Source organism: Rhinopithecus roxellana, chromosome 20 (assembly GCF_007565055.1).
Source record: "Rhinopithecus roxellana isolate Shanxi Qingling chromosome 20, ASM756505v1, whole genome shotgun sequence".
Lineage (NCBI taxonomy): Eukaryota > Metazoa > Chordata > Mammalia > Primates > Cercopithecidae > Rhinopithecus > Rhinopithecus roxellana.
The window spans coordinates 70,849,582-70,988,069 of NC_044568.1; the positions used below are offsets into that span (position 1 = coordinate 70,849,582).

Sequence of the window (138,488 nt, forward strand, 5' to 3'; positions counted from 1 at the left end):
ATCTCTAACTTTGCACAAAAGAAATTAAACAGGCCGGGTGCGGTGGCTCAAGCCTGTAATCCCAGCACTTTGGGAGGCCGAGACGGGCGGATCACGAGGTCAGGAGATCGAGACCATCCTGCCTAACACGGTGAAACCCCGTCTCTACTAAAAAATACAAAAAACCAGCCGGGCGAGGTGGCGGGAGCCTGTAGTCCCAGTTACTCGGGAGGCTGAGGCAGGAGAATGGCGTAAACCCGGGAGGCGGAGCTTACAGTGAGCTGAGATCGCGCCACTGCACTCCAGCCTGGGCGACAGAGCCAGACTCCGTCTCAAAAAAAAAAAAAAGAAATTAAACAAACAAGACTCATATAAATATGGAGAAAATATGACTATTGTTCCTGGAAAGTCTTCATTCTGGAATGTGTTGTGTCTCTTGCCTCTTATGTAATGCTACTTCCTAAATACAGAGACAGTGTTTCCTTCTCCTGAACACAAGATTTTTAGAAACAGCATCTTCACCAGTGAATGCAGGCCAGGCACAGTGGCTCACACCTATAATCCCAGCACTTTGGGACTCCGAAGAGGGCGAATCACCTGGGGTCAGGAATTCAAGACCAGCCTGGTCAACATGGCAAAACCCCATCTCTACTAAAAAAAATAAAAAATAAAAAATTAGCTGGGCATGGTGGCACATGCCTGTAATCCCAGCTACTCGGGATGCTGAGGCAGGAGAATCACTTGAACCTGGGAGTGGAAGGATGTAGTGAGCCAAGATTGCGCCATTGCACTCCAACCTCAGCAACAAGAGCGAAACTTCATCTAAAAAGCGTGGTGGCTTACACCTGTAATCCCAGCACTTTGGGAGACCAAGGCAGGCAGATCACGAGGTCAGGAGATCGAGACCATCCGGGCTATCACGGTGAAACCCCATCTCTACTAAAAATACAAAAACAATTAGCCAGGTGTGGTGGCAGGTGCCTGTAGTCCCAGCTACTCGGGAGGCTGAGGCAGGAGAACGGCGTGAACCCGGGAGGCGGAGCTTGCAGTGAACTGAGATCGTGCCACTGCACTCCAGCCTGGGTGACAGAGCGAGAGCGAGACTCTGTCTCAAAAAAAAAAAAAAAAAAAAAACAAAGAAAGAAAAAGAAAAAAAGAGTGAATGCAGAGTGAATCACAGGAGACAGTGGAATAGGAACTTCCAGGAATTGATCCCTCAACTGAAACACCTATTGAGCTGGCCTGAACTGTCTCAACTAGTTTGGAAGTCTGGAGTCTAGTCTAACAGAGATTCTGTCTTTCATAAATTGGAGTAGTGTGTTTTGATTGTTGCTTTTGATCACTGAGGGGCCAGTGCAGACAGTGGCCATTGTTTCAACACCCAAGGGCTACAGTGGCTTCTCAGGTGACACTAATCCTCGGAATTGAAAGAAACAGAAAACCCTTTATTGTTCTTTTCTTACCGAATCCAGGTATTAAAAAAAAAAAAAAAATCTGTCGACTGGGTACGGTGGCTCACACCTGTAATCCCAGCACTTTGGGAGGCCGAGGCGGGTGGATTACCTGAGGTCGGGAGTTTGAGACCAGCCTGATCAACCTGGAGAAAACCCATCTCTACTAAAAATACAAAAATTAGCTGGGCATGGTGGCTCATGCCTGTAATCTCAGCTACTCAGGAGGCTGAGGCAGGAGAATCACTTGAACCCAGGAGGCGGAGGTTGTGGTGAGCCAAGATCATGCTATTACACTCCAGCCTGGGCAATAAGGGTGAAACTCCGTCTCAAAAAAAAAAAAAAAAATTCTGTCAAGTCACTCACTGAACGCAGAGATAATGAAACAGAGACTTCAGTATTCGCACACAACAAGAAATATAGTCTTTTTAGCAAAGTCACTAAACAAATGGACAACTCCAGCTTTCATCAAGTATCAATAGGAATTTCTGGGGAGAGATGAGAATCTGATTTCCAGAGCTACCAACTACAGTATTCAAAATATATAGCTCTCAGTAAAAAAAATTACAAACCAAAGACATAGGAAAGTATGACCTATTCACAGGAAAAAAGGAAGCCACTCAAACTATCCCTGAGAAAGCCCAGACATAGGACTTACTAGGCAAAACTTTTATTTATTTATTTATTTATTTATTTATTTTTTATTTTTTTTTTTTTTTTGAGACAGAGTCTCACCCTGCCGCCCAGGCTGGAGTGCTGTGGCCGGATCTCAGCTCACTGCAAGCTCCGCCTTCCAGGTTCACGCCATTCTCCTGCCTCAGCCTCCTGAGTAGCTGGGACTACAGGCGCCCACCACCTCGCCTGGCTAATTTTTTTGTATTTTTTAGTAGAGACGGGGTTTCACCGTGTCAGCCCGGATGGTCTCGATCTCCTGACCTCGTGATCTGCCCGTCTCGGCCTCCCAAAGTGCTGGGATTACAGGCTTGAGCCACCGCGCCCGGCCTAGGCAAATCTTTTAAATGGACTGTCTTAAATATTCTCAGAGCTAAAGATCATGGACAAAGAGCTAAAGATCATGGACAAAGAACTAAAGAAAATCAGAAGAATGAAGTGTGTACAAGCAGAAAATGTCAATAAACAGAACAATTTTAAAGAAACCAAATAGAAATGCTGGAGCTGAAAAGCATAATAGCTGAAACAAAATAATTCACTAGAAGGATTCAAAGAAGATATGAGCAAGCAGAAGAAAAAATCCACAAACCTGAAGACAGGGCAGTTAAAATTACCAAGTCTAAGGAGCAGGAAAAAAAATGAAGAAAAATTAACAGAGCCTAAGGGACCTATGGGACACTATCAAGTGTATCAAATACACATTGTGGAAGTTCCAGGAGAAGAAAGAGATAAAAACATGTTTGAAGAAATAATGAAATAATAACTTCTCAAATTTGATAAATACATGAATCTACAGATCCAAGAAGCTCAACAAACTCCAAGTACGAGAAACTTAAAAAGACCCACAAAGAGAGTTATTATAATGAAACTGTTGAATGCTAAAGATAAGGACAGAATTTTTTTTTTTTTTTTTTTTTTTTTTTTGCGACAGGGTCTGGCTCTGTGGCATGATCATAGTTCACTGCAGCCTTGACCAGCCAGGCTCATCCTCCCAAGTAGCTGGGATTACAGGTATATGCCACTACGCCCAGCTAACTTTTTTATTTTTTGTAGAGACAGGGCCTGCTTTGTTGCCCAGGCTGGTCTTTAACTCCTGGCCTCAAGTGATCCTCTCACTTCAGTCGCCCAAAGTGCTGGGATTACAGGTGTGAGCCACCATTCCCAGCCCAAAGAGAGAATTTTGAAAGCAGTAAGACAGAATAAACTTGTACAAGGAATCTTCAATAAGATTAACAACTAATTTCTTATCAGAAACCAGGGAGGCAAAAAAGCAGTGGAATGATATATATAAAATGCTTAAAAAACAAACAAACAAAAACAACTGTCAAGAATTTACACCCAGCGAAACTATTTTTCAAAAATGAAGGAGAAATTAAGACATCTTTTAGGTAAATAAGAGCTAAAGAAATTTGTCACTAGTAGACCTGCCCAAAAAAGCATGCCAAAGGAAGTCCCTCAGGCTGAAACAAAAGAATGCTAGATGTAACTTGAAGCCATATGAATAAATAATTATCAGTATAGGTAACTTTTTAGATAACTACAAAAACTAGTATTGGCCAGGTGCGGTGACTCACGCCTGTAATCCCAGCACTTTGGGAGGCCGAGGCAGGCGGATCACTTGAAGTCAGGAGTTCGAGACCAACCTGGCCAACATGGTGAAACCCCATCTTTACTAAAAACACAAAATTTAGCCAGGCATGGTGGCACATGCCTGTAATCCTAGTTACTTGGGAGGCTGAGGCTGGAGAATCGCCTGAACCCAGGAGGCGGAGGTTGTAGTAAGCCGAGATTGCGCCACTGCACTCCAACCTGGGCAACCAAGAGCGAAACTCCATCTCAAAAACAAACAAACAAAAAATGAGTATTATTGTACTTTTGGTATGTAACACCTCTGTTTCCCATATGATTTAAAAAATAAAGCCAGGTACACTGGCTCATGCCTATAATCCCAATGACTCAGAGGTTAAGACAAGAGGATCATATGAGGCCAGGAGTTGAAGACCTGCCTGGGCAACATAGTAAGACATTCATCACTAAAAAAAATTTTTTTTAATTAGCCAAGCATGGAGGCACACACCTGCAGTCCCAACTACTCGAGAGGCTGAGGCAGAAGGACCACTTAAGCCCAGGAGTTCAAGGCTGCAGTGAGCTATGATCATGCCACTGTACTCCACTCTGGGTGACACAGCAAGACCTTGTTTCTAAAACTTTTTTTTAAAAAGAAGCTTATGCACACCATGCACTATTCATGAAAACAGAGTATGTATAGGCCATAAAGAAAATTTCAAATTCTAAGAGGCTGAATGATACTGACCACATTTCTAGATCACACTACACTAAAAGTATTATCAATAAAATAAAAACACCAAAAGCAAAAACAGCAAATTTTTGTAAATGAAAAACTCTCTCCTAAACTGCAAAATATTCTATCAATCAAGAAAATGAGAAGACAAGCCACAGACTGGAAGAAAATATTTGTAAGACATATCTGATAAAGTACTATTATCTGAAATATACAAAGAACTCTTAACAATAAGAAAACAAACAACCTGATTTAAAAATGGGCAAAAAACCTCAACAGTTACTTCACTAAAGAAATATACACATGGAAAATAAGCATATGAAAAGATACTCAACTTTATACATCATTGGGGAACTCCAAATTAAAACAATAAGATACCACTACACACCTTGATATGGTTTGAATTTGTGTCCCTGCCCAAATCTCATGTTACATTGTAATCCCCAATGTTGGTGGTGGCACCTGGTGGGAGGTGATTGGATCACGGGGATGGTCTCTCATGAATGGTATAGTGCCATCGCCTTAGTGCTGTTCTCGTGGTAGAAGTGTGTAGCATTTTCCCCACTCTCTTACTCCTGCTCTAGCCATGGGAAGTGGTGGCACCCCCTTTGTCTTAGGCCATGATTGTAAGTTTTCTGAGGCCTCCCCAGAAGCTGATGGCAACATGCTTCCTGTATAGCCTGCAGAACCATAAACCAATTAAACCTTTCTTATAAATTACAGAGTCTCAGGTATTCCTTTACAGCAGCAGAAACAGACTAATACGCACCTATTAAAACGTCCAAATTGATGGATATACCAAGGGTATGGAGCAACAGGAACTTTTGTTCATAGATGGTGGAAATGCAAAATGATACAGTCACTTAGAAAGACAAGAGGTTTCTCACAAGAGTAAATAACCCCTTACCACATGATCCTGCAATTATGCTCCTTGGTATTTATCAAACAAGTTGAAAACTTATGTTCACACAAAAACCGGCATGTGGATGTCTATAGTGCTTTATTCATAATTGCCAAAACTTGCAAGCAACCAAATGTCCTTCTATAAGCGGATGGATAAATAAATTGTGGTATATCCAGACAATGAAATATTATTCAACATTAAAAAGAAATAAGCTGGGCGGGGGGCGGTGGCTCACGCCTGTAATCCCAGCACTCTGGTAGGCCAAGGTGGGAGGATCACCTGAGGTCAGGAGTTCGAGACCAGCCTGGCCAATATGGCAAAACCCCATCTCTACTAAAAATACAAAAAATCAGCCAGGTGTGGTGGTGGGCACCTGTAATCCCAGCTACTCAGGAGGCTGAGGCAGGAGAACCACTTAAACCCAGGAGGTAGAGGTTGCAGTGACCCGAGATCGCGCCATTGTACGCAATGCCTGGGCATTAAGAGTGAAACTCCACCTCAAAAAAAATAAAAACAAACAAAAAGAAATGAGCTATTAAATCATGAAGCCAAAACTGATCTAATATATATAATATATATAATTATATATATAAAATTATATATATATATATATATATATATCAGGACCAGGGGCAGTGGTTCACGCCTGTAATCCCAGCACTTTGGGAGGCCAAGGTGGGTGGATCACTTGAGGCCAGGTGTTCAAGACCAGCCTGGCCAACATGGCAAAACACCATCTCTACTAAAAATACAAAAATTAGGCCAGCCACGGTGGCTCACACCTGTAATCCCAGCACTTTGGGAGTCCAAGGAGGGCAGATCACCTGAGATCAGGGGTTTGAGACCAGCCTGGCCAACATGTTGAAACCCCATCTCTATTAAAAATATAAAAATTGCTGGGCACAGTGGCTCAAGCCTGTAATCCCAGCACTTTGGGAGGCCGAGATGGGCGGATCACGAGGTCAGGAGATCAAGACCATCCTGGCTAACACAGTGAAACCCCGTCTCTATAAAAAAAAAAAAAATACAAAAAACTCGCTGGGCGTGGTGGCGGGCACCTATAGTCCCAGCTACTCGGGAGGCTGAGGCAGGAGAATGGCGTGAACCCGGGAGGCGGAGCTTGCAGTGAACTGACATCCAGCCACTGCACTCCAGCCTGGGCGACAGAGCGAGACTCCGTCTCAAAAAAAAAAAAAAAAAAAAAAAATACATATATATATAAATTAGCCGGGTGTGATGGCAGGCACCTGTAAACCCAGCTACTTTGGAGGCTGAAGTGGGAGAATAGCTTGAACCTGGGAGGCAGAGGTTGCAGTGTGCTGAGATTGTACCATTGCATTCTAGCCTGTGTAACGAGAGTGAGACTCTGTTTCAAATAAATAAATAAAATACAAAAATTAGCTGTGCATGGTGGTACACACCTGTAATCCCAGCTACTCAGGAGGCTGAGGCACAAGAACCACTTGAGCCTGGGAGGCAGAGGTTGAAGTGAGCTGAGATTATGCCACAGCACTCTAGCCTGGGCAATACAGTGGGACTCTGTCTCAGAAAAAAAAAAAAAAAAAAAATCAGTGGTTGCTGGGCAGGGTGGCTCAAGCCTGTAATCCCAGCACTTTAGGAGGCCAAGCCAGGAGGATATCTTGAGCTTGCGAGTTTAAGACCAGCCTGGGGAACATAGCAAGACTCCCATCTCTACCAAAAAAAATAAAAACCCAAAACCGCAAACCAAAATTAGACAGGCCTACTATAGGAGGCTGAGGCAGGAGGACTGCTTGAGCCCAGGACTTCAAGGCTGCAGTGAGCAATGATTGCACCACTGCACTCTAGCCTGGATGACAGAGAGAAAACCTGTCTAAAAAAAAAATAATAATAACAATAACAAAAGAAAGAAAAAAAGAAGGATTGACAGGGAAATTAAACCCCTAAAATAAATAATCCACTAACACATCCAGTCAATACAAAAAAAGGAACAAACACACTGTCAGACATATTAACAAAGAATGAAAAGGAAAAAATACCCAATGTTGCACAGAAAATTAAATGTTTTTTGTAACACTATGCTAATAAATTTGTCAATCTGTCTGGGATGGGTTGATCAGGAAAACAGAAGTTACTACCATAATCCAGTAAGAGACTTTTTAAAAACATAAATATTTCTTCACATAAACTGTTCAAGAAATTGAGAAATTTGTCAGAGTCCTCCAAGCAGTGTAAGTGCAAAAACTCAAATGGGTAAGTTATTTTTAACTACAAGCAATAGGTCATTCTAATGCTATTTAAATTAATCCATAAGCAGAGAGAGGGTAAACTTCCACTGAAAAAAAATCAGGTTAGCTAATGACGATATCAAAAACTGACAATGATACCATTTAAAAAAAACTAAGGCCCATTCTTAGTAAAGAGAAGATGTAAAAATCCTTGCTAGCATATAGAATCTAGAAGTGCATTAAAAGAATATACCATGAACAAATGGAAAATTTCCTCCAGAAATATAGGAATGATTCACTATTTTCACCATTATGATTTCTATTAGTTTAATTCATTATATCAATTGGTCAAAGGAATAAAAACATAATGTCAATAAATTCCCAAAGCATTTGATAAAATTTTCCATCTATTCTTAGATACTTTTTAAAAATGTCTTTAGAAACAAAACCATCTATAATGTGCTAAAAACACATTTCTCAAATCAAAAGCAAAGATATTTTCTGATGACCACAGAAGCATTCACAATTAAGACAAAACCAAGATTAGAATGCCAGTGGCAACATTATTTTCTAGCATTATTCTGGAAACGGTAACCCAGAGCCATTGTGTCCAGTTATGAGGGCTGTTCCCTACACCAGGGCACTTGGCTAAGAGCATGAGAAGCAGGGCTGAGATCCACTCTATGCTCCACTCGCCCTGGCCTAAGGCTGAATCTGCTGGCTGAAAGGTCCACTCAGGGCTACCTTTATCTAATTGGTTTATGCAGTTGGGTGCCTTTAACTAATTGGTTCATTCAAAAGAGCTGCCTTTATCTAATAGGTGGGGAGGCAGGGATCACCTCTTGGCAATTCCTCACCAGGCATGGTACCCTATATAAGCTCCTGTTGGCCCTATACTACTATAGTTAGATGATAAGATGAATCAAGGCCGGGCACGGTGGCTCAAGCCTGTAATCCCAGCACTTTGGGAGGTCGAGACGGGCGGATCACGAGGTCAGGAGATCGAGGCCATCCTGGCTAACACGGTGAAACCCCCGTCTCTACTAAAAAATACAAAAAACTAGCCGGGCGAGGTGGCGGGCGCCTGTAGTCCCAGCTACTCGGGAGGCTGAGGTAGGAGAATGGCGTGAACCCGGGAGGCGGAGCTTGCAGTGAGCTGAGATTCGGCCACTGCAGTCCAGCCTGGGAGACAGAGTGAGACTCCGTCTCAAAAAAAAAGATGAATCAAGAGGCATAAATATAGGCAAAGAGGGAAGTAGATGATGATTGTTTGCATGTTATTAAGTTGTATACATAGAAAACCCAATAGAACTGAAAAACCACAAGAAACAGTAAAATGTAATTCTATTAAAGTATAGATGGTGGCTTATTCACATGTTTATTTCAAGTTTCATCTGGCATATAGTAAGCACACAGTCAAAACTAAATCGAATTAAGCAACTCTGTTTTGTGAGATCCTGCAAAAGACATAAATTTCATTCGTTTGGACGGGCGTGGTAGCCCATGCCTGTAATCCCAGCACTTTGGGAGACCGAGGGGGGTGGATCACCTGAGGTCAGGAGTTTGAGACCAGCCTGATCAACATGGAGAAACCCTGTCTCTACCAAAAATACAAAATTAGCTGGGCATGGTGATGCATGCCTGTAATCTCAGCTACTCTGGAGGTTGAGGCAGAATTGCTCAACCTCGGGAGGCGGAGGCTGCAGTGAACCGAGATCACGTCATTGCACTCTAACCTGGGCAACAAGAGTGAAACTCCATCTCAAAAAAAAAAAAAAATTTCATTCGTTTGTTTCCAAAGCATACAGTGTAATGCTTAGATCACTTATTGAGCCCTTGCTGAATGCCAAGGACTTTTCTAAGTCCCGTACTCTACATGTTTGAATGCATCTAATTCTCACAACAATTCTATGAGGAATTGTTATGATCCTCATTTTACACTAGGAAACCAAGGCACAGAAAGCTTCAGTAATTTGCCTAAAGACATTAAGAGCTGGAATTTAATCTGAGGCAGCGTGGCCAGAGTCTGGTTTTAACCATTACAATATAATGCTTCCCAATCACTGAATGAAGGAATATGTGTACAGCCCTTAGTCTACAATGCATCTCTGAATTATATCATTCCCAGGGAAACAATCAAAGAAGCCCTATTCTAAGACACTGCATTGAATATCAGCAATTTGGGTACTATTGTATGATAGATAGATAGATAGATAGATAGATAGATAGGATAGGATAGGATATAGTATTTGTACCCCTTCAAAGAATTCGGAGCTTATTGGGTTAACTATATTTAGCCAACTAGTGTAATGGCTAGGTTTACTGCTTTTTGTGAAGCTGTAAGATTTGTTTATGAGTGTCACCATCCACTATAATGTTTACCATCAATCTTGAGAGAAAAGAAAGAAATGTTTGAACCATGGTAACTTCAAGGAGTGTATCCTTCAATTTCTCAGCATGTATTCATGGTATAGGGATGTGTTTCCATACAAGAGAGGGGTAGAGTCCAGGAGCCTGAACACGGAGGTTGTCATCTCAGCTCTACTGGGTAACTTTGAAGAAATTATGACCTTATCTGGGCCTCCATCTGGAGAGAAATGACTAGATAGAGCATCTAGATTTGTTTTATTTTTTCAGTAGTGGGCCTTGAGCACAAGGTGATGAATTATCCAGTGATTGTTGAAGGGCATCAAAAGGGTCCAGCTCACTATGAGCAACTGTTTTTAAATAGTCCAGACCCTGAAAATTTTGTGTATAAGACACTTTCCCCAGTATCCTTCACATCCTCCCACCTCATGATTGTGATTATAATAATTAACAACCTGACAGGGTTAAGAAAAAAGATATAAAATTAGTACCCTGCAATTGTCTGTCTTGATCCACTGTGAGGTCATCTTTCTTCCAATATTCCTACCCTATCTTCCATCTAAGGTAAATTCTGAGTCAGCCAGTTCTGGTGCTGGATTTGGTTACCGAGAATTGGGATCAGGTTTTGAAAAGGCCGGAAAAACGTTCAAGGTCTGACAAATTCAATATGGAAATGGCAAGGATTGGATTTGGAAAGAAAAATGATTGAGGATATGGCCGGGTGAAGGGAGGGCCAAGCAGCCAAGTTCACATCACTTTCTGGGAGGAAGTAGAGAATGGGGAAGACATTTTGGTTGGGGTGTTGCAGTCTGTGAAGACTGATGGGGAAAGGGGGGTTTTAGAATGTCTGCAGCACATTAGTAATCTACTCCCCCACCCATCCTGTAACTGCATTCAATTGTTTGGGGGTTTTCTTTTTTTCCTGTATGCTCATTATGGAGACTAGGCTATGTAAATCCCTAGCCATACTCACATTATACTACCATTTATTTGGCATTTATGTGTCAGGTATTGTAGTAAGCACTTAAACTTGCATTTCCTCATTTGACCCAAAACAGAAAAGAATACATCAACAAAAAACCTTTGAGTTTGCTATTATTATTAAGTACTATTAATATAATTTCAATTTTAGGGATAGGAGATTGAGATTCAGAAAGATAAAATGACATGTCTACATTAATTGGTGGGCCAAGATCGGAAACCAGGCCTGTGATTCCATTCAACAAATTATTTAGCACGAGCCTCCTCCACCCCAGGCACTCTAGGACCCTGGATCTAGCCATGAACCTGACGATGTCCCTTTGCTCGTGTAATGGGCTACCCAGAACATCATTAGAGTAAAAGGTGCTATGTACACAGTAAAATGGGGAAGGAGCCGCTCAAACCCTACTCCATTAGAATTCTCAGGGGTGGGAGATTTCCGCCCCCGGCCCCTTGCGTTACATTAGGTCCCCAGCCGTCGGGTTGTGGTGCCAGCTGCTGGCTGGGCGCGGGGCTGGCGGTGCGGGTCGCAGGCTGCTCCCAGCGGCAGGACGGGCACCAATCCTCCCTCACCTGGGGCGCCGGGACCACGGACTCAGCTCACTGTGGTCCGGCCACTGGCAGCGCTCAGAGACCCATTGCCCCTGGCCCGCGGCAACTGTGGGCCCCGCGCGGCGCCCGCCCTCACGCTCGAGCCCGGGAGTCCCTCACCCCACCTCTCCCTGCCACGCCAAGGGGCCCGCCCCTCCCAGGCTCCTCTGCCTGGGGCGACCCAGTCCCACAACCCGATCTGCGTTAGACCGCGACCCGTCCCTGGGACGGCCTAAGGTGAGCCTCCCTACAGGGGACTCGCCCCCGCCCTGCACCCCCCCTGCAGGTGACCCCGTTCCGCCGGCTCCCGTGAGGTGACCCCGACTCTCCCCGGACCCTCCCCCAGGTGATCACGACCCTCCTCAGACCCTCCCCTCAGGTGACCCCGACCCTCCCCGGACCATCCCCTCAGGTGACCACGACCCTCCCCGGACCCTCCCCTCAGGTAACCCCGACCCCTCCCGACTCTGCCCTCAGGTGACTCCAACCCTCCCCCGACCCCCCCTCAGGTGGCCCCGACCCCCCCCACTCTCCCCTCAGGTGACCCCGACCCTCCCCCGACCCCCCCCTTCCCTCAGGTGACCCCGACCCCCCCACTCTCCCCTCAGGTGACCCCGACCCTCCCCCGACCCTCCCCTCAGGTGGCCCCGACCCCCCCCCCCACTCTCCCCTCAGGTAACCCCGACCGTCCCCCGACCCACCTCACAGGCGGCCCCGCCCCACCCCTGGACCCTCCCGCCAGGTGACCCCGACAAGGCCCGGTCCCTCCTGCCTGAGGTGACTCCTACCCGGCTGGCGACCCCCGAAGCCTCCCTCGCTCCTCAACTGAGGGCGACTCCGCTCATCCCGGGACACCGAGCCTTTTCCTGTAAACTCGACGCCTGCCCCGATGGCCGAATTCCAGAAGGTTCCTCGCCGCCGCCTCGCTTTCGGTCGCGCCTCAGCGCCCGGCCAGAGGCGGGGAAGCGCTTCCCTCGGTGCCAGGAGTGACGAGGGCCCAAGGAAAGACAGTGCATAAGGAGAAGTGGAGAAAGGGCCAGTTTCCAGGTGTGAAGACTTCCACCGCTGTGAACCGCATGTGCGCACAGCCATTCCTGTCAGAGCCGCCGCACCCTCGCTCAGCTACCGCCGCTGCGCGCCCCCTGCTGGACATAGGCGCGGGCACAGGGCAGTGCGCAGGCACCGGCTGCCGCGCGGCCGGGTGCGAACCGCGTCCTCGCAGGGTGGCCGACTGCGCACGCGCAAGCCAGCGCGCCCTCTGCCGGGCAAGGGCGGGATGCACGGGGCACTGCGCAGGCGCGGGGTTGGGCTGGCCGGAGCGGACGAGACCGCCGGGGGTGGACCGGGCACCTGCAGGGGCGGCCGACTGCGCACGCGCGAGCCGCCGCGCCCCCTGCTGGAGCCGGAACGGCCGGTGCGTCCGCCAGTCGCGGGTCGCAGGCGTCCCCTCCCCTGCAGGGCGGCCACGCAGCTGTCAGTGCTTCCGCCACTGCGAGGCTGGAGCGGAGCCCGGGTGGCCGAGGGAGGGAACGCCGCGAGAGGGCCGCGCGCCGGCCGCCGCCGCCCCGGCGCCCAGGCTCGGTGAGTGCCGCCGGGACCCGCCGCTCGCGTGCTTGTTCTCGGGGCTTGCGGTCCCCACCCGGGTCCGCCCTTCCCACCCTCGCTGGCCAGCTTGGGCCTCGGGCCGCCCCCAGCTCTGGCCTGGGCTGCGGGCCCCTCTCGCGACTCCACATCCCCGCTGGCCGCGCCCGCCCCTCCCGCCGCGGCCTCGGCTCCCGGCGCTCCCTGCAGGTGCCGCTCCCTCAGCGTCGGCTCCCATCCGAGCCTTGGGCGTGTCCCGCACTGCGGGCAGTGCCGAGCCCGCGCCGCGCGAGGAAGCTCAACCCTGCCGAGACTTGGCACGGCCCAGGCCCTCTGTGTGCGCCCAGGAGGTGGATGTGTAGCGCCCGACAGCCCCGGGCCCGAGGGATGCAGGCGTCCACCGCGCACCTGCGGAGATGGCGCCGCTTCCCTGCCGCGGGGAGGCCGGGCAGGCGGTGGCAAAGCCGCCCCGGTTGGATTCCGCCTGCTCCCACCCCCTCGTTCCGAGGAGCTTCCGAATCCGAATCCGAATCCAAGGCGCCTCCGAATCCGAATCCAAGGCCCACAGTCCGCGTTGGGCGTTTGCTGCGCCCACCGCTGTGTAGGGGCGGGGAAGGGGAGCCGCTAGTCCAGGCGGAGGGGCCTGTGGCAGTCGCCGAGGCCGAGTTCTCGGTGCCCTCCGTCAGGACGCCTGTGTGCATCGCGTCCGTGTGTCTTGTCTCTGTTCGAAGCCGGCTCCACGCTTCAGGAGGGCCGGGACGGCCTTATGGTCAAGGGCGTGGGGAAGGCGCTTGGTGTCTGTTGCACGGATGAAGCCATGTCCTCAGGGGGTAATTGCCGCTTGTTCGCCGGGTTACATCCTGGACTGTGCACTCCGGGAAGGCATGGATTGGATCTTGTTGGGGTTTGTGTTCCTGGAACTCCCGAAATGCCTGCTGAGTGAGTAGCTAGACCCCGCGACAGCATGGAGCCAGGCAGGGTGCACGTGGGAGAGGTGCACTCTTCTCCCGGGCACCCTATCATATTATTCAGATAGTCTGGGTGCTGCCTTTTGTAAACTTGAAAAGACTAAGACTGTTTTAGAAAGTTTGCCTCTTGGGAAATGTAAGAGAAAGGGAAAAATAGATAAAAATGGATGTCATGGGAATCTCCCTACACTTTTATTTTTAACTTCTTAGAGAATTTTTCTTTTAAATTGAACCTTTGCTAACTCTGCACGCCTCTCCCTTCCTAAGGTGACGTACCACCATTCTGACCAGACAGCTCTTTTGAAACAGGAGAGAGTAGCGCGAGTTGTTTCTAAAAAGAGGTTAGCCTTCCATCTGCATGAGCCAGGCAGTCTCACGGGAACCCATTTTGACTTAGTCTCAACTGGGAAGGCCCAGGTAAGATCCCTGGTTTGCCATTTCTTCCCCAGCCCTGCTTCCGGAGACTGTGGAGTCTATTGAAGGGAAGCATTCTGGAACTCTGGGAACGGCCCTGACGGGGAAGGCCCTGTGCACAGTTGAAAGATGAATTGGACGCCGGGCTCAGTGGCTCACACCTGTAATCCCAGCACTTTGGGAGGCAGAGGTGGGCGGATCACTTGAGGTCAGGAGTTCGAGACTAGCCTGGCCAGTGTGGCGAAACTCCGTCTTTACCAAAAATATAAAAAATTAGCCGGGCGTGGTAGCACGTGCCTGTAATCCCAGCTACTCAGGAGGCTGAGGCAGAAGAATCGCTTGAACCTGGGAAGGAGAGGTTACAGTGAGCTGAGATGGCACCACTGCCCTCCGACCTGGGCGACAGAGCGAGACTCTGTCTCAAAAAAAAAAAAAAAAAAAAGAATTGTACACAGTCCCTGCTCTTGGGGGGTGTTAGGATAGAGCTAAAAAGATGCTTTATTCACAAGTAACTGTGATGGAAGACAGAAGAAGATGATGAGTACCACATGACACATCCAGAAAAGGTGCAACAGGTGACCAGAGGTGGAGGAGGGGTGGCTCCAACAAGAGCAGAAGGTCTCCACCCAGGCTTCCTGTTACAATCACCTGGGAAGCGAGCCTGGGCCCAGAACAGCCCAGCATCTCCAGGGGTGGGCGTCAGATGTCAGTTTCTGCCTTAAAGTGCCCTGGGAAATTCCACTGTTCAGGCAGCCAAGATAAAGAGCCCCTGAAACAAGCTTCACAGAGGCCATGGCATTAGAAGTGGGCTGGGAAGTGATGGGTAGGTGTCGACAAGTAGAGAAAGCTATGCTGGGTGATATTCTAGGCAGAGAAAACACTGAAGGCCCACATCTTGTGGGGAAGAGTGAGGCATGTCAGACCCTGTCCCAGAAGAGTTTTGCAGACCCCATTCTCCTGAGTGTGGCTCAGAGTGTTTGTGGTGTTGGAGAGGTTTGGAGCCAACAGGCAGACCGGTGCCTTTGAGGGAGCCATGTAACGAGGTCCTTGCTACCTTGCTTGTTGCAGAACATCCATGGTTACCTCTCTCTGGGGACTTTCCATTGCCTCGTTACCTCGTTTCCTGCAGCTAGGGAGGCAGAACAGCTAGCTGGACGGAGAACAGGACTGAGGCCACAGCAAGGGTGAGGGAAGCAGGCAGCAGCAGAGATTTTGTGGAGGTCTCTCCTGATAGCTCCCTTTGGAACCACATCTCTGGCTTAAAAATACACCCTATGAACCCCTGCCAGAACTTCAGTGTAAACGCAGAGCCTGTGATCCTAGGGAGGCAGCCGCCTCCAACTCCGGGCAGCGCCTGTGGTGCTGAGTATGAGCGCCAGCAAGCTAGGGCTCTGCCAGGGCCTGCGATGCCAGTGCCACAGCCTCAAACCAGCCTCCCCAGCTCTCAGCTGATAGCTGTGGCTTGTGCATTTGTTCCTACCTCGTCCCCACAAGGGCCACTGAGTATACAAATTGGCCTTGGCCAGTGCAAGTGATTCATGTCTGTAATCTTGGCACTTTGGGAGGCCAAAGCAGGAGGATCACTTGAGGTCACAAGTTGAAGACCAGCCTGGGCAACATGGCAAGACCCCATCTCTAAAAAAAAATTAATTAGCTGGGCATGGTGGTGCACACCCATGGTCCCAGCTATTTGGGAGACTGAGGTGGGAGGATCACTTGAGCCAGGAGGTCAAGGCTACAGTGAGCCATGATCACACCACTGTACTCCAGAGTAGGCAAAAGAGTGAGACCCTGCATTAAAAAAAAAAAAAGGCCGGCTGTGGTGGCTCATGCCTGTAATCCCAGCATTTTGGGAGGCTGAGGCAGGTGGATCACAAGGTCAGGAGATGGAGACCATCCTGGCTAACACGGTGAAACCCCCTCTCTCCTAAAAATACAATAAATTAGCTGGCTGTGGTAGCGGGCGCCTGTAGTCCCAGCTACTCAGGAGGCTGAGGCAGGAGAATGGCATGAACCCCGGAGGCAGAGTTTGCAGTGAGCTGAGATCCGGCCACTGCACTCCAGCCTGGGCAACAGAGCGAGACTCCGTCTCAAAAAAAAAAAAAAAAAAGGGCCTCAGACTTTTTTTTCATGTGTACCATTATGAGTGAGTGAATGTAAACATGCAGCCCGATATATATTATGTATTATAAATTACAATTACTGTCCTGATGTATTATGGACATAGAAATATATACAAATATAGATCTTTTAAAGGAATAAAGGCCAGGCATGGTGGCTCACACCTGTAAACTCAGCACTTTGTGAGGCTGAGATGGGAGGATCCCTTAAGGCCAAGAGTTTGAGACCAGTCTGGGCAACATAGTGAGACCCTGTCTCTACTGAAAGAGAAAAAAAAATAGCCAGGTATGATGGCATGCACCTGAAGTCCCAGCTACTCTGGAGGCTGAGGAGGGAGGGTTGCTTGAGCCTGGGAATTCAAGAATGCAGTGAGCTATAATTATGCCATTGCACTCCAGCCTGAGAAACAGAGCAAGACCCTGTCTCTAAAAGAGAAAAAAAAAAAGGTGAAATAAACATGGTTAAATTTATCCAACATATGAATGCTACAAAAACTATTGTATAAACATGCTTTTTAAAGATGAAAACCATGTGTCCACATCCCATTTATCAACTCTTATTGAATCCTAAGTCCCAGCATTTAAGATCAATTGTAAGTTCTGTTTATTGGCCAGTTGAGGTGGCTCACACCTGTAATCCTAGCATTTTGGGAGGCCGAGGTGGGCAGATTGCTTGAGGTCAGGAGTTCGAGACCAGCCTGGTCAACATGGTGAAACCCCATCTCTACAAAGAAAAAAAAAATTAGCTGGGCATGGTGGTGGACACCTGTAATTCCAGCTACTCAGGAGGCTGAGGCAGGAGAATCACTTGAACCTGGGAGGTGGAGGTTGCGGTGAGCCGAGATTGCACCATTGTATTCCAGTCTAGACAACAAGAGTGAAACTCTGTCTCAAAAAAAAAAAAATGTATATATATATATACACATATGTATTTCAGGCCCTAGTTATTAACAGCATTTGCATATAAACACAATACAGAGAAAGGCACAAACCCTGTGTTTACCAGGCAGGGTACTTTTCAATTTCATTTACCCATCATCTGAGGGCCCTTGATGAATTTGGGCTGGGGTATGTTCAGTGGCTGTCAGGGTAGGTGGAAATTCTGGTGTTGATGTTTTGATGTGCGGGTGTAAATGTTCATGTAGACAGTACGCTTGTAGCATCATTGGGAACGCAGTCACGTCATTGTGGAAACCTCTTCAAATGTCTGTTTTCACAAATGCTCTATTCTTGGTACGGATTCTTTTTGAAAAGCTGTAACTCATATATTGTCACCTTTTCTTTGAAGGAACAGATTGCGTTGTGTCTATTTAAAAGAAAAAAGGTAGATGACACGGTGCTGCAGTCATTTGTCATTAAAAACGAAAAAATATCTCCAGATTTGGAACTTTTCACAAAAGAAAATCTGTACCTTCTCCTTAAATTCTCTGACTCTTTGAAGTACTAAGTCATGAAATGACCAGTAAACCTCAGTAAACCTCCAAGTCACACAAAAGATATTCATGGTCATTTTCCACATCACTGCGAAATATTGTAAAGCTTTCATTATTTTAAGGATCTTGAGTTTTTTTGTTTTGTTTGTTTGTTTGTTTGTTTTAATTGACCACAACTGGAATACCCTGAAACTTGCAAACTCCAACATGCCTAAGATGCTTAAAGTAGACTTGTGGTGAGGGCCCACCATCACCCCCCACATCACAGGGCGCCTCCTCCTCAGTCAGGATGCCACGGCTGCTGACATACAAGCCAGCATGAACACCAGGGTCTGTCCAAGTACTAAGTATCAGTAAAGCTGGCAGGGTATGGTAGCTCATGCCAGTAGTCCCAGCACTTTGGGAGGCTGAGGCAGGAGGATCGATCATTTGAGCTCAGGAGTTTGAGACCAGCCTGGGCAACATAGTGAGACCAGTCTCTACAAAAAAAAAAAAAAAAAGGCCAGGTGTGGTGGTGTATACCTGTAGTCCCAGCACTTTGGGAGGCTGAGGCAGGAGGATCATTTGAGCTCAGGAGTTTGAGACCAGCCTGGGCAACATAGTGAGACCCGTCTCTACAAAAAAAAAAAAAAAAAAAAAGCCAGGTGTGGTGGTGCATACCTGTAGTCCCAGCTACTTAGGAGGCTGAGGCAGGAGGATCACACCACTGCATTCCAGCCTGGATAACAGTGTGTGACTGAGACCCTGTCCCTACAGGAAACAAACAGACAGAAATATCAGTGAAGCCATTTTTTTCGCATTTTTAAAGAAAAATACTTACAAGTAGATTTTCTCATCACTTTTTCACTGCTGCAGGTTGTCTAGCCCACCCCACTTGGAGACCACTGGGAAGGGGCGAGGACCATACCCTATAAATGTGCCTGCATATATATATATAGGACCGGGCACAGTGGCTTACACCTGTAATTCCAGCGCTTTGGGAGGCAGAGGCGGGCAGATCACTTGAGGTCAGGAGTTCGAGACCAGCCTGTCCAACATGGTGAAACCCCATCTCTACTAAAAATACAAAAATTAGCTGGGCGTGGTGGCGGGTGCCTGTAATCCCAGCTACTCAGAAGGCTGAGGAAGGAGAATCTCTTGAACTCAGGAGACAGAGGTTGCACTCCAGCCTGGGCAACAAGAGTGAAACTCTGTCTCAAAAAAAAAAAAAAAAAACCAGAAAATAATATTTAAGTCGGGCACGGTGGTGGTTCACACTTGTGATCCTAGCACTTTGGGAGGCTGAGGCAGGTGGATCATTTGAGGTCAGGAGTTCAAGACCAGCCAGGCCAACATGGCAAAACTCCCATCTCTACTAAAACTACAAAAAATTAGCTGGGTGTGGTGGCGGGTGCCTGTACTCTTCAGCTACTTGGGAGGCTGAGGCAGGAGAATCACTTGAACCTGGGGCCTGGAGGTTACAGTGAGCCAAGATCAGGCCGCACTCTAGCCTGAGTGATAGAGTGAGACTCCGTCTCAAAAAAAAAAAAAAAATTACTGGTGTTTAGGGATTTCATCCACAGGATCCATTGAATTAGACATTTTCAAATACTTACTGTGCACCCCTCCCTCAAAAAAGATCATGTCCTGGATAAAGGATTAAACAAAACCAGTCACCCTCACCCAGCGTCACTGCCCGTTGGGACACACCCCGAGCTCCCTTCTTGGTGCATTGTCTGGCGCCTTGATGACGTGGGCCCAGGGTCTGCTGCCTTTCCTGGCTCATTCTCTGCACTGCCACTTGGAATGACTTGCTGCTCCCCATACCCAGTCTGTCTCCAGGATCCTTAATGTCCTTCCTGTCCTAACTAATGAGTCATTCGAGACTGGCCTCCCAGGTCACCTCCCCCCGTCACCCTCCCGGGCCATCTCCCTGTCTTGCTTGCTCGCTGTCTCACACGTGATTAACTCTTATCTTCTTCTGAATCTTGCCATACTTTATTTAGCATCAGTCACAGCAATTACAGTGCATGCAAGTGTTCGGGGACTGCAAACTCCTTGCATTAAGAATGTTATCATCGGCCAGGCGTGGTGGCTCATGCCTGTAATCCCAGCACGCACTTTGGGAGGCCGAGGCGGGTGGATCACAAGGTCAAGAGTTCGAGACCAGCCTGACCAGCATGGTGAAACCCCGTCTCTACTAAAAATACAAAAAATTGACCCGTCATGGTGGCACACGCATGTAATCCCAGCTACTCGGGAGGCTGAGGCAGGAGAATCGCTTGAACCCAGGAGGTGGGGATTGCAGTGAGCCAAGATTGCACCACTTCACTCCAGCCTGGGCAATAGAGCGAGACTCTGTTTCACGAAAAAAAGAATGTTATTTTCACTTCCAAATCCTTAGTACCTTGTACAAGTGCACATCAGACAGCAAAAACGTGGCAATTGTTGAATGAACAAATGCTTTTTTGTCTTGTATACCCTAAAAGAACAGGGATTCTACCGGCCTACATTAACTGACTGTCCTCCGTGCCTCAGTGCCATACACGCAGACCTTTGATGCTGGCTGGCTGTGGCAGACTCCTGGTGGCAATATGGGGTTGTTGGGTCCTCCCTCTGAAGGAAAAGCACCAGATGTGACCAGCACCACCCACAAGGGTGTCGCTGTGCTGCACACCTGTGGCAAAGTGAGCAGAGCCTTGGTTGGCGGCTCTCTTTGTACATCTTGGGGTGGTCCATCTGTGGCTTTATCAAGACCCCCTTCTTCCCATGAGTGGATTTCTCTGTGCCTTTGTGGACAGGCTTCCATGGAAGGAGGTGTACCCAAGCTCAGAACACAACAGGAACACGTGGCGTAATGGGTCTTGTGCCCCTCACGTGGGCCTGTCCCTTCTGTTCACGGGTCTCAAGACCTGTCATCCCCAGTGACCTTTGCTCCATATATGCAGATATAAAAACTTTTGAAAGGGCACATAAGGGCCAGGCACCATGGCTCATATGTATAGTCCCAGAACTTTGGGAGGCCAAGACGGGAAGATTGCTTCAGGCCAGGAGTTCCAGACCAGCCTGGGCAACATAGCAAGACTCCATCTCTGCAAAAAATATAATAAGTAGCCAGTTGTGGTGGCAGGTGCCTGTGGTCCCAGCTGCTCAGGGGGCTGAGGCAATACGATCACTTGCGCCCAGGATCACCAGGCTGCAATGACCCCTGGTCGCGCCATGGCACTCCAACCTGGGTGACAAAGCAAGACCATGTCTCAAAAAAAAAGGGCACATAGGAATTAGGTGGCAAATTCAAGCCCATGGTGCACACAAAAATACCTACAAATCACAAATAAAGAAATGGAGGAGTTTGGGATTTCTCCAGTTTGCTGCTGAGTAGTGGCCGCCTGAAGAGCCACAGTGCTCGTTAACTGGCACAGCCCGTGGCTCTTGAGCTGACGACAGTTACTGGAAAGACCATTTGTAGAAGAATTTGTGCCATCAAGAGAGTTCTCAGAAATGAGCAGCCTGCAGTATGCGCTCACTCTGCACCAAGTCAGTTGCTTACCTAAAAGACAAACATTGAGATACTCAGTGACGTGTGTGATATTTAATATTTTAACAGTAAGCAAACCTTTTATAGAGGGAGGAAACGGTTTGCCTTCCCCTTCCCGGCTGTGTCCCCAGGAGTAGTGAAGAGAGCCTCTTCAAAGGGAAGTTCTTGAAACTCTGCTCTTGTGCCCTTGCTGGGCGGAGGTGGCAGCTGTAGGAGTGGCTGGAGTCCTGAGTTTTTAAGTTAGAGTAGCTGATTGGGGCCCAGCCGGGGCTGGTCCTGGGCCTCAGTCATCAGCACTTCTGCGGACTCTGCCGCCTCGGGGTCAAGTGCAGAAGGAATATTAACTTCCTTCTTTTGTGTACATTTGCTTTTGTAACAAAAAAACTTTCCAGATTTTGTAATTCTAGGATCTCTTCCTTTAAATTCCTTTAGCTCAAACAGAACAGATGCAAGCATAGTGTTCAGTGAGACTTTAGGTAAAGCCTTGCACATACCAAGCAACAAGCTGGGTGCTATGGGGGCACAGAGATAAAACCTCGGCCAGGCATGATGGCTCACGCCTTTAATCCCCACACTTTGGGAGACCGAGGCAGGCGGATCACTTGAGGTCAGGAGTTTGAGAACCAGCTTAGCCAACATGGCGAAACCTCGTCTCTTTTAAAAATACAAAAAATTAACCAGGCGTGGTGGCGTGTGCCTGTAGCTGTTTGGAAGGCTGAGACGGGAGGATCACTTGAACCTGGGAGGTGGAGGTTTTAGTGAGCTGAGATCATGCCCAGCCTGGGCGACAGAGCGAGACTCTGTCTCAGAAAAAAGAAACGAAAAGAAAAGAAAACTTTTATTGAGGTGGTGGGGCTTAGGGGTCTTTTTTACCTTTCAATTTCTGATGTTCTAGGATTGATATGCAAAACTTGTATGAAGTTGGAAGTTGTTCTGTGTTTTTAGGACCCACAGGATGTGGTAGTGTAGTAGTTAGAAGACAGACTTGGAAGTTAAAACTAGCGAACGTTCAGATCCTGATTTTGCAGCTTCTTGTTGTGTGATTTTGGGCCAGGCATTTCCTCCTTGTTTCTTCGTCTGCAAAAGGGTGATGCTGCCAGAAGCCAGGAGAGGATGAGGAGGCTGTAGAAGCAGAGTGCTTACAAGTAGAAAAGCAGAGCTTCTGGCCAGGCATGGTGGCTCACGCCTGTCATCCCAACACTGTGGGAGGCCAAGGTCGGCGGATCACTTGAGGTCAGGAGTTTGAGACTAGCCTAGCTAACATGGTGAAGGCCCATCTCTACTAAAGTTAGCTGGATGTGGTGGCAGGTGCTTGTAATCCCAGCTACTTGGGAGGCTGAGGTAGGAGAATCGCTTGAACCTGGGAGGTGGAGGTTGTAGTGAGTTGAGATGGCACCACTGCACTCCAGCCTGGGCAACAAGAGTGAAACTCCGTCTCAAAAAAAAAAAAAAAGTAGAGCTTATATTCTTTTTTTTTTTTTTTTTTTTTTTTTTGAGGCGGAGTCTCACTCTGTCGCCCGGACTGGAGTGCAGTGGCCAGATCTCAGCTCACTGCAAGCTCCGCCTCCCGGGTTTACGCCATTCTCCTGCCTCAGCCTCCCGAGTAGCTGGGACTACAGGCGCCTGCCATCTCGCCCGGCTAGTTTTTGTATTTTTAGTAGAGACGGGGTTTCACCGTGTTAGCCAGGATGGTCTCGATCTCCTGACCTCGTGATCCGCCCGTCTCGGCCTCCCAAAGTGCTGGGATTAACAGGCTTGAGCCACCGCGCCCGGCCATAGTTTATATTCTTTTTAAAAAAATTTTTTTTGGATATTCTGGGGCGGAGCAAGATGGCCGAATAGGAACAACTCCAGTCTCCAACTCCCAGCGCGAGCGACACAGAAGACCGGTGATTTCTGCATTTTCAACTGAGGTACTGGGGTCATCTCACTAGGGAGTGCCGGACAATCGGTGCTGGTCAGCTGCTGCAGCCTGACCAGCGAGAGCTGAAGCAGGGCGAGGCATCGCCTCACCTGGAAGCGCAAGGGGGAAGGGGATCCGTTTTCCTAGCCAGGGGAACTGAGACACACAACACCTGGAAAATCGGGTAACTCCCACCCCAATACTGCGCTGTAAGCATACAGGCATTCCAGGAGAATATATCCCACACCTGGCCGGGAGGGTCCCACGCCCACGAAGCCTCCCTCACTGCTAACACAGCAGTCTGCCGCGATCTATCCGCAAGGCAGCAGCGAGGCTGGGGGAGGGGCGCCCGCCATTGCTGAGTCTTAAGTAGGTAAACAAAGCCGCTGGGAAGCTCGAACTGGGTGGAGCTCACAGCAGCTCAAGGAAGCCTGCCTGTCTCTGTAGTCTCCACCTCTGGGGACAGCGCACAGCTGAAGACCAACAGGGGAAGTAGCGGGAGCCGGTGCAGACGCGAACGACTCTGTCTGACAGCTTTGGGGAGAGCCGTGGATCTCCCAACGCGGAGGTTGAGATCTGAGAACGGACAGACTGCCTGCTCAGGTGTGTCCCTGACCCTGAGTAGCCTAGCTGGGAGAAATCCCCCACTAGGGGCAGTCTGACACCCCACACCTCACAGGGTGGAGTACACCCCTGAGAGGACACTTCCAAAGGAAGAATCAGACAGGTACACTTGCTGTTCAGCAATATTCTATCTTCGGCAACCTCTGCTGCTGATACCCAGGCAAACAGGGTCTGGAGTGGACCTCAAGCAATCTCCAACAGACCAACAGAGAGTCCTTCTGACTGTCAGAAGGAAAACTATCAAACAGGAAGGACACCTATACCAAAACCCCATCAGTTCGTCACCACCATCAAAGACCAGAGACAGATAAAACCACAAAGATGGGGAAGAAGCAGGGCAGAAAAGCTGGAAATTCAAAAAATAAGAGCGCATCTCCCCCTGCAAAGGAGCGCAGCCCATCACCAGCAACGGATCAAAGCTGGTCAGAGAATGACTTGGACGAGAGGAGAGAAGAAGGCTTCAGTCCATCAAACTTATCAGAGCTAAAGGAGGAATTACGTACCCAGCGCAAAGAAACTAAAAATCTTGAAAAAAGAGTGGAAGAATTGACAGCTAGACTCATTAATGCAGAGAAGATCATAAACGAAATGACAGAGATGAAAACCATGACACGAGAAATACGTGACAAATGCACAAGCTTCAGTAACCGACTCGATCAACTGGAAGAAAGAGTATCAGCGATTGAAGATCAAATGAATGAAATGAAGCGAGAAGAGAAACCAAAAGAAAAAAGAAGAAAAAGAAATGAGCAAAGCCTGCAAGAAGTATGGGATTACGTAAAAAGACCAAATCTACGTCTGATTGGGGTGCCTGAAAGTGAGGGGGAAAATGGAACCAAGTTGGAAAACACTCTTCAGGATATCATCCAGGAGAACTTCCCCAACCTAGTAGGGCAGGCCAACATTCAAATTCAGGAAATACAGAGAACGCCACAAAGATACTCCTCCAGAAGAGCAACTCCAAGACACATAATTGCCAGATTCACCAAAGTTGAAATGAAGGAAAAAATCTTAAGGGCAGCCAGAGAGAAAGGTCGGGTCACCCACAAAGGGAAGCCCATCAGACTAACAGCAGATCTCTCGGCAGAAACTCTACAAGCCAGAAGAGAGTGGGGGCCAATATTCAACGTTCTTAAAGAAAAGAATTTTCAACCCAGAATTTCATATCCAGCCAAACTAAGTTTCATCAGTGAAGGAGAAATAAAATCCTTTACAGATAAGCAAATGCTTAGAGATTTTGTCACCACCAGGCCTGCCTTACAAGAGACCCTGAAGGAAGCCCTAAACATGGAAAGGAACAACCGGTACCAGCCATCGCAAAAACTTGGCAAAATGTAAAGACCATCGAGGCTAGGAAGAAACTGCATCAACTAACGAGCAAAATAACCAGATAATATCATAATGGCAGGATCAAGTTCACACATAACAATATTAACCTTAAATGTTAATGGACTAAATGCGCCAATTAAAAGACACAGACTGGCAAACTGGATAAAGAGTCAAGACCCATCAGTCTGCTGTATTCAGGAGACCCATCTCACATGCAGAGACATACATAGGCTCAAAATAAAGGGATGGAGGAAGATCTACCAAGCAAATGGAGAACAAAAAAAAGCAGGGGTTGCAATCCTAGTCTCTGATAAAACAGACTTTAAACCATCAAAGATCAAAAGAGACAAAGAAGGCCATTACATAATGGTAAAGGGATCAATTCAACAGGAAGAGCTAACTCTCCTAAATATATATGCACCCAATACAGGAGCACCCAGATTCATAAAGCAAGTCCTTAGAGACTTACAAAGAGACTTAGACTCCCATACAATAATAATGGGGGACTTCAACACTCCGCTGTCAACATTAGACAGATCAACGAGACAGAAAGTTAACAAGGATATCCAGGAATTGAACTCATCTCTGCACCAAGCGGACCTAATAGACATCTATAGAACTCTCCACCCCAAATCAACAGAATATACATTCTTCTCAGCACCACATCACACTTATTCCAAAATTGACCACATAATTGGAAGTAAAGCACTCCTCAGCAAATGTAAAAGAACAGAAATTATAACAAACTGTCTCTCAGACCACAGTGCAATCAAACTAGAACTCAGGACTAAGAAACTCAATCAAAACCGCTCAACTACATGGAAACTGAACAACCTGCTCCTGAATGACTACTGGGTACATAACGAAATGAAAGCGGAAATAAAGATGTTCTTTGAAACCAATGAGAACAAAGATACAACATACCAGAATCTCTGGGACACATTTAAAGCAGTGTGTAGAGGGAAATTTATAGCACTAAATGCCCACAAGAGAAAGCAGGAAAGATCTAAAATTGACACTCTAACATCACAATTAAAAGAACTAGAGAGGCAAGAGCAATCACATTCAAAAGCTAGCAGAAGGCAAGAAATAACTAAGATCAGAGCAGAACTGAAGGAGATAGAGACACAAAAAACCCTCCAAAAAATCAATGAATCCAGGAGTTGGTTTTTTGAAAAGATCAACAAAATTGACAGACCGCTAGCAAGGCTAATAAAGAAAAAAAGAGAGAGGAATCAAATAGATGCAATAAAAAATGATAAAGGGGATATCACCACTGACCCCACAGAAATACAAACTACCATCAGAGAATACTATAAATGCCTCTACGCAAATCAACTAGAAAATCTAGAAGAAATGGATAATTTCCTGGACACTTACACTCTCCCAAGGCTAAACCAGGAAGAAGTTGAATCCCTGAATAGACCAATAGCAGGCTCTGAAATTGAGGCAACAATTAATAGCCTACCCACCAAAAAAAGTCCAGGACCAGATGGATTCACAGCTGAATTCTACCAGAGGTACAAGGAGGAGCTGGTACCATTCCTTCTGAAACTATTCCAATCAATAGAAAAAGAGGGAATCCTCCCTAACTCATTTTATGAGGCCAACATCATCCTGATACCAAAGCCTGGCAGAGACACAACAAAAAAAGAGAATTTTAGACCAATATCCCTGATGAACATTGATGCAAAAATCCTCAATAAAATACTGGCAAACCGGATTCAGCAGCACATCAAAAAGCTTATCCACCATGATCAAGTGGGCTTCATCCCTGGGATGCAAGGCTGGTTCAACATTCGCAAATCAATAAACGTAATCCAGCATATAAACAGAACCAAAGACAAGAACCACATGATTGTCTCAATAGATGCAGAAAAGGCTTTTGACAAAATTCAACAGCCCTTCATGCTAAAAACGCTCAATAAATTCGGTATTGATGGAACGTACCTCAAAATAATAAGAGCTATTTATGACAAACCCACAGCTAATATCATACTGAATGGGCAAAAACTGGAAAAATTCCCTTTGAAAACTGGAACAAGACAGGGATGCCCTCTCTCACCACTCCTATTCAACATAGTGTTGGAAGTTCTGGCTAGGGCAATCAGGCAAGAGAAAGAAATCAAGGGTATCCAGTTAGGAAAAGAAGAAGTCAAATTGTCCCTGTTTGCAGATGACATGATTGTATATTTAGAAAACCCCATCGTCTCAGCCCAAAATCTCCTTAAGCTGATAAGCAACTTCAGCAAAGTCTCAGGATACAAAATTAATGTGCAAAAATCACAAGCATTCTTATACACCAGCAACAGACAAGCAGAGAGCCAAATCAGGAATGAACTTCCATTCACAATTGCTTCAAAGAGAATAAAATACCTAGGAATCCAGCTTACAAGGGATGTAAAGGACCTCTTCAAGGAGAACTACAAACCACTGCTCAGTGAAATCAAAGAGGACACAAACAAATGGAAGAACATACCATGCTCATGGATAGGAAGAATCAATATCGTGAAAATGGCCATACTCCCCAAGGTTATTTATAGATTCAATGCCATCCCCATCAAGCTACCAATGACTTTCTTCACAGAATTGGAAAAAACTGCTTTAAAGTTCATATGGAACCAAAAAAGAGCCCGCATTGCCAAGACAATCCTAAGTCAAAAGGACAAAGCTGGAGGCGTCACGCTACCTGACTTCAAACTATACTACAAGGCTACAGTAACCAAAACAGCATGGTACTGGTACCAAAACAGAGATATAGACCAATGGAACAGAACAGAGTCCTCAGAAATAATACCGCACATCTACAGCCATCTGATCTTTGACAAACCTGAGAGAAACAAGAAATGGGGAAAGGATTCCCTATTTAATAAATGGTGCTGGGAAAATTGGCTAGCCATAAGTAGAAAGCTGAAACTGGATCCTTTCCTTACCCCTTATACGAAGATTAATTCAAGATGGATTAGAGACTTAAATGTTAGACCTAATACCATAAAAACCCTAGAAGAAAATCTAGGTAGTACCATTCAGGACATAGGCATTGGCAAGGACTTCATGTCTAAAACACCAAAAGCAACGGCAGCAAAAGCCATAATTGACAAATGGGATCTAATTAAACTAAAGAGCTTTTGCACAGCAAAAGAAACTACCATCAGAGTGAACAGGCAACCTACAGAATGGGAGAAAATTTTTGCAACCTACTCATCTGACAAAGGGCTAATATCCAGAATATACAAAGAACTCAAACAAATATACGAGAAAAAAACAAACAACCCCATCAAAAAGTGGGGAAAGGATATGAACAGACATTTCTCAAAAGAAGATATTCATACAGCCAACAGACACATGAAAAAATGCTCATCATCACTGGCCATCAGAGAAATGCAAATCAAAACCACAATGAGATACCATCTCACACCAGTTAGAATGGCAATCATTAAGAAGTCAGGAAACAACAGGTGTTGGAGAGGATGTGGAGAAATAGGAACACTTTTACACTGTTGGTGGGATTGTAAACTAGTTCAACCATTATGGAAAACAGTATGGCAATTCCTCAAGGATCTAGAACTAGATGTACCATATGACCCAGCCATCCCACTACTGGGTATATACCCAAAGGATTATAAATTAGTCTACTACAAAGACACATGTACACGTATGTTTATTGCGGCACTATTCACAATAGCAAAGACTTGGAATCAACCCAAATGTCCATCTGTGACAGACTGGATTAAGAAAATGTGGCACATATACACCATGGAATACTATGCAGCCATAAAAAAGGATGAGTTTGCGTCCTTTGTAGGGACATGGATGCAGCTGGAAACCATCATTCTTAGCAAACTATCACAAGAAGAGAAAACCAAACACCGCATGTTCTCACTCATAGGTGGGAACTGAACAATGAGATCACTTGGACTCGGGAAGGGGAACATCACACACTGGGGTCTATCATGGGGAGGGGGGAGGGGGGAGGAGGGAGGGATTGCATTGGGGAGTTATACATGATATAAATGATGAATTGATGGGTGCTGACGAGTTGATGGGTGCAGCACACCAACATGGCATAAGTATACATATGTAACAAACCTGCACGTTATGCACATGTACCCTAGAACTTAAAGTATAATAAAAAAAAAAAAAAAAAAAAAAAAAAAAAAAAAAAAAAAAAAAAAAAAAAAAAATTACATATTCTTCGCTAAAAAAAAAAAAAAAAAAAAAAAAAAAAAAAAAAAAAAAAAAAAAAAAAAAAAAAATTTTTTTTGAGACAGAGTCATCTCGGAGTTGATGACTCTGAGTGAGCACCATCTCGGTTCATGGCTCACTGCAACCTCTGCCTCCCGGGTTCAAACGATCCTCCCACCTCAGCCTCCTGAGTAGCTGGGACAGGTGCCCATCACCACGTCTGGCTAATTTTTGTATTTTTAGTAGAGATGGGGTTTTGCCATGTTGGCTAGGCTGGTCTCAAACTCCTGACCTCAGGTGGTCCATCCATCTCAGTCTCCCAAAGTGCTGGAATTGTTCAGGCGTGAGCCACTGTGCCCGGCCAGGCGTTTATTTTCTAAATCCAAAATTTTTTGTTATCGTATCTGCTCAGTTTTAAGTAACATACTCAAAATCTATTTTGCTCTTCTATTTTCTACTTTGGTAAGAGGTGTTTTATAATTATTTTCCAAGTTACACTCAAAATACCCTCTGTCTGTCCAAAGGTGCCGGAGAGTCATGCCCGTGAGCCCTGGGCCCCTCCTGATGTCCTGCGAGGCCGCGGTGTTCCCAAACCTCAGGGCTGCCCTGCCCCACTCCAGAGGCTCTCAGGCCCCACCCCGGAGCCCTCTGTGTGGAGCCGCCGCCTCCTGGCCAGTTCCCCTGTAGTGCTGAAGGGAGACCTGCTATGCGGAGCCTCTCCTGGGACCCAGGTCAGTTCCCCTGTACTGCCCTGCAGCCTGTGTGGGAAGGTGGGTGGTCTGTCTGTCTGACCTTCTCTCCCAGCTCTGGGACTGGAAAGGACAAGATTAAGCATAGGGATCTTTCCTTTCTTGACCAGACTTCCAGTAAGGGAAGTTTTTCCTCTAACCAGAAGACTTCTTTGAACCGTGACTGTTTTATATTCCTCTCTTGGTAGAGGCAGAACGTTCATCTCAGCCAAGCCCATTCCCATCTGGAATGTACTTCCCTGGGATGACAGCCCCAAATGGAGGCACTGGCCTCCTCTTTTTGCCTAAACTACTTCTAGAAACCTTTTATAAACCACGGGACTTAATGTGTATCTTTAAGTCACTGCTGTTTTATTCATCATCAGCAACTGATAATGATGAATGGGTCTTTGAGATGGGTCTTCTACCTTATTAATTTTCAAAAAATTGGGATCATTTATTAAATTGCCACTTATTAGCACTTCATACTATTTTAGCTTTAATTTCTTCACTTTTTAACAATACGATTCATTAAAAGTCATATTTTAAATTAATTCTTAACTGTTTGCAGTTGTGTTTCATGTAAATATTTATTGACTGCCCTTTAAAGCATAAATTTTGAATATGATTAGATATCAACAGCCACATCCTTAAAAAAAAAAAAAAAAAGCAAGAGTTTTAATTTAAAAAGAGCCTTAATAGAAATGATTTTCAATGGACTGAAACCAAACCAAAAGTAAAATGGGTCATTTACAAAAACCAAACAACCCCCTTCCCCACGCGCTGGAGTTTCCCGAGTCAATGTCGGGGAGCGCTAGCTCATGGTGATGTAGGAACGACTGACTAATTGTTTGCCTTTCTATCCCGTGCCATCTTAACCTGGCTGATGGATGATGTTGGGTTTGGATCAGCCATGAGCGTGGAGCTGAGCAACTGAACTTGAAACTCCTCCACTGTGAGTCAAGGAGGCTTTTCCGCACATGAAGGACGCTGAGCAGGAAGGACTCCTCTCTGCCTGCAGTTGTAGCGTGTGGACCAGCACCAGGGGCTCTCTAGACCACTTCTCCTCCATCGCCTTCCCTGCCTCTCCAGGACAGAGCAGCCACGTCTGCACACCTCACCCTCTGTGCGCTCAGCTTCCAGAGCACGTTTCTCTTATTTCCTGGGTGTTGCAACGCCTACCTGAACTTATTCACACCACCTACTTCTCTAGCAGGTTAGCATCTCATGAACTCAACTCTGGGTCCAGTGTCTCTGTTCCTTTATTTTATTTTATTTTATTTGTGTAGAGATAGGGTCTTGCTATGTTGCCCAGGCTGGTCTCGAACTCCTGGGCTTAAGGGATCCTCCTGCCTCGGCCTCTCAAAGTTCTGGGATTACAAGCATGAGCCACTACATCTAGCTTCTGTTTCTGATATTTGAAATTTAGTAAGACAGAGTTTACTTAAATTGAGGGAATACCTTTACAGATCTAAGCTCTCGTTTCTGCTATCACTTGAATTTCATCATCTTTTGGCAGATTTTTTCCCCATTATATGTACCAGACTTAAATATCATGTTCCTATATAATATAGGATAGATTTTTTTTGGATGAATTTTCGTTGGATAAGTGGTAAAGATGAAAATGGCAGCTGGGCACAGTGGCTCACGCCTACAATCCCAGCACTTTGGGAGGCTGAGATGGGCAGATCTTTTGAGGTCAGGAGTTCAAAATCAGCCTGACCAACATGGTGAAACCGAATCTCTACCAAAAATATATAAATGAGTCAGGCATGGTGGCAGACACCTGCAATCCCAATTACTCAGGAGGCTGAGGCAGGAGAATCGCTTGAATTCAGGAGGCAGAGGTTCCAGTGAGCCAAGATCACGCCTCTGCACTCCAGCCTGGGTGACAGAGCAAGACTCTGTCTCAGAAAAAAAAAGAAAAAAAAGAAAAAGAAAATGGCTAGTCTTTTGCTGCGAGGCTCTGATGCCAGTACCTGTAATAACAACAGGAAAAAACAGTCTTTAGGGCCAAGGAGAGGGTGTGACTGATGGCCCCACCAGCATGTCTGTCTACCCAGGCCTGCTCCAGGGCAGCAAGGCCAGTGGCGGCCCCAATTCCAAGCCCCTCTTTTCGGCTTCCCTCCACAGCTCTCTTGAAGCCTTAGAAATGACCCAGGAGACTATGTTGAGTTTTTTTTTTTTTTTTTTTTGAGACGAAGTCTTGCTCTGTCGCCCAGATTGGAGTGCAGTGGCGCGATCTCGGCTCACTGCAAGCTCCGCCTGCCAGGTTCATGCCATTCTCTTGCCTCAGCCTCCTTAGTAGTTGGGACTACAGGCGCCCGCCACCACACCTGGCTAATTTTTTGTATTTTTAGTAGAGACGGGGTTTCACCATGTTAGCCAGAATGAACTTGATCTCCTGACTTCGTGATCCGCCCGCCTCGGCCTCCCAAAGTGCTGGGATTACAGGCGTGAGCCACCGCGCCCGGCTGAGTTTTCTTTTATGAGTTCAGTGTCGGTTAAGAATAAAGGGCGTGGAATTCTAAAAGCCTGAATATTTTGCTAATAAATAGCAAATCCATATTAACCACCGAGAACACCCCAGTAGCATTTATCAAATGATAAATAGCACTACAAGGATGAAGCTGGAGGATTGCTTGAGGCCAGGAGTTCGAGACCAGCCTGGGAAATAGAGCAAGACCTGGTCTCTACTAAAAATTAAAAACGTTAGCCAGGTGTGGTGGCATGCACCTGTAGTTCCAGCTACTCCGGAGGCTGAGGTGGGAGGATCATAAGCCCGGGAGTTTGAGGCTGCAGTGAGCTGTGATCATACCACAGCACTCCAACCTGGGCAACAAAGTAGGACCCTGTCTCAAAAAAAACAAAACAATTTTAAAAACCACTACAGAAGTCACAATGCACATAAAAAGCATGTCATTGATCTTCCATTCAGCAAGGAACACGTCAGGCTCCAAAAAGACTATGCTGTTTGCTTTTTTGGTGTCTGTTTGTTTGTGACAGAGTCTTACTCTTTGCCCCCAGGATGGAGTGAGTGGTACGACCTTGGCTCACTGCAACCTCCACCTCCCAAGTTCAAGCAATTCTCCTGCCTCAGCCTCCCAAGTAGCTGGGATTACAGGTGCCTGCCACCACACCCAGGTAATTTTTGTATTTTCAGTAGAGGAGGTTTCACCATGTTGGCCGGGCTGGTCTCGAACTCCTGATTTCAAGTGATCCACCTGCCTCGGCCTCCCAAAGTGTTGGGATTACAGGCGTGAGCCACTGTGCCCAGCCAGAAAGACACTGATCTTTGGATATGCAGGGTAGAGCATTGAGGGTGGGCATGCCACAGGCCTTGTACCCTTCCCTTCAGGGGTGTTTGGAGTTAAAGTGGCACAAAAGAAGGTGAGAGACGTGGAGGAAAAAGGGTCCGTGGCTTTTCCCCCACATCCCCACTCTCATTGCACACCCATGCTCTCTGTCTTTGGTCTGTAACTAGCACTGGGCGTCCTTTCCAGCAAGACGATGGCTGTGCTCAGGCAGCTGGCGCTCCTCCTCTGGAAGAACTACACCCTGCAGGTGCGTCCAGACCCTGGAGGGAGGTCAGCTGCGTGCCCAGCCCAGAGGCTTCTGGGGACGCCCTTGAGGGAGGGGTTGTTTGCATGCCCCTGATTCTGCCTTGCAGCCCATCAGTGTGCCCTGTAATATCTCTTCCAGAAGCGGAAAGTCCTGGTGACGGTCCTGGAACTCTTCCTGCCATTGCTGTTTTCTGGAATCCTGATCTGGCTTCGCTTGAAGATTCAGTCGGAAAATGTGCCCAATGCCACCATCTACCCAGGCCAGTCCATCCAGGAACTGCCTCTGTTCTTCACCTTCCCTCCACCGGGAGACACCTGGGAGCTCGCCTACATCCCTTCTCACAGTGATGCTGCCAAGACCGTCACCGAGACAGTGCGCAGGGCACTTGTGATCAACATGCGAGGTGAGACATGCCAAGGCTCTCGGTGCTGGACCTGGTGGTGTCTCCGCGGGGCTGGGCAGGCAGGGGTCAAGCCCAGGATCTGCGAAGCAGCTGGGTGAGGAGCTAACCCTGTCCAGACTTGGCCTCTGTTTCCTCCCACATCACTACTTCAACCTGTAAAGGACCCTGCTTTCCCTTAAACCTCTACCTGCCTGCGAGTAAATAGCACTTTGGGTCCGATAGCACTGTCTCAATCCCCACCAAAGGGACTCTGGTGACATTTTAACCCGTGGAGCAGAACAGGTAAGAAAATGCACCTGCCTGCGTTTGCCTCAGGCTCCTTTCTGTTCCCTCATTTTACAAAAGACATTATTAGTCTCCAGGACTCTCTGAACGGAGTCCAATAAGATAGACAAGAAAAGTAGCAGATATTGGGACTTAAATACAACCTGGCAGAAAAAGTGAAAAAAGAAAGTGAGGTTTTTGCTTGCCTGATGGCATTAGGACTAGGAAGCCATCAAGCCCGTCTAGCATCAAGTCTCCTCTCGGTGGCTGAGCCACCCAGGGAATCCCCCACCTTCTCTGTGGCCATGCCTCATTGTACAATGGGACCAGGGCTGGTCGCCCACCTGTCCAGAGCTGTGAGGACCCCGGGGAGCAGCAGGTACAGCAGCCTTAGCAGTACCAGGCCCTGGAACTGCATCTGACAGTCAGCAGGGTGGACAGGACTTTACAGGGATGCCTGGGTGGACTTGAGCCAAGGAAAGCCCTTTTGTGACAAGGGCAGGGCACGGTTTGAGCGTGTGGCACCAAGAATCTTTTCTAGGACGTGGTTTCAGGGACGTGGTTTCGGGTGGGCAGCTCTGAAAACAGTGCTGAGAAAGCCTGAGAAGGGAACTCCCGCTGCGTATGCTGCTCACCGTTCCTAACCCCTTGCTATGGGGATGGAAGGTGTTGTCCATTTCCCCCTCCTCATTTGGGCATTTACCTCCCAGGCTTGAATTCCACGTAGCAAACACTCAGAGGAAGTGCCTTGGTCCCTCATAAAATGACGATAGTAAAACCCTTTCTGAATTGTAAAAGAGTATCCAGATGATAGGAAAAACCTTTGAGACACTGAGTTAGTGTCCACTCCATTTCTAAAAGCACACCATTCTGGTTTTGAGACAGAGAAGCCACCCTGGGCTGCACAGCGCAGTGCAGGGTGAATGGTGGGTTTGCGCTACTGGGCCTTGCTGCAGGCGCTGCCCGGAGCCTCCAGCTCTGCTCCGAAAAACCGCGCCGGGAGAACCCCCTGCCTAGGGCCCTGACCCTGCCATTCTGCCCTCCTTGATGGCAGCCTGTCCCTCTGCCAAAGATGAAAGCCACCTTGAGTCTCAGGAAGGGTTTACAAAGCTATAAAGGGTTTGCCGTCTTTCATCTGCCGGTGACCTGAACCACCCAGGTTTTTCAAGGAGGAGGGTAGATTGGGCAACTGCAGCTCCTGTGCTTTCTCTCCACAGTGCGCAGCTTTCCCTCTGAGAAGGACTTTGAGGACTACATTAGGTATGACAACCGCTCATCCAGCGTGCTGGCCGCCGTAGTCTTCGAGCACCCCTTCAACCACAGCAAGGACCCCCTGCCACTGGCGGTGAGACATGTGGCCGGGCCAAGCAGTTGCAGCCCATCAGCAAGGCCTCCGCTTCCTCCCACGTCACTAGTTCAACCTGTAAAAGGCACTGCTTTCCCTTAAACCTCTGCCTGCCTGCGAGTAAATAGCAGTCTCTCCTTTGGGTCTGATAGCACCATCACAGTCCCCACCAAGGGGACCCTGGTGACATTTTAACCCATGGGGCAGAACAGGTTAGAAAATGCACCTGCCTGTGGCCGCCCCAAGCTCCTTACTGTTCCCTCATTTTATGAAAGACATTACTGGTCTCCAGGCCTCTGTGGACAGAGTCTGATAAGATAGATAAGGAAAGTAGCAGATATTTAGGACTTAAATACGATCTGGCAGAAAAAAGGAAAGAAAGAAAGTGAGGTTTTTGCTTGCCTGATGACATTAAAATTAGGAAGCCATCAAGTCCATCTAGCATTGTGGTTGGTGGCCCTCCAGGGATCCTGAATGCTTGGTGGCACTTCACATTGGAATTAAGAGAGGAATGGCCAAGAACCACCCCCCAAAAGGGGCCCCTGTGTGGCTCCCTGCTCCTGCTGGGACAGGGACCACTCAGTGTGACATTCTGGGGCCCACTGGAGATTCTCAGAGGTGGGGGAGTGGTGAGTTCTCGGCCGTGACAGCCTTGGTGGTGACAGCCCCCCAAGCACTCTCCCACTCCACCTTGTTGTTTGCTCCTCTGTCTGGATCTCTCAGAACAGCTGGTTTTCTCTTTGTTTCCACAGGTGAAATATCACCTACGGTTCAGTTACACACGGAGAAATTATATGTGGACCCAAACAGGCTCCTTTTTCCTGAAAGAGACAGAAGGCTGGCACACTACTTCCCTTTTCCCGCTTTTCCCAAACCCAGGGCCAAGGGAACCTACATCCCCTGATGGCGGAGAACCTGGTGAGAAGCTCGGTTCGGGTTCGTGTTACCAGCCTGGGCTGTTGACTAGTGACAGTTACATGGCGGCAGCCTCACCTTTCTAAAGTATTTCTTGAAGAAATATTTTCAGGAACATTTACTCTTGTTTATAGGAAAAGTAAAACATCCAGCATAACTGGTTTCTAAAAGACTAAAATAATCCTTGAAGATAGCAAAGGCCCTCTCCCTATATCCTGGAAGACGTGCTCTTGGAAGACATGCTCTTGAATGAAACATTTGTATTTTGGCTTTTTTTTTTTTTTGAGATGGAGTCTCTCTGTGTCGCCCAGGCTGGAGTGCGGTGGCACAATCTCGGCTCACTGCAAGCTCCACCTCCTGAGTTCACGCCATTCTCCTGCCTCAGCCTCCCGAGTAACTTGAACTACAGGCGCACGCCACCACGCCCAGCTAATTTTTTGTATTTTTAGTAGAGATGGGGTTTCACTGTGCTAGCCAGGGTGGTCTCAATCTCCTGACCTTGTGATCCACCCACCTTGGCCTCCCAGAGTGCTGGGATTACAGGCGTGAGCCACTGCACCTGGACTATTTTTTTTTTTTTTTTTTTTTAAGACAAAATCTTGCTCTGTCGCTAGGCTGGAGTGCAGTGTCGCAACCTCGGCTCACTGCAGCCTCTGCGTCCCGGGTTCAAGCAATTCTCCTGCCTCAGCCTCCCGAGTAGCTGGGATTACAGGCACACACCACCACGCCCAGCTAATTTTTGTATTTTTAGTAGAGATGGGGTTTCACCATGTTGACCAGGATGGTCTCGATCTCTTGATCTCATGATCCACCCGCCTCGGCCTCCCAAAGTTCTGAGATTACAGGCGTGAGCCACTGCGCCCAGCTGTATTTGAGCTTTTAAAAGCTTCAGTTTGAGTCCTTGGGGCTTGGTTTACATTTTCCTTTTCTTCCTGGCCTTCTCTGTGTGCAGCCTTACTGGCATTTTTAGCTCCGTGGTCCTTGTGCACCTGATCCATGGCTTCACGGAATCAGTGTGGTGTTCATGGAAGCCAGATCTTGGTTACTCTGATGCCCTATCAGTGTGTGTCTTCATGTGGATGTGGCAAGCGGTTGGAATATGTGCCTCCTCTGAAGCACGGTCTTGTCTTGGAACTGAACTAGGGACAGCCAAGAAGTGACTTGGACGCAGGACTAGGCTTAGCTGTCAGGCCAGGCAAGACCCCACTACAGGTTCTGGGTGGAAGTCCAGGGTGTTCTGGTGAATGCCGTATTTCACAGGTCTGGCAGGAGACAGAACTCATGGAAGTTTGCCATGGAAGTCACAGCAATGTCCCGGCCCTCCATGAGGCTTGACTCTGAGACACAAGCACCAGGCAGGCAGGAGGCAGCATGCTTGCAGCCAGCGCTTAGCGATGTTCCTTACTGGTGCCAGGGCTGCCACCAGGCTAATGCTTTAGGGCAAGATTTTACATCTAGAAAAGGAACTAAGATGAACAAGACCTGGTATGGGGTGTGCGAGGCCCCAGAGCAAGGCCTTTGACAGGTCACCCAGTCTGGGGCTCAGGAGAAGCTATGTCCTATGTCCGGCTGTCACACATGATGTTTGCTGCCTGCAGCAGGGGACTGCAGTGGGGGACACTGGCTGCTGAGACCAGGGACTGGGCAGGAGTTCATCAGCTCCCTCCTGTTTTTGGGGAACAATTCCCTAAGCTTGGAAGCAAGAGAAAAGCAATCTCAAAGGAAAAGACTGACAGATTTCAGCATGTACAAACTGAAAATTTGCCCAACATGAAAAGGCCTAATGTGATTAAAAAAAAAAAAAAAACAGCACATAGCAGACTGGGGAAAACCTTTGTGGCAAATGACACAGAGCAAATATCTTTTGTTAGAAAAAAACGTTTTGTTACTAAGAATAGTCAGTCCTCAGCAAGACAGAGTACCTGAGGGGGAAGAAAAGTTGGCTGGAAAAACCAGCTCCTAGGAAAGCCCCAGGAGATAGAACGTGTGTGAGACTGGCATGGCGCAGGGGCTGGTCAATTGTAGCCCCAGTTTTGCCTCCAGGTGTCCATGCCTTACACCTACTAATACGCCTGATGAGAATTCAGCCCTCACGGCTGGGCACAGTGGCTTACACCTGTCATCCCAGCATTGGGAAGCTGAGGTAGGTGGATCACCTGAGATGAGAAGTTTGAGACCAGCCTGGCTGGCCAACATAGTGAAACCCTGTCTCTACTAAAAATACAAAAAAAAAAAAAAAAGAAAGAAAAGCCAGGCATGGTGGCATGCACCTATAATCCCAGCTACTTGGGAGGCTGAGGCAGAAGAATTGCTTGAACCCAGGAGGCAGAGGTTGCAGTGAGCCGAGATCGTGCCACTACACTCCAGCCTGAGTGAGAAAGCGAGACTCTGTCTCAAAAAAAAAACAAAAGGCCAGGCGTGGTGGCTCACGCCTGTAATCCTAGCACGTTGGGAGGCTGAGGTGGGTGGTTCATGAGGTCAGGAGATTGAGCCATCCTAGCTAACATGGTGAAACCCTGTCTCTAATAAAAATACAAAAAATTAGCTGAGTGTGGTGGCGGGTGCCTGTAGTTCCAGCTACTTGGGAGACTAAGGCAGGAGAATCGCTTTAACCTGGGAGGTCGAGGTTGTAGTGAGCCAAGATCGTGCCACTGCACTCCATCCTGGGCCACAGAGCAAGACTCCATCTCGGAAAAAAAAAAAAAAAGTGATCATGTATGTGATTTTTTTGTGTATTGCGTTAGTTACAAAGTGGAAGTGACAATCACATCACTCTTCTCATTTGCTGTCAGTATGTGGTGCGTTTCCTTCCTTCTCCCGTGGTACCACTGAGCCGCCACGGGGGTCCTAAGCCGAAGTCACTCTGTTGCCCCAAGCATCCCTTCCCCCATGGACCCCATGCACATGGCCCTCCGCCCTCAAGAGCAGCTCCTTGAGGTGGCTGGGCCATCTTCTGCTCCCGTACCCAGGGTACATCCGGGAAGGCTTCCTGGCTGTGCAGCATGCTGTGGACCGGGCCATCATGCAGTACCATGCCGATGCTGCCACACACCAGCTGTTCCAGAGACTGACGGTGACCATCAAGAGGTTCCCGTACCCGCCGTTCATTGCAGACCCCTTCCTCGTGGCCATCCAGTACCAGCTGCCCCTGCTGCTGCTGCTCAGCTTCACCTACACCGCGCTTACCATTGCCCGTGCTGTCGTGCAGGAGAAAGAAAGGAGGCTGAAGGTGACTGCCCGCATTGACTTCCCAACACTCTAGAAACTGCGCTGTCCTGGGGAGGCCATGTCCAAGGGCTTGGTGTTTTGGTATTATTTTTTCTTTTTTTGTTTTTGTTTTGTTTTTTTTGAGACAGAGTCTCGCTCTGTCTCCCAGGCTGGAGTGCAGTGGCGCGATCTTGGCTCACTGCAAGCTCTGCCTCCTGGGTTCACGCCATTCTCCTGCCTCAGCCTCCTGAGTAGCTGGGACTACAGGCGCCCACCACCATGCCCAGATAATTTTTTGTATTTTTAGTAGAGATGGGGTTTCACCGTGTTAGCCAGGGTGGTCTCGATCTCCTGACCTCGTGATCCGCCCACCTCGGCCTCCCAAAGTGCTGGGATTACAGACATGAGCCACCGTGCCTGGCCTACTATTATTTTTTCTTAGAGACAGGGTCTCGCTCTGCTACCCAGGCTCGAGAGCAGGGGTGCAAACACTGCTCACTGCAGCCTCAACCTCCCCTTGCTCAAGTGATCTTCCCACCTCCACCCGCCAAGTAGCTGGGACTACAGGTGTGCACCACCACAGCCAGCTCATTTTTTTTGTTGCAGAGGTGAAAGTCTTTCTATATTGCCAAGGCTGGTCTCAAACTCTTCGCCTCAAGAAATTCTCCCATTTCAGCCTCCCATCTCAGCCTGCCATAGTGCTGGGATTACAGGCATGAGCCGTTGCACCTGGCCAGGGGCTCGTTTTGAGACTGTCTGGTTGTTGATCTGGTGCCATAAATAAATTTAATAAAACTGTGCAGCATTGAGGGAGTCAGCAGTGGGCTATAAAATGATTCTGAAAAAAGTTGTGTGCACATAGACTTGTACAGATACACAGATCAAACAAATAGGGCAAAACGTGAAACTGAACCGAAGCAGTGGGAATGTGAGAGACCATCGTGCTCCTCTTCTGGCTGTTCCGGAGGTCAGAAATGATGCATAAGAAAGGGCTAACCCTGGCATTGGCACACACCTGTAATCCCAGCACTTTGGGAGGTTGAGACAGGCGGATCACTTGAGGTCAGGAGTTCAAGACCAGCACGAACAACATGGTGAAACCCCGTCTCTACTAAAAATACAAAAATTAGCCATGCATGGTAGCGTACACCTGTAATCCCAGCTGCTCGGGAGGCTGAGGCATGAGAATCACTTGAACCCAGGAGGTGGAGGTTACAGTGAGCCGAGATCGTGCCACTGCACTCCAGCCTGGGCAGCAGAGCAAGACTCCAAGAAAGAAAGAGAGAAAGAGAGAGAGAGAGAAAGAAAACAGAAAAAAGGAAGGAAGGAAGGAGAGAGAAAGCAAAGAAAAAGAAAAGAAAGGAAAAGAAAGAAAAATTAAATGAAAGAAAGAAGGAGGGAGGGAAGGAAGGAAGGAGCTAAATTTTTAACTTTATTTTTAATTCAGTTGAAATGGGGAAGGAGCTGAATTTTTAACTTTATTTTTAATTAACTTCAGTTGAAATGGCCACACCCGGCTGCTGGCTGCCATATTGGTCAGTGTGGCTGCCCCAGGACTCCCCAGGCACTTTTGGTCAGTGGAGGAACTGGGTTTCCTCATCACCACTCCTGACTCCTTGGTGGGGCAGGTGAGGAAGGAAGGTGTGGTCAGAGCTATCCCATCACTGCGCCTCATCCTTCACTGCAGAGGTTCTGGGCCTCTCCTTTCAGAGTAGGGGAGGACAAGGGAATGAATGGCTATGGTATCCACAGCTATGGTCTGATCTGCTGTCACGTCTCATGGCCAAGGAGGCTGGTGTTGGTGTGGTTGGGAACTGGCAGGGTCTTTCGGCCCACCCCCAGAGGGGCTGGGCCCTGCCACCTGACGTAGGACCCGAGCTGCGTCGCACAGCTTCGGGGGACAATCTCAAGTACCAAGAAAGACTGGGGAGCATGCGCTGGGAGCGTGGAATCGCTCCACAGAATAGAAGGCTGGCCGGGTGCAGTGGCTCATACCTGTAATCCCAGCACTTTGGGAGACTGAGGCAGGCAGATCACTTGAGCCCAGGAGTTTGAGCAAGATGAGCCTGGCCGACATAGTAAGACCCTGTCTCTACCAACAAATTTTTAAAAGGAACCGGGCATGGTGGCAGCCATCAGTAGTCCCAGCTACTCAGGAAGGTGAGATGGGAGGCTCGCTCAAGTCCAGGAGTTCAAGGCTGCAGTGATCTATGACTGTGCCACTGCACTCCAGCCTGGGTGACACAGCGAGACCCTGTCTCCAAAAAAAAAAAGAGGAAAGATAGGAGAGGGCAGTTTTATTTTCCACTTGAGGTTAAACGTTGTCGAATGCGGGGCTGCTGGGACAGTCAGATTCAGGCCTGCTGCCGTCCAGCCTGGCACATGCCGTCCTGGCGGGCAGTGGCGGGCCCCCAGCAGCGTGGCAGCTTCTCTCCCCAGGAGTACATGCGCATGATGGGGCTCAGCAGCTGGCTGCACTGGAGCGCCTGGTTCCTCTTGTTCTTCCTCTTCCTCCTCATCGCTGCTTCCTTCATGACCCTGCTCTTCTGTGTCAAGGTGAGCGTGGCGTCGGTGGGACTCTGGCAAGGACAGGGAGAGCCAGGATACCCCAGGAGGGCCCTCTTGGGAAGAACTCTGTGGTCAGTGACTTCAGAGAGAGTCTGTCCCTCATCGGGGAGAGGAGCGGTGGATGTCCCACTCCTCTTGGTGGAGCCAGGTTCCTGTGAGCAGGGATGGTCAGGAGTCCTCCTGGTCCACCTCCGCCGGCCTGCCCCGCCTGACTCCTGCCTGCGTCCTGCAGGTGAAGCCGGATGTAGCCGTGCTGTCCCGCAGCGACCCCTCCCTGGTGCTGGCCTTCCTGCTGTGCTTTGCCATCTCTACCATCTCCTTCAGCTTCATGGTCAGCACCTTCTTCAGCAAAGGTGAGTCCCAGTCATGGAGCAGAGTGGGGTTGCCAAGGGGCCAAAGGCCATCTGCATGGAAATAACCCAGAGGCTGTGATCGGAAGGGAGAGGGCCCTGGTGGACCTGCCCAGAGAGGAGTTGACCAGGGGAAGGTCGGACTGGGAGGAAGAGAGTCAACGTAATTTAGAGAGAAGAAGAATTCAGAGAAGGCAGGTGTGTGGCTGGCCATGCCGAGTGCTGTCCAGCTGCCCAAAGGGACTGTGAGCCGAAAGTGAGGACAGTGAGCCCGGCTGTGCGCAGAGCCTTGCAGTGACAGTTACGCTGAAGGTAGTTTCTCGTGTCTGGATTGTGTGTGTTCACTTTGTTATCATTCTCCTTTGCTGTTTTCTTTTCCTTTCCTGCCTTCTGTTGGGCTGATAAAGTCTCCTCTCGTGCCTTTTACCTCGGATGGTTCAGAGGCTATAAGTTGTGTTTCTCTTTCTTTAGTGATCACCTTTAATGTTTCACTTAATTACTTAACTCTAAAATTCCAAAAAGTGAAGTTATTCAGTACGCCCAGCCTCCTCCCAGATAAAACTCCAACCTCACCACCACTCTAAGAGGTTCCCCTTTTTTTTTTTTTTTTGAGTCTGCCTCTTATTCTGTTGCCCAGGCTAGAGTGCAGTGGCACAGACACAGCTCACTGCAGCCTTGAACTGCTGGGCTCAAGCTGTCTTCCGGCCTCAGCCTTCTGAGTAGCTCGGACCACCGGTATGTGCCACCACAGCTCGCTTTTTTTTTATTTTAGAGATGAGTTCTCACGCCTGTAATCCCAGCACTTTGGGAGGCCAAGGAGGGCGGATCATGAGGTCAGGAAATGGAGACCATCCTGGCTAACACAGTGAAACCCCATCTCTACTAAAAATACAAAAAATTAGCCAGGCATGGTGGCAGCACCTATAGTCCCAGCTACTCGGAAGTCTGAGGCAGGAGAATGGTGTGAGCCCAGGAGGTGGAGCTTGCAGTGAGCCAAGATTGTGCCACTGCACTCCAGCCTGGGAGACAGCGAGAGTCCGTCTCAAATAAATAAACAAACAAACAAATAAAATAAAAATGAGCCAGGTGTGTGTGGTGGCACAGCCTTGTGGTCCTAGCTACTTGGGAGGCTGAGATGGGAAGATTGCTTAAGCCCAGGAGGCAGATGTGGCAGTGAGCTGAGTTTGTACCACTGCATTCCAGCCTGGGTAATGAGAGAGACCCTGTCTCAAAAAAAAAAAAAAAAAAAAAATCATAAATGGTTGTTTCCTATGTGCCATCCCTGTGCTTTGCCAGCATATTTGATGTGCATGTGATTTCTGTGTACCCAGCCTCTTTAGAGTCACATCTTTGAGTGGTTCTTCTAGTAGGCATTGGTGAGTGGCCGATGCTTTTCGCTTTGTGCGTCCAAAGGGGTCTTTATTTTGCCCTCACTCCTGTGTGGTATTTTAGCTGCCTGTGAAATTCTCCACAGATAGGTACTCTCCCTTGGCAATTTTATAATGTTATCTTATTGCCATCTGATACTCATTGTTAATGGGAAGTTTGTTGAAAGTCTAGGTGTGATTTTTCTTTATGAACATTTCGATCTGAGGGCTCATGTGTCTTTGGTTACAATTTCAATGAGATTTCTGGTAGTATCTCATCAGACTTTGCTGTGTGTGTGTGTGTGTGTGTGTGTGTGTGTGTGTGTGTGTGTGTGTAAAATCCATACAATTTACGGCCAGATGCTGTGGCTCACGCCTGTAATCCCAGCACTTTGGGAGACCGAGGCGGGTGAATCATGAGGTCAGAAGATCGAGACCATCCTGGCCATCATGGTAAAACCTCATCTCTCCAAAAAAAAAAAAAAAAAAAAAAGCAAAAATTAGCCGGGCGTGATCGTGATGGCGGGCACCTGTAGTCCCAGCTACTCGGGAGGCTGAGGCAGGAGAATTGCTTGAACCCAGGAGGCGGAGGTTGCTGTGAGCCGAGATTGTGCCTCTGCACCCCAGCCTGGCAACAGAGCAAGACTCTGTCTCAAAAAAAAAAAGAAAAGAAAAGAAAAAAAAAAAGGCTGGGCGTGGTACTTCACGCCTTTAATCCCAGCACTTTGGGAGGCCAAGGTGGGCAGATCATCTGAGGTCGGGGGTTCGAGACCAGCCCGACCAACATGGAGAAACCCCGTCTCTACTAAAAATACAATATTAGCCCGGCATGGTGGCCCATGCCTGTAATCCCAGCTACTCGGGAGGCTGAGGCAGGAGAATTGCTTGAACCCGGGAGGCAGAGGTTGCTGTGAGCCAAGATCACACCACTGCACTCCAGCCTGGGCGACAAGAGCAGAACTTGGTCTCAAAAAAAAAAAAAAAAAAATTACCACTGTGGCCGATTTAAGTATTCACATCATTGTGTAGCCACCCCCATGTCCACCTCCAGAATAGTTTTCATGTTTCCCGACTGAAACTCAGTCCCTGTAAAACACTGACTCTCCCGCCCCCATTCCCTGGAAACCAGCCTCCTACTTCTTGTCCCTATGAGTTTGATGACTCTAGGGACTTCATGTAAGAGGAATCGTACAGTGTTTATTATATGCTGTGCCTGGCTTATTTCACTGAGCATAGCATCCCCAAGATTCCTCTGTGTTGTAGCCTGAATTCCCCTCCTTTTCAAGGCTAGATGATATTCCATAATGTAGATGGGCCACATTTTGTTTACTTGTTCATCTGTCGACAGACTCTTGGGTGCGCCTACTTTGTGGCTGTTATGAGTGTGCTGTGCTGGACACGGGTCCCTGCTTTTCATTCTTTGGGTGTACACCCAGAAGTGAAGTTGCTGAATCCTATGGCAATTCTGTGTTTAACTTTTGAGAAACTGCCAGACTGTCTTTCCCGCAGTGTCTGTACCTCTGCGTGTTCCCACCAGCAGCGCCCAGGTTGCCAGTCTCCTGCATCCTCCTGAACACCTGTTGTTTTCTGATTAATTGTTTTTTATAGTCACCATCCTAATGGGTGTGAGGAGGTACCTCTCAGTCTTTCACGTCTCTTAAGTACTTTTTTTTCTTTTTGTTTTGAGACGGAGTGTCGCTCTGTTGCCCAGGCTGAGTGTAGTGGCACAATTGGCTCACTGCAACCTCTGCCTCCCGGGTTCAAGCGATTCTCCTGCCTCAGCCTCCCAAGTAGCTGGGATTACAGGCTCCTGCCACCATGCCTGGCTAATTTTTGTGTTTTTAGTAGAAACTGGGTTTTGCTATGTTGTCCAGGCTGGTCTCAAACTCCTGACCTCAAGTGATCCTCCCACCTCCGTCTCCCAGAGTGCTGGGATTATAGGCATGAGCCACCATGCCTGGCTTCTTAATTTCTTTTTCTTTTTGACTATACTTTAACAACCCCCTTTCTTCTTCTTCTTCTTCTTCTTTTTCTTCCTTCTTCCTTCTTCCTTCTTCTTCTTCTTTTCTTCCTCCTCCTCCTTCCTCCTCCTCCTTCCTCCTCCTCCTCCTTCCTCCTCCTCCTTCCTCCTCCTCCTTCCTCCTCCTCTTTCCTCCTCCTCCTCCTTCCTCCTCCTCCTTCCTCCTCCTTCCTCCTCCTCCTCCTTCCTCCTCCTTCCTCCTCCTTCCTCCTCCTCCTCCTTCTCCTCCTCCTTCCTCCTCCTCCTCTTCCTCCTCCTTCCTCCTCCTCCTCCTTCTCCTCCTCCTTCCTCCTTCCTCCTTCCTCCTCCTCCTTCCTCCTTCTCCTTCCTCCTCCTCCTCCTTCCTCCTCCTCCTTCCTCTCCTCCTTCCTCCTCTTCCTCCTCCTCCTCCTTCCTCCTCCTCCTCCTTCCTCCTCCTCCTCCTTCCTCCTCCTCCTTCCTCCTCCTCCTCCTCCTCCTTCCTCCTCCTCCTCCTCCTCCTCCTCCTCCTCCTTCCTCCCCTCCTTCCTCTCCTCCTCCTCCTCCTTCCTCTCCTCCTCCTCCTCCTCCTCCTCCTCCTCCTCCTCCTCCTCCTCCTTCCCTCCTCTCCTTCCTCCTCCTCCTCCTTCCTCCCCTTCCTCCTCCTCCTTCCTTCCTCCTCCTCCTTCCCTCCTTCCTCCTCCCCTTCCTCTCCCCTCCTCCTTCCTCCTCCTCCTTCCTCCTTCCTCCTCCTCCTCCTCCTCCTCCTCCTCCTCCTCCCCTCCTCCTCCTCCCCTCCTTCCTCCTCCTCCTCCTTCCTCCTCCTCCTCCTTCCTCTCCTCCTCCTTCCTCCCCTCCTTCCTCGCTCCTCCTCCTCATCCTCCTTCCTCCTCCTCCTCCTTCCTCCTCCTCCTCCTTCCTCCTCCTCCTCCTCCTCCTTCTTCCTTCCTCCTCCTCCTTCCTCCTCCTCCTTCCTCCTCCTCCTCCTTCCGCCCTCCTTCCTCCTCCTCCTCCTTCCTCCTCCTCCTCTTCCTCCTCCTCCTCCTTCCTCCTCCTCCTTCCTTCCTCCTCCTCCTTCCTCCTCCTCCTCCTTCCTCCTCCTCCTCCTCCTCCTCCTCCTTCCTCCTCCTCCTCCTTCCTCCTCCTCCTTCCTCCTCCTTCTTCTTCCTCCTCCTCCTTCCTCCTCCTCCTTCCTCCTCCTCCTCCTTCCTCCTCCTCCTTCCTCCTCCTCCTCCCTCCTCCTCCTCCTTCCTCCTCCTCCTTCCTCCTCCTCCTTCCTCCTCCTCCTTCCTCCTCCTCCTCCTCCTCCTTCCTCCTTCCTCCTTCCTCCTTCCTCCTTCCTCCTTCTTCCTTCTTTTTTCTTCTTTCTTTCTTCTTCCTTCTTCTTCTTTCTTCTTTCTTCTTTTTCTCCTTCTCCTTCTCCTTCTTCTCCTTCTTTTTTTTTTTTTTTCTGATAGAGTCTCACTCTGTCGCCCAGGCTGGAATGTAGTGGCACAATCTTGGCTCACTGCAAACTCTGCTGCCTGGGTTCAAGCAATTCTCCTGCCTCAGTCTCCGAAGTAGCTGGGACTACAGGCACACACCACCATGCCCAACTAATTTTGTATTTTTAGTAAAAACAGGGTTTCACCATGTTGGCCAGGCTGGTCTTGAACTCCTGACCTCAGGTGATCCACCAGCCTCCGCCTCCCAAAGTGCTGGGATTATAGGCGGGAGCCACTGCACCTGGCCCCAGATGGTCTTATACTGATACCCAGATGCTGCTTGCCTTTTCTACCATGTTGACATTTGTAGTGATGGTGCAAAAACAATGATGAGCAAAACCACTAGACCCTGAGCATAAAAAAAGACAGCAAGCCATATTATCATCATTGCGTTCTGCACTGCCACATACAACAAGCAAACACATAAAAAATGCCAACTTCTTGTTTTAATTTTTTTTTTTTTTTTTGAGACATGGTCTCATTCTGTTGCCCAGGCTGGAGTGCAGGGGCATGATCCCGACTCACTGTAACCTCTGACTCCCAGGGCTCAAGTGACCCTCCCATTTCAGCCTCCCAAGTAGCTGGGGCCACAGTTGTGTGACACCATGCCCGGCTAATTTTTGTAGTTTCTGTAGAGCTGGGATTTCACCATGTTGCTCGGGCTGGGAAAAAAAAAAATGCCAATTTCGGTTGGGTGTGGCAGCTCATGCCTGTAATCTCAGCACTTTGGGAGGCCGAGGCGGGCGGATCACCTGAGGTCAGGAGTTCGAGACCAGCCTGGCCAACATGGTGAAGCCCCATCTCTACTGAAAATACAAAAAAAATTAGCTGGGCATGGTCATGGGCATCTGTAATCCCAGCCACTCAGGAGGCTGAGGCAGGAGAATTGCTTGAACCCGGGAGGCAGAGGTTGCAGTGGACGGAGATTGCACCATTGCACTCCAGCCTGGGCAACAACAGTGAAACTTCATCTCAAAAAAAAAAAAAAAAAAAAAAAAAAAAAAGGCCGGGCGCGGTGGCTCAAGCCTGTAATCCCAGCACTTTGGGAGGCGGAGACGGGCGGATCACGAAGTCAGGAGATTGAGACCATTCCGGCTAACGCGGTGAAACCCCGTCTCTACCAAAAAACACAAAAAAAACACTAGCAGGGCGAGGTGGCGGTCGCCTGTAGTCCCAGCTACGCGGGAGGCTGAGGCAGGAGAATGGCATAAACCCGGGAGGCGGAGCTTGCAGTGAGCTGAGATCCGGCCACTGCACTCCAGCCCGGGCGACAGAGCGAGACTCCGTCTCAAAAAAAAAAAAAAAAAAAGCCAATTTCACTCACAAATGTCCTTGACAAAGCAGTAAAAAAATTTTTTTATTAAATCTCGACTCTTAAGTATACTTCATTTAGTATTCTGTGTGACAAAATGGGATGTACACATAAAGTACTTGTACTGAACCGTGGATTATCTTGAGGAAAAGTACATGTACAATTGCTTGAGTTGTCAGCAAAACTAGCCACTGTTTTCATGGGGCACCATTTTTGCTTGAAGGAACAACCACTAGACTATAGTTATTCCTCCTCGGGTATTTGGTAGGCATTTTCTCCAGTATGAGCCTGTCTTTTTAAGGAAAACAACTAGTAGTTTCTGACATCAATACTGCAGTTCAAGCTTTCAAGCAAAAAATAGAATTTGGCAAACTGAAATCTGTGACTTCCCAGTACTTAAAGAACTTTTTATAGAGCCAGTGATAATATTAACAAATGTAATTTTTAAAAATATTATACGATAAAATATGCCAATGTTTGGAACATCCGTGTAACTCAAAAAGCAGTATTTTCCAAACGAACTGATGCATAATGTTATAAAATCATACAAGAGTAAAAATCCAAAGTGCGACTGAGCGTGGTGGCTCATGTCTGTAATCCCAGCACTTTGGGAAACTGAGGCAGGCTGATCGCCTGAGCTCAGGAGTTCAAGACCAGCCTGGAAAACATGGTGAAACCCTATCTCTACTAAAAATACAGAAAATTAGGCCAGGCATGGTAACTCACGCCTGTAATCGCAGCACTTTGGTCAGCCGAGGCAGGTGGATCACGAGGTCAGGAGTTCAAGAGCAGCCTGACCAAGTTGGTGAAACCCCGTCTCTACTAAAAATACAAAAATTAGCCAGGTGTGGTGGTGGGCACCTATAATCCCATCTACTCCGGAGGCTGAGGCAGGGAATTGCTTGAACCTGGGAGGCGGAGGTTGCATTGAGCTGAGATCGTGCCATTGCACTCCAGCCTGGGTGAAAAGCGAGACTCTGTCTCCAAAAAAAAAAAAAAAAAAAAAAAAAATCCAAACTGCAGGATAAACCAATGGGTGTTCACATAACAGAGCGCAAAAAGTTTGTTGGCTACTTCATGGCAACTAACCCTTTCCGAAATTACTGCTTCTTCAGTGGTGCTTGAATGTGTAGTATCAAAAAATATCCACAAAAACCATCACAATACCCTTTACTTTTCCAACTATTTATCTGTGTGAATCCAGATTTTCTTTATATACATCAACCAAACAACATAAAAGGGTAAATAGGGCCGGGCGCAGTGGCTCAAGCCTGTAATCCCAGCACTTTGGGAGGCCGAGGCAGGTGGATCATGAGGTCAAGAGATCGAGACCATCCTGGCCAACGTGGTGAAACCCCATCTCTATTAAAAATACAAAAATTAGCTGGGTGTGGTGGTGTGTGCCTGCAGTCCCAGCGACTCGGGAGGCTGAGGCAGAAGAATTGCTTGAACCCAGGAGGTAGAGGTTGCAGTGAGCCAAGGTCGTGCCACTGCACTCCAGCCTGGCGACAGAGCGAGACTCCATCTCAAAAAAAAAAAAAGAAAGAAAGAAAAGGGTAAATAGGCAGATATGAGGACCCAGCTGTAATCTGTTAAGTCAGACATTATGGAGGTTTACAAAAATGTAGAACATTGTTCCTGACTCAAGCACCAGAGGTGGGAAAAAGACCAATAAAGAAAAAAAAAAATCCGCCAGGCTTAGTGACTCGCGGTGACTTGCGGTGACTCACCGTGACTCACGCCTGTAATCCCAGCACTTTGGGAGGCCAAGGTGGGCAGATTGTTTGTGCCCAGGAGTTCAAGCCCAGCCTGGGCAACATGGCGAAAACCTGTCTCTACTTAAAAATATAGAAAAAAATTAACTGGGCCCAGTGGTGCATGCCTGTAATCCCAGCTACGCAGGAGGCTGAGGTGGGATTATTGCTTGAGCCCGGGAGGCGGAGGTTGCAATGAGCTGAGGTCACACCACTGCACTCCATCTTGGGTGACAGAATGAGACCCTGTCTCAGAACAAAAAAAGTAAGAAAGAAAGAAAGTTGGAAAAAACACTGCTGCTCTTCTCAATAAATTGTGGAAATTTTTTGTTGTTGTTGTTGTCGTTTTTGGTTTTTTTTTTGAGACGGAGTCTCGCTCTGTCGCCAGGATCGAGTGCAGTGGCGCCATCTCAGCTCACTGCAATCTCTGCCTCCTGGGTTCAAGCAATTCTCCTGCCTCAGCCTCCTGAGTTGCTGAGACTACAGGTGCGCACCACCACTCACGCCCAGCTAATTTTTGTATTTTTAGTAGAGATGGGGTTTCACCATGTTGGCCGGATGGTCTTGATCTCTTGACCTTGTGATCTTCCCACCTCAGCCTCCCAAAGTGTTGGGATTACAGGCATGAGCCGCCACACCCGGCTGGGGTTTTTTTCATAAAGTTATGTTAACTTGTGGTAGATTTATTACTGTTATTGTTAAATTTAACAGAGTTTTTAAATGTTCTTAGTATTAATTTCTTACAGAATCAATATGGATATATATAAACCCACATTTAAAAAGCCCTTTGGTGTTCTTAATAAATTTTTTTTTTTTTTTTTTGAGACGGAGTCTCACTCTGTCACCCAGGCTGGAGTGCAGTGGCTGGATCTCAGCTCACTGCAAGCTCCGCCTCCTGGGTTCACGCCATTCTCCTGCCTCAGCCTCCCGAGTAGCTGGGACCACAGGCGCCCGCCACCTCGCCCGGCTAGTTTTTTGTATTTTTTTAGTAGAGACGGGGTTTCACCGTGTTAGTCAGGATGGTCTCGATCTCCTGACCTCGTAATCTGCCCGTCTCGGCCTCCCAAAGTGCTGGGATTACAGGCTTGAGCCACTGCGCCCGGCCAATTTTTTTTTTTTTTTGAGACGGAGTCTCGCTTTGTTGCCCAGGCTGGAGTGCAGTGGCGCGATCTCCACTCATTGCAAGCTCCGCTGCCTCCCCAGTTAATGCCATTCTCCTGCCTCAGCCTCCCTAGAAGCTGGGACTACAGGCGCCCGCCACCATGCCTGGCTAATTTTTTTGTATTTTCAGTAAAGACGGGGTTTCACCGTGTTCGCCAGGATGGTCTCGATCTCCTGACCTCGTCGTGATCCACCCGCCTCGGCCTCCCAAAGTGCTGGGATTACAGGCATGAGCCATCGCGCCCGGCCTCCTTAATAATTTTTAAGGATAGAAAAGGGTCTTAAGACCAAAGATTTTGATGGCCAGGCATGGTGGCTCAGACCTGTAATCCCAACACTTTGGGAGGCCGAGGCGGGAGGATCCCTTGAGCCTAGGAGCATTAGACTAGCCCTGACAAAATAGGGAGACCCATCTCTATAAAAAAAATTTAAAAATTCGCTAGGCATGGTACTGCGTGCCTGTTGGTCCCAGCTACTATCCCTAGCTGGAGGTGGGAGGACCTCGGGCCCAGGAGGTAGAGGCTGCAGTGAGCCATGATGACCCCACTGTACTCCAGCCTAGGTGACAGAGGGAAATTCAATCTCAAAAGGAAAAAAACAAAAGAAAACCAAAGAGTTTGAGCACTGCTGGCATGGACAGAAAACATGCCCATCTCGCCGCTCTCAGTAATCCACTCACCTCTTCCGGGTCCTTCTCACATGTCACCTCCTTGAAGCCTTCCCGGCCGTCAGGAGCCTCTTCTCCCATCCTGTGCCTCCTTGCTGCATCCACCATGTGTCTCCATCCAGCACACCTTGCTCTCTGTCTCCCAGCTAGATTCCAGGTGGGGGTGGGAGGGGTTTTCTCTGTTTTCTGTGGGGCTGCCTCCCTTGTGCCTAGAAAAGAGTGGGTGCTCGGTGCGTATCTGACGAATGAATAAATGAATGAGAGAGATCCGGCAGCCCAGGCAGAAGTGGGGCTTAGGCGGGAATCAGGGGTTTGGGATCAGCCACGTCAGGTGTGCGGTGTCAGGGAGGCAGCTGGATGGGAGGCAGAGGAGGCGCTGGAGCTGTTGATGTGGGGGTCCCTGGGATGGGGGCACCACTTGGAGAAGCTGCTGGCCACACCTGGTGTCCCCCCACATGCCGGGACTTGTGTCTCGTGTGGACGACAGATGCCGGGAGCAGGTTGGGTGGCTCGGCCCCAGGAGGAGGGGGTTCCCTGTACCTCTGGGAGCCCAAGCCCCTTCCAAGGGCACTGACGCTCACGCCCCCCGGGTCTTCCAACACCTGCAGCCAACATGGCGGCAGCCTTCGGCGGCTTTCTCTACTTCTTCACCTACATCCCCTACTTTTTCGTGGCCCCTCGGTACAACTGGATGACGCTGAGCCAGAAGCTCTGCTCCTGCCTCCTGTCCAACGTCGCCATGGCAATGGGAGCCCAGCTCATTGGGAAATTTGAGGCGAAAGGTGAGTGTTTGCCTTGCCCAGCCTGTTCTTTCCGAATCAGTAACCTTTGAGACCACCCAGACACAAGTGCCGCCAACAGCAAGGCTCCACCTGGGACGGTTGGTAGGCTGTTGGGACCGCTGAAGCCAGCGGCATCTGCGGACAGCGCTGAGTGTGGGCTGGGTAGCTGGGCACGGCCCCGGGCGAGGGAAGCTCAGCTGCACGGCACAGCTGCAGGTGATGGGAGCCACAGGGCAGTGGGCCAAAGAAGCCCAAAGCTCGGAGGACAAGAGGGTTGGAATATCCAGCAGCGGCATCACACGCACGTCTGACTGATGGTGGGATCTAACTCAATGACCTGAGCCTCTTTCAGCTTTCTTTTTTTTTTTTTAAATTTTAAATATTTTATAGAGATGGGGTCTCACTATGTTGCTCAGCCTGGTCTCAAACTCCTGACCTCAAGCAATCCTCCTGCCTCAGCCTCCTGAATAGCCAGGATTACAGATGTGAGCCACCACATCTGGCCTCTTCCAGCTTCCTGAGACATTCAAAATGATTACATCAGAGAGGCTGGGCACAGTGGCTCATGCGTGTAATCCCAGCACTTTGGGAGGCCGAGGCGGGCAGATCACGAGGTTAGGAGATCGAGACCATCCTGGCTAACACGGTGAAACCCTGTCTATACTAAAAACACAAAAAATTAGACGGACGTGGTGGCAGGGGCCTATAGTCCCAGCTACTTGGAAGGCTGAGACAGGAGAATGGCGTGAACTCGGGAGGCAGAGCTTGCAGTGAGCTGAGATCCGGCCACTGCACTCCAGCCTGGGCGACAGACTCCATCCCCCCAAAAAAAAAAAATTACTACATCAGAGATCTCAGAGTCTAGGGTTTTAAGGACTTTTTTTTTTTTTTTTTTTTTTTTTTTGACTGAATCTCACTCTGTTTCCCAGGTTGGAGGGCAGTGATGTGATCTTGGCTCACGGCAACCTCTGCCTATGGGCTCAAGTGATCCTCCCACCTCAGCCTCCCAAGTACCTGGGATCACAAGCATGCATGACCATGCCCGTCTAACTTTTTTGTATTTTTAGCAGAGAGGGGTTTTCCCATGTTGGCCAGGCTCGTCTCGAACTCCTGACCTCGTGATCTGCCCTCGGCCTCCCAAAGTGCTAAGATTACAGGTGTGAGCCACTGAGGCTGGCTGGTTTTTAGGGCTTCTGATCAACCACTGCTGTTGGTAAAGGGTAGAATTAGCATCTTCCTAGTGCCTCCTGCCTTGACTGGTGATGGCAGGAGAGACGCCTGAGAGAGAGACAGTGATAAATGACAGCATTTTTTTTCTTTTCTTTTTTGTTTTTTGAGACAGGGTCTCACTATGTCACCCAGCCTGGAGTGCAATGGCACCATCACGACTCACTTTTTTTCTTAATTTTTATGAACATCACAACATTGCTGCATTGGGGGTCAAGTCTCCAACACATGAATTTGGGGGGCCCAGTCAAGCCATGGCGCCATGCAGTTCCTAGCTGCAGCTTGCAAAGGTCTGGGTCTGTGGAAGGAGGTGGGAGTGTCCAGTGTTGCTTTGTCTTTCATTAGAACGATTTTTTGCAGTCGGCAGTGTCTTCTGACACTTTAGCTTTTACATTATCTGTGTTTCCTAGTGTGTTGATAAAATGTAGACTTTGTTCTTTTGCTTTCTTTTTAACAATTTTTTTTTTAGAGACAGGGTCTTACTCCATTGCCCAGGCTGGAGTGCAGTAGTATGATAATAGCTCACTGTAGCCTCGACCTCCCAGACTCAAGTGATCCTCCCACCTCAGCCTCCTGAGTAGCTGGGACCACAAGCACGTACCACCACACCTGACTAATTTGTCTGTGTTGCCTAGGCTGGTCTCAAACTCCTGGCCTCAAGTAGTCCTCCTGTGTCAGCCTCCCAACGTGCTGGAATTACAGATGTGAGCCACCACGCCCAGCTAGAGTGAATTTTCTTAAAACAGGCAAATCTCTGGTTGTTTGAAAGTGCAAATTCACCAAGGCTGAAGAGCATTATTTTCTTCAGGGTCCTCGGCCAAACAGAGGGTGTTTGGACACACAGATCCCCAGTGCTGTCAGGACTGCAATGTTGGCAAACCAGAGAGAAGATGAGAAACATGAGCTCCATTAAGGAGAGCTTTACACATGTTTGAAATATTTCTGTGATTCGGTGAAACCCCGTCTCTACTAAAAAATACAAAAAACTAGCCGGGCGAGGTGGCGGGCGCCTGTAGTCCCAGCTGCTCGGGAGGCTGAGGCAGGAGAATGGCGGGAACCCGGGAGGCGGAGCTTGCAGTGAGCTGAGATCCGGCCACTGCACTCCAGCCTGGGCGACAGCGAAAACTCCGTCTCAAAAAAAAAAAAAAAAAAAAAAAAAAAAAAATTTCTGTGATTAAAAAAGACTTACAGCTGAGGCAGGAAGAAGGAATTTGAGGCAGGAGTTTGAGACCAGCCTGGACAACATAGCAAGACCCCGTCACTACAGAATTAAAATGTGAAAAAAGAGTAATACTAGGCTGGATGGGGTGGCTCACACCTGTAATCCCAGCACTTTGGGAGGCCAAGGCGGGTGGATTATTCAAGGTCAGGAGTTCAAGACCAGCCCGGCCAACATGGTGAAACCCTGTCTGTACTAAAAATACAAAAATTGGTGGGGCATGGTGTCTCACGCCTGTAATCCCAGCACTTTGGGAGGCCGAGGCAGGCGGATGATGGGGTCAAGAGATCGAGATCATCCTGGCCAACATGGCAAAACTCCATCTCTACTAAAAATACAGAAATTAGCTGGATGTGGTGGCACGCTCCTGTAGTCCCAGCTACTCAGGAGGCTGAGGCAGGAGAACCACTTGAACATGGGAGGAGGAGGTTGCAGCGAGCCGAGATCGTGCCACTGCACTCCAGCCTGGCAACAGAGTGAGACTCCATCTAAGAAAAAAAAAAAAATTAACCAGGTGTGGTGTCATGCTCCTATAATCCCAGCTACTCCGAAGGCTGAGGCAGGAGAATCATTTGAACCGCAGAGGCAGAGGTTGCAGTGGGCCAAGGTCACACCACTACACTCCAGCCTAGGCAACAGAGCAAGACTCCATCTCAAAAAAAAAAAAAAAAAAAAAAAGATTTATGCTAAATGCACATTGACCTACATTGGCCTTACCGAAATCATAGATGTGGGTGCATATGTATGTGTGTACGTATGTGCATATATGTCACAGATTAATTGCAGGCCTGTCTAGTCAGTGAATGAGCTGTTGCTAGTCTGTGACTTAATGATTTTGTAATCTGCATTTATCTTCCAGACTTGAAGAAAGCTGTCCAACTTGTTATAAAACCAGGAAGGGAAAAGGCATGCCGACCAAGCAGTGACCGTGCAAGGTCACACGTGCACACGCGTGCCACCAGGGGCTTCAGGGTCCCTGGGCCCCCAGCCTGCCGGCTTTCGGGCCACTTTCCCGGTGTGTCTTCCAGGCATGGGCATCCAGTGGCGAGACCTCCTGAGTCCCGTCAACGTGGACGACGACTTCTGCTTCGGGCAGGTGCTGGGGATGCTGCTGCTGGACTCTGTGCTTTATGGCCTGGTGACCTGGTACATGGAGGCCGTCTTCCCAGGGCAGTTCGGCATACCTCAGCCCTGGTACTTCTTCATCCTGGTGAGTTCTGATGCCCAGCTCCTGATCTGCCGCCTCTGTGAGTGCAGAGGTGTCACCAGTGCCTACTCAGGGACCCCTCCAAGTCCCTGACATGCAGCGCCTGCGTGGGGCTGGGACACAGAACCCTGCCCTGTGCACAGGGAGTGGCCTGTCCCCGAGGGCCCTTGGGACTAGTTCACAGAGAGATAAAGACCCACCATGCCCAAGAGAAATCCTTCTGCTCCAGAGCCTGAAACAGAGTGGTGCAAAAAACGGGTTGCTCTGGCCCCCTCTCTGCAAGACCCATGCACGCAGCCTCTGCTGCCCACCTGCCTCCTCAACTCCTGCCTCCTTTCTCGTAAAAAGTATCTGACTGGGCTTTCTGCCTACAAAATCTAGCTTCTTATAAAAATGATCGCATTCCTGGAATCTGTAGCTCAGTCCTACTGGTGAGATGAACACTGTTGACATTTGGTATGTACTTTGCCGAGTTTCCTTCTCTTCACTTACTGTCATAGAGTACATGTGGATGGACATATAGCATAGCTTCATTTGTTTTATAAAAATGTGATTGGAGGCCTGGTGTGGTGGCTCACGCCTGTAATCCCAGCACTTTGGGAGGCCGAGACAGGTGGATCACCTGAGGTCAGAAGTTTGAGACCAGCCTGGCCAACATGGCGAAACCCCGTTTCTACTAAAGAAATACAAAAGAAAAAAAAAATTAGTTGGGTGTGGTGGCAGGCATCTGTAACCCCAGCTACTCAGGAGGCTGAGGCAGGTAGAATTGCTTGAACCCGGGAGGCAGAGGTTGCAGTGAGCTGAGACCGCACCATTGCACTCCAACCTGGGCGACAGAGCAAGACTCCGTCTCAAAAAAAAAAAAAAAAGGATGGGCACGGTGACTCACGCCTGTGATCCCAGCACTTTGGGAGGCTGAGGCAGGCAGATCACGAGATCAGGAGATCGAGACCATCCTGGCTAACACAGTGAAACGCCGTCTCAAAATACAAAAAAATTAGCCGGGTGTGGTGTCAGGCACCTGTAGTCCCAGCTACTCAGGAGGCTGAGGCGGGAAAATGGTGTGAACCCGGGAGGCGGAGCTTGCAGTGAGCCGAGATCAAGCCATTGCACTCCAGCCTGGGCGATAGAGCGAGACTCCGTCTCAAAAAAAAAAAAAAAAAGGGATCGGGGTGGACACAGTTGCTCATCCCTGTAATCCCAGCACTTTGGGAGGCTGAGGTGGAAGGATGACTTGAGGCCAGGAGTTAGAGACCTGCCTGGGCAACATAGTGAAGCCCCCATCTCCACAAAATAAATAAAAAATAAAAAAAATTAGCCAGGCGGCACATGCCTGTGGTCCCCACTACTTGGGAGGCTGAGGCAGAAGAATCACTTGAGCCCAGGAGGTGGAGGCTGCAGTGAGCCGTGTTCACCACACTCCAACTTTGGTGACAAAATGAGAACCTGTCTCAAAAAAAAAAAAAGAATCATATCGTAAAAAATGCTTAAAAGTTGCTTTTCTTAACCTAACAGTACAACTCAGATATCTTAAATACATACACGTATTTGTCTATTTATTAATATAGTTTTAAATTATCTAAACATACTGATAAATGTTGTTATATTTATAAATATATGTCTCTATATACCTTTTTAAGAAGCACTTTCATTTAAAGTGACACACAGTATTCCATCCTGTGGGCTCATCACCACATACTTAACTAATTCCCTACCGATGGCTAGTTAAGGTCATTTTTTTTTTTTTTTTTTTTTTTTTTTTTTTTTTTTGAGACGGAGTCTCGCTCTGTCACCCAGGCTGGAGTGCTATGGCCGGATCTCAGCTCACTGCAAGCTCCGCCTCCCGGGTTCACGCCATTCTCCTGTCTCAGCCTCCCGGGTAGCTGGGACTACAGGCGCCGCCACGTCGCCCGGCTAGTTTTTTGTATTTTTTAGTAGAGACGGGGTTTCACCGTGTTAGCCAGGATGGTCTCGATCTCCTGACCTCGTGATCCGCCCGTCTCGGCCTCCCAAAGTGCTGGGATTACAGGCTTGAGCCACTGCGCCCGGCCAGGTCATTTTTTTATTTTTTTTTTTTTTGAGACGGAGTCTCGCTCTGTCCCCCAGGCTGGAGTGCAGTGGCACCATCTTGGCTTACTGCAAGCTCCGCCTCCCACAGTGCTGGGATTACAGGCGTGAGCCACTGCGCCCGGCCTAAGGTCATTTTTTTTTTCTTTGATTTGGAGTCTAGTTCTGTTGTCCAGGCTGGAGTGCAGTGGCATGATCTCAGCTCACTGCACCCTCCACCTCCCAGGTTCATGCGATTCTCCTGCCTCAGCCTCCTGAGTAGCTGGGATTACAGGCATGCACCACCACACCCAGCTAATTTTTTTTGTATTTTTATTAGAGACGGGGTTTCACCACGTTGGCCAGGCTGGTCTTGAACTCCTGACCTCAGGTAATCCACCCACCTCAGCCTCCCAAAGTGCTGGGATTATAGACGTGAGCCACCACCTCTGGCCAAGGTCATTTCTGGTTTCGTTCTTCGATTCCACACATATTTATCAAGTGTCCTGTATTTTAATTCAACTGTAAGATGACACTGATCATTAGAGGTAATGGTTACTTTGTCTATCACTAAGAAAGAAAACTGCCACAGTTACAGTGTGGCATTTTATGATTTAAGATGCATTCTGATTTTTTTTTTTTTTTTTTTGAGACAGAGTCTCGCTCTGTCGCCCAGGCTGGAGTGCAGTGGCGCGATCTCGGCTCACTGCAAGCTCTGCTTCCCGGGTTCACGCCATTCTCCTGCCTCAGCCTCCTGAGTAGCTGGGACTACAGGCGCCCGCCACCACGCCCAGCTAATTTTTTTGTATTTTTAGTAGAGACGGGGTTTCACCGTGTTAACCAGGATGGTCTCGATCTCCTGACCTGGTGATCCGCCTGCCTCAGCCTCCCAAAGTGCTGGGATTACAGATGTGAGCCACCGCAACTAGCCAAGATGCATTCTGATTTTAAAATAAGTTTACATATGAGAGCTATGTCCCTGAGAACCAGTGTAGTGCAGTGTGTGCCGTATGCCCTTCCGGATGCTGGAAGTGCACTGGGCATGAAGCTGAGGGTGAACGAGTCCCCACCCCGCAGCTGTGCTGGCGCTGATCCTGCCAAGGCACTGCTTCCACCTTCCCTGGTGCTCTGCCCGCACCACTGTCGATTGCATCCATGTAGGCACCAGGCTGTCCTCGAGGGTAGTGTGTGAAGTGTGTGACTGTGTTCTTACCCCATGCACTGAGCTGTTTCTGTGATGGCCACAGGGAAGATGGGAAGAGGCTTCCTTGTACTAGAGGGAGGCATGGTGCCTTCAGCTTCTCTTGCTTACAGTCATGAGCTCATGTGGGGCTTGAGCAAAGAAACAGCCGGGTGGCATGGGGACACAGCTTCCTTTCCATTTTGGCCCCAACATCCCTCTGGACTGGAGCATTAGATAACTTCTCTCTGTATGAAATTTCATAGCTGACAAACTCCCTTTCCCCTGTATCGGATCTGAGTTCATCTTCACAAGCCTGTGTGTAACCGTTACACCCACTCACCAGGTTAGGAAACTGAGGCTTAGAACCTTCACAGGGATGAAACAAGTCAGGACGCTCTGGGGCTGTCCCTGAGCGGCGCCTTCTCCACAGCAGTGTCGCGAAGGCCTGGGACAGAGGGTGCGTGGCTGTGTGCATCTAGTGTGTCTGCTGGTTGTTGCTTTGCTCTTCACAAACAGAACAAACTGACAGCTGTCTGCTTCCCTCCCAGCCCTCCTATTGGTGTGGGAAGCCAAGGGCGGTTGCAGGGAAGGAGGAAGAAGACAGTGACCCTGAGAAAGAGCTCAGAAACGAGTACTTTGAAGCTGAGCCAGAGGACCTGGTGGCTGGGATCAAGATCAAGCACCTGTCCAAGGTGCCGCCTGCTGTGGGGACAGGGAGGGCCGGGGCTGCCAGGACCATGGGGAAGACTTAACAACATGGCGGTGAGACCTCATGGCCCGCCATGTACTCCCTCTGAGCCTTGCTACCTCCTGCCCTGAAAGAGGGCAGGAACCCTCTGCTGCCCTCTAACCAGTTCCTCAGGACACAGACCACATCTCCAGCTTCTCAGGAAATGCCAGACTTAGCCATCCAGCAGTGCCTCGGCCTCATGGGCCTCGCAGGGTTGCAGAGACACTGAGGGTGTCTGGGACGTGTTGGGGCTGGGGGAGACCAGAGGGGAGCAGCCAGGAGCAGCATCTGCCCAAAACGTCCCTCCCCTCTGCACACTGATGGTGATGCTAGGCTTGGTTCCTACTGAGACGCTCGGGCAAGGGAGCAGGAGAGGCCTTGGCCATGGGCCTCGGGGCTGTGGGTAGCCCAGGGCAGCCTCTGCCTTTCCTGCAGGTGTTCAGGGTGGGGAACAAGGAAAGGGCGGCCATCAGAGACCTGAACCTGAACCTTTACGAGGGGCAGATCACTGTCCTGCTGGGCCACAATGGCGCCGGGAAGACCACGACCCTTTCCATGCTCACAGGTGAGGACTGGACAGGCCCCCCTTTAACATCATCTCAGCGCAAGCCCCGCCTCATTCCCTCAACGGGGCTTTCGGGCCTTCCCCAACCACAGTGGCAAGAGATGCGCCTCAGCCCCGCAGGCCCAGTGGGACATGCAGGGACTGCCCTCCTTACTGCCTCTGTCCAGGACATGCCAGGGGACCCCCAGGGATCCAGGGACCCCTGCCCTCCTCACCGCCTCTGTCGGTGGATGCCTGAGCTTGATGGGGTCAGTAAAAACAGGCCACACAGGAGCAGCTCAACCCCGTGCTAATTCTGTCACCAAACCCCCCTCTGAGAGCTCTCCCCTGTGCACCACAGCCCCTGTTGGCATTTCACTCTGTCTTCCCCAAGCACCAAGGTGTCTGGCAGTGGCACAGGCTGGGACCTGGGGCGGGGACTGATTGTGGTGACTCGTCTGTGTGTGTGTGACGTGGGTTTCTCCTCACTAACCGTGTGTCCCGGTGGCAGGGCTGTTTCCATGCTGCTGCTTTTTCCCACTGGCCCAGCTAAAGCCCACCCCGGTGAGAGCGGGGTTCCCAGCCGTCTCAAGGGCAGGGTCCTCAGAGGAAATTAGGGGAGACAGACGGGGTAGGGGCCATTACCCCAGGTGCTGACGAGCAGGATCTTCATGCTGAATGTGGGGTCTCCTGCTGGGCCCCAGGTCTCTTTCCCCCCACCAGTGGACGGGCATACGTCAGCGGGTATGAAATTTCCCAGGACATGGTTCAGATCCGGAAGAGCCTGGGCCTGTGCCCGCAGCACGACATCCTGTTTGACAACTTGACAGTCGCAGAGCACCTTTATTTCTATGCCCAGGTGAGCTGGGGGCCAGGGGTGTCCTGGGGGTGTTTCCACTGATGTGCTCGAGTTTCTGGGGCAGTCTTCCAAGGAGCTAAACTGGAGGAAGGGAGCCAGGAGGACAGGAGCCAGGGTTCTGAGTGCAGCCACATCAAAGAGAGGTTCCTCTCACCAGAAACTCGCTGGCCAGGGTCAGCCTTCTGCCAGAAGCCTGCATTCCCTGCGTCCCCTGTCGTTGCAGCTGAAAGGCCTGTCGCGCCAGAAGTGCCCTGAAGAAGTCAAGCAGATGCTGCACATCATCGGCCTGGAGGACAAGTGGAACTCACGGAGCCGCTTCCTGAGCGGGGGCATGAGGCGCAAGCTCTCCATCGGCATTGCCCTCATCGCAGGCTCCAAGGTGCGGCGGTGGGACTGGAGGCAGTGGGAGGCAGTGGGCTCCCCTCCTGCTCGACCTGGGCTGGCCCTTCCACCATGGTGCAGGTACCTTGGCCCTTGACTCCCCAGACAAGGCCATCACCATCTTTGGAGGACTCGAGCTGACTCCGCGAACCCCTTGATGGGCCAGCCTGGGGTGTGGCTCTACCAGCGTCATGAGGCTGTGTCTCTGCCTCCAGGTGCTGATACTGGACGAGCCCACCTCGGGCATGGACGCCATCTCCAGGAGGGCCATCTGGGACCTTCTGCAGCGGCAGAAAAGTGACCGCACCATCGTGCTGACCACCCACTTCATGGACGAGGCTGACCTGCTGGGAGACCGCATCGCCATCATGGCCAAGGGAGAGCTGCAGTGCTGCGGGTCCTCTCTGTTCCTCAAGCAGAAATACGGTGAGTGGTGGGGCCAGCCTGCAACGGGGTCGGTGTCCTGGCTGCTGTGCTGAGGGAATGGCTGCTACCCTCATGAAGGGCCCTGAGATCAGGCAGGGCCTCCTGTCTGTTGCCTCTGGGTGGAGAGCCCAACCGGGCAGGGGGGCTTGTGAGAGGGAAGAGGCAGGAAACAGAGCTGAAAGTCTCAGTTTGGTTAGGATGTAGTTCAGCCATGACCAGAAGAACAGAGGCCAAGCCCAGTGCCACGAAGCAGCACTGCCCTTGGAGAGGCCGACACACGCACCAACGTGGCAGCTCCCTTGTACGAGCAGCTCACAGCATGGCCAGGGCCAGCGGGCTGACGGGATCTGGGCCCAGGCCTCTGTGCAACTGCAGCTTCCCTCTCAAGGTCACCTCCTGGTCCAGCACGGTCCGGGTGCGCCAGCGTCCCCCACATTCCGATAGGGGGTGGAGCAAAGACATAGGAGCCCTCCTCCCCTTAGGATACCCCCCAAGTGCATGTCCCACTTCTGCCCCCTAGTGACTGAGTGGCAACCCAATGTGGTCAGCAGCAGGCTGGAGGAGATGGCCTTTGTCCTGGGCAGCCACGTGCTCAGCCAAGATACCAGGGTTTTGTTACCAAGAGGGAGGAGAACAGACCTTCGGAGATATGGAACCATCCACCACAGCCTCTGAGAGTTTCACTGGCTACTTCCTGCCCCACTGCCCAGTTGGCAGAGCCACTGCTCTTCCTGGGCCTGGCATCCTTGTCTCTAAAGAGGACATGGGGCCGGGCATGGTGGCTCACTGCCTGTAATCCCAGCACTTTGGGAGGCTAAGGCAGGCAGATCACTTGAGGTCAGGAGTTCAAGACCAGCCTGGCCAACAAGAGACAGCTACATGGCCCTGTGAAACAAAAGGAAGCCAGGAAGGTAACAAGTAAGGGTCGAGAGAACTTCAGTTTTGTTTCTGGGAATACTGTGCACATTTAAAGTGTGATATATGACTCCAGAACCATGATGATAAATTTTACACGACACTCAACACCTGTCACAACTGTCTCTACTAAAAATACAAAAAAACTAGCCAGGTATGGTGGTGCATGCCTGTAATCCCAGCTACTTGGGGAGGCTGAGGCAGGAGAATCACTTGAATCAAGGAGGTGGAAGTTACAGTGAGCCAAGATTGTGCGGCTGCACTCCAGCCTGGGTGACAGAGTGAGACTGTTGTCTCACAAAAAAAAAGGACATGGAATTCCATCTCCATCTTCTGCATGGTGATGTTGGGGAAGAGGTGAGATGCATCTATGATAGTGCTGTGCAGTGTGGTCCTGCAGCCAGTAGCTCTCGCTCCTGCTCCTGCTGACGGTCCCTTCCTAGAACCGCACCATAACCGTCAGTGTTAACCCCACAAGACAGAAGCCCTCACACATGGTCTGTCGCTGCTGCTGATATCCTTCCCTGGTGCTTGTACAGTTAGGGGGAGACCCCACCTTCCAGTAGGTGGCCCTGACAGTGCTCAGCACCCTAGATCCCCAGCAGCTCTTCCCAGCAGGAGCAGGAGGCAAGATCCTCGGGACAGCACGGGGAGCTCCAAGATACATTCATTCTGTTTCAGCTGCCCACCTCCAGTTCTCTGGTCTCCTTCCCACCAGCTTGCCTGGTGTGAGCCCTAGAGACCCCAGTGTGGGCATGAAGAGATCTGGGGGATCAGCCAAAGATCTCACACGTGGCCCTGTGTTCCAGGTGCCGGCTATCACATGACGCTGGTGAAGGAGCCACACTGCAACCCCGAAGGCATCTCCCAGTTGGTCCACGACCATGTCCCCAACGCCACGCTGGAGAGCAGCGCTGGGGCTGAGCTGTCTTTCATCCTTCCCAGAGAGAGCACACACAGGTACGCCTCCCAGGGAGGGCACGCACAGGTATATATCCAAGATGGAATCCCCTTGGGCCATGAGGGCTTGGTGCTCAGAGGCACCTGCTCTGCCCCTCTCTGGCCTGGCCAGTCGGCACTCTTAGACCCTCAGCCTGGGCACCATCAGCCCAGACGAATCTGCTTGGCTGGGTCCTAGGTGCCAAGCCTCCTAGCAAGGAGAAACATAATTAGGACCTGAAAAGGAGAAGCACCTATCTGACTCACCAAACGGGTGTTCAGTGCTTATGCAGGGCTCACACTCCGCCTTCTGTCACCAGGTTCAACACAGGCTGCAGCTGCACTCAGAACTAGTGAAACTGAGAGTCTATATTTGTACACAGGTGGTGAATCTGGTCTCAGTGTCAGAGCTGGAGATGTTAGCACCTGCTCATCACTGTCTCATACACACGGCAGAACCAGCAAGGGGAGGGAAGCCAGTTTTCTATGACAGTATCAGTCTGGATATTATCTGGATAATATCAGTTGATTGCACTTTTCTCCAGTTTGTTGTTTGTTTGATTTTGTCAGATTTTTTTTTCCATTTTACATTTATTTATTCTATTTTATTGTTATTTATTTATTATTTGTTTTGAGATGGAACCTCACTCTGCTGCCCAGTCCGGAGTGCAGTGGCATAATCTCGGCTCACTGCAACCTCCGCCTGCCAGGTTCAAGCGATTCTCCTGCCTCGGCCTCCCAAGTAGCTTGCACCACCACGCCTGGCTAATTTTTGTATTTTTAGTAGAGACAGGGTTTCACCATGTTGGCCAAGCTGGTCTCAAACTCCTAACCTCAGGTGATCCACCCACCTCGGCCTCCCAAAGTGCTGAGATCTCAGGCAAGAGTCACCGTGCCTGGCCACATTCATTTATTTTAAAGACAAGGTCTTGCTCTGTCACCCAGGCTGGAGTGCAGTGGCGCAATCATAACTCACTGAAGCCTTGAATTCCTGGGCTCAAGTGATCCTCCCACCTCAGCCTCCCAAGTAGCTGGGACTACAGGTGTGTATCAACATGTCCGGCTACTTTTTTTATTTCTTTGTAGAGATGGGGTCTTGTTATGTTGCCCAAGCTGGTCTTGAACTCCTGGGTTCAAGTAATCCTTCCTCCTCACCCTCCCAAAGTTCTGGGATTACAGGCGTGAGCCACTGCACCTGGCCTAACTTTTGTACTTAATGTAGCAACATCCTTTCTCTTGTGATTTCTTCTATTAATTTTATTCTCAGAAAGTGTTTCCCAGCTGTGTGCAGTGGCTCATGCCTGTAATCCCAACAGTTTGGGAGGCCAAGGCGGATGGATCACGAGGTCAGGAGTTGGAGACTAGCCTGACCAACATGGTGAAACCCCGTCTCTACTAAAAATACAAAAATTAGTCAGGCATGGTGGTGGGAGCCTGTAATCCCAGCTACTCAGGAGGCTGAGGCAGGAGAATGGCGTGAACCCAGGAGCAGAGGTTGCACTGAGCCAAGATCACGCCCCTGCACCCCTGCACTCCAGCCTGGGCAACAGAGCGAGACTCTGTCTCAATAAAAAAGAAAGAAAACCAGGGAATCAAACCATATGAACCTCACTTTTAGCCAGGCATGGTTGCTCATGCCTGTAATTCCAACACTTTCAGAAGCCAAGGCAGAAGGAGAAAGAGACCAGCTTGGGCGACATAGTGAGACCCCATCTCTACAAAAAAATTAAAAATTAGCCACATGACCGGGCACGGTGGCTCACGCCTGTAATCCCAGCACTTTGGGAGGTCAAGGCGGGTGGATCACAAGGTCAGGAGATCAAGACCATCTTGGCTAACACAGTGAAACCCCGTATCTACTAAAAATACAAAAAATTAGCCGGGCATGATGGCGGGTGCCTGTAGTCCCAGCTCCTCGGGAGGCTGAGGCAGGAGACGGTTGTGAACCCGGGAGGTGGAGTTTGCAGTGAGCCGAGATTGCACCACTGCACTCTAGCCCGGGCGACAGAGCGAAACTCCATCTTAAGAAAAAAAAGAAAAAAGCATTTCAAGGAGTTAACCTCCTGTGGCCCCCTCCTCCATTCTACAGGGAGGTGGGATGGGGGGTGATTCATTTTAGTTTTTTTTTTTTTTTTTTTTTTGAGACGGAGTCTTGCTCTGTCGCCCGGGCTAAAGTGCAGTGGCCGTATCTCAGCTCACTGCAAGCTCCGCCTCCCGGGTTCACGCCATTCTCCTGCCTCAGCCTCCCGAGTAGCTGGGACTACAGGCGCCCGCTACCTCGCCCAGCTAGTTTTTTGTATTTTTTAGTAGAGACGGGTTTCACTGTGTTAGCCAGGAGGGTCTCGATCTCCTGACCTCATGATCCGCCTGCCTCGGCCTCCCAAAGTGCTGGGATTACAGGCTTGAGCCACCGCGCCCGGCCGATTCATTTTAGTTTAGTTTAGTTTAGTTTTTGGAGATGGAGTCTTGGTCTTTTGCCCAGGCTGGAGTCCAGTGGTGTGATCTCAGCTCACCACAACCTCTGCCTCCCGGGTTCAAGTACTTCTCCTGCCTCATCCTCCCAAGTAGCTGGGATTACAGGCACAAGCCGCCATGACTAGGTAGTGTTTTTTTGTTTGTTTGTTTGTTTGTTTTTGTTTTGTTTTTTTGTATTTTAGTGGAGACAGTTTCACCGTGTTGCTCAGGCTGGTCTCGAACTCCTGAGCTCAGGCAATTCACCCACCTCGGCCTCCCAAAGTGCTAGGATTACAGGTGTGAGCTGCTGCACCTGGCCTCTTTATTTTTTTATTTTATTTATTTATTTATTTTGAGACAGAGTTTCACTCTGCTGCCCAGGCTGGAGTGCAGTGGCGCAATCTCAGCTCACTGCAGCCTCTACCTCCTGGGTTCAAGTGATTCTCCTGCCTCTGCCTTCTGAGTAGCTGGGACTACAGGCACCTGCCACCACACATGGCTAATTTTTTATGTTTTTAATAGAGACAAGTTTCACCATGTTGACTAGGCTGGTATCGAACTCATGGTCACCTCAGGTGATCTGCCCGCCTTGGTGTCCCAAAGTGCTGGGGTTACAGGCGTGAGCCACTGTGCCCGGCCGGGGGGTGATGCTTTAGGAACAAATTATCTAGAAAGTCACTGAGAGGTGACTCATCATGCTGGGTCTGTTTTTCAGGTTTGAAGGTCTCTTTGCTAAACTGGAGAAGAAGCAGAAAGAGCTGGGCATTGCCAGCTTTGGGGCGTCCATCACCACCATGGAGGAAGTCTTCCTTCGGTCAGTAAATGTGTGTTTCCATCCACCTAGGACTGGGCTCAGTGCTGCAGAGGATTTTCTTTTTTTCTTTTCTTTTCTTTTTTTTTTTTTTTTTGAGATAGAGTTGCACTCTGTTGCCCAGGCTGGAGTGCAATGGTGCGATCTCGGCTCACTGCAGCCTCTGGCTCCTGGGTTCAAGAGATTCTCCTGCCTCAGTCTCCTGAGTAGCTGGGACTACAGGCATGCACCACCACACCCCGCAAATTTTGTATTTGTAGTAGAGATGGGTTTTCTCCATATTGGTCAGGCTGGTCTCAAACTCCTGACCTCAAGTAGTCCGCCCGCCTCAGCCTCCCAAAGTGCTGAGATTACAGGCATGAGTCACCGCACCCGGCCGAGGACTTTTAAAAAGTGCAGTGATAAACAGTCACCTCGGTTATGATCCCGAATGCCCCCGTGAGGCTGGAGGAACAGCCCAGGATGGGGGCAGGGCAGTGGCTGCCGTCAGAGCCCCAAGTGCAGACTGTGACTGTCAGTGGTACTAGTGTTAGTGGGAAACAGCAGCACACGTGAGGGGCCTGCATGGCCCTGGGGTCCCTTCCAGACCCGCCATCTAGCACACGGTGTCAGAGGCGTGCCCAGCTCTTCTTGGGCTTAGATCATCCTTGGGGGATACCTGTGTCCTTAATGAAGATGGGAACTATCTCATCCAGACCCTCAGAACTGCACGGGGGCTGGGCGCAGTGGCTCACGCCTGTCATCCCAGCACTTTGGGAGGCTGAGGCAGGTGATCGCTTGAGCCCAGGAGTTTGAGACCAGCCTGGTCAACATGGTGAAACCCCATCTCTCTTTTTTTTTTTTTTTTTTTTGAAACAGTGTCTCGCTCTGTCGCCGAGGCTGGAGTGCAGTGGTGCATTCTCAGCTCACTGCAACCTCCACCTCCCAGATTCAAGCGATTCTCCTGTCTCAGCCTCAGTAGCTGGGACTGCAGGCACATGTCATTACACCCGGCTAGTTTTTTTTGTATTTTTAGCAGAGATGGGGTTTTGCCACACTGGTCTGGAACTCCCTACCTCAGGTGACCCTCCTGAGGATCCGTGCTGGGATTATAGGCATGAGCCACCACGCCCGGCCACCATCTCTACTAAAACTACAAAAATTAGCCAGGCGTGGTGGCACACACCTGTAATCTCAGCGACTTGGGAGGCTGAGGCAGGAAAATCAATTGAACCTGGGAAGTGGAGGTTGCAGTGAACTGAGATTGTACCACTGCACTCCAGCCTGGGGGACAGAGCAAATGCCTGTGTCAAAAGAAAAAGAAAAAAACGTGAGATAGGTTTTCCTCCTTGGGTAGCCCACAACCTAGAGGAGGCGACAGAATAGGTGATCATACATGCAGGACATGGTGGTGCATGCTCTGGGGACATCTGTCCAGGGGACCACATGTCCAGCAACAGACCCAGGGAAACCAGGCGGCAGAGGGTGGGAGGGACTGCCCACTGACCTGTATCCCGCACAGGACCGAGCACTGACTGACTTTCTGCGAATCCTGGTTGAAGGAAGGAAGCGTGAACATAGGAAAAAGAAACCACGGACTGGCCTGGAGTCAGCCAGCTCCAACTCCTGTCAGTCAGCCCTCTCTCCAGTGAGGGAGAAGGGCTCTGGCAAGGGCCAGAGGAGCGGGTACCAAGGCCTCACAGCAGCCTGTACACAGGAGCAGGAAGCGGGCGGGCAGTGCTCACACAGCTCCAAGGGTGGCCTGACGAGGTTGCTTAGCCAGCCGGGGGATGCCTCCTGCCTGCTGCAGCCTCAGTTGTGTTTCCTAATTGGTGAGGAGTTCTAGGAAGGGGTGTGTGTGTGTGTGTGTGTGTGTGTGTGTCTGTGTGTGACGTAATTCACATAATAAAAAAATCACCTCCTCTGCCAGGCGTGGTGGTTCATGCCTGTAATCCCAGCACTTTGAGAGGCCAAGGCGGGTGGATCACTTGAGATCAGGAGTTTGAGACCAGCCAGGCCAACATGGTGAAACCCTATCTCTACTAAAAATACGAAAATTAGCTGTGCGTGGTGGCCAGAGACACTGATGAGTGAGGGAACGCATAGGCAGGTGTATGAGCACGCCTAGGACTGCGGCGACACTGCTCCCCTCAGTGCCTCTCAACACAGCCCCTCCCTCCACCCGCCCGGGGAGCTGGGTCCTGACCAGTCCACGTGTGTGTCGGCACAGGGTCGGGAAGCTGGTGGACAGCAGCATGGACATCCAGGCCATCCAGCTGCCTGCCCTGCAGTACCAGCACGAGAGGCGCGCCAGCGACTGGGCTGTGGACAGCAACCTCTGTGGGGCCATGGACCCCTCCGACGGCATTGGAGCCCTCATCGAAGAGGAGCACACCGCTGTCAAGCTCAACACTGGGGTAAGTGCCCAGGCGCGTGGGTAGGCGGCAGGGGAAGGGCGAGCAGCCCCCAAACGCCTCATGTGAGCCGATGCAGAGGAGAGTCTGCGAGGGTGGAAACAGGGTCTGGGAGAGTCAGTGCACCGGGCAGAGGGCAGGCAGAGGGCGGGCAGCGGCTCACACTGCATGGGTCAGCAGGGAGAAGCATCTGAATGGAGCAACTGGAATTTCTCATGCTCTACCTCAGGCCCAGCGCCCTGCTCAACAGGAACTTGCTGGGTGCCCAGCTCTGTGTTGAGGAGGCTTTCCAGCAGCCAGCGACGGGGAGGGGGGTTGCTGCACCGTGTTCACAGATGGGAAACCGAGGCCTGGGCCAAAGTCAAATGTGACAGAGTGACAGAGCTCAGTCTGATCCCTGGTCAGCTTGATCTCAAAGCCCTGACACTCTGCTTCGGAGGACCAGGAAGGGAAGAAGCTGGAGAACGAGGCAGTCAGGCTGGTGGGGAGGCTCAGCCATCTGTTTCCTGTGACCTGCATGGTGGTGTCTCCTTGAGGCAGGGGGAGGGCAGGGGATGGCAGCTGGTCCTCTACTGTCCTGAGACAATGAAACTGTGTCTGGGCTGGGTGTGGTGGCTCACGCCTGTAATCACAGCACATTGGGAAGCCAAGGCAGGCAGATCACTTGAGGTCAGTAGTTCAAGACCAGCCTAGGCCAACATGACAAAACCCCGTCTCTACTAAAACTACAAAAATTAGTTGGGCATGGTGGTGGGCACCTGTAATCCCAGCTACTTGGGAGGCTAAGGCAGGAGAATCGCTTGAACCCAGGAGGCGGAGGTTGCAGTGAGCTGAGATCACACCACTGCACTCCACCACAGGTGACAGAGTGACCTTGTCTCAAGAAAACAAAATAAATAGTGTCCACCTTGCCTCCATGGCCACTGTGAGGCTCCCAGTACCAATGTGCACGGCCCCATGGAGACCTGCAGAGTCTGCACAGGCAAGCCTGCCACGTGGTGCACTGAGCTCCCCCCACAGCCATTTCAATGCTCTGAGAGTCTCCAGTGCAACCTCAGCTCCAGGCCCCCAGGCTGGCATCACACAGGACAGCACCTGCCGCAGGTGGGTGGGGGTCAGGCACTGGCCCCCAAGCGATGCCGATGTCACCTGCATCCCCCTCTGCCGCAGCTCACCCTGCACTGCCAGCAGTTCTGGGCCATGTTCCTGAAGAAGGCCGCATACAGCTGGCGCGAGTGGAAAATGGTGGCGGCACAGATCCTAGTGCCTCTGACCTGCGTCACCCTGGCCCTCCTGGCCATCAACTACTCCTCAGAGCTCTTCGATGATCCCATGCTGAGGCTGACCTTGGGCGAGTACGGCAGAACCGTCGTGCCCTTCTCGGTTCCCGGGACCTCCCAGCTGGGTCAGCAGCTGTCAGAGCATCTGAAAGACGCACTGCAGGCCGAAGGACAGGAGCCCCGTGAGGTGCTCGGTAAGGGGCATCCCGGGGGCGAGATGGGGGGATCAGGGGCCAGTCGTGCGGCCAGAGTTCACCTTCCTGACTGCAGCAGGGTGGACATCTGGGGAGGATGGTTCTTGGCTGTTCTGAATGTGCTGAGGGAAGTTCAGCAGCATCCCTGACCTTGCCCCACCCCATCGTGGCCATCAAACATGCCTGGAAACATTGCCGACGTCCCCTGGGTGGCAGATCATGGTGCTGAGTCACTGGGGGTGCCAGAGACACTGGCATACTGGGCCAGGCTTTGTCAGGCGCCTCTTTACTGAAGCTGTCTTTCAGCATCCTTCACGGGCAAAATGCAGAAACACAGTGACTTCAAGTTACCTTTGCTCTGTGACGGTGCTGGCGGCAGTGTGCCTTCGCGTGACAGGGTTTTCCTTCCATCAGCTTAAAATTCACAATTCTTGACGAGGCACAGTGGCTCCCAGCACTTTGGGAGGCCGAGGCAGGTAGATCACTTGAGGTCAGGAGTTCGAGACCAGCCTGGTCAACATGGCAAAACTCTGCTCTACTAAACATAAAAAATGAACTAGGCATGGTGGTGGGTACCCATAATCCCAGCTACTCTGGAGGCTGAGGCAGGAGAATGGCTTGAACCCGGGTGGTGGAGCCTGCAGTGAGCCGAGATCACGCCACTGCAATCCAGCCTGGGCGACAGAGCAAGACTGTCTCGAAAGAAAAAAAAAAAAAAAAAAAGTCTTGGTAGTCACAGTTGGATACTGCCCCAGGGTCAGAATACGGACCGTGCTCTGGTTAATGGAACCTACTGGAAGGTTTTCTTATTTTGCAGCTGCCTTCCCGGTTCCTGACCGGCATTCACAGTTCCACATACTGAATGATGACAAAACCCTGGCAGAAATTAGACTCTCCTTAGGAGGAGAGTGACAGGGCGGGCAGCTCAGAGGATGCTGGCACCACTGCATTGGGTCCCTGATTAGCCATGCTCAGATGGCAGCGGGTACCCAGGTGTCACCTCCTCCTGTGTCCTCTGACTCTGCCATTGCTCCCCAGGTGACCTGGAGGAGTTCTTGATCTTCAGGGCCTCTGTGGAGGGGGGCGGCTTTAATGAGCGGTGCCTTGTGGCAGCATCCTTCAGAGACGTGGGAGAACGCACAGTCGTTACCGCCTTGTTCAACAACCAGGCGTACCACTCCCCAGCCACTGCCCTGGCCATCGTGGACAACCTTCTGTTCAAGCTGCTGTGTGGGCCTCACGCCTCTATCGTGGTCTCCAACTTCCCCCAGCCCCGGAGCGCCCTGCAGGCTGCCAAGGACCAGTTCAATGAGTATGTGCGCTGCCCGTCCCCGTCCACCCTGGCCAGGGCCCCCAGCACTGACTGCCCTGGGCACTGCCACAGGCCCATAGGTAGAGCATTGTGTCTGCTCTCCCAAAGCCCCTGGGTCTGGTAGGAAACCCCTGCGACATCCTCTTCCACCGTCCACAGCCTCCACTCCCTGTGACAGCAGATCAGCTGTGGGCCGTCCCATGCACTGTGGTCCTGACAGGGACCCATGAAGGCTCGGCAGGCAGCCCTGCCTTCTCCTAAATCTACCTGGCTCCTGCCAGCCACTGTCCTCACTCCGCACTGCTCTCTCAAACAGTGTGCCACTGGGCACATGAGCTGAGGTGATGGAGGGTGAGCAGAGCAGGACTTGGCAAGAACTGCTGTCCCTGGCCCTCAGATGGCCGCACGTCAGGAGCCTGCCATGCCATTGTGTGGGCAGGGCTACCCCCATCCCAGCCACAGAGCCCCAGAGCTCCGGGGACCACCCAGAGGAGGCCAAAAATTCTGTTAATTTCAGAATAGCCACTCCTCCTCAGGGCAGTGTCGTCTCCACCCACATTCCAGGCTAGGCCTAGGCCTGGCGATGGCTGAGTCCCAGCTTCTAGCTCCATCCCTGCCCTGAGAACAGAAAAGCAGCAGCCCTCGATCTGCTCTCCTTGCTGTCAACTCAGGATCCTAGAATAATGCGCAGAGGCCAGGAGAGGCTTTCCCTTTGCCACACTCCAGGGGGAGGCGGCGGGGTTCAGGACCTCCACACCTGGGCAGGGTCGCAGGCAGCCATGGGGCTGAGAGCTGGGCGGGGAGTGGTGGTGATGAGGAGAGTGACGCTGCCATCGTCACATGATCAGCATAGGAAGTCCGGAGGAGCCGTTCTCCAGTGGGGGCAGATGTTCCTGGTATGGAACCGTGGTGCTCATGCTCTCCCATAAGCCCCTTTATTGGTTGGGCTGCTGCCCTGCATGCCGTGGGCAGTCATAACTGAAAACCCGACCTTTCCTGCCACCCAGGCATGCTGTGCTCCATCCCTGACCTTCCCGTTCCCCGCAGGGGCCGGAAGGGATTCGACATTGCCCTCAACCTGCTCTTCGCCATGGCATTCTTGGCCAGCACGTTCTCCATCCTGGCGGTCAGCGAGAGGGCCGTGCAGGCCAAGCACGTGCAGTTTGTGAGCGGAGTCCACGTGGCCACTTTCTGGCTCTCTGCTCTGCTGTGGGACCTTATCTCCTTCCTCATCCCCAGTGTGCTGCTGCTGGTGAGCGCCGGAGGGTGCTGGGTCTGTTCCCCTGCAGACCACAGGGGGTTTGCCCTGGGACCCCCTTGCAGAACCAGAACCAGCTGGGCAGCCTAGGCCAGCAGCTCAGCCCAACTCGGAGCACGGCTGGAATCCCCTGGCGGCTGCCACCTCGCCTCCTCCCTGCACCCTCAGCCTTTGCCCTCCATACATGGGCAGTGCCCAGAGCAGCCACCCTGGTTACAGCTCCCAGTGCAAGGGGATAAGGGGAAACTGGGGCAGAGAGGGCTTGGGGCTGAAAGCCACCGCGGGGGCCAGACATGGCCTGTGGGGCTGATGGGCATGGGCCAGCTGACCAGGAGGGGTCTGAGGACCTCCAAATGCTCCTGTCACCCCTTCCCCACCCATGAGCTGCTCTCAGCTTGGCATGCACGGCAGCGCCTCCCTGTGCCGCCGCAGGTGGTGTTCAAGGCCTTCGACGTGCGTGCCTTCACGCAGGACGGCCACGTGGCCGACACCCTGCTGCTGCTCCTGCTCTACGGCTGGGCCATCATTCCCCTCATGTACCTGATGAACTTCTTCTTCTCGGGGGCGGCCACCGCCTACACGAGGCTGACCATCTTCAACATCCTGTCGGGCATCGCCACCTTCCTGATGGTCACCATCATGCGCATCCCAGGTGGGTGCCTGGAGACCACCCCCAGCCCCCATGGCCATCCATGGAGCCACTCTGCCCAGATAGGGAGGCACCCACCACAGCCGAGGCAGGACTCAGGCAATGGGCCTAGCTCATGCTCACCAGCCCCTCTGCCCCAGCTGGCCCTGCCCGGCTAGCCACGACTGGTGGGCAGGCATCTGCAGTGTCCTTGCCCTGTGCAGAGCCGGCAGGGGCGTCCCTGGGAGGTGCCCCTTCACTCCGCACAGCACGGACAAGGCCCTGTGCCTGCCCTGACCAGGCCTGTCCTAGAGGTGGGTGTGGTGTGCCCTCCAGCACAGACTGATCTTACCTCCCCAATGCAGCTGTAAAACTGGAAGAACTTTCCAAAACCCTGGATCACGTGTTCCTGGTGCTGCCCAACCACTGTCTGGGGATGGCAGTCAGCAGCTTCTATGAGAACTATGAGACACGGAGGTACTGCACCTCCTCTGAGGTCGCCGCCCACTACTGCAAGAAATATAGTGAGTGTCCCAGCCCTGACCCCGGGCAGCACCCCTGCGTCCTCAGGACGTGGCCACTGAAGAGGGGCCTCCTAGGGCAGGGGCTCCTCTGCGTCTGAGTGGCCTGGGGCTGGTGTGTTCCTCTGCACTGCCTCGTCCCGCCTCCCACAGCAGCCCCCTCGTGCCTGCTCGCTCCCAGGCCCTGTACCTGAGCTCCCATTCTCCCACCTGCCTCAGTGTCTGGGCATCCGTAACAAGGAACCACAGACCAGCGCTTAGCACCAGCAGTGAATCCCCCACGGCTCGGGGGAGGACCCTTCCTGCCTCTCCCAGCTCCCGGTGGCTGCACGCATCTTGGGCTCCTGGCTACACCCCCTCACCACCACCGCCTCCATCCTCGCATGGCGGCTCCTGTCTCCTGTCTCAAATCTCCTTCTGCCTTTCTCTTATAAGGACACTTGCTATTGGGTTTAAGGCCCACACTAATCCAGTGTCTCACCTTAACATCCTTACTAATCACATATTCAAAGACCTTTTTTCTAAGCAAGATCGCAATCGCAGGTCCAGGGGGACAGAACTTGGACCTGTCCTGTGGGGCCCCCTCAGCCTCCCACACACCCCTCTGTGCTTGTAATGGTCTCCGTCCTGGCCAGGAGGCAGCCCGGGGTTCCCACAGAGCCTGTGCCTCTCAGGCAGGCTGTCACTGCCCCGGGCCTGCCACGTCCCTCATGGGACTGCATTGGATTGTTATGTGCCTGGCCCCTCTCTGAGCTGTGGTGCCTCGAGAGGCAGCCGTGACCTACTGGCCTTCACATCTCCCCATGGAGGAGACACTGTTACAGGCGCCTTGAGCAGCCTGGGGAGGGGAGTGGGGGCCGGGAACCTGGGAGGGGAGGAGGGCACCCCAGGCCTCGGGGCACAGTGACTCCCTCGCCCCACAGACATCCAGTACCAGGAGAACTTCTATGCCTGGAGCGCCCCGGGGGTCGGCAGGTTCGTGGCCTCCATGGCTGCCTCAGGGTGCGCCTACCTCATCCTGCTCTTCCTCATCGAGAACAACCTGCTGCAGAGACTCAGGGGCATCCTTTGTGCCTTCCGGAGGAGGCGGACACTGGTGAGCGGCTCCAGGAGCCCAGGACACTGGTGGGATGCTCCCCACGCCTCTGTTTGGGCCCAGCACAACCCGGGGCGGCTTCCACCTCCTTCTCCACCAAGCAGCTCCTGCACCAGATGGCCTCCCACTATATGGCCTCAGCACCAGCCAGCAGTTACAGCCAGGGTGGGGCACAGCCCTTGCCACTCACGAGGGCTGTTGAGTTCTGAGCCCCTGCCAAAGAGTCAGCCTGGGGACCCAGGGCCGTCCTGCTGAGCAGAGGTAGTGCCCAGGGACACCCAGTGCCAGAGGAGGGGTCATGGGGCTGAGGGTGCTCCACGTGTTTATTGAAAACGTTCATTATTTCAGGTCTCCATCCCCTCAAACAAACAAAAGCAAATGTGTTGACATTGCACTTGCACATACAGCTTTGCCGAGGGGGAATTCACTTCTTTAAAATAGTCAGACTTCTCTAAAAAGGGAACTGTCTCCATGTGTTAAAATCTTTGGCGAGACATGGTGACTCACACCTGTAATCCCAGCACTTTAGAAAGCAGAGGTAGGTAGATCACCTGAAACCAAGAGTTCAAGACCAGTCTGGGCAACATAGTGAGACCCTATCTCTTCTAAAAAGTGTAAAAAATTAGCCGGGCATGATGGTACACACCTGTAATCCTAGCCACTAGGGAGGCTGAGACAGGAGGCTTAAGCCTGGGAGGTCCGGGCTGCAGTGAGCTATGATTATACCACTGAATTCCAGCATGGGTGACAAAGCAAGACTCCCATCTCTAAATCTGAAAACAAAAATCTTACTTTAAGGCCAGGCATGGTGGCTCACGCCTGTAATCCCAGCACTTTGGGAGGCTGCGGTGGACAGATCACCAAAGGTCAGGAGTTCTAGACCAGCCTGGCCAACACGATGAAACTCCATCTCTACTAAAAATACAAAAATTAGCGCTGGCCGGGCGCGGTGGCTCAAGCCTGTAATCCCAGCACTTTGGGAGGCCGAGACGGGCGGATCACGAGGTCAGGAGATCGAGACCATCCTGGCGAACATGGTGAAACCTCGTCTCTACTAAAAAATACAAAAAAAAAACTAGCCGGGCGAGGTGGCGGGCGCCTGTAGTCCCAGCTACTCGGGAGGCTGAGGCGGGAGAATGGCGTAAACCCGGGAGGCGGAGCTTGCAGTGAGCTGAGATCCGGCCACTGCACTCCAGCCTGGGCGACAGAGCAAGACTCCGTCTCAAAAAAAAAAAAAAAAAAAAAAAAAAAAAAAAAAAAATTAGCTGGACATGGTGGTGCGTCCCTATAATTCCAGCTACTTGGGAGACTGAAGCAAGAGAATCACTTGAACCCAGGAGGCGGAGTTTGCAGTGAGCTAAGATCACGCCACTGCACTCCAGCCTGGGCAACAGAGTGAGAGACTCTGTCTCAAAAAAAAAAAAAAAAAAAATTAAAATTGTTTTAAAATCTTATTTTATATTCCCCAGCTGAGATTTATGATTTTTCTCCATGAGTCCCACACAGTTCTTTTTCCTCAGATAGTTTATGTCTCCTGGATGCTAGTTCAGCCCCATAAGACCGCTGTGTCTTCTGGTAAAAGGTCTGAGTTGCACCTGTGGGGCCTAGGATTGGGACGAAGGCCTTAGTCCCACCAGACCTCCCACATCCACCCCCGCCCCTCCCTTCTCCACGGGAGCCACCTTGTGGCTGGGTTCATGCACGCGGTCTCTGTCCTGATCAATCAGACAGAATTCTACACCCGGATGCCTGTGCTTCCTGAGGACCAAGATGTGGCAGATGAGAGGACTCGCATCCTGGCCCCTAGTCCAGACTGCCTGCTCCACACACCTCTGATTATCAAGGAGCTCTCCAAGGTACCCTTGCAATTTGGGGTGGAGTCCTCTCTGCCAGCTGGTTACCTGGCTGTCCCCAGGGTCCAACCCTGTCCCTGGAAGCTTGTGGCGCTGAGACTCAGGCTGCTCTGCTTTGCGTCCAGGCCTCTGCATTCCATGTTTTCCGTTGGGTGCCTGCAGGTGTACGAGCAGCGGGTGCCCCTCCTGGCTGTGGACAGGATCTCCCTTGCGGTGCAGAAAGGGGAGTGCTTTGGCCTGCTGGGCTTCAATGGAGCCGGGAAGACCACAACTTTCAAAATGCTGACTGGGGAGGAGAGCCTCACTTCTGGGGATGCCTTTGTTGGGGGTCACAGAATCAGCTCTGATGTCGGAAAGGTGGGTGCAGCCAGGAGGTTCCAAAGGGGTGAGGCAGGCATGGCTGGAGGGGGCACCCTGGAGGCAGGGATGGAGGGATGCTGTCCGCAAACAGCTGCTGCATCTGTGGCTTGAAATGGGCCCAGCACATGCCTCTGGACAGCGAGACAAGGTAATGAGCTAAAGCTAAGCTTCGCCAGAACTAGCAGGCAATGGGAGGGGAGAGAGATGGGTGCCAACATCCATGAGCCCGGAGAGGTGCATTCAGCACTGACAGCCACCTCTGCACAGAGGCCATTCTGTGTCCAGGCAGCTCAGGTGTGAGGTGCCTTAGAAGCCTTGATGGGTGAAGGGACAGAAGGCCCTGGGCCCACCTACAGTTTTCCCATGTTGAGCTGAACCCCACCAGCTCCCCCGCAGAAGGACCAGAGGCAGCCCTCCTGTACCTCTGCCCGGGTCCTGCATGGGAAGTTGAGCGTGCCGAGCAGAGCACGGGAAATGGAAGGCAGGGCCTGGGCCTGAGAAGTGGCCACGGAGTCCTCCCCTGAGCTCACGCCAGGGGTGCCTGGACAGCAGAGGCCCTGGGCCAGAGTACGTGCAGGCCCTCTCGGGAGGAAAGCCTCATCCTAGGCTGCAGACTTCCCCATAGAGTGTTCCAGGGCTTGCAGGCAATGCACAGCAAACAGAGGAGACGGTACCATGACTGGAAGCTACAGACACAGGCCCCATGGGGGGACAAGCACATAGGCGTTAGATCTGCATCATCACGCCAGATTATAAAAGATTATAAACTCACTGTGTCTACAGAAATAAATGATGCAATTGAAAATCTATGCAGGGGAGAGAAAACCGTATATGATCTAGCAATGGAGGAGAGGGTGAGAAGTCCCCAGTACATGTAATCTGAGTTCCAGAAGGAAAAGAGAGAGTGGCAGGGGGTACTAGCCAAAAAGGTATCGGCTAAGATTTTTCCCAAACTGATTACAAACAGATTCTGGGCTGGGAGCGTGGCTCATACCTGTAATCTCAACTTCGGCAGGTCAAGGCAGGCAGATCACTTAAGGTCTAGAGTTCGAGACCAGCCTGGCCAACATGGCAAAATGCTGTCTCTACCAGAGAAAAATACAAAAATGAGCAGGGTGTGGTGGCAGGTGCCTATAATCCTAGTTACTTGGGAGCTTGAGGCATGAGAATCACTTGAGCCTGGGAGACAGAGGTTGCAGTGAGCCAAGATCACGCCACCGCACTCCATCCTGGGCGACAGAGTGAGACTCTGTCTCAAAAAAAAAAAAAAAAAAAAAAGTGGAAGCTTGAGAACCCCAAAGAAGGAAGGTAAAGAAAAAGAAATCCAGTCTCTAGAATCCACAGAACCCAGGCACTCCTGCTCCTGACTAGCTGCCGAAGGTAGCTAAGCAGATGGCAGCAGGCACGTCCTAATTCTGCTGGACATGGTCAGTTGCACAGAGAACAACAGCTGCTGCACCATCTGACCAAGCAGTGCTCACCCCAAAGGTGGTGCCCATAAATCTTTCTTCTTAGAGGGAGAAGAGTCCTAGCACATTAGACGTCCCAGGCGTGAACAAGTGGGTGGCCGGCCCTGAGTCTGCCTCTATGTAAAGGCCATTCTTGCACCACCTAATCCCATGGCTGCCTGTCCTGGACCAGGCTCTGAGAGCAGCTCTGGAAGCCTTCCTACACCAGCCACATCCTTCCTGTGTCCCTGTTCCAAGAGCTTCCACTGCGGGCAGCCACCGGGGCCTGTGCACAGCTCCAGCGCCCCCGTGTACACACACTGGGAGGGACCACAGACAGCTGCAGGGATGGGCAACTCAAGAATAGTCCCTGTGATCCTCTGGAGGAAGGAGGCTTCCCTCCAACCCACCTCCCTCCCCGGCTATGCTCTGACCCCAGGTGCGGCAGCAGATCGGCTACTGCCCGCAGTTTGATGCCTTGCTGGACCACATGACTGGCCGGGAAATGCTGGTCATGTACGCTCGGCTCCGGGGCATCCCTGAGCGCCACATCGGGGCCTGCGTGGAGAACACTCTGCGGGGCCTGCTGCTGGAGCCACATGCCAACAAGCTGGTCAGGACGTACAGGTTCACCTCCCAAGCCCAGCCCCTGCAACCAGAAGAGCCCTGGCCCTTCCCAGACTGGAGTCAGAATCAGGGTCCCCATAGCATAGAGCTGGGAGTGACTGCTCAGGTCAGCAGCCAGAGCTCCCACTTGTGGCTCCAGGATGGAGCTGGGATTTGGTGGTGTGACCTAGGTAGCTCCAGGTAGGAGAGGGACTGCCCTGACAGTGCCTGCCACCTAGGGACAAAGCCAGCAGCGAGAGATGCCAGGGCCCCTGGCTGGTCCCCCTTAGGTGCGGGCAGATGTGTTCCTGTGTATGTGCGTGCACCTGGCCCCTGGGCATAGGCTTCTCTGGGGCCTCTAGCTCTATGTGGTGGGCTCTCTAGGTGCACACACAGCGCCTTCCTCTTCACCAGCGCTGTTCTGCAATTGCTAGGTGTGGGCCTCTGCTGGGACATGGGCCTCCACTGGGACACAGGAGCCAGTGCTAACTCTCAGCCTTATTCCCCCACCCGGCACCCTCCTGCCCCTAGTGGTGGTAACAAGCGGAAGCTGAGCACTGGCATCGCCCTGATCGGAGAGCCTGCTGTCATCTTCCTGGATGAGCCGTCCACTGGCATGGACCCCGTGGCCCGGCGCCTGCTTTGGGACACCGTGGCACGAGCCCGAGAGTCTGGCAAGGCCATCGTCATCACCTCCCACAGGTAGAGCCTGGGTCTGTGGGTCACTGGAAGTTTCTGCACCGGGTGGGCCATGGAGGAGCCAGGTGGCCAGGAGATGCGTGAGCATCTGGTGCAGTGTCTGCACGTATCAGGAACTGCCTGACTGGGGGACCAACGCTTTCCTGTCTGCACAAGCCTTTGGCACCCCCAGCCCTGTCTGAGGTCCCACCCTCTCCCCAGCATGGAGGAGTGTGAGGCCCTGTGCACCCGGCTGGCCATCATGGTGCAAGGGCAGTTCAAGTGCCTGGGCAGCCCCCAGCACCTCAAGAGCAAGTTCGGCAGTGGCTACTCCCTGCGGGCCAAGGTGCAGAGCGAAGGGCAGCAGGAGGCACTGGAGGATTTCAAGGCCTTTGTGGACCTGACCTTTCCAGGTGTGTGCTGGCCCCGGCAGCCCCCACTGGGTGGGCCCTGGGCCCCTGCCTAGGCCTCTCCCATCTGCTGTGTGGAGCGTCTGTGCCTCGCCCCTGCCAAGTCCCATCTCCCCAATCCCTGGGACAAGGACTCCAGTGCTGAACACCCAAGCACTCTCTCCGATCCTCCAGCCCGGCCCTCACAGCAACACCATCTCTCCTTTGTGTAGGCAGTGTCCTGGAAGACGAGCACCAAGGCATGGTCCATTACCACCTGCCAGGCCGCGACCTCAGCTGGGCGAAGGTAAGGCAGTCCCTGGGGCCCCACTGAGCACTCACAGGGCTGGGGGAGGTCCCTTCAGGGGTCTCTGCCTCTGTGGTGGTTGCAGACTCTTTCCACAGAGGAGTCACTTTCCATTTCTCCCCTAACACTCATGCTGATATGTGCTGGTTTGGGGGTTTTATATCCAAAATATCAGTGGTAAAAGGAATTCAGTGTGCAGTAGGGAAAGGGCCAGGGATGGTGGCTCACACCATAATCTCAGCACTTTGGGAGGCCGAGGCAGGAGGATTGCTTAAGCCTGGGAGTTCTAGACCAGCCTGGGCAACATAGACCCCGTCTCTACAAAAAATTTAAAAATTAGCCAGGTATCATGGTGCATGCCTGTAGTCCCAGCCACTCGCGAGGCTAAGGTGGGAGGATCGCTTGAGCCTGGGAGTACGAGACTGCAGTGAGCTATGACTGTGCCACTGCGCTCCAACCTGGGCTACAGAGCAAGACTCTCTCTCTAAAAAAATTAATTATGGGGAAAAAAAAGAACTGGCTCAGAAAGGGAACATCGCTGGCTCAAGGTTGTACTCTGAGCTGGGAACAGCGTGAGGAGGCGGCTGGGCCCTGTCCCCGATGGCTCCTGCTTAGCCAGTGTCCTCTCCCTGGGAGCACGGTGCCCTCGCAGGGCTGCCCTCTCTGGGACTCTGGGGTGAGCACAGTGCCCTCGCAGGGCTACCCTCTCTGGGACTCTGGGGTGGGGCTGGGCAGGGGTAGGATTGTGGGGGCCTCACCAGCCCCTATTGCCAGGGGACTCCCAGGTCCCGGAGGAGTCTGGGCCCTGTTCTCTCCTACCAGTGACTTTTCTGCTTCCCAAAGGTTTTCGGTATTCTGGAGAAAGCCAAGGAAAAGTACAGTGTGGACGACTACTCTGTGAGCCAGATCTCGCTGGAACAGGTCTTCCTGAGCTTCGCCCACCTGCAGCCGCCCACTGCAGAGGAGGGGCGATGAGGGGTGTGGCTGCCTCGCCACCAGGCAGGGATAGGACAGGCAAGCAGGGTCCAGCTTGCATCCTCTCTCTCCAAGTTTATCTCATCCTTTATTTTTAATCACTTTTTTCTATGATGGATATGAAAAATTCAAGGCAGTATGCACAGAACGGACGAGTGCAGCCCGGCCCTCATGCCCAGGATCAGCATGCGTGTCTTCACGTCTGCACCCTGGAGTTCACCCTGCCAGAGCTGGAGCAGGCCGGGCAGTCTGCGAGCAAGCTCCTGGGTCTCTGGGTGGAGAGCTGACCCAGGAAGGGCTGCAGCTGAGCTGGGGGGTTGAATTTCTCCAGGCACTCCCTGGAGAGAGGACCCAGTGACTTGTCCACGTTTACACATGACACTAATCTCCCCTGAGGAGGAAGCAGGAAGCCAGGTTGAACTGTAGTGAGGCCCCCAGGCCCCCGGGAATGGACCATGCAGATCACTGTCGGTGGAGGGAGGCTGCTGACCGTGATTAGGTGCTGGGGTTTTAGCGTCCAGCGCAGCCTGGGGGCCTCCTGGAGGCTCTGCTCCTTAGGGCGTGGTAACTGCCGCAGAGCCAGGCATTGTCCCACAGCATCTCCTAGAAGCAGCCGGCACAGGAGGGAAGGTGGCCAGGCTTGAAGCAGTCTCTGTTCCCAGCACTGCACCCTCAGGAAGTTGCCCGCCCCAGGACACGCAGGGACCACCCCAAGGGTTGGGCGGCTGTCTCAAGGACACACTGAATACGTTGTGACCGTCCAGAAAATAAAGGCTGAGGGGACACAGTCACAGTCTGTGGGTCACACGCGAGAGGGGTCACGGGGCTCAATCACTCGCCCACAATCTATACATGAGGCTCTTCTTTCACATATCAATCACACAAACGTGGGATGTCGCTTTTCCCAGAAGGGAGCACACGCAGATAATACACTGAGGTGAAGGAACAGGCCCAGAACACAGGAAAACGCCGGTTAAACGCCCAGTGACGGGCCCTTAGTCTACAGCCAGGAGAAGAGCAGGTGGGGCTGTGTGGGAAACACAGGTCTGGTGAGAGAGAAGCTGCTGGCACCAGGGTCACCTGTGGGCATTTGCCATTTCCCAGAAATAACTCTTCATCAGCTCCCTTTTTAGTTATTTATGGAGCCTTGCTTTGTCTCCCAGGCTGAAGCACAGTGGCGCAATCTCGGCTTACTGCAACCTCGCCTCCCGGGTTCAAGCGATTCTCCTGCCTCTGCCTCCCAAGTAGCTGGGACTACAGGCGCCCGCCACCACACCCAGCTAATTTTTGTATTTTTAGTAGAGATGGGGTTTTACCATGTTGGCCAGGCTGGTCTCAAACTCCTGACCTCAAGTGATCCACCCACCTCAGACTCCCAAAGTGCCGGGATTACAGCCATGAGCCACTATGCCCGGCCCCTTTTTCTTTATGCACTGTTTTGTGTTTTGTTTTTGGAGACAGCATCTTGCTCTGTTGCCCAGTGTGGAGTGCAGTGGTGTTACCATAGCTCACTGCAGCCTGAAACACACGGGTTCGTGCAATCCTCCCACCCCAGCCTCCCAAGTGGCTGGGACTAAGGGCATGTACCACCATGCATGGCTACATTTTTTTTATTATGGATGAGGTCTCATGTTGGCCAGGCTGCTGCCAAACCCCTGACCTCAAGTGATCCACCCGCCTCGGCCTCCCAAAGTGCTGGGATCACAGGCGTGAGCCACCACGCCTGGCGAATACACTATTATTACTTACGGTTTTCTAAAACTGATTTGAACTTCTGCGTTTTACATTCCCTTAGAATTCAGAGTTTTAGAAAAGACTTGTTTTCATCATTTTGGCTCATTTGGGACAATTTCAAGTCTGTGTTTTTATCAGTCTTTGGAAATTCATGAAAGCTGCAAATCGTCTCCAGTAGCTCTTTTATTCCCTTTAAACTTCTGCCATCTAGTTCCATGTCATAAAAAATATAACGTGTTTGGGCAGTGTTTAAGCCACAGCCACCCATTGGCTGAGAAAGGTCTGAAGTGGGCCCTTCTGGCCCCACAGCCTCTCCGCAGGGGCTGTGGCCTCTAGGTCGGGCCTGGGGCTAGGAAGAGGGACAGAAGTCAGTGCATGCATGAGGCCACCCAGCTCCATGTCCATGCCCACAGTCCTTCTGCAGGGCATCCTCAGATTTGTTTTCAAGCCTGTGTGTTAGCGATTTAGGAATGTGTCATTTTTCTCCTGTGACACCCTAAAAGGGGGTTGGGGACTGAGGGCATAGCCCGCATGAGGCACACACTTGTGAAGCCAGCGTGCATAGACAGGGCACGCACAGAAGACACCATCCCCCCTGGCAGCATGCTACCAGTGCCAGTAGTGGTCTTTAAGTAAGGACTGGCACAACTAGAACTCCTTAGGAAAATGATCTGCAGCTCGGGAGGCTGCTGCGTGGGGACCAGGAGGGGCAGGTGCATTCAGGGCATCTGTGGCAGAGGCCCAAGGCTGCACCCAAGCCTGGAGCTTCGATGACCCCAGGAGCAGCAGGAAGGGCCCATCTGGCATCCCAGGGGCACCCTCAAGGCCTCTGGAAACTCAGTGCTGGAGCTAGGTCACCAGGGACACCCTAAGGAGCCTGGGACTGAAGCCCCGCCCCGGCTGATTTTTGTCTGAGTTGTGGCAGTTCCCAGCCCATGGGAGGGCAGGGGGAAACAGCCATGGGCCCAGGGCTAGGAGCCACCAGCCCATCCACGCTCCACCTAGACCACAGGGTGGGTGGGGTGAGGGCACATATTCTCTACGGACACTGTTCCCGAACAACTGTGGCATCTGACAGAGCCGACTCCTGCCCTCCTCCCAGTTCACCTTAGACCTGGGAGACGAGATTCTGACTTCACTGCCCTGTGTAGCCTGGCACAGGGCTCCCATGAGCAGACGGCCCATGGGCCACGAGCCAGGTATGTGAAAGAGCCTGCACCTTCTGGACTCCAGCCTGGCCCAGTCCAGCGGGGTGGCTCAACTGAAACCACACCCAGAACGCAGAGAGGGGAAGACCTCGCAGTGTGGCACGCCCAGGCCAAGCCCCTCCACTGCCATCACAGGTTTACAGCGAAGCAGAGGGGGAGGCTGGATACAGGCAGCCCAGGCCACAGGTCAGGGGACCCACACCACGCCACAGGAATGGGCTTGCTGAGGGTATCAGAAAACCCCAGGTCACAGTGATTTGAAAAAGAAGTTTATTTCTCAGCCATGTAGGCAGGAGGAGGCAGTCCAGGGCCCGGTCACCTGAAATCCCAGGGAGACAGGCTCCATCTGCTGCCCCATCATCCTGGTTCACGCCTCCCTCCTCATGGTCACCTCTGTGTTCAAGGAAGTGCTTGGCCGGGTGTGGTGGCTCATGCCTATGTAATCCCAGCACTTTGGGAGGCCGAGGTAGGCAGATCATGAAGTCAAAAGATCGAGACCATCCTGGCTAACATGTTTAAACCCTGTCTGTACTAAAAATACAAAGAAATTAGCCAGGAGTGGTGGCGGGCGCCTGCAGTCCCAGCTACTCAGGAGGCTGAGGCAGGAGAATGGCGTGAACCCGGGACGCAGAGCTTGCAGTGAGTAGAGATCGCGCCACTGCACTGCACTCCAACCTGGGCGACAGGGTGAGACTCCGTCTCGGGGGGGGGGGGTGGCTGGGTAAAAAAAAAAAAGGAAGTGCTCAAGTTCAGGGTGGGGTAGAGTGTGTGCAGTGGCCTCCGTCCAGTGTCTGTCACCCCCAGGCAGCTCCCTGCTGCGCCTGGACCCACCTGTGCCCTTGACTCACTCCATCTTGCTGGGTTTCCCATCTCTGTCTTGCTAGCTGCTTTCAGAGACCAGGCCCAGAGTCCCCAGGACTCAGGTGACCTTGGCTACCCCTGGAATCCTGGACTAAAGATCTGCAATAAAAATGTGTCCAGCAGGGAACCATCTTGTTTGCTTTGCTTTTCTGAGTTCCTACAACAAACCAGCCAGGGTGCACTGTGGGGCATATGGACACAGGCCCTGGAATATGGCTACTTCTGCCTGGGGGCATCTGGGAGGTTTCCTGAGTGAGGTGGGGTCTCACCAGCTCCAGGGAACACCACTGCCGCGCACAAGGGTCGGGGTGGAGGATCACCTCCGTGAGGACCCAGACCCCACCCACTGTGGCTGTGGTGGAGACAGCAGGTCTGTCTCAAGGCCCCAGGCCTGACACCTGCAAGAACAGAACCTAGGAGTGACAGAGGGGATTCCACCAGGCCAGCCCGGGGCTTGAACCCCAGCCAGGGCAGCTGCTGTCTACTGCCCCACCAGGTAACGCACCAACCCAACTGCTGTTCAGCTCCCCTCCGGGCCAGCACCGTGCTCATGGCATAGGCCGGCTGGGCCCTCTGAGACCCCCACTCCCACACAGACTGGTCTGCATGGAGGCTGGTGCCTGGCTGCACTAATGGCCAGAGCCCCTGCAGACAGGCAGCTCAAGGGGAGCCCCAGAATGCAGGAAATGGCCCAGCACGGGAGTCACTTAGGCTGCTCACCCCTCAGGGAACTGAGATGTCCCTCCCTCCAGATGCCCCCCGAACCCCAGCATGCTGGGCATGCTCTAGTCATCCCACACAGGGGGCTCAGGGTGGGAGAGCTGGAGGCTGCCTGTAAGGGGCAAGGCCTCCTCCAGGAGGTAGGATGGGGTAGGGCAGGCGGGATCCCCTCCTCACCTGATGGGCCCTCGAGGCCAGGCTGCAGGCAGGCAGGAGGGGGCTGAAGCAGTGGGGTCAGGCCCGGGGAGCGGGGGCCCTGCCTTCCTTCCTCAACACACGGGGCTGCCCAGGCCCCGCTCCTGGGGCCGGGCCCACACCCCACAGACACTGGTGTCGGATGCTTCGGCTTGAAGGAGCTCCACATGGACCAGCGGCAGCTGCCCCTGGGTCCGCCTGGCCCAGGCAATACCACAGCATCACCAAGGCTCATCTAGCCATGGGCTCAGCCCCCAGGTCCTGAGAGGTACCCCAGGTGCCTCAGTCACAGTCCCAGGCAGCTCATGGTCACTATCCTTGACCTCATTGTAGCAGAAATGGAGTGCTTTGAGCTTGTGATGAGCACAGGCTCCCGATCCTGAGTGAGTCCAGACGTGCCCAGTGGAGGGGCCGCAGGCCCTGATGATACCCACTCCTCAGACATGCAAACCCGGAGCCAGGGAGGCCTCAGTGAACTGTATATTCTCCCAACAGACCAAGCTCACCCCACACCAGCACAAGGCCCTTTCAGACTCAGCCTGGCCACCCCAATGGACCTGGCCAGCACCTCCCCCAGCCCCACCCTCTCCAGACAGGTGCCAGGCTGTGGTGACCCGCCTCTCGGCAGGCACGGCTCCTCCTCTGATGCCTCCCCCGAGGTCATTACCCCCTCGTCCACCTGACTGGGCTGCACATGGCCTCAGTGCAGAGCCAGGTTTTAGTGGGTAAAAGGGCTCCCTTGCTGTGCTTTACCAGAGAATGCAACACCCCCCCCCCCCGCAAAGCTCCTTCATGACCCACTGTGACCTGCAGCACCACCAAGCCCATCCCCAACCCTGTGTCCCAGGCCACCAGCCTCTAAGAGCAGGCACTGCATAAGCCACCAGGCAACAGAGGATGGAGGCAGGGAGGACATTCTGCCTTCATGAGGGCATGCTCTCAAAGACAGAGCCACCCCAAACAGTCAGCAGGTGACCCTCAGCTCTGGGAAGGCAAGGGGAGGAGCTCAGGGCCGTGGAAAGAGCCCAAGAGAAGCCGGTGCCCAGCTCAGCAGGTGACCCCCAGCTCTGGGAAGGCAAGGGGAGGAGCTCAGGGCCATGGCCAGAGCCCACAAGAAGCCTGTGCCCAGCAATGCAGGGCTCTGGCCACTGCGTAATGCCCTGTCCGCAAAGCCCTGCCTGCCCCCTCCAGCAAACCAGGGCCCCTGAGGCTCCAGAAGCCCCAGCTCCACTGCCCTCAGCCTCCATGGCCTTAGCAGCCTGGCTCTGGGGCTGAGCTCCTGGAAGGACAGGGTGGGGGTAGGCTCCTGACTTTTATTTTCTCATGTTTCTTCCAGAAATGCTTCTGCTGATCCTCAAAATGGCAAAAGCCAGGATGCTCAATTCTCAAAGCTCAACAGCTGATGGCACATTTGATGACAAAAATCAGTAATATTTAGAAACAATTTTGATTAAATGCATAAGTGCCTGAATAAATCATACTTGTAGATTTAATATAAAATGTGTGAAAGCTTATTCGCAGGCCAAATGAAACTACTGCAGAGCATTAAAAATCAGCAGAGGGAGGGGCTGTCAGCCCAGCTGGTGCTGCGTCACCCCCACCCATGTCACGTGGGGTCACCAGGCTGCCCCTCCCCACCAGGTGTCAGTGGGGCCCTGGGCATGGGCTCTGGGTTTGGGGTCCTCCAGCACCTCTCTGACCACTGGACTCCAATGCCACCTGAGAGAATTCCGCCTGTGCCTGCCTGGACCACTGACACTGCCCTCTCCCCTAGCACCGACTCTGGGGCCCCTTCAGCAGGGGGGCGGCCCCTCTGTTCCACTTAACCTTCCATGCCTGGGCACAGCAGGTGTGACAGTAATGCAGAGAATCTAACTTACTTTACATGTCATCAAACCCAAATCCAACGGGGGTACCCAAACCAGAATGATGGGCCTGCCAGCCTCCACCCACAGGAACACACTGGTGACTTAGTGCGGTGGACTCGGGAGGTAGCTCCTCCTCCTAGCTGCCTTTGTCCCCAACTCCTCGGACATCCCTTAGCCCAGGGTGAAGGGTCAAGGGCACACCTGACACCCTCGGACAGGGCCATAGGGAGTAGGCCCGGGCAGGAAGTCACCAAGAGCTGGCTTCCCACACAGAGAAGAGGGCAGTGACGGCAGACCACATTCCCACTATACGTCGATTCACCCGCCCACCCACTCCGGGTCACCGAGCTGCACCCCGTCCTTTGCTCTGACATCTGAAGTCTCCAAGTCATGCTGGTTGTCTCCTCCCAAAGATCGGCGTGGACCTGTTTCCTTCTCCCTTCCTTGCTGCCACGAAGCTGTTCAAAGTCTGAAGCTGAGCGCACAGTCAATCCCTCCACAAATAATCACAGGGCAACGACTGCCTGACAGGCACAGCAGTGAACAAAACCCGCCCGCGGCCGGAGGCGGTGGTTCACGCCTGTAAAGTAATCCCAGCACTTGGGGAGGCCAAGGCGAACCTAGGAGCGAGCACTTTGGGAGCGAGCCTGAAAGCCTAGGAGCGGATCACGAGATCAGAAGTTCACGACCAGTCTGGCCAACATAGTGAAACCCAGTCTCTAATAAAAATACAAAAAATTAGCCGAGTGTAGTAGTGTGCGCCTGTAATCTCAGCTACTCTGGAGGCCGAGGCAGGAGAACCACTTGAACCCGGGAGGCCGAGGTTGCAGTGAGCCGAGATCGCACCGCTGCACTCCAGCCTGGGCAACAGTGCGAGACTCTGTCAAGAAAAAAAAAAAAAAAAACCCGCCGTGTCAGTGTGGGGCGTTGACGCGGATCCTCCTGCCTGGGCCCCTACAGCGTCACCCCCTCCTCTGTGCCTGCCAGAGGCCCCACCTCTGGACTCTCCCAGGGTCGGACCCTGGTTGACAGTGTTCCCTGCTCAGACCCTGCACCGTCCGTTGGATGAAGCCTCGGCGCTGCGCCGTTCACACGCTCCGTGCCGCCGCCGCCGAGAATTTGGCGCGGGCCTCCGAGCCTGTGCCCCGGCCTCCCTTCCCTGCTTCCAGCGAACCTCGGCGCCTGCTGTTCCCCCGCCGGGCGCGCCCTTCCACTCTAGTCTCAGCAGCAGTGTCACCTCCCCGGAGACGCCCCACATTGCACCCCATCTCCCACCCTCAAGCTCGTTGCTCTTCCTGCCCGCACAGCCCGCCTGCAGCGCCCACCCGGTGGAGGTCCGCCTGCGCGGAGGCCGCGTCCACGCGAGCACCCCAAACGTCACCAGTGGGTTTTGACCGCTGGAACGCAAGTCCTGCCCCAGCCCGTCTCTCCGAGCTACTTCCGCCCTGCAGGCCCCCACGCCCCGCCACGCAAGGCCGCAAAGGCTGCGCACCCCTCCTGTACGACCACCCTGCCGCTCTCAGCACAGCCGGGCCCGGAGCCCCGCCTCCACCGCCGGCGACTGGGGCCAGACTCGGCCCGGGCGGGCCCAGGGCGCCCGCGCAAGGAAAGGGGCGGGGCACGGCCGCCCTCCGCTCCGGAGGACGAGCCTCGGTTATCGCGCGGCCCTCCCAGGCTCAGCAGGCTACCCATGTGCTCGCTCCAGCAAGCGTGCAGCCAGTCCGGTCAGTCCCAGGGACTTTACCGGCGAGGAGACACCTTGAACGTCCCCAACGCGGCTACCACAAACTGCCTTGACTCGCTAAGGCTTCCCCGCTGCCGCCCATTGGGCCAGGCGTTTACGTCATCGCTGCGCGCCGGACGGCGGCGTCTTCCCGCTCCTTGACTCTGACGTCAGAGCGGCGCCGGCCTCGGAGGCTGAGGAAAGCAGGAGGAGGTGGTGGCGGCGGGAAGATGTAAGTTGGGGCAGAATCCGACCGCATCCGTGTTTCGGGGGCTGCCCGTCAGGCCCGGCAGGACGCATCGTGAAGCCGGTCCACTCCTCAGCCCCGCAGTGCGGCGGTGGCCTGGCAGCGCGGTGCGGGCTCCGAGAAGAAAGAGTGTGGCCCGGGGCGGGCGGAGTGGGAGGTGTCGAGGCCGTGGCCCGGAAGTGATCGAGGCCGCCGCGGACGGAAGGGCGCCTTTGCTTCGTCCCCTCAGCGGTGGCGCAGCCAGGCCCGCGGGACTCGGAGCAGCGGGGAGCGCGGCCTCCGTCCTTGGGGCCCTCCCGCCGGGCCGGAGACCCAAGCCCCCAACGCCAGGCGCTGCCCTGGAAGCGCTCGCGGCCCGGCGCCTGGACGGGGGAGTTGTGAGTGAACGCGGACGGGGAGCGGCGAGGTCGGCGTGTCGGCCCGGTGCCGGCGGGCGCGGAGTTTCTTTGTGGGATGCGGTGGAAGGTCGGCCGATCCATCCTTCGGAGTCATTAATTCAAACGTGTACTCCGCGAACGTTTCCCGGACTCCCGTGTGCAATTCTCGGCGCTAGGCCGTGGGGATACGGCCCACTATGGACCGAGCACGGTGGCCGAGCTCAGTTTGATGGGTTATCCCAGAGGGGTGGATACGGGAAGGTTAAGGTTGATGGAGGAGAAACGTGGAGTAGGCTTTTTGTCTTGATTTCGCATGAACTGTGCCTGAAATGTACTCTTAAATGGGGAAGGTGCTCTGAAGATTTATGCCGAAACGCCCTCTCCTCGAGATTTAACTAATTGTTCTCTCCTCTCTCTGGCTGTTGGACGCGCACCTTTCCGGAGGATGGGGGAGGTAACCGAGGTCCTGAGCCGGTACCTGAACTTGGGTGAACAGAGAACCTCAACTTTTGCTTTCTAGCACTCGACCGCACCCAGCAAGGCGTCCACTTACTCAGTGGTTCTTAGTGTTTGGAGTGCTTAAGAATAACTGGTGGTGTTTGATTTCACAAAGTACATTCGGGCAGATCTTTAGGTCTGGGGGGTGGGACTGGAATCTGCGGTTGTGACCTCCACTCTAGGTCTGTGCTGTCCAGTAAAGGAGCCATTGGCCACATGTGGCTACTAAGCATGTGAAATACAGCTCATCAAAACTGAAATGTTAAAACACATACCAGTTTTAGAAGACGATGAAAAAAAAGTAAACTTTTATTAGTAGATTTTTATGTTGATTATATGTTGGAAAGATAAGGATGTGTCAAATGTTAAAAACTAATTTCACCCATTTTTGTGACGTGGCTACTAAGGAATTTCAGATGATGCTTGTGGCTCCTCACACTGTTTCTGTTGGACGGTGCTGCTGCAGGTGATCCTAAGGCGGGTGGGTGCAGGAACCCTGCTGAGAGTTCAGAAATTACTTGTGACTTTGGAGACAAATGTCTGGGGGAGGGAGGCGCCTCCAGACATGGAGACACAAATCTTGCTCCTAACGTTTATTGAGCCTTTCATTAATGCCCTGGGTTAACTATAAAGTTGGAATTGTAATTGTCACCATATTGATAAGAAACTTGAGAAAGGATAAGTGACTTATCTGAAATTACACAGTAAAACCTCAAATCAAACCCAGGCCCTCTGGTTCCAGACTCTGAATGATACTCACTGACTGTCCGAGGACACCAACAGTGTCGAGGCACTGTCTGTTGGGTGTCTGCAGAACCTTACTGTTCTAAGGCAAAACATGATACCCCCGGACAAGAGCAGCAGAGGTGGTGTTCGGCCCTCCTTGGCTCATTTGACTGTTTAAAGCCAGGTGCTTTTCTTTCTTGGGTCAGAACACGTTTTCAGCAGCATTTTGAAGCACCCCTGGCAGGTACTGCCCAGGGAAACCAGGACCCCATTGGTGTGCTGTGTCCTCCTTACCAACTGGCTCTTGGAGAAGGTGAGACAGAAGTAGCTGAGACTCACATCCTGAGAGCTTCACTTAACAACTCCTGCAGCTTGTGCAGAACCTTACTGGAAATACTGAAGGCAGAGGTCCCTGGAAAATAGGGCCCATAACTAATTAGTAATTTGTTTTTGAGTAATGAGTAACCGCTATTTGAGCACATTCTGCAGTCCAGGCATTTTGCTAAACTCTTACATGGCAGGCAGTCTCTCATGTAATTTCAATGCCTACTTTTTTTCTCCATCTTATTTTTGAAAAATTTTTAAAACACAGGAAGGTCGAATTATACAGTTAATACCCACACAAAGACCACTTAAGGGCCAGGTCTGGTGGCTCACGCCTGTAATCTCAGCACTTTGGGAGGCCAAGGTTGGCGGATGATGAGGTCAGGAGTTGGAGACCAGCCTGGTCAGTATGGTGAAACCCTATCTCTACTAAAAATACAAAAATTAGCCAGGCTTGGTGGCAAGCACCTGTAGTCCCAGCTACTCAGGAGGCTGACGCAGAAGAAACGCTTGAACCCAGGAGGTGGAGGTTGCAGTGAGCCAAGATCGTGCCACTGCACTCCAGCCTGGGTGACAGAGCAAGGCTCCATCTCAAAAACAACAAAACAAAACTCAGAGGTTAAGAGTCTGTAAGTTATATTTCTGCTATATTTGCTAGATGGTGTATCTAGGCACCCATCAATCTTAGGTTTTCTTTCAAAGTAAATTACAGACTTGCATGTATTTTCCCCTACACTCAATATGCATACTATTAAAGTACAGTGCAATTACTGCTTTTTAAAATGATTCTTCTGCTTTTTAAATGTTCATATGGTACGTTTCATCTATTTGCTTTTGAGTATTAAGTGTTTTAATGCTGGTACCAGTCACTTTTGAAATGATTTTTGCTTCCAGTCACATCCGTGTATCCTAAAGGCAAATTGCCGCAATAAAACAGGAGAGCTAATCCTATCTGGAGACCACCCTTGAGTTAGGTTTTTCTCTGTTGTGCATATGAATGTGGTGCTGTGGCATTTTGAAAGGACTGCAGGGGCTCATCAAACTTGTGGGTGAAAACTGAATTGTTCAGCTTGTAAAAGAACAGTGATGGGCCCCACCATCTCCTCCATTTTTTTAAGAAAAAGATAAGTGGGGGTGACAGTTGTGCCTCTGCCTCCTGTGCAGGGTAGAGACTTCTCCATGAGCACATGGGGACTGTCCCTGTGTGTTCCTGACTGTGTGGACACTCATTGCTTACTGTGCTCCCTTGCTGTCTTTTTGTGTGCTCAGCTTTTGACTGCAAAGTAGACTTGTTGCCTTGCCAATTCGTTCACTCTTTAAACCCTTTTATCTTGTTATTAGGCTGCTCTTTGGCGTAAATTGCAATCGATTAGGGATCGTTTCTCAGAATCAAGTTAGAAGTGAGAGTTCAGATAAGTGAGGCCGCCATTGCTGCTTTGAACACCTCAGAAGGGGAGAATGGATTTATCAGGAGTGAAAAAGAAGAGCTTGCTAGGAGTCAAAGAAAATAATAAAAAGTCCAGCACTAGGTAATCCTTCTGTAAGATTTTTCTAGTGCTACTTGGGGGTGCTTACTGCTAGGGACCCGCAGAAAGGGGGAAGTGGAGAATGTTCTGCATTCTACAGTCAGTGTTCTGAGCCACAGGCCACTTTACTCTGATCACCTGGGATCTCTGTGGCCCTGCTGATCCCCTCTTTTGGGTTGTGCTGTTTGGGTTTGGTCAGAGGAGCATGCAGTCTCACACTCTTCCTCACCATCCAGGGCTCCTTCACCCACCAAACGCAAGGACCGTTCAGATGAGAAGTCCAAGGATCGCTCAAAAGATAAAGGGGCCACCAAGGAGTCAAGTGAGAAGGATCGCGGCAGGGACAAAACCCGAAAGAGGCGCAGTGCTTCCAGTGGTAGCAGCAGTACCAGGTGGGGCAGGCTGGCCTGGAGTCTGGAGGGGACCTGTGCCACAGCCACACCCCTACTCCCCACAGATGGCTCAGTGTTCTTGATTATTTACAAAGAAAACACATCCTCTGATTGTTAGTAGAGACCGTAATTTATGGCAGACTGGCCAGGTGCAGTGGCTCATGCCTGTAATCCCGGCCCTTTGGGAAGCTGAGGCAGGAGGATTGCTTGAGGCCTGGAGTTCAAGAGCAGCCTGGGCAACAAAACAAGAGCTCGTCTCTACAAAAAGTAATTTTTAAAATTAGCTGAGAGTGGTGGCATGCATCTGTAGTCCCAGCTACTTGGGAGGGCTGAGGCAAGAGGATGGCTTGAGCCCAGGAGTTTGAGGAAAATAAAATTGGTCGGGTGTGGTGGTACATGCCTCTACTCCCTGCTACTCGGAAGGCTGAGTCAGGAGGATGGCTTGATTCCAGGGGATTGAAGCCGCAGTGTGCGGAGATCATGCCACTGCACTCCAGCCTGGGTGACAGACCCTGTCTCAAAAGAAAAAAATCAATCAAGCCTGGGTCAGCCTCAGCCAGCAGCTGCCTTCCCAGCCTGAGTTGGCAGTTCTGACTTTTGCCAGAGTCCTTTGCCTCCCAGCAGGAAAGGCTTCTGTATGGGTAGAAGGCCGCCCATCACCTCTATCCTGTCCCACATACAATGTGACACCTAGGGCTCTGGCTTGCTGGGGGATTGGGGGGTGATGTTTTCCCCATTGGGGAAAGCAGCGAGGCCTGGAGACACCCAAACAGCAGCCTTCTCCTGGAGGGAGTGCAACAGACTTGGAGGAGGCGTCTGTACTGTGAGACTTGGCGTGTGGTGGTTGTGACCCCTCATCTTGCCCTCAGATCTCGGTCCAGCTCGACATCCAGCTCAGGCTCCAGCACCAGCACTGGCTCAAGCAGTGGCTCCAGCTCTTCCTCAGCATCTAGCCGCTCAGGAAGCTCCAGCACCTCCCGCAGCTCCAGCTCCAGCAGCTCTTCCGGCTCTCCAAGTCCTTCTCGGCGCAGACACGACAACAGGAGGCGCTCCCGCTCCAAGTGAGTGCCCTGTGTCTGGGATCTAAAGTTTACAAGCTGGTGGCTACAGGTTTACCATTGAGGTTATAAAAGGGACCCAGAAGGAGTCTTTCTGTGTTAATAGGATTTCTGAGACAGGAGTAATGCAACTAGTAGGAAAGTCTTCCTTGTTAAAACTGTCACACAAGCAGATAAGAGCCCATTTGAAAGGAATCTAGTACATTTTGACTTGACAGAAACTGTTTCTGGTGTTTTGTTTTCTCAATCAGATCCAAACCACCTAAAAGAGATGAAAAGGAGAGGAAAAGGCGGAGCCCATCTCCTAAGCCCACCAAAGTGCATATTGGGAGACTCACCAGGAATGTGACAAAGGTGAGGATCACGGATGTCTCCAGTGAGCAGTGGGGTGTAGACAAGCAGGCCTGTGCCTGCAGGTGAACTTAGAACGTAGCCTTTTGGGGACTGGGGCACGTGGTTTGAGTAAGAGCACTGATTCGTTCCTCTTAGTGGGCCATAAATACATGTGTCTAGGAGATTAATCCCAGAACAACAGTGGTACTTGTCAGATGGAATGTTTTACCCTGCTGAGGTTTTAGTCATGATGTGGTGAACTCTCTGCGTCTGACATGACTGACTGGTAGGTGGGCATTCGAGTGATCCTTCTTTCCCTCTAGGATCACATCATGGAGATATTTTCCACCTATGGGAAAATTAAAATGATTGACATGCCCGTGGAAAGGATGCATCCCCATCTGTCCAAAGGCTATGCATACGTAGAGTTTGAGAATCCAGATGAAGCTGAGAAGGCGCTGAAGCATATGGATGGAGGTGGGTGACCCTGCCACACACCCCTGACCTCTCAGAGTCCCGCCGCTACTGGGGACTTTCAAACTGATTTCCAACTGTGCTGCACTTCTTTTTGTTTGTTTGAGATGGAGTTTCACGCTTGTCGCCCAGGCTGGGGTGCAGTTCCCAGACCAAACTGAGGTTTGGGCTGCTATTTCTCATTACCCAATAACAAGATGCACATTAACTGACCAGGTAGAGAGTTTTTATTTCTGCAACCGATTGCAGGGAAAAGACCTGGAAATTATTGGCAGACCAACTTAAAATTAACAGAGTTTTTCAGAGCTTATATGCTTTCTAAGCTATATGTTTATATGTAAGTGTTCATTTATCTAAAGATGTAAGTGATTAACTTCTTTTAATCTATAACTAAGGATTGAGTCTTGAAGACCTTTGTCTGGAGCCTCAGTAAATTTACTTAATTTAAATGGGTGTAAGTGTCAGGGTAATTACCCTTACTTTTCCTTCTGCTAAATTACAGAGGTTTGGGGAGTTTTCTTCCCAATAAAACTGGCTTAACCCTAAGTGAGTCTTGTTAGGAATACCTTCATTATTTTGTTATAAGACCCAGGAAAGACCTAAGTTAAACTCTTTGGGCTTTTCTTATATCCCAGCCTTTGTATAGGGGCCTTGGCTTTTAATATTTAACTACTTAGACAGTACTAAAACACTTGTTACAGAGGCCTGCGTTAGTGAGACCTGGCCTGCCACAATCCCCACTGTCAATTTGCTCATGTTTTTTTCATACTTGTATATTTATTTATTAATCACGAGAATCGTAGGGAGATGGAGCATTGTAATCTTTTCTGGCTGCTTCTTGCTGAGAGAGGGTTGTCGTCATGGGGCATGGAACACAGCGCTGGAGTGGAAGAGGTCGATTTGTTCCTGATAGCACTTTCTGTTTTGGGGGCTTAGAGGCAGCACCTGCTGAAACATAATAGTATACAACAGCAATACATATAAATAGGTTGCTGCTGTTTTCTTCTGAAGTTTAGTCTTCAGTTTACAGGGCTTGAGGAAAGCACAGCTTAGGTTTCAGTGATTTCCAATTAGGAAAAAGGAAAAAATTGAAAACATTATTTGGGTGTACTATAGTTTTTGAAACAATTTTTTTTTAGCTTCCCATTTTTATTAAAAGACAAATTATGGTAGGATTGGTTTGCTTTATTATACTTGGCTTAATTATTTGTATGCAGTGGAGCAAGAATCATAATTTTTTCTATAGGCCTTTTAAATGGGCTTGGATGGAACTTCGTTTCCATAGAAGGAATCTGAGATAATACCTTTTTAAACCCAAGCCCAGCCATGGATATGTACCATTAAATACCTGTGAGTTGGGTGAAATCCTCTTCTCTTGAGGTTCCAAGATAACTTGGGGTTTTTGTCCTGTTAGAAAGTGACATGTTGGCTGGGCGCAGTGGCTCAAGCCTGTAATCCCAGCACTTTGGGAGGCCGAGACGGGCGGATCACGAGGTCAGGAGATCGCGAGACCATCCTGGCTAACACGGTGAAACCCCGTCTCTACTAAGAAAAAACTAGCCAGGCGAGGTGGCGGGCGCCTGTAGTCCCAGCTACTCGGGAGGCTGAGGCAGGAGAACGGCGTGAACCCAGGAGGCAGAGCTTGCAGTGAGCTGAGATCCTGCCACTGCACTCCAGCCTGGGCGACAGAGCGAGACTCCGCCTCAAAAAAAAAAGAAAAAATGAATACATACAAACAGACTGGGCGAGATGGATCACCTGAGGTCAGGAGATTGAGACCAGCCTGGTCAACATGGTGAAACTCCATCTGTAATAAAAATACAAAAATTAGCTGGGCATGGTGGTACACACCTGTGGTCGCAGCTACTCGGGAGGCTGAGGCAGGAGTATTGCTTGAACCTGGGAGGCAGGGATTGCTGTGAGCCAAGATCACGCCAGTGCACTCCAGCCTGGGCAAGAAAGTGAGACTAGGGCTCAAAAAAAGAATACACACACACACACACAAATAGTTTCCAAATTCTGAAGAAATTAGGTGGAGAGAAACAAGTTCCAAGTTTTGTTCATAGGAGTATGCTTAATTGTTAAAAGCTGTTAATAATTTACAACTTTTTTTTGACTTTGAAAAGCAAAATAAAGGATTGGGAATGTTTTAAGCAAAAAGTGAAAAAGATTACTTCAGTGTCCTATTAGTTCAGTTTATGCAGTTAATTTCTGCCCTGCTTGATATTAATGAATGCTTTACCTCTTTTTTTTTTTTTTTTTTTTTTTTACTTCCGAGACAGTCTCGCTCTGTCACCTAGGCTGGAGTGCAGTGGCGTGATCTCTGCTCACTGCAAGCTGTGCCTCCCGGGTTCACGCCGTTCTCCTGCCTCAGCCTCTGGAGTAGCTGGGACTACAGGCTCCTGCAAGCATGCCCAGCTAATTTTTTGTATTTTTAGTAGAGACGGGGTTTCACCGTGTTAGCCAGGATGGTCTCGATCTCCTGACCTCGTGATCCACGTCCCTCAGCCTCCCAAAATGCTGGGATTACAGGCGTGAGCCACCACGCCTGGCCTCATTGTAGCTCTTTAAGAGTCCTGAACGGTTTTCCTTTATTCTGATGTCACAATCTCCAAAGTTATTAGAAATGTGTATTTAAGAGCACCTGTTAGAACTCTATAGCTGATTATAAAACCACCTTCTAAAGAGGATTAAAACAAGACAACAATTGTTTATGGATGACAAAGGTTTTAGGGTAGCCATAGTTAAAGACATAGTTGACGAGGAAGTTTGTTAACTCTGTGGCACACAATAATTTAACATGATTATAATTTTTACGGATAATGTACACTAGTATACATTGCAATTGTAGGAGTTTTACGTGATTTTGGAACACATATCTATAACATTTATAAAAATATAGTCCAAACAAAGCGAAACCCCATTTTATATTTGGCAATGCTTCCTGTATGATTTTTGGTACCAAATAAGCCAAATTTCACCTTTACACATTAGTGTGCTGTGAATGTTAATAAACCCAAATCTTTTCTTTCTTTTTTTTTTCTTTCTTTTTTTTTTTTTTTTTTTGAGACTGGTTTTTCTGCTCTTGTTGCCCAGGCTAGAGTACAATGGCACGATCTTGGCTCACTGCAACTTCCACCTCCCGAGTTCAAGCGATTCTCCTGCCTTAGCCTCCCGAGTAGCTGGGATTACAGGCGCCCTCCACTACAGCCAGCTAATTTTTGTATTTTTAGTAGAGACATGGTTTCACCATGTTGGCCAGGCTGGCCTCGAACTCCTGACCTCAACTGATCACCCACCTTGGCCCCCCAAAGTGCTGAGATTACAGGCGTGAGCCACCATACCTGGCCCCCAAATTTCTTAAACCTTTTTTTTTATTTTATCCAACTGAAAACAATCTTTTAACTTTTTTTTTTTTTTTTTTTTTTTTTTTGAGAGAGAGTTTCACTCTTGTCACCCAGCCTGGAGTTCAATGGTGCGATCTCAGCTCACTGCAACCTCCACCTCCTGGGTTCAAGTGATCCTCCTGCCTCAGCCTCCCAAGTAGCTGGGATTACGGGCTCCCACCACCACACCTGCCTAATTTTTGTGTTTTTAGTAGAGATGGGGTTTCACCACATTGGCCAGGCCTGTCTCAAACTGCTGACCTCAGGTGATCCTCCCACTTCGACCTCCCAAAGTGCTGGGATTACAGGCATGAGCCAACGCTCACGGCATGGATTCCAGTTCTTAGTGGGTATGTGATTACCAAAAAGATGTTTTAGGAAGAACTTTTTTTTTTGTAGCTCCAGTTTAAAGGAACATTATTCTTGGGGGAAGAAAATTAGCAAATAGGCGTAGATTAACATTTTGGGGAGTTTCCAATCTGTTAAAAGCTTTAGTATCAAATTCAGGTTTCTTACATAGAATACATTTGGCTTTTTATATGGGAATTTTTTTTTTTTTTTTTTTTGAGACGGAGTCTCGCTCTGTCTCCCAGGCTGGACTGCAGTGGCCGAATCTCAGCTCACTGCAAGCTCTGCCTCCTGGGTTTACGCCATTCTCCTGCCTCAGCCTCCCGAGTAGCTGGGACTATAGGCGCCCGCCACCTCGCCCGGCTAGTTTTTTTTGTATTTTTCATAGAGACGGGGTTTCACCATGTTAGCCACGATGGTCTCGATCTCCTGACCTTGTGACCTTGTGATCCGCCCGTCTCGGCCCCCCAAAGTGCTGGGATTACAGGCTTAAGCCACCGCGCCCGGCCTGGGAATATTTTCTGTAATAATTTCTGAGAACCAGAAGTTTCCCAGTGTTTCAGCATTTTTAGTTTTATTTTGTTGAGTGACTGGATTTACTGAATTTATACAGTTTATTTCTTAAACTCCTGTATCATAACCACTCATGACGTTTATAGCTATTTGTATCTGGGCAGAATGGTTTCTTCTTTTTCTTTTTTTTTTTTTTGAGACGGAGTCTCCCTCTGTCGCCCAGGTTGGGGTGCAGGGGCGTAATCTCGGCTCACTGCAAGCTCTGCCTCCTGGGTTGACACCATTCTCCTGCCTCAACCTCCCGAGTAGCTGGACTATGGGCACCTGCCATTAACGCCCAGCTAAACTTTTTTTTTTTTTTTTTTTTGTATTTTTAGTAGAGACGGGGTTTTCACTCTGTTAACCAGGATGGTCTCAATCTTCTGACCTCGTGATCCGCATGTCTTGGTCTTCCAAAGTGCTGGAATTACAGGTGTGAGCCACCACGCCTGGCCAGCAGAATGGTTTTAAAAGCACATGGACCCTTGTGAATCGTTTTGGGTGGCATTTTGTCCTCAAGTCAGCATTTTGAGGAATGTGGAGTCATCTCTGCGCCACTCCCTGCTGCTCTGACTGAGGCGGCTGGCGCTGAGAACAAGCCTACAGTGCTGTCTGGGCTGCCGGGCCTGGTGGGGAGTGGAGTGTGCATGCCCCAGAACTTTCCATCCTCTGAGGCCCTGTTACAAACCGTATAAATAGCTTAACTGGTTTTTTTCAGTAATTGCCCTTCAGGCATTAGGAAAGTTTCCTTGATACTTGACTAACTTCTCTTTCAAGTTACTTAAGTCCTGAAATGGGTTAGGAGCTCTGTGCCCTCACATCAGCTGTTGGCCTTGTAAGTCACGCCTTTGCTTTGGAGTCTGCTGATTATCTGCTGTTTGACAGTCTGAGTGCTTGCTGAGCTAAAAACCCAGGAGACCCAGGTACCTTCTGGGTGGGTGTGATTATAGACATTCCAACTTCTCGTAAGATTCTGGTAGGATTTTTTGTGTGTCCTCCATACTGTCTTTGAACGGAGTGAGTCCACCCTGTCTCCAGAGGAGATGAGAAGGGGTTGGCCTTTACTGGCAGCTACACAGAAGATGGATTTTTTTTCATTATTGTAGAGTCAGTGCTGTGAAATCCCTAATTTGGGCTAACTTAAGCTGAGTTTACTGAAGTTAAACCTTTTAAGTATGTTCTGAATACATAGCCACGTGCCCAAGTTAGTCCCCATGTACCTTCAAGGTACAGTTGAGAAAACAAAAGAGCCCTTTCCCCCTTAGGTCACAAAAGGGGTTGTGCTTGGGCTTCTGATATCCCCAGCTACCAGACAATTCTTGAGGTTGGGGCACATGCTCCCCTTCCTGGGTTTGCACCTCCATTTCCTTTCCTCTCTCCCTGGAGCCCACATCCCACACTGCCTCTCCTTGCTTCATGCACATGGCGTGTGTTTCAATGCCGTCCCCGTGCAGAGCCACCTCTCTGAGACTGCTTGTTTCCAAACGTAAAGTCTTTGGCATCTCCTGAAACTTCCTTCGTGCTGCTCCCCACCGAAGCCCCACCTCTCCGTAAATGGAAGCTCATCCCAATGGTCCCTTACCACCCCCATCCCATCCATCACCAAGCTCTGGCAATTTTATCTCCCAGCTGTTCCCTGAATCCTTCCATTTCCCTACCAAATCATTTGATGTTGATTCATGCTCCTCTCTGCCACAGAGCCCTCCTAAGAGAAGTTCTCGCCATTCTCTTAGCCCCAGACCTGGCTTCCCTTGGTTGGAGGAGAAGGAAGCGCAAACGCTGATACTACCTGCATGGCCCTACCAGGAAGCCCCACCCTGACCCTGGGGCCTTCTGTTGCCTTCTCTCACCAGTGCTTTGGGTCCTTCCCAGCACAGGGCCCTGCAGAGCCCTTCTCTTCCTCCTAGTGGATTCCAGCACATTCTTTTTTCTTTTTTTTTTTTTTTTTTTTCCCTTGAGATGGAGTCTCAGTCTGTTGCCCAGGCTGGAGTGCCATGGCTTGATGTCAGCTCATTAGTAGAGATGGGGTTTCACCATGTTAGCCAGTCTGGTCTCGAACTCCTGACATCGTGATCCACCTGCCTCAGCCTCCCAAAGCACTGGCATTACAGGCGTGAGCCTCCGCACCTGGCCTCCAGCACATTGTTTAGCTCTTGACTTGGATGACTCTTGACTTGGGAGGCTGCCTCGACACACGGAAATTGGTGTTTCCTGTTTGTGTCCATGCTTCTTTTCCTCATGAAACATTAGTCATAATGTTATTTCTGTGATTTTTTTTTTTTTTTTTGAGACGGAGTTTTACTCTTGTTGCCCAGGCTGGAGTGCAGTGGCACTATCTCCGCTCACTGCAGCCTCTGGTTCCCGGGTTCACGCCATTCTTCTGCTTCAGCCTCCCAAGTAGGTGGGACTGAAGGTGCCCCCCACCACGCCCAGCTGATTTTTTGTATTTTTAGTAGAGATGAGGTTTCAACACGTTAGCCAGGATGGTCTCAATCTCCTCACCTCGTGATCTGCCTGCCTCAGCCTCCCAAAGTGCTGGGATTACAGGCATGAGCCACTGTGCCTGGCCCTATTTCTGTGATTATCTTACATTGTCATTGTGCCCCCAGGCCTGTCTCGTTCACTGTGGCATGCCTTGTCTAGGGTAGTTGCTTGTTAGATGTTTTATGACTTGCTCTCTTTTTCAACAGGACAAATCGATGGCCAGGAGATCACTGCCACTGCCGTGCTGGCCCCCTGGCCTAGGCCACCCCCCAGGAGATTTAGCCCTCCCAGGAGAATGTTGCCACCACCGCCCATGTGGCGCAGGTCTCCGCCACGTATGAGGAGAAGGTAAACAATCTGTAGTTTCAGTGGACTAACCAGGCCACAAACCTCATGTGACCGCAGTGGCTTTGGGACCTTCTATCCAGCCCTGCCTGCCTGCCTTCTGCTGTGGTGGCAGGAGAGGGAGAGGCGGCAGAGAGGAGGAGCCCTTCAGAGCTCATGGAGAGAGCAGGAGATGCCCTAGAGTTGCACCAACATAGCTTCGTGAGTCTGGGCAGTGGTGTGGTGTGGCCTTCCTAGGAGACCACTAGACCTGTGAGCCCAGGTGCAGGCCCACTTTTTTTCTGAGCTAACAAGAAGGGCTAGGAGAGGGAGAAGTTGGGGGTCAGAAGGGTTGTGAGGCGGGGGTGGTAATTCCTCGGCAGACGCCACAGTTCAGCCTCCCTTGCCAGTGGTGAGTTGTGCTTTCAGCCTTTGGGGAAGAGGAGGAAAGCCTGGGCTTCTGCCTTGGGTCTCACAAGCACCCGTTCCCAAGAGCTCAGGGCAGGCCCATCAGGTGGGACCTGTCCCAATTTCTGGTATTAAAAAGTAAAACTTCAGCTGGGTGTGGTGGCTCACGCCTGTAATCCCAGCACTTTGGGACGCTGAGGCGGGCGGATCACGAGGTCAGGAGATCGAGCCCATCCTGGCTAACACATTGAAACCGCATGTCTACTAAAAATACAAAAAATTAGCTGTGCGTGGTGGCAGGCGCCTGTAGTCCCAGCTACTTGGGAGGTTGAGGCAGGAGAATGGCGTGAACCCAGGAGGTGGAGCTTGCAGTGAGCTGAGATTGCACCACTGCACTCAGCCTGGACAACAGAGTGAGACCCCATATCAAAAGAAAGAATACAATTATTAGCTGGGCATGGTGGCGCACACCTGAAGTCCCATTTGTTTGGTAGGCTGAGGCAGGAGAATCGCTTCAACCGGGGAGGCAGAGGTTGTGGTGAGCCGAGATCATGCCACTGCACTCTGGCCTGGTGACAGAGTGAGATTCTATCTCAGAAAAGTAAAACTGGGGGCCGGGCGCGGTGGCTCAAGCCTGTCATCCCAGCACTTTGGGAGGCCGAGACAGGTGGATCATGAGGTCAGGAGATCGAGACTATCCTGGCTAACACAGTGAAACCCCGTCTCTACTAAAAAATACAAAAAACTAGCCGGGCGTGGTGGCGGGAGCCTGTAGTCCCAGCTACTCGGGAGGCTGAGGCAGGAGAATGGCGTGAACCCGGGAGGCGGAGCTTGCAGTGAGCTGAAGTGAGCTGAGATCCGGCCACTGCACTCCAGCCCGGGTGGCAGAGCGAGACTCTATCTCAAAAAAAAAAAAAAAAAAAAAAGAAAAGAAAAGTAAAACTGGGGAATTACCCAGAAAGAAGCTAGCTTGCCCCTACAGCCTGAACTACTCTGATGTGGTTTCTCCTCTTCCTGCAGGTCCCGCTCCCCGAGGCGCAGGTCCCCTGTGCGCCGGAGATCACGCTCCCCGGGCCGCCGCCGCCACAGGAGCCGCTCCAGCTCCAACTCCTCCCGATAAACAGGCCACTGAAGCTCTCGCCCCTGTAACTTATACCCTACCCAGCTCAGTTTTGTCACTTTTCTAGCCAAAGGAAGATCAGTAGGAAAGCAAACCCTTCACTCGGGTAGAATTTGCAGGCAGCAGTCAGCACCCCTCTGCCCGCCGGGCTCTGGCTGCAGAAGTGCTGTTGGTTTGGGTGTTGTGTGCCTGTCAAGATTGCCTCCGGTTTTCTGGCTAGAAAGCTCACCGGTTTCCAGTTTCTAAGAGTCAGTTCAGTGGCAGGGCCACTAGGAACAAGTGAGGCGCTGGGGGGTGGTGTGACCCTGCCTGCCTGGGAGCACACTTTTCGCTTCCCTGGTGACCTGAGATGGTGGCCAGACTGCCCTTGCTGTTGCTGGGCGGTGTCCTTTTGGAAAGGGAGCCATCCCGAGCTTTAGTGCAGCTGCCAACCCTGTTAGCCCCGGCCTCTTAAGGCCTCTTCCGACTTCAAGGGTCACACACCCCCGAAGATCTCTCATCCATGGTAGTTGCTGTGCATGGTTCTGTCTCTCCGTACACCCATGCACACACCCCACCCCACCATCCTACTCTGAAATTGGTGAGTGAGAGCCAGCTCTGCGGGATCATCACGCAGCCATGGTTGTGCCTGCCCTTTGTGGTGGTCTTTCAGGTTATCTTGGCAAATGTACATTGCTTTTTTTGTTGTTGTTGCTTTTTTGCTTTTATTGTACAGTCAGTACTATAAAATTTCTCTTTGAGTTTTATACCTTTGTAGCATTTTAGATGACATTGTGTTTGTACTTTGTTGTGTAGAGTGGAAGAATTGTGTTGAATAAACCCAAGATTGGAATGCAGATCTAGTACTGGGTTCACTGCCTTCTCACTGTACCCTCACCTAGTAACTTTCTGTTCCTCAACATCCACAGTGGCACCTCCAGTGCTTTGTCAGGAGAATCTAGGGTTTGTGTGCTGTATTAGGTTGCTCCTATGGTGGACAAATAGAAGATGGTTTTATCACCCCCTCGGAATGTGTGTGTGTTTTGAGACAGACTCTCGCTCTGTCACCCAGGCTGGAGTGCGTACCATGGTGCGATCATAGCTCACTATAGCCTCCAACTCCTGCTTCAGCCTCCAGAGTAGCAGGGGCTAATTTTTTTTTTTTTTTTTTGGGACGGAGTCTCTGTTGCCTGAGTTGGAGTGCGGTGGTGCGTTCTTGGCTCACTGCAACCTCTGCCTCCTGGATTCAAGCGATTTTCCTGCCTCAGCCTCCTGGGTTCAAGTGATTTTCCTGCCTCAGCCTCCTGAGTAGCTGGAATTACAGGCGCCAGCCACCATGCCCAGCTAGTTTTTTGTATTTCTAGTAGAGATGGGGTTTCACCACGTTGGCCTGGCTGGTCTTGAACCCATGACCTCGTGATTTGCCCACCTTGGCCCCCCCAAAGTGCTGGGATTTCAGGCATGAGCCACCGCACCCGGCAGCAGCGGCTAATTTTTTAAAAATTTTTTGTAGCAAAAAATTTTAAAAATTTTTTGTGTTGCTATGTTGCCCAGCTGGTCCTGAGTCACGAGTTACAGGTGTGTGTTGCCATGCCAGGCTTGCTTCCTCCTTCATTAAGTGGCCATTTTTCCACCTCAAAAATTGGTTTGGGACACAAGGAAGAATTGGAAATGCTTAAGATGAGAACAAAAGTTGATACCACCCAAAACTGATGGGACCTTACTGCCCAGTGCTGCCAGTGGTCGGACCAAGACCCCACACCAGACAGTACAAAGGCCCACTCCCCAGCTCCCGCTTATGGCCCCGTGGGAACAGACTGTATTCTTATCCTTTGGCATTTCTCTACAAATAAAAATGTAAGGTGCCACTGGGGTCCGACCTTTGTGCACTTGGCGTTGTGCTGAGCAAGGCGTGTGGCCTGTTCTTACCGCCAGGTTCTGCTGCCCCCACCCCCACTTCGGTGACTAAACCTGCAGCTCTGATCCTGTTCCCAAAGGGGCGGGAGGCTGGGCTCACTCCAGGCAGCCCCTGGCCTCCCTCACGGACCCCGTGTGTAGGGCTCATTGCTTTGATCGCCTTTCCAGCGCCGATGCTGCAATAGCTGAGCCTGGCCTAGAGCTCGCGGTCACGAACACCGGCAGCCTCCTGCCTACGGTGTCCCGCGCGGTAGAAGAGCCTGCCCTGGCGCTGCGCTGGTCGTGGCTGCGTCAGCAGTGGGTCCGCACCTCCTTGCGTCTCCCTGTAGGCCAGCCCTGCCCCGGATCTAGGTGCCTGCCCCTGAAGCGCGCGGCTGCCCGTGATGAACCCGGCGGGCGGTGGGCGGCTGCTTCCGCCGGTAGGTGGAGGCGTTGAGCGGCCTCTGGGAACGGGGCGGGGCCTGCTCCTGGGGGAGGACTCCGCCCCCTCCCCAGGAGACAAGTTAACACGCGACCTTCACCAGGCGCGTTCTGGTCAAGATGGCGCTGGCGGCTGCTCTGCGAGTCCCGGCGCGCGTTCTGCTCCGCGCGGGTGCGAGACCCGGGGCTGGCAGGGGTCGGGGCCGGGGCCGGGGCCGGGGCCGGGACGTGGAACTAACGGGCTCCTCCGCGCTGCCTTCGCAGGGGGCCAGCTCCCGGGCGCGGCCCTCGGGCGGACAGAGCAGGCGGACGGCGGGGGAGACGGCGCGCGGCGCTTCGGGAGCCAGCGGGTGTTGGTGGAGCCGGACGCGGGCGCAGGTGAGCGGGCGGCACCGAGGGAGCGCGGGCGTCCGCGCTCGCGGGGCGCTATCGGAGAACCACGTCTGTCGACGCTCAGTTGCTGTTTAGAACCCAAGGTTCGAAACAGAACCTTGCCTCTCTACCTGGATTCGTTCGTCATGAGACAAAAGTTTCTGTTTTTAAAGTTGTAGGGGGCCGGGCGCGGTGGCTCACGCCTATAATCCTAGCACTTTGAGCGGCTGAGGCAGGCGGATCACCTGAGGTCAGGAGTTCGAGATCAGTCTGGCCAACATGATGAAACCCCATCTCTACTAAAAAATATAAAAGAAAAAAATTAGCTGGGTGTGGTGGTGCCTGCCTGTAATCCCAGCTGCCTGGGAGGCTGAGGCAGAAGAATCGCTGGAACCTGGGAGTGGAGGCTGCAGTGAGCCGAGATTGTGCCTCTGCACACCAGCTGGGCCACAGAGCAAGACTCCGTCTCTAAATAAATAAGTAAATAAGCGAAGATATGAGCTGTTATCTAAGTTATTCAATTGGAAGTGGAAAAGAATATTTTGGAATAAAATGTTTGTTAACACTCCCATGTGGCACAGAATCTCGTACCCACCCTCCCGTCAGAACCCTTGGTAAAACCCACTGGAAAGGATAGAAAAAGTACTTTTGGAAGAGAAGCCTGCGCGCTCCCTCCAGACAGGAGGCCGAGCTGAGGGCACCAAGAGGGCACGGCCCAGGCACCAGCAGTTCCTCATCCAGGACATGCTGACCCGGACCTCCCCGTGCAGGCCTCAGTCCCTGCTGTGGCTCCTGAGAGGAGGCCCTCCCCCTCCGCAAGTAGGTCACAGCCCTTGCCCTCCCCAACCCCCCAGACTCAGGGCTGTGCCCACACTGCACAGCTTCAGGACACCCGGCTCCCGGTGCCTCTTTTTGGTTCCCTCCTCTCTGTCTGGGCTCCTTCTACAAACTGAGAGGGACAAACCAAGACCAACTACAAACTGAGTTTCTTTTCTTTATTTTTGGAGATGGAGTCTTGTTCTTTCGCCAGGCTGGAGTACAGTGGCGCAATCTCGGCTCACTGCAGCCTGTGCCTCCTGGGTTCAAGCAGCTCTCCCTCTTTAGCCTCCCAAGTAGCTCCGATTACAGGGGCCAACCACCATGTCCACTGATTTTTGTAAAAACTGAGTTTCTGAAGGGATCATTTCTGTAGCATATTTGAATGTACCACAACAAAATGCAAAAAAAAATTTATTTTTTTTTTTGAGACAGCATCTCTGTCGCTCAGGCTGGAGTGCAATGGCGCGGTCCTGGCTCACTGCAATCTCAGTCAGGCCTGGCTTTCTGACCCCAAACTCTACTTTGTCTTTTTGTCTACCTTTTTTTTTTTTTTTTTTTTTTTTTGAGACGGAGTCTCGCTCTGTCGCCTAGGCTGGAGTGCAGTGGCACAATATCTGTTCACTGCAAGCTCCGCCTCCCGGGTTCACACCATTCTCCTGCCTCAGCCTCCCGAGTAGCTGGGACTACAGGCGCCCAGGTAATTTTTTTTGTATTTTTAGTAGAGACGGGGTTTCACCGTGTTAGCCAGGATGGTCTCGATCTCCTGATCTCGTGATCTGCCTGCCTCCACCTCCCAAAGTGCTGGGATTACAGGCGTGAGCCACCGTGCCCAGCTTACTTTGTGTTTTTATATGGTGAAGCGGGGAGGCACCTGGGTAAAAAATTGTCATTGCACCAACACTTTTCCTTTTTTTCTGGAGGTAATGTGTGTGTATGTGTGTGTGTGTATGTGTACATAAAAATGTTTATACCTGGCCGGGCGAGGTGGCTTAAGCCTGTAATCCCAGCACTTTGGGAGGCCAAGATGGGTGGATCACGAGGTCAGGAGATCGAGACCATCCTGGCTAACACGGTGAAACCCCGACTCTACTAAAAATACAAAAAAAGATTAGCCGAGCGTGGTGGTGAGCACCTGTAGTCCCAGCTGCTTGGGAGGCTGAGGCAGAAGAATGGCATGAACCCAGGAGGCAGAGCTTGCAGTGAGCCGAGATCGCACCACTGCGCTCCAGCCTGGGCGACAGAGCAAGACTCTGTCTCAAAAAATAAATAAATAAATAAAAATGTAAAAAAACATAAATAGTAATGACCACATGGATGAGCCTTGAACACATGATACTCAGTGGAAAAAGCCGGCCACAAAGCCCACATACTGTGGTATCCTGATGATATGGAATGGCCGGAGCAGGCAGAACCGTAGACACAGAACGCAGATTGGCGGCTGCCAGGGGCTGGGGGTGGGATGGGGAGCAACTGCTAATGGGGACAGGGATTCTTTTGGGGACAATGAAAAGATTTTGGAACTAGGCAGTGGCGATAGTTGCACAACACAGTCAGTATACTGAATTATGTAAGTGCCTGACTTGTTCACTTAAAAATGGCTGATTTAGGCTGGGTACAGTGGCTCATGCCTATAATCCCAACACTTTGGGAGGCCGATGCAGGAGGATCACCTGAGGTCAGGAGTTCGTGACCAGCCTGGCCAACCTGGTAAAACCCCTTCTCTACTAAAAATGCAAAAATTAGCCAGGCATGGTGGTGTGTGCCTGTAATTCCAGCTTCTCGGGAGGCTAAGGCAGAAGAATGACTTGAACTCAGGAGGCAGAGGCTGCAGTGAGCCGAGATCGCACTGCTGCACTCCAGCCTGGGTGACAGAGCGAGACTCTGTCTCAAAAAAAAATAAAGATAGAATATGATTAATTTGACTGGGCAGAGTGGCTCACGCCTGTAATCCCAGCACTTTGGTAGGCCGAGGTGGGTGAATCACGAGGTCAAGAGATCAAGACCATCCTGGCCAACCAACATGGTGAAACCCCATCTCTACTAAAAATACAAAAACTAGCTGGGTGTAGAGGTGCATGCCTGTAGTCCTAGCTACTCCGGAGGCTGAGGCAGGAGAATCACTTGAACCCAGGAGGTGGAGGTTGCAGTGAGCTGAGATTGCATCACTGCACTCCAGCCTTGATGACAGAGTGAGACTGTCAAAAAAAATAATAAAGAGGCCGGGCACAGAGGCCCACGCCTGTAATCCCAGTGCTTTGGGAGGCCGAAGCAGGCAGATCACGAGGTCAGGAGATCGAGACCATCCTGGCTAACACGGTCTCTACTAAAAATACAAAAAAATTAGCAGAGATTGGTGGCGGGTGCCTGTAGTCCCAGCTACTCAGGAGGCTGAGGCAGGAGAATGGCGTGAACCCGGGAGGCGGAGCTTACAGCGAGCCGAGATCACGCCACTCTATTCCAGTCTGGGCGACAGAGTGAGACTCCGTCTCAAAAAAAAAAAATGAAGGAAAGAGAGAGAAAGAAAATGGTTAATTTAAAAAGCATGCAGTTTATATGGAATAAATGAAATTGTTAATTTATGTTATATCGATCTTACTTCAATTTAAAAAACAATAGGCTCACTCCTGTACTCTAGCACTTTGGGAGCCTGAGGCAGAAGGACCACTTGAACTCAGGAATTCAAGACCAGCCTGGGCAACAAAATGAGACTTCGTCTGTACTAAAAAATCAAAAAAATTAACTGGGCATGGTGGCCCGTGCCTGTAATCCCAGCTACTCAGCATACTGAGTTGGGAGGATCACTGGAGCGCAGGAGGTCAAAGCTGCAGTGAGCAGAGATCACACCCCTACACTCCAGCCTGGGTGATAGAGCGAGACTCTGTCTCAAAAATAATAAGAATTAATAAAAAATAACCCCCAGGCCAAGCACTGTGGCTCACGCCTGTAATCCTGGCACTTTGGGAGGCCGAGGCGAGTGGATCACCTGTGGTCGGGAGTTCAAGACCAGCCTGACCAACATGGAGAAACCCCGTCTCTACTAAAAATACAAAATTAGCTGGGTGTAGGGGCACGCACCTGTAATCCCAGCTACTCGGGAGGATGAGGCAGTCAAATCGCTTGAACCCAGGAGGCGGAGGCTGCGGTGAGCCAAGATCATCCCATTGCACTCCAACCAGAGCAACAAGAGCGAAACTCCATCTCAAAAAAAAATAGGACCGGGCACGGTAGCTCACACCTGTAATCCCAACACTTTGGGAGGCCGAGGTGGGCGGATCACAAGGTCAGGAGATTGAGACCATCCTGGCTAACACGGTGAAACCCTGTCTCTACTAAAAATACAAAAGAATTAGCCGGTCGTGGTGACGGGCGCCTGTAGTCCCAGCTACTCGGGAGGCTGAGGCAGGAGAATGGCGTGAACCCGGGAGGCGGAGCTTGCAGTCAGCTGAGATCACGCCACTGCACTCCAGCCTGGGCGACAGAGTGAGACTCCGTCTCTAAATAAATAAATAAGTAAACAAAACCCCCCAAATGCACAGCTATCACGGCTTGGTTGAGGGTGCAGGCTCGTCAGAGTGCTTTTCCAGTGCCAGGTGTGAGCTTTCTCTTTTCTCTCTCTCTCTCTCTCTTTTTTTTTTTTTTTTTTTTGAGACGGAGTCTCGCTCCGTCGCCCAAACTGGAGTGCAGTGGCTGGATCTCAGCTGACTGCAAGCTCTGCCTTTCGGGTTCACGCCATTCTCCTGCCTCAGCCTCCTGAGTAGCTGGGACTACAGGCGCCTGCCACCTCGCCCAGCTAGTTTTTTGTATATTTTAGTAGAGACGGGGTTTCACCGGGTTAGCCAGGATGGTCTCGATCTCCTGACCTTGTGATCCGCCCGTCTCGGCCTCCCAAAGTGCTGGGATTACATCTCTTCTCATTTTTTAAATTAGGGGTGGCTGTGATGAAATTGAAGAACCCCCCGGTGAACACCCTGAGCCTGGAGTTTCTGACGGAGCTGGTCATCTGCCTGGAGAAGCTGGAGAGTGACAGGAGCTTCCGCGGTGTCGTCCTGACCTCCGTAGGTGTCCGTTCCGCTCCCTACCCCTGCCCAAGTTCTCTGATAGGAGCACAGGCCTGTTGCACATGGGAAGAGGCAGAGCCTGTGCCGGCAGGTGGTGCAGGCAGCTAGCAGCCCCACCACCCTGGACTCCAGGTGCCTCCACGGGAGGCTTCCAGGAGCACGGTCTGGGTGTGCCCCAGCAGGGAGCCAAACTGTCACGGGCCTCAAGCAGATCATTCCCAAAGGTGGAGGTGGGCCAGTCTGGGAGATAACCTTCCCAGGAGACAGCTTTCCCAAGAGACAGCCTTCCCGGGATACTTCCTTCCCGGTAGGCAGAATTCCCGGGAGACACCCTTCCTGGCCTGGGCCGTCATCCAGGCGGACACTGGGGAGAGCTGTGGGCAGCGAGTGAGGGAGAGCCATGCATCTATGGGGTCACCTTGGATCCTAAGCACACCTGGTGGTGGGTTCCTGGGGTGCTCCCCGCTAGGATCACTTGGGTGCCCTGAGCCAGTCCTGCGAACAATGCCCATGCTCTCTGATCCTCTGTGGGCCAGTCTTCGGGGCAAGTTCTCAGAGGGGAACCTCTTTGGTCTGAGTTCTTGTTCAGGGGACTCTAAGTGTTGCCTGAGTGCTGGCGAACGCTAGGCGTGGCATCTGTGGGAACGATGTCATTACCAGGGTCGCGGAGGGGCAATAAGTAGTGTCAGGCCCAGGAGGATGAGACCCCTGAGGGGAGGTGGGCCATGGCCGAGGTGACAGGAGTGAGGGGTCCTCGGAGGCTGGGGTAGCTTTACAGGGCCTGGCCTAGAACTCCTGACCTCAAGTGATCCGCCCACCTTGGCCTCCCAAAGTGCTGGCCGTGTCCAGCCTTATGTACTTATTGAGACAAAATGTCTCTCTGTTGCCCAGGCTGGAGTACAGTGACGTGATCTTGGCTTACTACAACCTCCGCCTCCTGGGTTCAAGCGGTTCTTGAATCTTGAAAATTGTAAAAATTTTTGGTAGAGACAGTGTCTTTGTTGCCCATGTTGGTCTTGAACTCCTGGGCTCAAGCAGTCTTCCCACCTCAACTTCCCGATGCGCTAGGATTACAGGTGTGAGCCATTGCCCCTGGTTAATTTTTTTGCTTAATTTTTACTTTTTTGTACAGATGGGGTCTTGCTGTGTTGCCCAGGCTGGTCTTGAACTCCTGGCCTCAAGCAGTCCTCCCATCTTGGCCTCCCAAATCTCTGGGATTACAGGCATGAGCCACTACGCCGGGCCTGGGTCTTGAGTAATGGAAGTAGAACGCGTTTTGTAGAAACAAAGAACCCGCCTGCCCATTCTGTGCGGCGGCAGCTCACGTCTGTTTGGGCACAGTGGAGCTGCGTTGCACACCCGCACCGCTCCTGGCTTTTTCACATGACCTGAGGATGTGGAGGCCATCCCATCTGTCCCGGCCCCTGCCTCCTCACACACATTAGGTGGTTGTCGTCCTTTCTGTGGACAGTGTGGGGTAAACATCTGCCCACCTCTGCTTGTGTGAATCAGGGTGAGCTGGGTTTGGCTGCAGGAACAAGTTCACCCACAGCCTTGGGGCATCCGGCCCTCGGGAGGAAAACGTGCTGTGTCGTGCAGAGGGGAAGGCACCTTTGTTGTTTGCTCAGGGTGCTGTGACTGTGCAGGGGCCCCAGGGTGGGTTTTCCACTCCTCCCCGAGCCCACCTCCCTGGCCAGCAGCCCTGACTGGGCGTCTGAGGCCCCCGTGCTGGCACCCGCTACTCTAGCCATGGGAGGGTCCCTCCCACCTGTGCTCACCCCTCGCCCGCCCTTGGTAGCTCTTGAGAAACCCACACTTTCCAGATCCTTCTCCCACCCTAGCACTTCCTGGTCCACATGGCGGTCCGTGGCTTGCTTGGCCCTTTGTGGGTGAATGATTCAGAACATGCACCTCCTCTGAACTCTCAGGAGTCTTCACCACACCTTTGGGTTCCTCTGCCCGAGCCGGGCGTGCAGAGCCAGAGGGCCGGCGCTCTGATGTCCCTGGGAGGTGCCTGGCCCTGCCTGTCTTCTCCTATCCAGTTTGAAGCAGGAAAGGGAAGAATGTTCTGGAAAGTACAGGGAAGCCGGGTCCAGGAGAAGCCTAGGCCGAGTCCTTGAAGCGCCTAGTCCTGGCTCCATGGGGGCAGCACCCACACCCTGAGTGTGACCTGGCCCTCGTGTGCCTTGGGCACTTGGGCTCCTCAGTCTTCCTGCTGTGATGCCAGCTGGGAGGTGGACTCTGATGGGTGCGTGGCCCTGGCGCCCCCTGCAGGACTGCCCGGGTGTCTTCTCGGCAGGCCTGGACCTGACAGAGATGTGTGGGAGGAGCCCCGCCCACTATGCCGAGTTCTGGAAGGCAGTGCAGGAGCTGTGGCTGCGGTTCTACCAGTCCAACCTGGTGCTGGTCTCCGCCATCAATGTGAGTGTCCCCAGTACCAGGTGGCCTCGCTGGCTCTTCTGGGCCAGCCCCGGGGGGTGGGGCAGACACTGTCCTGCCCTTGGAATCTCTCACAGGGGAAGGGAATGGTTGGGGAGACCCTGAGATGTGCACAGATGAGTGCCATTGCAGACCGCATGGCGTGTTGAAAAGGTGGGCCTCAGGTGAGGGGCCTGCCTGGGTCTGTCAGACAAGACCCAGAAAAGAGCCAGTGGGTAGGGACCAGGGCCTGGGGTTGATGCCAGCCTGGGTGGAGGCTGTGTGTGGTGAGTGGGTGATCGGACCCACATTTTGGAAACATCACTCCATCCCTCCCCAAGGAAGGCCAGGGAAGCTGAGGACAACGTGGAGGCTCAACCTCGGGAACCAGGGTGTCCTGTGGGGTGGCTGTGACACGTTGGGTGTGGGCCAGAGCCTGGTGAAGGGGAGGGCTGGTGTGAGAGAAGCCTCAAGGGTGCATGGCCATGCAGACAGGATGGGTCCTGTGCGGGGCAGTGGGTGCCTGCAGTGACCACAGGGTGAGTGTGGGGTTCCCAGGACATTCTGGTGGCGCTAGCTGCTGGGGTGGTAATGGGGCCCCCGTGGGGCATGACAGCTCTGACTAAATCCTTATGTGGCATTTTAGCATTGAGTAAAAGCTCTGAGAGGACAAGCAACTTGCTCCCCTAACTGAATGGTTTTAAAAAGTGATTTTCTGTTGCCTAAGAACTAATGACCCTGGGCTGAGGACGAGCCTCAGACCCTCCTTGCCGAGCACTAAGGGGCCAGTTCCTTCCCCATCCATTTCCTGGTACACACCCAGCCCAGCCCAGACCATTGTGGGTATGGAGCCCTGTGGGGGTTGGGGCACACCGAAGGCACAGGCCCTACTTGGCATCCTTGGACCCTGCCCTCTGGAATGCGGTTGGGACCAGCAGCAAATAAGAGTCTAAGAGCCCTGTCTGGCCTCTCCCTGCAGGGAGCCTGCCCTGCTGGAGGCTGCCTGATGACCCTGACCTGTGACTACCGTGTCCTGGCAGACAACCCCAGGTACTGCATAGGACTCAACGAGACCCAGCTGGGTATCGTCGCCCCTTTCTGGTAAGGTCCGGGGCTGTAGCCACACTCCATGCTTGTCGTGGAGGGAACCGACCCACCTGGGGCCACGTGGTGAGCGGGTGTCTGCGTTCCAGGTTCAAAGACACCCTGGAGAACGTCATCGGGCACCGGGCGGCCGAGCGTGCGCTGCAGCTGGGGCTACTTTTCCCACCGGCAGAGGCCCTGCAGGTGGGCATAGTGGACCAGGTGGTCCCAGAGGAGCAGGTGCAGAGCACTGCGCTGTCAGCGATAGCCCAGTGGATGACCACACCAGGTGAGGCACAGGGCATGGCGGGCGCCCGATGATGCTGGGGAGACCAGAAGGTTCTCTACCCAGAGGTTCTCTGTGGACATCGTGACTGCAGTAGACTGTTTAGAATCATAGTCATGTGGGTGTCAGGAGACTGCTGTAACAACGCAGCACAGACCGGGTGGCCCAGACCACAGAAGTTGATCTCACGGTGCTGGAGACCAGAGGTGCAAAATCAAGGTGTGGGCAGGGCTGCCCTTCCTCCCTGGGCTCCAGGGGAGGCTCCTTCGTGCCCCTGCCCACTTCTGGCTCCAGGCCTCCCTGGGCTTGTGGACACCTTGCTCTAATCTCTGCCTCCATCCTTACGTGGATTTCTCCCCTGTGTTTTCATGGGTCTCAGGTCTCTCCATTCTCAGGACGCCTGCCATGTGATTTAGGACCTACCCTAAATCCAAGATGATCCCAACTTAATTACATCTGCAGAGACTCTTTCCAAATAAGGTCACACTTCCAGGTTCCAGAGCTGTGGTTAGGAATTGGACCTATCTTTTGGGACACACTTTTCAACCTACCACAAAGACAGTTGTCCACTTCATAGAAATAGAGCTGGTCATGTCAGCGACGGTATACACCAGGCCCAGCAAATGCCATCTCTAAAGGGCCAGGTGGCTTGTGGGCTCTGTAGGTAAGACCTTTGTGGCAGAAAGCAGCCACGGAGGAGACGTAAACTGACAGGTGTAGCTGTGTTCTGGCAAAGCTTTATGGACACTGGGCCAGGCGCGGTGGCTCACACCTTGTAATCTCAGCACTTTGGGAGGCTGAGGCAGGCAGATCACTTGAGATCAGGGGTTCGAGACCAGCCTGGCCAACATGGTGAAACCCCATCTCTACTAAAAATACAAAAATGGGCCGGGCGTGGTGGCTCACGCCTGTAATCCCAGCACTTTGGGAGGCCGAGGTGGGCGGATCACGAGATCAGGAGATCGAGGCCATCCTGGCTAACACAGTGAAACCCCGTCTCTACTAAACATACAAAAATTAGCCGGGCATGGGTGCAGGCGCCTGTCGTCCCAGCTACTTGGGAGGCTGAGACAGGAGAATGGCGTGAACCCGGGAGGCAGAGCTTGCAGTGAGCCAAGATCACGCCACTGCACTCCAGCATGGGCAACAGAGCAAGACTCTGTCTCAAAGAAAAAAAAAAATACAAAAATGAGTCGGGCATGGTGGCACGTGCCTGTAATTACAGCTACTTGGGAGGTTGAGGCAGGAGAATCACTTGAACTTGGGAGGCAGAGGTTGGAGTGAGCCAAGATCATGCCAGTGTACTCCAGCCTGGGTGACAGAGCAAGACTCCATCTCAGAAAAAAAAAAAAAAAGATTGATGGACATTGAAATTTGAGTTTCACATAATTTTCACTTGTCACAAAATACTAACCTTTTGATTTTCAACTCCTCAAAAATGTAAAAACCAGCCCAGCACAGTGGCTCAGGCCTGTAATCCGAGCACTTTGAGATGCCAAAGCGAGTGGATCACCTGAGGTCAGGAGTTTGAGACCAGCCTGGCCAACATGGCGAAACCCCGTCTCTACTAAAAATATAAAAATTAGCCAGGTGTGGGGGCAGGTGCCTATAATCCCACCTACTCGGGAAGGCTGAGGCCAGAGAAGCATTTGAACCTGGGAGGCCGAGGTTGCAGTGAACCAAGATCATGCCACTGCACTCCAGCCTGGGCAACACAGATTCGGTCTCAAAAAAGTAAAAACCATTCATAGCTTCAGGGCCTTGGGAAGCCAGATTTACCAACCCTGATACAAGTAACTGAAGGCTGTTCTGCCATTTCCCGTCCTGTAAGACAATATTCAGTGGCATGGAAAAATATTTTTTTTTCTTTTTTTTTTTGAGACAGAGTCTCACTCAGTCTCTCAGGCTGGAGTACAGTGGCACAATCTCAGCTCACTGCAACGTCCACCTCCTGGGTTCACGCCATTCTCCTGCCTCAGCCTCCTGCACCATGGAAATATTCTTCATAATATAATTGAGTGAAAATAACACGTTAAGTGGCCGGGCGTGGTGGCTCACGCCTGTAATCCCAGCACTTTGGGAGGCCAAGGCGAGTGGATCACCTGAGGTCAGGAGTTCAAGATCAGCCTGACCAACATGGTGAAACCCCTTCTCTACTAAAAATACAAAAATTAGCCAGGCGTGGTGACGGTTCTATAATCCCAGCTACTCAGGAGGCTGAGGCAGGAGAATTGCTTGAACCTAGGAGGTGGAGGTTGCAGTGAGCTGAGATCATGCCACTGTAGTCCAGCCTGGGCGACAGAGACTCCATCTCAAAAATAAATAAATAATACAAAATTGGTCAGGCGGTGTGGTGCACGCCTGTAGTCCCAGCTACTCGGGAGGCTGAGGTGAGAGGATCACCTGAGCCCAGGAATTCAAGGCTGCAGTGAGTCATGATCACACTACTGCACTCCTGTATGGGTGACAGAGAAGATCTTTCTCTTAAAAAAAAAGAAAAAATTAGGGCCAGGTATGGTGGCTCATGCCTGTAAAACCAGCACTTTGGGAGGCCGAGATGGGTGGATCACCTGAGCTCGGGAGTTCGGGACCAGCCTGGCCAACATGGGGAAACCCCATCTCTACTAAAAATGCAAAATTAGCTGGGCGTGGTGGCGCATGCCTGTAATCCCAGCTACTCGGGAGGCTGATGCAGGAGAATCACTTGAACCCAGGAGGCAGAGGTTGCAATGAGCCGAGATCCCACCACTGCAGCCTGGGCAACAGAGCAAGACTCCATCTCAAAAAAATAAATAAATAAATGTAAGTTGGGAGTCACCCCACTGCCCTGAAAGCGGGATTTCAGTGGTAGGTCCCATTTTCTTTAGACCATGCTCGACAGCTGACGAAGGCCATGATGCGAAAGGCCACAGCCAGCCGCCTGATCACGCAGCGTGATGCGGACGTGCAGAACTTCGTCAGCTTCATCTCCAAAGACTCCATCCAGAAGTCCCTGCAGCTGTACTTAGAGAGGCTCAAAGAAAAGAAACGCTAATGGCTGGGCTGCCACAGACTTACAGCCATGCGTGCCCCTCTGGGTCCCAGGGTGGTCTTAAACAAGGCATTTTTCAACTTCAAATTACTGCCAGCGTTTCATTTGACTGATTTTACATAGAAGTTCCTGTTCCTCGTAGCCCGGTGACCCAAGGCCCAACCACACACAAACACACACGGGTGCCTGTGCCCCGCAGGCAAGGGGAGTTGAGAGCAGCCTTTTGACTTGGGACTGTGACTGGCAGGGGGCGCCATTCTGGACCTGGTGAGGTCACCACTGTCTCCATTCCCAAGGCAGAATCGTCAATCAAGTCCCTGGTCGTCCATTCCGGCCTTTGGACTGCCTGCTCTTAGGTGTGAGGCCAGGTGGTCTTGGCCCCCACACAGGACTCCCCAGAGAAAAGCCTTTTGGCCACTGCCCTTACTCATCAGGATGAAGGGAGTGGACAGTGAATCAGAGCAACTGGGGGATCCTGAGCCGGCGGGAGTGGGACTCTGGAGGCAGCTATGCTGCCAGGGCTCCAAATGTCGTGGTTTTTTTTTGTTTTTTTTTTTTGTTTGTTTGTTTGTTTGTTTTTTGAGACGGAGTCTCGCTCTGTCGCCCAGGCTGGAGTGCTGTGGCCGGATCTCAGCTCACTGCAAGCTCCGCCTCCCGGGTTCACGCCATTCTCCTGCCTCAGCCTCCCGAGTAGCTGGGACTACAGGCGACCGCCACCTCGCCCGGCTAATTTTTTGTATTTTTTAGTAGAGACGGGGTTTCACCATGTTAGCCAGGATGGTCTTGATCTCCTGACCTCGTGATCTGCCCGTCTCGGCCTCCCAAAGTGCTGGGATTACAGGCTTGAGCCACCGCACCCGGGCCCAAATGTCCTTTAAGAAGGATTTTGCAAGAACCAAACTCATCCAAATCCTTGAAACAAAGGTTTTTCCTCCCATGCAATTCAGACCAAGTTCCCACACCTTGCTAACATGTGATGTTTCAAAAACCAGAAACCTCATCGGGCCCCCATCAGTGACCCAGTGGACCCATGGGCCTGCCTGTTCCCAATCCTAATGTGGTGGCCTTGCCCAGGGCACAGGGCAGCAAACTTGAAGGGCTGAGCCATAGCGAGCTGTGCAGTTCTTTGCACGGGACCTTAGTCCCAAGCCACCTACCTCAGCAGGGAGGAGTCCAGCCCACCTACTGCTCTCAGGCTCCCCAAAAGCTCCAGGACTGCTGACCAACGGGGGCCAGCCTCCCCTTGCAGTGCTGGGTGAGACCAGGCTCCTGAGACAAGTGCCTGGGGGCCCCCGCAGGGCCCTGGAGTGGGGGCTGCGGGGTGGGCCTGGGGAGAGCTATTCTGAGACCCCCCAAGGGCCCAGGAGGCTGGTGTGTCAGCGCCATCCCTGTCCCAGCTGTGCTCACAGTACAGGCTCCTGAGAGCATTTGTAGTTTGCACAGAGAATGAGCAAGGAGGGTCCCTGAGCTGCCTTCCAGGGCCAACAGGCTCTGGGGGCGGCCAAGTCCCATCAGGACATGGGGTGGGCAGCCCAAGACATACCCAGAGCCTGCCTCCCTGAGCTGCATTTCCTCAGGGAAGCGGGACTGCCCCTGAGGAGCTGAGGCTAGGTCCCTAGGAAGGACAGAGGCCTGGGAGCCAAGCTGTGGGGCCCGGCTGGGAGCGACTCATTTATTGAGCAGACATTTGCCAGGCAGTGCCCTCTGTGCCCCTCATGGGGCTCACAACACCCCGTGAGGTCGCTGGATGCAGCCCGTCTCACAGATGGGAAACGGAGTTGCAGGGCAGCCCATTAGGTGTCCATGGCCCGTGGTCCACGCCCAGCCGACTCTGCCTTGGGGCCTCACTGAAGGGTGGCTGCTACCCTGAAGGGACCACTGTGGGGCCATTCCTCAGGGCCAGGGTCTGCAGGTGGCTTGCCCCAGCCAGGCCTCGAGTCATCTGTGGGACTTGAGGGTCACCTCCACTGGAAAGTGGTCGCTGATGGCGAGAGCCTGGGGGGCGAGAAAGAGCCTCGGGGAAAAGTGCACCCCAGCCACCGGGATGGGCCCACTGGGTGTCCACAAGCCACTGCCTCTGCGGGAAGGGCCGGTGAGGCCTAGGTGCCCACCCCTGCTGCTGCCTGCGGTGGGGCAGGGGCCAGGGCAGAGGGTGTCACCATTGGCCCTTTGAGGGAAAGTCAAGGTACCCGGCCTGCCCGGAGCTCCACATGGGGTGGGCCAGGCTCTCCAGGGCCCTTGGAAATGATCCCTGGTGCAGGGAGGGGAGCTGAGGTGGCCCCCCCTTGGGTGCTGGCCCCTCCCTACTGTCTGCGTGCCCTCCAGCTATGGGGACCCAGGACCAGCGCCGCCCCACGGCCCACTCGCCTGAGTCTGGTCCAGGCCGAATTCCTCCTGGAAGTCGTGCACGGTGGCCGACTGGGGCTTCAGGCTTCGGCGCAGGCGGGCGCCGCAGGCCACGATGCGGTCGTAGGCACAGTCTGAGTTGCCCACCGTGGTGTCGGCGCTGTCAGGGATGAGCCACTTGAAGACCTCACTGCTCCTCAGGCGGATGGCGGCCCAGTCCTGCGCCCGCACATAGTTGCAGTCGGCGTTGAAGTCGCCCAGGAACAGCATGTCCTGCGGGTGCCGCGGAGCCGGGTCTGAGCCGCCCCAGGGGTCGTCGAGGTCCCGCCCTCATGGCCCAGACCCCCGGGGCGCGCCTGCAGGGACCCCGGGACCGAGGGGTGGGCTTACGTCGGTGCCCCACTTGTCGATCACATCTAGGTACACGTCGTAGAGCGCGTCGATCTCCGCCACGGCTTGATGCGGCGCCGCGTGCAGCGGGATCAGCACCAGCTTCTGCGCTGCTGCGGGAAGGGGTCGCTGCGTCAGGTCCCGGCGGGAGGGGAGGGGCGGGCCGGCGGCAGGGGAGGGGCGGGGCCCGCTCACCTGAGCCGGGGGCCGAGAACTTGACCACGAAGGGCTCGCGGCTGAAGACGTCCTCGGGGTCCGGGTACTGGTATGTGTCCACGACAGACACCGCGTCCTTCCTAGGAGATGTGGGGGACGCGCTGAGCCTCCCACCTGCGGCCCCGCGCGCCCCTCACTGTGGTCCGCCCCTCACCTGTACACGAACAGGTACATCTCCTTGTACTGGTCCCGGCCCAAGGGCTGGCTGCTCACAAAGCTGTACTCGTGCTCGGACACCCTGCAGAGACAGGGCCCGCTCAGGGTCAGGGCGCCACGCCGGGGCGAGATCCTGGTTGAGGGTCGAGACGAGGAGCCCTGCCCACCACACCTGTTGATCTGCTCCATGAGCGTGGACACGGCACTGAGGTCTGGGTCTCGCACCTCCTGCACCAGCGCGAGGTCATAACCCGCCAGGATCTGGGGAGGAGTCGCGGGTGCGGGGTCAGCGTGGTCAGCACCCCCAAACGCCACCCCGCCCCGCCCCGGCCGGGGCCCCACCTTAGCGATGATGCTGCCGCAAGCCAGGTCCGACACTTTGCTGTCGCCGAAGCTCTGGATGTTGAAGGCTCCGATGCGAAGCGCCGCGGCCCTGGCGGCTTCCAGCGCCCAGAGCGCGGCCAGCAGGGCCCGGGGCCCGCCCATTGCGCGGAGCGAGGGGCTGCGAGGGACAGAAGCGGCCGCCTACGCAGACCTGTTGTCAGACCCACCGACCCACCCCTCTCCTCCGCGGCCGCCCCGTGACAGCCAGTGCGACGCAGAATCCGCCCCTGGGCTCTGCAGGCTCCCAGGGCACTGCTAGGCTCTCAGGGACCGCTGCCTTCTCACTGCGCGGGAAGCTGCAGCCGGAATAGAGGGTCCGACCCATCCAGGCCCAGCTCAGCCAGCGGAAAGACTCACCTTGGATGTGGGTGCGGAGGCCCGAGGCTCAGGGGTTCTAGGGGAATGGGGATCCCGGGTCCAGGCTGCGGGTGTGTCCGACACAGGACTGCACTGACTCCCTCCAGCAGCAGCTCTGGCACCAGGACAGGGGCCGGTATTTGAGGTCCTGGTCCAGGGAGGGGCTGGGCTGCGCTGGGTCCCGCCCCCTCGACCCAGCTGGGTGCCTGATGAACTCCTGGCTTTCATTCCCATGGAGACCCCCAGGGTAAGGGGCGGGAGACCTGCCTGAGCCTCTTCTGGTGCCCCAGGCCTGTCCCAAAACCATCCCAGAAGCCCCTGCCAGCCCCCTAGGATGGAGGTAGACGGTCAGCCACATCCCGGTGTGGCTGTTCTTGTCCCCACTCCTAGAAACTAGGTCACCTAGACTCTCTCCCTGAGCAGAATCCCTTCAGGGAAAGGAAGGCAGCACAGGAAGGACCAGCCACACTCCTTGCCCAGCATCTCCTGCTGCTCCACCTGCTCACCCTGTGGTGAAGGCCGAAGCTCCCAGATCTCCCTGTCCCCGTCCCTGGTCCTCCCACCTACCCACAGGCCTCAGGCAATGCAGCTGGGGGCACAGCTCCAGCTGGGCAGGGCAGGAGGCTGTTGGTCAACATGCCAATGACACCCACGCGCCACCAAGGCGCCGCCAGGCCTGGTGGGAGCCTCTGGGCGGGGCGGCCAGGCACGTGAGTCTAGGGGTGGCCTGGGAGGCAGGTGCTGCTGCTGGGACCTGGGCAAAGGTGGTGGCACCATCCACGGAGACTGCCACTGCCACAACATCACAAGCTGCAGGTTCTCATGTTTTATTGTAAAGCAACAAGAAACTCTTATGTACACTGCCCACCTTGGGGCGCCTCCATTCTGTGCCATCTTCTCTACCAGGCCAGGCAGGCATGGGTAGGGCGCTCAGGTCCTCTGCCCTGTCCCTGCATGGCCAGGACCCCGCAGACCTCATGCTAGACGATGACCGTCTGCACCTCCAGCTGGCCCTCTGGTGAGGAGATGACCAGCTCGCCTGCATGCTCCAGGATCTCAATGTCCTCTGATGACACCATGGTCACAGTGGCCTGTTCAGTGCCACTCGCCCCTGCCCGGGTGGCAAGCACAGTGCCCTCGCTGATGGCTGAGGCCAGTGTCATGGCCACCTGTTCTGTCAGGCTCTCAGGGGTTGCGATGGTGATGGTGTCGGCAGCAGCCGCCTCTGGGCCCAGCGCTGTCTCCTCATCCATGGTGACATTCTGCACAATGATCTGGTGGCCGGCGCTGGCCTGGTGCACAATCTGCTGCACCACCTTCATGATGTGGCTGTCCACCTGCAGGGCCACGGCTCAGCGAAAGCGGCTGCGCCAGGGACCCTCCCTGCCCCCACCCGCCCCACCCCTCACCTCCGTCTGGGTGCCCTCGATGATCTCCGTGGCCTCACTGGTCTCCGCATCATCCGCAGTGGCCTGGGCAGATGGGCAGAAGGATAGATGTCAGCTTTGGTTGCCCCTGGGTCCCAACCTGGCCCCAGGGCCCCACACCCACCTCAATGATATACTCCTGGGTGTCGGCTACCACAGACGAGAACTCCACCAACACTGTGTGCGGGTCCTCCGCGAGGACGGTGGTGGCTGCTGCGGGGCTCTCCTCGGACACCAGCAACTCCTCCACCTCCAGCAGGCAGCCCCCTGCGGGTGGGGACTCAGTCAGGGCTTGGGGAGCCCCAGCCCCCTCCCCTCCTCCTCCCGCCTCCACGGGCCCAGACCTTTGGTGCGCAGGTGCCGGTTCAGCGTGCCGTGCTCAGCGAAGCCACGGCCGCACCTGTAGCACTTGAATGGCTTCTCGCCTGTGTGGTGGCGCACATGCCGCACCAGCGAGCCCTTCTCTCGGAAGCCACGGCTGCAGAACTGGCACACATGCGGCTTCTCCTCCAGATGTGTCCGGAAGTGCACCTGCTGTGCGTTCTGTGGAGACACCTGTCAATGCCAGCCTGGCCTCGGCCACAACAGACGACAGCTCTCCCCTCCCACTTCTGGCCCAAGGGAGGGGCTGGGTCAAGACTGAGCACAGTGGAGGCAGGGAAGGGGGTGCACCGGGGCCAGGGCCAGGGAGCAGGATGGGGGTTCAGGTGCCAGGGTCCTGGGGCCAGAGGCCCACCTTAGTCTTGTAGCGCTTGCCACACTCGGGACAAGGGTATGGCCGCTCATCTGAGTGGACGCGCCGGTGGCCGCGAACATGGGCGATGGTCTTGTAGAGCTTCCCGCAGTCGCCACAGCGGAAGCGGCGCTCACGCACGTGCACCTCCTGGTGCTTCTTGAGCAGGTAGGCCTTGGGGAAGGCCTTGCCACACTGCATGCAGGCGAACGGCCTCGGCCCTGCAGCCACACACATCAGGCCAGGCCCATCACCGGCGGGCCCTCCAGGCCACCTGCCACCTGCCCACAGCTCCCCTGGCTCCCTGCTGTCTATGGACCCACCCTGGACACCCAGAGGCACCCCAGTCACCTATAGCCCATCCACTGCTGTGGGCCACACACCCACCCATCACCCACCGGTGTGGCCCCTCTTGTGGGCCTCCAGGGTGGCTGCTGTCGGGAAGGTCTCACTGCACTGAGGACATGGGTGGGTCCTGGGCACCGCTGAGGCCTCGCTGGCCACCTGCTGGGGAACCACAGGAAGGCCTCCAGCACCTGGGGCAGGCTGTGCCCTGGCAGTGCCAAGAACACAACCACGGGCCCCACCCTGGCAGGCTCCCTCGTGGCCCCAGGGAAGGCAGTAAACAGATCAATTGACAAAGTCACTGCAGAAAGCCACTTCAGGGAGTGCAAAGGCCAGCATTGGGACAGCCCCCAGGATTCAGCCCTGAGAGGAGCCTGCAGGTGGTGCTGGCACCTACTGTCTCTAGCGGCTGCACTTCCAGTACCGGCAGCTGCGGGGCTGCCTCTGCCAGGGGCTGGGGACTGGACCCAGCAGCAGGGGCTGGCTCCAGGGCACCCTCCTCCCCAGCGGCGCGCTCAAGGGCGATGCCGGAGTTCTGCATGGCCTGGTGCAGCAGGTTCTCTCGGCTGCCCTCGCTGGAGCAGGGGAGCTCCTGGGAGACGGGGGGCTGCAGGGGAGGCAGAGAGAGGAGGCTGGCCAGGCAGCCTGGCATCCAGCACCCACCCCATGGGGCAGACCCATGCCAGGAGCCTTGTGCAAACCCTCAGACCCCCATGGTGCTCCCACCGGCCCTGCTCTTCCAGCCCTCGCCTGCCTGGCCCAGACCCCTGGAGCCAGTGCTCAGAACAAAGACTGGCACCGAGCAGGCAGAAGACAGAGCAGCCCTCCAGGGCCCCCCGTCACCCCCACCTCTGGGGCCAGGGTTTTCATGCCCAGGGGCAGCTCCTGCATCTGGACGTGGACTTCGTGGATGACGGTGCCCTTGGCATCTGTCACCAGGTGAATCACAGGTGAAGTCTCTATGGGCTCGCCTGTCACTGATGATGTGACTGTCCCCAAGGTGGCAGCTCCAGCTCCAGACCCTTCAAAGCACAGTGAGGGAGTGAAGCTCCCGCACACACCCCAGTGGTGGCTGGGTCCACAGCCAGTCCCCGGGGCCAGGCAGCTGCCGCGTCACGCTGACCTGCAGGCGCGTCCTCTTTGCTGACAGCCACATCCTTGCTCACACTGAAGCGGATTTTCTCCGTGCAGGGGGTGAGAGACTTGAGGTGCCGGGTCAGTGCGCCCGACTCCCGGAAGCTCTTCCCACACTTGGAGCACTTGTAGGGGCGCTCATCTGCAGAGAGAACCTAGTCAGCCCCAGGCAGCCCCAGCAGGCTGGTGACAAGGTGACAAGGTGAAGACAGGCAGGGGCCCCAGCCTCATCCCCCAAAGCTGGGGAATGCGAGGCTGGGGCACCCCAGGGCCAGCCATAGGGGGGCTGCAGGGCTCCAGCCCCAGCCCAGGGCCAGCCATCGGGGGGCTGCAGGGCTCCAGCCCCAGCCCAGGGCCAGCCATCGGGGGGCTGCAGGGCTCCAACCCCAGCCAAGGGCCAGCCATTGGGGGGCTGCAGGGCTCCAGCCCCAGCCCAGGGCCAGCCATCGGGGGGCTGCAGGGCTCCAGCCCCAGGTGCGGCCAGCTCACCCGTATGCCGCCGGTGGTGCCGGATGAGTGAGCCCTTGGTGCGGAAGGAGGCCCCACAGAGCTTGCACTCGTGGTCCTTACGGCTGCTGTGAGTGACCATGTGGGCCTTGAGGATGCTGCCCTGTGGGGGAGGGCGTGGCAGCTCAGGGCCCTCCTAGGGGAACAGGAGGGGGCCTGCCACCCACACACTGCTCCCCGCACACTGGCTCACCGTCTTGAAGGTCTTGTGACACAGTGCACACACATAGCGGCCATCCTTGTTCACCAGTAGCTTCACCTGGGCCGGCTCACCCTCCCCTGCGAGCCCCAGTCCCTGCTGGTGGGGGCTGCCCGGGGCCTCGGCCATCTCACTGTCACCCGGCTCCGCCTCAGCACCCACGATGACCTCTTTGATGTGCCCACCACCTAGGAGAGGCATCTTGGCCTAAGCCCCAAGACCTGCCCCTACCCAGAGACCGCCGGCTCCAGGGGAGGGGACCTGCTGCTCCGAGCCACATCCTGGACCCAACCTGCACTGAGCCCTCAACACACAGGCCCGAGCAGCAGCCAAGGCCCCATTCACCTCTCCAGGTCAGAGTGAGCGGTGGAGAGACATCTCCCGACTCTGTCAGGCTGCCCAGAGATGCTCCAGGGCCCCCAAATGTGTCCACAGGGAGACCCACCATGGAACACAGATGGCCCATCCCCAAAGCCAGGAGGACAGGCGAATCCTGGTGACAAGGTCCCTGGGTGAAGAGACAGCCGCCTGTCCTGCTCGCTGCCACTGCTCCTGCCACTGCTCCCACCAACATAGGGAGGATATGCGCCCGGGGCCACTCCTCCATCACAGGAGATGGGCCAGGCCGCTGTAGCGGGACAGGCAGGCCTGGCCAGAGCCCCGTCCTAAGGCCAGCTTGGCCTGGGAGACTGACTGCTCTCCAGACACGTGGGACAGCCTGAGGCGAGGAAGCCGGGCTTTTGCACTTCTGGAGGGTGCTGGGGAAAATCTGACAATGTGCAAAGCTAGGTTGTAAATACACTTCACGTTTTCTGCTCATAAAGATGACAAGTGGGAAACAGCTGTGAAGCTCCTTCTTAGAAACCACCTCAGTCCGGCTGGCGTCTTGTTTTGACAAGCTGTTCTCTTGAAACACAACAAAAGTGCCGTGACTCAGAAACAATTAAAAGCCTCTCCTGCCGAGCCCTGGCTTAGACGCTCGACGCCCCAGGAGTGATCTTCCAAAAGACAGAGGCCCCTCATGGGGAGGACCTGGGGGAACATGGCTGCTGCCAGGCCACAGAGGAGACACAAATTTTTTCCGCGGAAGAGGCAGGAGGGCCTGGAGGTGGGCTCCAACTGCCCATACAGCTGACCGCACCCCTGCACCCGCAAAGACAGGACCTGGCACTGCCCCAGCCCTTGGCCACCAGCAGGCAGGACCCTGTGCCATCTCCACTGGAGGCCAACAGGAGAGCTAGCAGCCCTGGACTCAGCCCACCAGGCTTGCTGACTGGCCAAGGGCACACTCAGGGTGCCCAGGATATGCCTGCAAAGGGGAAAATCCCAGGGGTGCCAGAGGGGCAGGGGTGCTGAGAGGGGTCCCTGAAGCACAGGGAAGGGTGCTGAGCCTAAGGCTGGGGGCTGCTAGAGGTTAGGTGGGTGGAAAGGGGCCTGGGTGGCCAGAGACCCCGCCAGAACCTAGGGAGTTCATGCTCCCAGATGATTCCACCATCCAAACGCCAGGTCAAGGCCAGAGCCCGCCCCACCTCCCACATGAACATTCCAAGCTCTGAGTGGCACTGATGAGTGTCTTGGTCGCAGGAATGCCAGGGAAAGGCAGCACGGAGGTGAGACAGGTGCCCCGGCTGCCTCCTGGAGAGCGGCCTGCTCGCTAGTGCCCTTCCCAGGCCTGGGGCTGGCCTCTGCCATGGCTCCTCCACCCCCTCTTCCTGCCGCAGCCGGTACCAAGGGCTGCCAAAGGCCAGGTTCCGCCTGGTGCCCAAACCTACTTCCTGTCCAGCTGCCCACTCCCTGCCTGCCTCGGCCCCGGTCCAACAGGCTCCCCAGGTAGCAGCCATGCTCCACCCCACCTCCCACAGCATTAGGCCCCAGACAGCTCCTTCCCTTATGTCTGCACACCCAGCCACTCGCCCCTGTTGCACCCCCAACACCAGTAACCCCTGGCTCCCTCAACCTGCTCAGGCCCTGGCTGCCTCTGAATGTCCCCCCTGCACACACATCTGTCCCCGATGAGTGAGAGCTTGCCCATCCAGACCTCACAACAGCCCCTCCCACAGCACATCAGGGAGATGCCTTCACTTAAAAAGTAGCCATCAAAAAGGGCTGGCATTGCACGCTCATAAAAGCCCCATGAGGACCAAAGCAGCGATCACCACCCCCACACCAGAGCGAGCACTGGGGAGGGCAGGCCATCACAGCAGCAAGTCCGAGCCCAGCTAGAGAGGCGGCAGAGTCCCGTCCACTCTGCACCCACCCTCCAGAGCCGCTGCCAGGCGAGTGGGCCATGCTGGTGGGTGCCTGGTAGATGTTGCTGTCTACGGGCAGGGAGCAGGAACCAGGGGGTGGCAGGAAGTGGGGAAAATTCTGGGAGGGACAGGGCAGAGACCACCCGGGAAAGCTGGGGGTAGAGAGCACAGCCCGAAGACTCCCTGGTGCCTGGGTGTGCCCCCAGCCACTATGGACACCTGAGGAAGGCCCGGTGCCCAACACTCCCTCCTCCTGCAGGCTGTGCCCTCAGAAAGCTCCCATGAGGCCGTGGCCCCTCCCAGCCAGGCCCTGGTCTCAGGAGAGATGAGCATACAGGAAGCAGAGGCCCCATCCTCTGGCCCCGACCACAAAGGTCTATCAGGCCAGTGATCCACGGCAGTCGGCTTACCAACAAGGTCAGGTGCGTGGCTGATATCTGCTGCCAGGGAGGCTGCCTCCACTACGATGTGGGCCACAGTGAGGGGCTCCTCTGGGCCTGGGGCTGCCGGCACCACCTGCCAAAGGGGGCAGAAAACAGAGGGGACTCGTCTGTATGCTCTAGAGTTAGTTCTCAGAGAAGAGGCCTGGGCTCTGCCAGTGTAAAGCTGTGGAGGTGTGGCCTGTGATGCTCAGGCCTGGGTCCATGTCCTTGGGACGGCTGGGGTGGGGGCTCTCCTCTTCCCCAACAGGACCACGGGTCCCAGGCCAGCCCCTTCACCCATGGCCAGGGTTAGCGCCATCACTCTCACGCCTCTGGCCACATGGGCTGGACCTGGAGCACAGGGCACCTGCAGGGAGGGACGAGCAACTCTGGCAGGAAGCTGGGCCAGCCTGCAGGAACAACAGTGCAGTCCCAGCCCGCCATTTCCAGCAGAGCGGTCTGAGGAGAGGGCCCTGGGGGTGTGAACCAGAGGCCTTCTTGGAGGAGGGGGCACCTCTGGGAGGGGCAGGTAAAGAGCACAGGCTCAGAGTGGGGTGAACAGGGTCCAGCGTCGTCTGGGCCATGCCCCGCTGGTGGCCGGAGACCACTGACCACTCTCTGAGCCTGCTCTCCTGACTGTGCAATGCAGACAAGTGCCCACCGCGGCATGTGTGGGCTTCACAGGCCTGTGTGCTCAGCCCAAGCTGGACATGGGGCTCAGCAAAGGTTGCCGTTTGATGATGAGATGGTGGGACCCCCCGGGCCACACTGCACTTATGAAGTCCCCAGGGACTGTGTGCACAGGATAGAAGATAAGCCAAAGAGACAGAAGCTGCCATGGCACCCAGAGCCAAAGGAGACCCTCAGACTCCAAGAAAGAAGAGATCCCAGCCCCCAACAGCACGGGCTTCGGCCAGAGGCTGCCAAGAAGGCTGTACCACTGCAGGCCCTCCAGGACACCCCAGAGCACCACAGGCTCACACACCCGGACCCTCCCACACCGCAGCCAGATGCCGGCCCTCTGCCCGCCCACGTGGGCCCCAGAACCGGCTGCACAGGTCCATCCTGGAGTGCGGCCACCTCCCCCGCCTGTCAGGTGAACCCGGGAGGGGATGGGAGAGTGGGTGGGGGCTCACCTCCTGGCCCAGCAACGCTGTGGTGGCAGGAGTGGCAGGCAGGGCCTCCTGAGGGGCCCGCTGGCAGGCCTTCTGAATCTTGTGCTGAACAAAATCCTCCAAGGCGGTGAACTCCGCCTGGCAGCGGCCGCATCTGTGCACATCGTCCTCATCTGCAACGAGCCTGCTGTCAGCAGGGCCTGGGAAGGTGGAGGCTGGGCAGCCAGGGCCCCGTCTGGCTTTTCCTCCAGCCCTAGAACAGATTCCCCCAGGAGGCCGTCAGAAGCAGAGCTACTTCCCCAGGCTGCTGAGAACACACTCAGGCCCAAAACAAGGTCACCCCAGGGTACAGCCCCCATCCTCTGCAGGTCTGCAGGGGCCAGACCCATCCTCAGGAGGTCAGCACCCAGCAGAGGGTGCCCCTGACAGCATGCTTAGGCTGCAGGCATCTGCTAAGGCTGCCATGCCCAAAACCCTCACCTCAGTGGTGACAGGCCCAGAGAGGGGCTGGAGGCAGAGGGATTCCTCCATGCTCGGCTGGGGACAGTAAAGGACCAGGATTTAAGACTGTTGAAGCCGGGCATGGTGGCTCCCACTTGTAATCTCAGCACCTTAAGGGGCCAAGGTGGGAGGATAGCTTGAGCCCAAGAGTTCAAGACCAGCCTGGTCAACATAGCAATATCCGTCTCTACAAAAAAAAAAAAAAAAAAAGGAAAATGTTTTTAAAGCATTGTTAAAACATTTAGGCCAGGCGTGGTGGCTCACACCTGTAATCCCAACACTTTGGGAGGCCGAGGCAGGTGGATCACCTGAGGTCAGGAGTTCAAGACCAGCCTGACCAACATGGTGAGACCCCCATCTCTACTAAAAACACAAAATTAGGCTCACGCCAGTAACCCCCAGTAATCCCAGCACTTTGGGAGGCCGAGGCGGGCGGATCACGAGATCAGGAGATCGAGACCATCCTGGCTAACACGGTGAAACCTCATCTCTATTAAAAATACAAAAAAGTTAGCCAGGTGTGGTGGCGGGTGCCTGTAGTCTCAGCTACTGGGGAGGCTGAGGTGGGAGAATGGCATGAACCCAGGAGGCAGAGTTTGCAGTGAGCTGAGATCACGGCACTGCACTCCAGTCTGGACAATACAGTGAGACTCTATTTCAAAAAAAAAAAAAAAAAATTAGCCAGGCTTGGTGGCGCATGCCTGTAATCCCAGCTACTTGGGAGGCTGAGGCAGGAGAATCACTTCAACCCCGCAGGCGAAGGTTGCAGTGAGCCAAGACCACCCCTTTGCATTCCAGCCAGGGTGACAGAGCGAGACTCTGTCTCAAAAAACAAAACCAAAAAACAAACAGCCAAGTGTGGAAGTGTGGTGGCATATGCACCTGTAGTCCCAGCTACTCAGGAGGAATGCTTGAGCCCAGGGGTTGAGGCTGCAGTAAGCCATGATTGCACCACTGCACTTCAGCCAGGGCAACAGGGTAAGACCGTGTCTTAAAATAAACAAAAACAAAACAAACAAACAAAAGCTGTGGGAGTCTGAGCGCGCCCCGGGGCATGTGAGTGGCCATCTCCTCGTCTGTGAAATGAGCTGATGCCCACTGGCTCTGGCTGAGAGGCAAACGCAGGGACCACTCTGCTCACTGTTTGGGACTTTACTGGTCCCCAAGGTTGAGCCCGTCACCATCGCTGTGCCGGACCCCAGTCCTGCAGAAGAGACCACCCCCTTACTGTGTGCCAAGCACCTCACTGGGGACGTCACCAAATCTTGCCAGCACCCTGCGGAAATGGAGAGAACTATTCCCATCCTAGAAAAATGACTTGAAGTTCAAGGTCACCCAACGGCTGAGTGTCAGGGACATTGCCTGTTTACACAAAGGGATAGGAGCTGTTCCTTCTGCTTCCATAATAGCCTGCCAGCTCTGACCGTTCACGTTCAGTCCCTCATCAAGATCAAACCCAGGCCTGATGCCCGAAGGAGCTGAACAAATGTTTACTGTTGACTTCGAGGGCAGAGAAAGGGCCAAACCACAGCTGTGACTCCCCTGCAGAGGGCTACTCAACAGAGAGTTGTCCCCTCCTGATGGCTCCCAGTTACAAACCAAGCTTTGAGGTCCGCACCACCCACTTCCCCTTCTCCCCCCACTCCCGTGTCTCACTCGGCTCCAGGGCATTGCCACTGAAGAACCCCCTACCCTAGAAGGGGACACACCCAGCCCATTTCACACTAAACAAGGCCACAAGCAGGCCCAGCAAGGCCCGGCAACCTCTAAAGGGACCCCTCGCCGTGACGGCACTGCCCTTCCCCAAGCTGGAACGAGAAGGGGCAAGGAAAAAAGGCAGAGACTATGAGTCCTATGGGGACAAAGACAAGACCACCCTCAACCTAATCATTAACCACCTCCCTTCCTGTTTGACCCAATCTGCATTCCTTTTTTTTTTTTTTTTTGAGGCGGAATCTCACTCTGTTGCCCAGGCTGGAGTGCAGTGGCGCGAGCTCGGCTCACTGCAAGCTCCACCTCCCGGGTTCACACCATTCTCCTGCCTCAGCCTCCCCAGTAGCTGGAACTACAGGCGCCCGCCACCATGGCAGCTAATTTTTTGTATTTTTAGTAGAGACGGGGTTTCACCATGTTAGCCAGGATAGTCTCGCTCTCCTGACCTCGGGATCCGCCCGCCTCAGCCTCCCAAAGTGCTGGGATTACAGGCGTGAGCCATGGCGCTCAACCTTTTTTTTCTTTTTGTAAACAGATCAAGAGCCGGGCATGGTGGTTCACACTTGTAATCCCAGCACTTTGGGAGGCTGAGGTGGGCAGATCACCTGAGGTCGGGAGTTCGAGACCAGCCTGGAGACCATGAAGAAACCCCGTCTCTACTAAAAATGCAAAATTAGCCAGGTGTGATGGCATGTGCCTGTAATCCCAGCTACTCGGGAGGCTGAGGCGGGAGAATAGCTTGAACCCAGGAGGTGGAGGTTGCGGTGAGCCGAGATCGCAGCACTGCATTCCAGCCTGGGCAACAAAGAGAGAAACGCTGTCTCAAAAACAAAAAAGAAAATAGAAACGAGGTCTTACTATGTTGCCCAGGCTGGTCTGGAACTCCTTGGGCTCAAGTGATCCTCGCACCTCAGCCTCCCAAAGTGTTGGGGTTACAGGTATGAGCCACAGTGCCCAGCCATCTGCAGCCTCATGGGACAAGCTCAGAGGGTACAGACCCAAGCTCCACCTCCAAAAGCTCTCAGTGCCCCCAGGAATGGGCCCTTAGTGCATCCCCAACACTGCTCTCAGCACATGACACGCAATCTTTTTTCTTTTTTTGAGACAGAGTCTTGCTCTGTCACCTAAGCTAGAGAGCAGTGGCGCGATCTCGACTCACTGCAACCTCCGTCTCCTGGGCTCAAGCAGTTCTCCTACCTCAGCCTCCCAAGTAGCTGGGATTACAAACGCGCGCCACCACACCCGGCTAATTTTTGTATTTTTAGTAGAGATGGGGTTTCATCATGTTGGCCAAGATGGTCTCGAACTCCTGACCTCAGGTGATCCACCCTCCTTGGCCTCCCAAAGTACTGGGATTACAGGTGTGAGCCATCGCGCCAGATCACAATCTCTATTTTAATTTTCATGATGCTTTCGTGAGGCAGCAGAGCCCGGAAGTTAAAGGCCTTCACAGAGAGAAGATCCAATCCAACCCTTGCTACTTACTACCCGGGTGACCCCGGTCACTTTCTTTTTTTTTTTTTGAGACGGAGTCTCACTCTGTTGCCCGAGTTGGAGTGCAGTGGCCGGGTCTTGGCTCACTGCAAGCTCCAGCTCCAGGGTTCAGGCCATTCTCCCGCCTCATCCTCCTGACTACAGGCGCCCACCACCACACGCGACTAATTTTGTTTTTTCTGTATTTTTAGTAGAGACGGGTTTCACCGTCTTAGCCAGAATGGTCTCCATCTCCTGATGGTCTCCATCTCCTGACCGTCTCGGCCTCCCAAAGAGCTGGGATTACGGGCGTGAGCCACCGCGCCCGACCCACCCGGTCACTTTCACGTCTCCAACCTTCCATTTTCCTCATCCCCAAAAAGAATATAACAATAACGTCCACCTGTCAGGATTGGTTTGAGAATGAAAAATCCCAGCCGGGCGCGGTGGCTCAAGCCTGTAATCCCAGCACTTTGGGAGGCCGAGACGGGTGGATCACGAGGTCAGGAGATCGAGACCATCCTAGCTAACACGGTGAAACCCCGTCTCTACTAAAAAATACAAAAAACTAGCCGGGCGAGGTGGCGGGCGCCTGTAATCCCAGCTACTCAGGAGGCTGAGGCAGGAGAATGGCGTGAACCTGGGTGGCGGAGTTTGCAGTGAGCTGAGATCCGGCCACTGCGCTCCAGCCTGGGCGACAGAGCCAGACTCCGTCTCAAAAAAAAAAAAAAGAGAGAATGAAAAATCCTAACGCAGTATAAGGGCTTGTTACATGACTGGCAGAAGCCGCTGCCCCATTCTGTAGTGGAAATAGAGGTTCCCAGAGGTGGGGTCACCTAACCAGGATCAAAGAGCTAGAAAGTGGCAAGTGTGGGACGGGACAGTGCCACAGGCTGGCTGCAGTGCACCAGTCCTCTTGCACTAGGCTCTGCTGCCTCCCTACGGACAGGCCCAGAGCCCAGATCCTAGAGAAACCGACAACCAACAGGAACCTCTTGGAACCACCAACAGGGCCCTAGAGGCCCATCAGGTGAAGGGGGAAGGGGCCCAGAGGAGGGGAAGGCCAGACGCAGGCATCGGAGGCAGAGAGGGGCCGGGAGGCCGGCCCGAGGGGCAGGGTCGGCGGTGGCGGCGTCTGCGAATGTCTACACAGGGCGCCCGGGGGCTCAGCAACCCGCGAGCACTTGTGGGCGCACACCGGAGCGAGCGGGGTGACGGGCGCCCCACAGGAGAGGCCCGTGAGGGTCGCCGCAAACCTGGGGGTCTCGTGGAGGGCTGTGAGAGCCCCGCGAGATCCGCGAGGTGTCTGGGTCTGGGAGGGTCGATCGTGCCCGCAGCTCGGGCCATCCGGGGCCCCACCCCAGCCGCACCCTCCCGGTCGGCCTGGTTACCTTCCTCGCTGAAGGGCGCCGGGAGGCCGAGGAAGCCGCTGGGGGCCAAGGCCGCCGCCACCGCCGCAACCGCACCCTCGCCCGCTTCTCGCCCGGCTTCGGCCGGGGCTTCTGCCGTATGAGCGGCCGTCACCCGCACTGCCATCGCGCCCTCCATGTCGCAACGCGCCGCAGGAAGATGGCGGATTTACGACCATGTCGTCATAACAACGGGCCGCGCCGAGGACGGCGTGAGGGAACGGAGAGAGGAGGGCGGGGCGGAACCGGAGCGGATTGACGGACATTCTGGGAGCGGGGCCGGGATAGCGGTGTGGCCTTAGAGCGCAGAGGCGGGGCCGGGCCAGCTGAGAGCGAAGATGCGGCGGGACTGTGAGGAGGGCTTGGTTACGGTGGAGCAGATTGACAGGCAGGGGGCGGGGCGGCAGAAGAACCTTTGTTCGAGGCTGCACTGGCATTTGAGAGCCAGAGAACGCGAGGGGCGAGCGGACTGACGGGTGAGAGGCAGCCGCGCGCCAGAGCTTCCGGACCTAAGGACAGGTCGCCCC

General features: G+C 52.8%; 5 protein-coding genes across 14 annotated transcripts; 3 read left to right on the forward strand and 2 right to left on the reverse strand.

The window, feature by feature from the left end:
- Window positions 1-12,879: 12,879 nt before the first annotated feature.
- ABCA3 (ATP binding cassette subfamily A member 3) lies at window positions 12,880-84,404 on the forward strand. The gene is made up of 33 exons (XM_010387885.2): window positions 12,880-13,035; window positions 30,053-30,259; window positions 31,168-31,472; window positions 33,741-33,820; window positions 33,959-34,223; window positions 35,705-35,832; window positions 36,585-36,750; window positions 39,717-39,976; window positions 42,394-42,510; window positions 42,755-42,875; window positions 53,204-53,377; window positions 56,852-57,033; window positions 60,808-60,951; window positions 61,425-61,554; window positions 62,238-62,392; window positions 62,616-62,771; window positions 62,989-63,199; window positions 64,924-65,074; window positions 68,223-68,321; window positions 70,528-70,714; window positions 71,882-72,185; window positions 73,224-73,497; window positions 74,545-74,749; window positions 75,188-75,407; window positions 75,749-75,907; window positions 76,828-77,000; window positions 78,728-78,856; window positions 79,016-79,210; window positions 81,101-81,288; window positions 81,799-81,969; window positions 82,168-82,358; window positions 82,568-82,641; window positions 83,485-84,404. Exons 4-33 carry the CDS (start codon window positions 33,767-33,769, stop codon window positions 83,614-83,616), a joined length of 5,115 nt encoding a protein of 1,704 aa, XP_010386187.1. The 5' UTR covers window positions 12,880-13,035; window positions 30,053-30,259; window positions 31,168-31,472; window positions 33,741-33,766; the 3' UTR covers window positions 83,617-84,404.
- Window positions 84,405-91,807: 7,403 nt separating this feature from the next.
- RNPS1 (RNA binding protein with serine rich domain 1) lies at window positions 91,808-107,344 on the forward strand. Of its 3 annotated transcripts, none has more exons than XM_030924794.1 (8): window positions 91,808-92,157; window positions 95,439-95,626; window positions 95,860-96,015; window positions 96,885-97,076; window positions 97,325-97,427; window positions 97,730-97,883; window positions 104,857-104,998; window positions 106,403-107,344. In XM_030924794.1, the coding sequence occupies exons 2-8, from the start codon at window positions 95,556-95,558 to the stop codon at window positions 106,500-106,502; spliced, it is 918 nt and encodes a 305-aa protein (XP_030780654.1). In that variant the 5' UTR covers window positions 91,808-92,157; window positions 95,439-95,555; the 3' UTR covers window positions 106,503-107,344. The 3 variants fall into 3 exon arrangements, with proteins under 3 accessions (XP_030780654.1, XP_030780656.1, XP_030780655.1); XM_030924795.1 differs by lacking the exon at window positions 91,808-92,157 and adding an exon at window positions 92,326-92,549; XM_030924796.1 differs by lacking the exon at window positions 95,439-95,626 and having other exon boundaries at window positions 91,830-92,157; window positions 106,403-107,338.
- A 1,557-nt stretch (window positions 107,345-108,901) lies between these two features.
- Window positions 108,902-120,972, forward strand: ECI1 (enoyl-CoA delta isomerase 1). Of its 2 annotated transcripts, XM_010387883.2 has the most exons (7): window positions 108,902-108,990; window positions 109,083-109,196; window positions 113,937-114,064; window positions 116,342-116,488; window positions 117,465-117,586; window positions 117,679-117,857; window positions 120,722-120,972. In XM_010387883.2, exons 1-7 carry the CDS (start codon window positions 108,939-108,941, stop codon window positions 120,886-120,888), a joined length of 909 nt encoding a protein of 302 aa, XP_010386185.1. In that variant the 5' UTR covers window positions 108,902-108,938; the 3' UTR covers window positions 120,889-120,972. The 2 variants fall into 2 exon arrangements, with proteins under 2 accessions (XP_010386185.1, XP_010386186.1); XM_010387884.2 differs by lacking the exon at window positions 116,342-116,488.
- A 1,558-nt stretch (window positions 120,973-122,530) lies between these two features.
- Window positions 122,531-125,000, reverse strand: DNASE1L2 (deoxyribonuclease 1 like 2). Of its 4 annotated transcripts, none has more exons than XM_030925160.1 (8): window positions 124,735-125,000; window positions 124,336-124,518; window positions 124,166-124,254; window positions 123,992-124,075; window positions 123,817-123,917; window positions 123,622-123,731; window positions 123,253-123,504; window positions 122,531-122,880 (listed from the first exon to the last, which is right to left on the reverse strand). In XM_030925160.1, exons 1-8 carry the CDS (start codon window positions 124,966-124,968, stop codon window positions 122,824-122,826), a joined length of 1,110 nt encoding a protein of 369 aa, XP_030781020.1. In that variant the 5' UTR covers window positions 124,969-125,000; the 3' UTR covers window positions 122,531-122,823. The 4 variants fall into 4 exon arrangements, with proteins under 4 accessions (XP_030781020.1, XP_030781019.1, XP_030781021.1 ...); XM_030925159.1 differs by having other exon boundaries at window positions 123,622-123,734; XM_030925161.1 differs by having other exon boundaries at window positions 123,622-123,734; window positions 124,336-124,495; window positions 124,735-124,862.
- Window positions 125,001-125,545: 545 nt separating this feature from the next.
- On the reverse strand, window positions 125,546-138,353 carry E4F1 (E4F transcription factor 1). 4 transcript variants are annotated; one of them, XM_010387876.2, is made up of 14 exons: window positions 137,944-138,338; window positions 132,887-133,038; window positions 131,739-131,844; window positions 129,074-129,267; window positions 128,863-128,983; window positions 128,363-128,515; window positions 128,089-128,261; window positions 127,637-127,846; window positions 127,293-127,401; window positions 126,898-127,115; window positions 126,506-126,704; window positions 126,286-126,428; window positions 126,144-126,206; window positions 125,546-126,071 (listed from the first exon to the last, which is right to left on the reverse strand). In XM_010387876.2, the coding sequence occupies exons 1-14, from the start codon at window positions 138,098-138,100 to the stop codon at window positions 125,715-125,717; spliced, it is 2,355 nt and encodes a 784-aa protein (XP_010386178.1). In that variant the 5' UTR covers window positions 138,101-138,338; the 3' UTR covers window positions 125,546-125,714. The 4 variants fall into 4 exon arrangements, with proteins under 4 accessions (XP_010386178.1, XP_030781018.1, XP_030781017.1 ...); XM_030925158.1 differs by having other exon boundaries at window positions 127,293-127,398; window positions 132,887-133,118; window positions 137,944-138,155; XM_030925157.1 differs by having other exon boundaries at window positions 132,887-133,118; window positions 137,944-138,155.
- Between the last annotated feature and the right edge of the window lie 135 nt (window positions 138,354-138,488).

Bases quoted from the DNA above. Each gene is read 5' to 3' on its own strand.
- ABCA3 (XM_010387885.2), top strand. From the start codon at position 33,767: ATGGCTGTGCTCAGGCAGCTGGCGCTCCTCCTCTGGAAGAACTACACC. The intron at 39,977-42,393 runs GTGACTGCCCGC...TTCTCTCCCCAG, and splicing joins AGAAAGAAAGGAGGCTGAAG to GAGTACATGCGCATGATGGG. The intron at 79,211-81,100 runs GTGGGTGCAGCC...CTCTGACCCCAG, and splicing joins TCAGCTCTGATGTCGGAAAG to GTGCGGCAGCAGATCGGCTA.
- RNPS1 (XM_030924794.1), top strand. From the start codon at position 95,556: ATGGATTTATCAGGAGTGAAAAAGAAGAGCTTGCTAGGAGTCAAAGAA. The intron at 95,627-95,859 runs GTAATCCTTCTG...CTCACCATCCAG, and splicing joins AATAAAAAGTCCAGCACTAG to GGCTCCTTCACCCACCAAAC. The intron at 97,428-97,729 runs GTGAGGATCACG...CTTTCCCTCTAG, and splicing joins TCACCAGGAATGTGACAAAG to GATCACATCATGGAGATATT.
- ECI1 (XM_010387883.2), top strand. From the start codon at position 108,939: ATGGCGCTGGCGGCTGCTCTGCGAGTCCCGGCGCGCGTTCTGCTCCGC. The intron at 108,991-109,082 runs GTGCGAGACCCG...CTGCCTTCGCAG, and splicing joins GCGCGTTCTGCTCCGCGCGG to GGGGCCAGCTCCCGGGCGCG. The intron at 109,197-113,936 runs GTGAGCGGGCGG...TTTTTAAATTAG, and splicing joins GGAGCCGGACGCGGGCGCAG to GGGTGGCTGTGATGAAATTG.
- DNASE1L2 (XM_030925159.1), bottom strand. From the start codon at position 124,968: ATGGGAATGAAAGCCAGGAGTTCATCAGGCACCCAGCTGGGTCGAGGG. The intron at 123,918-123,991 runs GTGAGGGGCGGA...CACATCTCCTAG, and splicing joins ATGTACCTGTTCGTGTACAG to GAAGGACGCGGTGTCTGTCG. The intron at 122,881-123,252 runs GCGAGTGGGCCG...CTCGCCCCCCAG, and splicing joins TCGGCCTGGACCAGACTCAG to GCTCTCGCCATCAGCGACCA.
- E4F1 (XM_030925157.1), bottom strand. From the start codon at position 138,140: ATGGTCGTAAATCCGCCATCTTCCTGCGGCGCGTTGCGACATGGAGGG. The intron at 128,262-128,362 runs GTCAGCGTGACG...TGTGCTTTGAAG, and splicing joins CAAAGAGGACGCGCCTGCAG to GGTCTGGAGCTGGAGCTGCC. The intron at 126,705-126,897 runs GTGGGCCTCTGG...GTGTCTCCACAG, and splicing joins GCAAGCGCTACAAGACTAAG to AACGCACAGCAGGTGCACTT.